The sequence below is a fragment of the Arvicanthis niloticus genome, chromosome 1 (assembly GCF_011762505.2).
Source record: "Arvicanthis niloticus isolate mArvNil1 chromosome 1, mArvNil1.pat.X, whole genome shotgun sequence".
In the NCBI taxonomy this organism is placed as follows: Eukaryota; Metazoa; Chordata; class Mammalia; order Rodentia; family Muridae; genus Arvicanthis; species Arvicanthis niloticus.
This window is the reverse complement of record NC_047658.1, coordinates 97,154,284-97,297,838: the sequence shown is the minus strand read 5'-3', so window position 1 is coordinate 97,297,838 and position 143,555 is coordinate 97,154,284. Positions and strand designations below refer to the sequence as shown.

The 143,555-nt window shown below is 45.6% G+C and overlaps 1 protein-coding gene across 18 annotated transcripts; it reads left to right on the top strand.

Annotated features, from left to right (window-relative positions):
* Nucleotides 1–36,838: 36,838 nt before the first annotated feature.
* Fgfr2 (fibroblast growth factor receptor 2) lies at nucleotides 36,839–141,978 on the top strand. Of its 18 annotated transcripts, none has more exons than XM_076911518.1 (18): nucleotides 36,839–37,317; nucleotides 41,156–41,476; nucleotides 60,855–61,121; nucleotides 62,212–62,289; nucleotides 74,387–74,556; nucleotides 84,042–84,165; nucleotides 101,864–102,054; nucleotides 103,155–103,302; nucleotides 106,506–106,709; nucleotides 117,450–117,600; nucleotides 120,861–120,982; nucleotides 123,149–123,259; nucleotides 125,221–125,411; nucleotides 131,371–131,493; nucleotides 132,592–132,662; nucleotides 134,442–134,579; nucleotides 136,456–136,561; nucleotides 140,205–140,348. In XM_076911518.1, the coding sequence occupies exons 2-18, from the start codon at nucleotides 41,311–41,313 to the stop codon at nucleotides 140,265–140,267; spliced, it is 2,424 nt and encodes an 807-aa protein (XP_076767633.1). In that variant the 5' UTR covers nucleotides 36,839–37,317; nucleotides 41,156–41,310; the 3' UTR covers nucleotides 140,268–140,348. The 18 variants fall into 18 exon arrangements, with proteins under 18 accessions (XP_076767633.1, XP_034352150.1, XP_076767596.1 ...); XM_034496259.2 differs by having other exon boundaries at nucleotides 36,841–37,317; nucleotides 106,506–106,702; nucleotides 117,449–117,600; nucleotides 140,297–141,978; XM_076911481.1 differs by having other exon boundaries at nucleotides 36,841–37,317; nucleotides 140,297–141,978.
* The last annotated feature ends 1,577 nt before the right edge of the window (nucleotides 141,979–143,555 follow it).

Genomic DNA, 143,555 nt, shown 5'->3' with positions numbered 1-143,555 from the left:
GAGAATCGGAGTTCTCAGCACCCATGTGGAGCGGCTCACAACTGTCCTAGCTCCAGCTAGGACATCCAGGGCATCCAGTGCTCTCTTCTGGCCTTGTGGGTCCCCTCACACACAGTACATACCCTCACGTAGAAACACATACATAAATAAAATTAAAATATTTTAAAAATAAATAAATAGGTAAAGCAAAAGTGTTAAGGAAAACTATAAACCTATATAAAAATAAAATTGTGGAACAAATCTGCACATGCGCACATCACCTGCGTTAAACAACTACCAGCGAGCATTTAGTTTTCTCCTCATTTTTGTCATTGCTTCCTAGAGTTTTTAATGTGGGTACCAGGCCATCTCACCTGTGAACACTGTAGCCAGTCTGTGTAACACATAAGGACCTTTCCTTATTTACATGACCACAATGCCATCATCACGCTCCCCAAAGTCATTTCCTCGTATCCTTTGATGCTTGGAATGGGTCCAGTTTTCAGGTTGCCTCTACAAATGTCCTTTTATGGTCAATGTGTTCGAATTAGGGAACCACCATCAATCTCTGGACTGAGCTGATGATTTTTAGTGTTCTAGAATACTCTCTTGCTGTGCCAAATTATTTGCAAAAATTTTTTCACTTTCTGAATTTTTAATTTTCATCTTCCTGGTGTCATTTCACACATTCCTCCACTCTTTGTGCTTCCTTTATGTGTTTATAGATATGGGCATGCATATATTTGGGTTTTTTTTTTCAAGATACAGTCTTACTATGAAGCCCAAGACTAGCCTTGAACTCACGATTCTTCTGCCTCCACCTCCTGTGTACTGAGAGCACAGTTGCAGACTTTCACACTCAACTCTGCTTCCTTGAAACTGGAGAAGGAACCAGAGAACAAGTTAGGTTTAGAAAGAGTCCTCCATTGGTACTGCTCTTCCTGCCCATCACTCCTGCCTTGTGACTCCATTTCTAATGATGTGCAGATGGCTCTGTGGGCAGCCTGGTCAGTTTATCTCAGTCCCCACCTATATTTTGTCTGCTCCAGCAGCTTCCCTAGGAAGGTGACACGGGACCATCTAATCCTACTGCCTATACTTATTAGCAGACATCTCTGAAGACTTCCCAGTGAGGCCTTGATGCCCCAGCCAGGTTGGCTCTGCACTTTGCTCTCTGCATCTACTCTTCTGATTTTTCTATTGCCTGTGCATGGCATTCTGAGATCCATTCTGAGATCCTGGTAAAACGTAGGTTTTGACTTTAGAGTTCTGGAATGACAAATCCCTAGCTGACGCCAAGGCTGCTGTGTGTTTACCTCTGCAGGACTATGCTGTCATCTGTTATCAATGCCAATGTCACTGGAGACTTTGCAATGTGACAATGCATCCTAGACTTCTAAGGATGACGCTTGGGTGATGAGAGAGCCATGGAGCTTTGCTTCCTTCTCCACCTTTCTGGTGAATTTGGTTGAACAAGAATTATACTTTTCTCTACAGATGAGAGGGATGGGCAGTTTTATAGGCCTCTTATAGGATGGGAAAAGGAGCAAGATCCTACCATCATTAAAGACCGTGGGCTTCTGGCTACTCCCACCTTCTATAGCATTCAACATCTATGATACAGTTAGACCTGAGAGGCAGCAGCAGTGATTTCTAGGAGGCCTGTGGGGTTATCAGAAAAACCGTATTCTTTATGCTCTGATAAACAAAGAAGGGAGAAATGGGGCATTGTGGCTCATGCCTTTAATCCCAGTGCTCAGGAGGCAGAGGCAGTGAGGCAGTGAGGCAGTGAGGCAGTGAGGCAGTGAGGCAGAGAGGGAGAGAGGCAGAGAGGCAGAGAGGCAGAGAGGCAGAGAGGCAGAGAGGCAGAGAGGCAGAGAGGCAGAGTGGCAGAGAGGCAGAGAGGCAGAGAGGCAGAGAGGCAGAGAGGCAGAAAGAGGCAGAGAGAGAGGCAGAGAGAGAGGCAGAGGCAGAGGAGAGGCAGAGAGAGAGGCAGAGAGAGAGGCAGAGAGGCAGAGGAGAGGCAGAGAGGCAGAGGAGAGGCAGAGAGAGGCAGAGGCAGAGGCAGAGGCAGAGGCAGAGGCAGAGGCAGAGGCAGAGGCAGAGGCAGAGGCAGAGGCAGAGGCAGAGGCAGAGGCAGAGGCAGAGGCAGAGGCAGAGGCAGAGGCAGAGGCAGAGGCAGAGGAGGCAGGTGAATCTCTGAGTTCAAGGCAAACCTGGTCTAAGTGAGTTCTAGGGCAACCAGGGCTACCCAGAGAAACCCTGTCTCAAAAAAAAAAACAGAAAAAAGAAAGAAAGAAAGAAAAAAAGGAAGGAAGGAGGGAGGGAAGGAAGGAAGGAAGGAAAGAAGGAAGGAAAGAAGGAAGCAAGGGAGAAAGGAGGGTTAGAGAGGTGACTCAGTGGTTAAGCTCAGGTATTACTCTTGCAGAGGACCTGAGTTTGGTTTCCAGCCCACCTCCCACCCCATGTAGAGTGGCTTACAACTATCTGTAATTCCAGCTCCAGGGGATCCAATGCCTTGGGCCTCCAAGGGCACCTCCTGCACTCACATGCACACACCTATACAGAGATAGACACATACCTACATAATTAGAAATAACAAAAATAAACATGTAAAAACCAAATCACAGGAGTTTGTAAATTTTCACATTTGAGGTAGAATAAGTATTTATAGATAGAAAAAAGAACTTGCTTATTTTTAACATGAATATTTTCGTTAGTTGGAAATGTGACTTCTAATTTATTGATCTTGTAGTTGTTTTACTACTTTTAATGCTATTCCTAGTATCTTTTAATTAATTAATTAATTATTATTATGTGTGTTTTTCAGGATTGTTCAAGTTGTGTGTGTGGTGTGTGTGTGTGTGTGTGTGTGTGTGTGTGTAGTTTAGAGGACCACTGGTGGAATGAAATTGGTTCTCTTTTCCACCTTAATGTGTATTTCAGAGATCAAAACAGCAAGCACCTTTGCCTTCTGTGCCTTCTTGGCAGCTCTGACTTTTCATGCCCTTGTCTGTGGGAATATATTCATCTTGCTTGCAATGCTCTTTTACTAAATTTTCTATTTCTTCTGCGTTTTCCACTTTTTCTATTTTTAGCATGTTTCTTTTTTTTACTGTGTTAGTTCCAGTCTAAATGGCGTATGTGTTTTTATTACTAAAATTATAGTTTCTCTTTGTTTAAAAAAGCACATGATTGATCAGAAAATACAGGTAACATAAGTAAATATAAGAAGGTGTGTGTGTGAGAGAGAGAGTGCATGTGCTTGTGCATGTGTTTGCACACAATCCCATCCATTCAGAAACAACTTCCATTAACACCTTAGAGTCCATATTTCCAGATGCTTCTTTATGTCAAAACCAGTTGGATTTTTTTCTTTTTACAAAAAAGGTCACCAAATTGCACCGTTTTTCAATATGCCTTTCCTCACTCACCTTACTGTGAGCATCCTTCCATGTCATTACGGTTTTTCAGAACTGTCATGTTTGTGTCCTGTTGTATTGTGTGGCTCTGTATTTTTAGTGACTTCATGGCTGGCTATTCTGCTGGTTTCCTGTCTTTCACTATTATAATCCACAGGGAAGCCAATGAGCTTCAGAAAACAAATTTCTGTGTACATTCATTCTTTTTTCCCTAGGACAAACTCTGGACATTAACCCGTTGGGATAAAAACCAAATACTTTTCCCAAACGTGTTTGACATCTGTTAAAAACTTTCTTAGAAAAGTTGCCCGAACTTCAGTCTCATCGAAGTATATGGATGTGTTTGTCCTTGCCACTGGCTAATATACATCTTTTATATTCTTAGGTTTTCTCACAGGTAGGATACTACATTTGAAAGTTGCTTCACTGGGAGGTCAGTTAGGGACAGTGATTATTCTTCATACATATTGGAAAAGTTTTTTCCATCACAACAATAGCCACTCTGTTTTCTGGCCATGTTTTAAAAGAGGGCATTTTTTCTTCTTTTTGAATATCTGTTTATTTAGTAGTTATCTTTGCCATTTATTGTATATTTTATAAATTATATTCCTGGTCTGACATTTAGTTTGGATGATAGTGTTATGCAGAAGTTTGATTTTTTCATTTAATTATTTACATTGTCCTAATTAACTTTAACTGTCAACTTGACACAGTCTAGGGTCTCCTGAGATCAGAGTCTACATTAGGGGAATGGTCAGATCAGGTTGACCTATGGGTGTGTCTGTGGGAAATTGTTTAGATTGACAGCTGATGCAGGAGGGTCTGCTGCGGGAGAAACCATTCCCTAGTCAGGTGGTCCTGGGCAGTACAAAAAAGCTAGTGAAGCACAAAACAGAAAGCAGTGTTCTTCCATGGTTTCTGCTTTACATTTTTGTTTGAGTTCCCACCCTAACTTTTAACTTCCCTCAGTGATGAACTGTGACTTGTAACTTGCTTTTAGCCAGAGTCTTCTCTTTCCCCCACAACAATGGAAGCATCTCTCTCTCTCTCTCTGAGAGAGAGAGAGAGAGAGAGAGAGAGAGAGAGAGAGAGAGAGAGAGAGAGAGAGTGTGTGTGTGCGCGCGCGCCATGTTACATGTATGGAGGTCAAAGAACAATTTGTGAGAGTCAGTTCTCTCTACCAGAGGGGGATTGAACTCAGGTCATCAGGATTTGGTGGCAAGTATCTTTAGATTTTGAGTTTAGAGTTTGATTTTTCCCCCCATGGCTAAATTGAGGGAACTTGTCCTGAGAAGCACTGGGGAAGTACACAGTACAATGTACAAAAGTTTCTTCTTTCTGTGCAATAGAAAAGCTCAGGCTTAGGCACTCCTCCATGTCAAGTCCCAAAGCTGACTGCAGCTATCACACAGCCCATGGAGGGTTTGGATCACCTGGTGCCAGCACAATTGGTTCTCATCTTTCCCCAGCACCAGGACAGCTATGCCCTGCCACGGTCCATTCCACTCGTGTAGGACACCTTTAATTCACCACAGCTTGTGTGGATAGAAATCAGACAGATGAGGCCTGGCCATGGTTTGAGACCAGGCTAGCCAAACTACCTCTTGGTGCTCACACAGGTCCTTCTTAGATGGGCAGCCCCTTTGAGAGGCGGGGCTCCTGCATTTCTGCAGACAGCATATAGTTCTGGGGCTGGAGTTCTCTCAGGAAACCTAAGGATGTAAGACAATGCTTTATATCTGCAGGACCTGGGCATCAGCTGAGCCCTGGCCAAGTTCTTGAGCTGAGGCCTCGCTAATGGCAGTGAGAATGATTTCGACCAGCAGAGACTTCTGCCTCTGGAAAGCAGTGGGCATCTGAGCACAGCCACCTGCCAGAACAGGGCCTGAAGGTGAAGCATGAAGACACTGGCAGCTCTTGGTTTCTTTGCCTTTTTTTCACCCCGCCCCAGATGCCACACACCACCTCCCTCAGTTCTCATTGACGTGGCCTTGGGCTATAGGTCTTGATCAGTAGACATCATCTCTCTTCTAAACCGTGGACCTCTGAGGGCCAGTCTTCCTTAATGGACACCTCCTGTTCATTATAATCACCAGTGCTGTCATTAATATCCATTCCCATGGAGCTGGTTTGATTGATCAGGCAGTCCATCTGGAAATTACAATGAACCAGACTCAATGAAGACCGGGCTCCCTTGTCAGATATCTTTAACCCTCCCCCCAACAGAGATTATTATTTTGCTCCTTAATGATGAAAAACTGGGCCACTGTTTCATTATGCAGAGCTCCTGCAGGGAGAGGATGGGCTACCTCAAGCATTGGGGCCATATCCTATTCCACTGCACACCCAGTATTGTCCAGCGGAGAAGGTTCTCTCCCAAATCAGAGGCCACACAGGATCCCAAGGACCAGGGCTCTCTATTCAGAAATTTGACTTCCAGGATCCTGGCAGGAAGGGTCTATATAAAGGAAGTAGTGAGTTCACCAGAGGACCCAGTGAAAGACACACACACAGCCTCTCTCTTTCCTGCTTTTGAAAGACAGCTGTTAAAAAAAAAAAAATCTTTGTCTGCCCTTGACATGCATACCATCTACTGGTCCAGGATCCTGGCTGCACTAAATCCCAGCACTGGCCATCACCATGGTCCACATGGCTGACTAGCTGGGGTGAGGCCCGTTTGGGTCCACTCTCCCATCCTGTCAACTTGCAGAAAAACCCAAGTGTGTAAATTCTGACTTCCTGTGGGTAAAGAAAAGACAGAATATGGCAGAGTGTTTGCTGAGCCTGGGGTGGGAAACTCAAGATACCCTTGCCCACCGCATAGGAGCAGAGCAGTGTTCAGAGTTCTTTAAAATGCATCTTTTTAGTGTCTGGAGAGTCTCTGTATATGGAAACAGTATATGTGAAGCTGACTATCCACTGCTGGGCCTGGCTCCTTTGACTTGAATGATAGTCACAGGACAAGTGCATACTTGACATTTTTCCCTGTCACTCAGCAGTGTTTCAGGCACCACCCATCCCCCATCTCCAGGCTGGAAGACCTGGAGAGACCTCTTCTGTGTGTTTGCCAGAGAGAATAGCAACTTCCTGCTCTGTCACTCAGCATGGAACCATGTGCAGGAGCAAATGTGTGGGTGTTTACGTCTTGTTTCTAGTTTGCTTATGGCCACAGTGTGGCTGTAGATAACTCTCTTGGTCTCTCTGTGCCTTAGCTGAAGTGTGATTAGACCAGCGAAAAACTTTTGAACAGGGAGGGGTAGGTTGGCAAACTATAGCCTCTGGCCAAATGGAGCACACTTAACAATTTTCATATAGCCTGTGGGGGTAAGAGAGGGTTTTTTTTTTTTTTTTTAATGATTTTTTTAAGTTATGAAAAAAGTAAAGACATATTAAAGTGATAAGAAATAATCACTGCATGCTGAGTTCAACAAGGCAGATCTCCACGGATGTCCACATTGTAGTGTCACCCAGGTAAAGTTCCTGGAGCAGTCAGATACTTACAGACAGGAAACAGAAGGGCACCTTGACTGGGGGATTGGAGACTGCAAATGGAGACAGAGTGTCCTTTTGGAAGCTGAAGACACTCTAGAGACAGATGGCACTGATGGAATGGTACCACCCTAAATGTCCTAAATCCTGGCTGAAGGCTCATGTAAGGTGAAGAAGATATGAAGAAGCCTAGATGATGTCCACTTCACTACAAGAACTGTACACGGCAAGCACTCAGCAAATGAAAGCTGCCTGCATCCTACAGACCTGGAAGTAGATAGTGGTTAACACCCATGGTGATGCCCATAACCCGAGGGGGCTGCCGGCACTGTGGGTCCCTGATCACTACACAGCACTGAGAGAAAGCAGTTTGCCTACTAGTACCTTTAAGTGAGCACAGAACTTTTGTTCTGGACCTAGCAGTAAGGGGAACTAAAGGGACTAAAGGGACTTGCTTGAAGTTTTCCTACCTGGTGCTACTCAGGTCGCCAGAATATGGCTTCCAGTTTCCCCAGTGGCCCCACTTCCTAGCCCCTCCCCATCATAAGCTACTTTGCAGCTGGGCTGGATTGTGAGCCTCAAGCAGCCCCCCACCCCCCTGCAGAGTGAATTTAGGAGCCGGGGCTACTGCCAGGGTCCAGCTTGCTGTCTTCATGCACTGTGAGCTGATGACTTCAGGATCACTGTTAGGATCACCCTTACTCCAAATTGACTCAAAACCACCTCTTCCACATCAGCAACTGGCTGATTTGCAGCAGGACTTTCTTTTTTTCTCACAGTCTCTTTGTTTTGTTTCCAAAATATTTGAGTTACAGCTAAGTTAATCAGGCATGATCATGTCACGACACCCGGAGACTCCCCATCTTCTTGTGGGAACGCACTACTACGTGCAGGGCAAACCAGGGGTGAGTGGTCCTGGGAACGGGGAGGGGAAGAGTTTTCTAGAGAGCTGCTGAAGATCTTGGAACCTTTAAAGCCTTCATTTAAAATGTGAACGGGGAGAGCCAGTGGGCACCCTGACCTTGGGGTATTTGCTCTCAAAGAACTCTGATGCTCAAAGACTGGAATGCAAGCAGGAAGGTGGATTTCGCAAGGCAAGGGGCTTGGCAGGGAGTCCCAGTACCAGGCAGCTTGGATTTCAGCCTCTGCGTTACCACAGTCTGTGACTGTCCGCTTGCTGTCTGGCTGGAACTTAACTCTGTAAAGCAGCATTCCTTGAACTGAAGGGGACTTGTTTTTTCAAGGGGCCTGGGGGGGGGGGGGGCAGGGTGCCTTTACTGTGCCCTTTCTTGGCAGCCTGACTTGGAAGTGGCGAGTGCTTCTTGCCCTAGTCAGGTCTGTAAAGACTAAATGGAGACAGGAGAAACTTTAGCCAGTTTAAAAGAAACTCAGTCCATATGTGGGTGCCTGACAAGACCCAGGGCACGCTGGAGATTAAAAAAATATGGTGATCACACTTTGTTTGGGACATGGGAGGGGGTGGTGGAAGAGAACTGGGTAATTCTTTTAGCAAGTAAAGGCATGTGCGAGGCAGAGATCTGAGAGACACTGTAAACACATTTTTACAAGCCGTGTTCAGAACTGACTCATTGGGGAGAAAGACTTGGTTGACCAAGGTTCTGTTGGAGGTAACCCTTACGTTCAAGGGGCCATACTGATTGCTTGCAATTGCTGGGGACAAGCAGAACATTTGAGAAGTGAGAAGGGGACAGGGGTGGGGGAACAGCTCTGCTAAGAAAGCCTAAGGTGGAGGAGACTAGAGAATCAGGAGAACATCACTGGGACGCATACACGCAGCAGGGCACGGGGAAGGAAGTTTGAAGTCTATAGTGAATGTTTAACAACCGGTTCTCAGGAAAGACAGGAAAGGGCCCTAATTTGTAGCATTTTCTGAGGGCTGTGGTATGAATCCTCTATGAGGGCCAGTTGGAAGCTCTCCACTTGACTTCCTGAACATTCCTTGAGAAGAAATGGACTCCATTGGCTCCTACAACCAGAGGAAACAGGCTCCAAACACACATGAAATCGGCACCCTCCTGGTCAGAGACGGAAATGGGAAGGCAGTCTAGGACAAGGCCCGGGAGGAGGCTCAGCTCAGGGAAGCAGGCTACCATGCTCTCCTCTTACTGGAGTGGGGCAGTCCATTCAGCAAACATGTTCTGGGCTCCTGTGGAGAGTTTCTGTGGCTTATGGTTTCTTTAGGATTGTCAGCAATTTGATAGGTTTTCAGAACAACCGCATTCAGCCAAAGTGTTTGTGAGCGAGCCACTGTGTACCACCCATAGTGCAAGGTATGTGTGTTTTTCTCCCTCTCTCTCACACCACACACACACACACACACACACACACACACACACACACACACACACATCAGTACCTAGAAGCAGTTACAAAAGCAAGTAGTGACATTGTTGAAAGAGAATACATAGGAGAGCAGAAGGCATTATGGATGAATTCTTGGGAAACTAGGGAAGTCTAAAACGTACAGAGAGAGAGAGAGACAGAGAGAGAGAGAGAGAGAGAGAGAGAGACAGAGAGAGAGAGAGAGCGAGAGAATGTAAGAAACTAAATGAGGTATCTCACATCGCAGCATAGGAAAGTTCAGGCCTTAAGGACTCAAACCTCTCCAGTTCTAGCAGCTCCATTTGCTGTGAAGTGGCCTCGGATGAGTCCCTTGACTTCTTGGAAGTTCATTGCTGCCCTTTGTAAACCAGACCCTTGCACAACTTTAGTGAGGGCTAGCAACCACCTCCTCATAGCTCCTCTCCAATGTGTTTGTGGAGACAACAGCTGGGAGCTTTACACCCACAGGGTAAACCTGACCCTGGGGTCAAACTGGAGTAACCTGTAACCTGTGTTCTGCTAGTAACAAGTAATGTGACTTCATGCTGTTTGAGACCCATTTTGGAGTCACTAGCTTCATGTGTCCAATAAATAGGTCGAGCTGGTGGTTTCTAAGGTTCTGTTGTAGTAAGTCAGAATAGCAAGAGTCATCACACAGCTAGATTCTCTGGGACAGTCCTGAGGGACACCTGCTATTCTGGTGTCCCTTTTCCTATCAAAATGTCCCTGTTGGACAATAGTGTATATATCACCTTTAACTGCTATTTGCTGTTTCAAACTTTGCATGTTGCATGCACCTGAATGTGCAGGTACATGGGCCCATGCATACACAAATCAAGAACCGGATTTCAGGCATCTTTGTCAATCTTAACTTTATCACCCTTGAGACAGGGTCTTTCATGGAACTGCAAACTCACTGGTATGTCTAGGTTGACTGACCAGTGAGCAATTTGTAATGTCTGTCTCTGTCTGTCCCGTACATGCCAACGTAACAGACACACCCAATTGTACCTTGCTTTTTACAAAAGTTCTGAAAACTCAAACTCAGGTCTCTAAGAGCAGGAACTCTTACCTACTGAGCCATCTCCCAAGCTCCTAGCTAACGTTTCTTAAATGCACTTTGCAGACAGAACAGCATGTCATTGCTTCAGCTACAAAAATGTTAGACCAGATGCCCTCAGGCCATACTGCCACTGCTATAGACACTCAGACTCAGTTCTGGTTACAGGCACCCAACGCCTCACCCCATCTTAGCCACCACTATTCTGTTCTAGTCCTGTGGCTCAGAAGTTTCTAGAAACAAGTTCAGAAAGCTTGGCATGCGAACTTGGTCACTTCTAATAAACTAAGAGCATTAGGCTGGTGCCAGGGTGCACGCTGGCAGACTTGCACACCTGTGTGCGAAAGAGGCATTAGGCATCTAGGAAGGCATATCAGCAAATGGGCTCGGCCTTCAGCTTGGCGCTCTGGGGAGGCCCACAGCATCTGAAACATTAACTTAAGAAAAGCACCAATTAAGTAGGTGTGCTGGATGGGGCATGTTTCAGCTTGATAATTGTTCTTTATCCTGAACAGATGTGGGTCAGATTCTCAGAGATGCCCAACCCTTATGCCAAAGAAAACTGCGTAGATCTATGAGGGCCTTAAAGAGACAGCGTTATGTAAAAGTAACTTTTATTCACCTGATGTAATTGTCATCTCAGAAGCTTACTGCCCCTGTCTGCTGTCTTAGACCTAGTCCTAGAAGCTTCTAGCCTCCATACAATGCAATCTAGGCCTAGATTGTTTTCAGCCTCCGAGACTTACTGCTGAATAAACTCACTCTTCCTAGTTCTTTCTGATCTCTTGCTGGCTGGTTCAACTCAGCTGTTCTGGCTCAAACTCCACTCCCAGCTGACTTATCCAACCTGGCTTTTCTCTCAGCTTCTTCTGAATTGACCTCAAACTAATGCCAGCAATCTTTTCTAATCTTCTGGGTCCTTCTCATTCTCTTGCTCATTCTGTCTTCACCTGTATCTTGCTTGTTCTCTCTTTATCTGTCTCTGTAAAACTGCCTCCTTCTCCCTGTCTGCTGCTCTAATCTCCCCCTCTCAACTCTACTGTATTCTCTTCTTCCTGTACTGTCTCTGTCTCTCCCTTAAGTAGCATCCCTCTCCTCTCTCCTCTCTGGAGAGCTGGGCATATCCTATTCTGTCAAATCTTTCTCTGATTCATCATTTTTTCTGACACTCAATTAGACATCACTTTCAAGCATGGGTGTTTCTACAAACTAACTTTAGCTTCATTGTTTGGGATTAAAAGTGAGTACCAAGGATGTGTCTGCATTCCAGCCAGAGGGATTAAAGCTGTGTGCTAAGGTCTGAGCTACACCACAACTAGAAACAGGTTCAAATATCCTGTAACAGTATTGCTCTTCTAGGTATGGCTGGCTTGTTTGAATGAGGGTCTGAAATAGGAAAAAATAAAATAAAGTAAATAAAGGCTTTAGTAGTCAAAGAAAGGCAGGACGTGCGTGTGTCCCCTTGCCAACATTTGTCTGAGGAGAGTGTCTTGAATGGCACTCACTGCCCTACACACCATATGTGTGTGCACATGTGTGCCTGCTCTGTGTGTGCATGTGGAGGACAAAGGTCAACTTCTGTTGTATTTCTTGGGTATCGTTCACCTTGTTCTTGAGATAGGGTCTATCACTGACCTGAAACATGTCAGTTTGGCTAGGGTGGCTGGCCAGAGAATCCAAGAGTTTTATCTCTTTTAACCTGCCTAATGCTGGATCCACAAGCAGGCACTATCACACCTGAATTTGTTAAATATTTATTTATTTTTTTTTATTAAAAAAGGTGTGTGTGTGTGTGTGTGTGTGTGTGTGTGTGTGTGTGCGCGCGCGCGCACGCATGTGTGTGAATGTGGGTTTGTACATGTGAGAACTACAGGTGCCTGCCCTGGGGAGGTCAGGGTATTATTAGATCCTCCTGGAGCTGGAGTCTTAGGAAATTGTGAGTTGGGAGCTGGTAGCCAAACTTGGGTCCTCTGCAAGAGCAGTGCATGCTCCTAACCACTGAGCCATCTCTACAGTCCTAACACCCAGATTCTTTATAGGAGTTCTGAGGGAGCAGACTTAGGTCCTCATGACTGCAAGGCAAGCACTTACTGCCTGACCTATCTCCCAGCCCTCTAGCCAGCAATTTTCAATGGTTGTTCTCAATACTTCTTTCTTTATATCTCCTGATGTTTCCTGATAAAATTTTCTATCTAGCACCAAATTTCTAGAACTTCCAGTCATGGCCACTCACAGTCAGCTGTCTTCAAACTTCGACTAAGGGTCTGGTTTGTCTATCTTGTGGATGGGTATCCTTCTTCAGGCTTCCTGATCTGAGCTAAAACTGTCTCCTCTGTACTGTACCAAGATGCTACAAGGAGGTGGGAGGCAGATGATGTTGGCCCTGTGGGTAGATGGGGATGCCAGAACTGGGATGGTGAATACTTGTTAGGGACAGGACTTGGCTTGAATGTCACTGGGGCCCAAGGTATGCATTTCTTATACCACTCTGGGAATATGGTACTGGGCAGCTTTCAGGGGGTTTGGCATGAAGAGATGGGTACAAAGTGGTTTTCCTGCTCTGAGTGATTGCAGCTATAGCCAGGTACAGAGCTACATCTCATGGCTTCAGGTTAAATCTACCTTAACCCCAACTGCTATTGAGAATGGAACTTTTCTGTATGCGAGCATACTCGTGATACAGTTTAAAATAGCTGTTTTAATGGTAGAAGCAGATTTGTTTATTTATTTTATACAGTTTCTGGAAGCCCCTGACTGCTGGCTCCAGTTAGCTTGGAGTTCTATTACAGAGTTCATGTGGGTCAGGGTATGCAGGTTAGGTCTACCCATCTGCTCTTGGGCTAGGTTCGGCAGTCTCTGGAATTCTTCAAGTCCTACTGACTCTCCTCACTTTCCCTCAGGTGACTTCTATGGAAAAAGAAACCACGGGGGCTCAGCAAAGAGCATTCATTCTTGTGTCCATAGTACATATGGTCCCTGGTCTCTTAGTGGCTCTATATTCCTATAGGTTTATACTAAGGTTTCTAAGTGCATGTATTGCTCTTCAAGTAGACACTTGCTTTACGGCATGGGTGTCTACCTGCAGAAAGTTAGGATCCAAGGCCAACCTCCATCAACTGTCTTTCTCTTTAGATTGTTTTGGGCTTTGATAGTCATTTTATCTACTTGTTTGTGATCCTTCTCTCCTGGAACGTAAACCATATGGGCATGAGGTGATGTTTTATTTAGTAGCTGGATCCTACCTACCTTAATCCCCACACTTGTTAGTCTAGAACTGTGCCCAGAATGATGTGAAGTTGCTGGAAGGAATCCCCGACTGGTGCAGAAAATCACACTGATCTTTAGCAGACGTCTCATGCAATAAACCAACATAGATGACATGGGCAATCAAGGTGTTCAGTAACCTTGAGTTCCAGATCCAAGGGTACCAACATACCCAGCTGAGAGAAGGCTCTTTCTCTGCGGGGCAGTCTGGGGATAGCTCTGAGAGTTCCTTTGTCTGTATCCTTTGTTTGGACCCTTGTTATGTGTCTTTGGAACACACACACACACACACACACACACACACACACACACACGCTCATGCAAACAAGTCTTCTCAGCTTCCACAGGTTCACGACAGGAACTTGATGTCCCATCAAAGTGATGCTAAGGCTGCTCGTGCCCCTTCACAGGGCAAGCCTCCAGTCGTGAGGGCAACAGTTTGATATCAGCAACCTTACCAAGTCCATACAAGGTGATTATTATAATTTTTGTCTATTTTTTATTGGATATTTTATTTACATTTCAGATGCCATCCTTTTTCACCATTTCCCCTACCGAGAAAAATTCCTATCCCATCCCCCCTTCTTCTTTTTGCTTTTATACAGTTTTTTTTTTTTAATGTTAATCAAAGGCTATGTAAGTTTGGTAATGTTCAATAACAAGATGCCCATACAATCAAAAGTGTAACCCAATACCCAACCTAGATATATCAACTGTCTTTGACTGGTGGAGACACATGAACATCCACCTTCACGTTTCTCTCTCTCTCTCTCTCTCTCTCTCTCTCTCTCTCTCTCTTTCTCTCTCTTATCACCTAGTTCCTCCTCTCCTTCTCCTCCTCCTCTCCTTACCCCTCCTCTTCCTCTCCTTACTCCTCCCACCTTAGCTCCTCCTACATATCACCCTTCCTGTTAAAATAAAACTTTTATCTTAAAATACAATTAGAGCATAACTATACCAATTTGTGTCAGTAAGGTACAAAATAGACCTAATACCCAGTCCATCATTTTGTTGACTAACCAGAACCTCTGTCATCTCTCCTAACTAAAACATTTAGTTCTGAACCTGGCTTTTTTCTTGGCTTTAGAATGAATGTCAGCTGAAAACCATCCTCTCAAATCTTTTCTCTCAAAGTAAATAGCTGGGATTGGCTATGAGACTATAAGTCTTCAACCCTGTTAGAAAGCCAGAATGACTGAGTCAACTGAAATTATGGGAAGCACAAAGCATAACTCCTAAAACTTAGCCAATTTATAGAGACAGCTGAACACCTGGACAATCCCTATACTACAAAACATTGGAGCATCTTCTGGCCCAGGATCATCTGACAGACCTAGTGATGCAGAATTATTAAGGGCTGATTACTCTGTCTTGGCAGATATAATCAGTTGACTATTCTGCAAGTGTGTCCTTTTCTGGACAGTAATTTGTCTGTAGATGAAAAGAGGCAATTTTTGCCTAGTGGCTGTCTCACCACAACTGGAGTAACTCCAAAGATGCTCAATTTCTTCTTAGAATCTAAGACAGGAAGTTGTCAGGAGCAGACAGGTTTCTATTCAAAATGAACATTAATACAGAAATGTTTGTAACGTCAATTCTGTGGACTTCTGATGTTTTGAAAACCAACTATCCATGTAAGGCAATCTGGACTGTTGTCTGTTAACTCCTCTCAGCTATTTCTAAATAAAATACAGAAAACACCCTAACAATAAGCTCAGAGCCATGAGTTTGCTATAGGCCTTTAACTCACAGACTAAACATCTCAGATCAGTTAAAAAAGTTAAAAAAGGACTGGGTCTAAGCCTTGTATTCCTAAATGTGTTATATAGGCACAATGCCTATGAGAGTAACAATATTAATCTCACTTTTATATCAATAAGAAGCTCGTACCAATGAAAACCTTAAATTTGAAATCAAAGTAAATTTGTACCATTTAAGAAATTATAACTTCATCTTAACAATTATACATATTTCTACCAATAGGTTATGGCTATGCAATAAATCCTAGCTAATCCTCCCTGTTCCAACAAAACCACCACTTTTCCCTAGAAAGACAGCCCAATATTAACCACCTCAGTCCCCAAGCCCAGGGAATAGGGACGATGACTCTTCATTAACTTCTTCAAGCTGATTTTGGGTGTTGAGACATTAGAAGAGGATGGGGGGAAGAGTACATTGATAAGCCTCTGACACTGTGTCTTAATTGCATCCAGCTGGAATTCCAGGACATCAGAGGTTCAACCAGGTCTGCTCAGCTTGCTTGATGAGTAGATACACCAAGGCTGTGTATTCTGCAATATACAATTCTCAAAACAAATTTTAGTATCAAGATAGGTTTTTGTTTGAATTCTGGAATATAGTCTTCTGCTCTCGAATTCCCCAACACTAAGGAATCCAAACTTTCAGGGACCAAGGCCCTCCACTTCCACTGATGCCTGGCAAGGCCACCCTCAACTACCTATACAGGTGGAGCCATGAGTCCCTCCCTTTGTGTTCTCGGGCTGGAGATTTTAGAATGGCTACTCCAGCTTGTTTCTTAGGACCATTTGCTTGAAAAATTGTTTTACAGCCTTTTACTATAAGGTAGAGTCTGTCTTTGTCACTGAGGTGGGTTTCCTGTATGCAGCAAAATGCTGGGTCCTGTTTATATATCCAGTCAATTAGCCTATGTCTTTTAATTGGGGAATTGAGTCCATTGATGTTAAGAGATATTAAGGAACAGTGATTGTTGCTTCTTGTTATTCTTTTTTATTAGAGGTGGAATTATCTTTGTGTGGCTATCTTCTTTTGGATTTGTTGGAAGAGGATTACTTTCTTGCTCTTTCTGGGGTACAATTTCCCTCCTTGTATTGGAGCTTTCCCGCTATTATCCTTTGTAATGCTGGGTTTGTAGAAAGATATTGTGTAAATTTGGTTTTGTCGTAGAATATCTTGTTTTCTCCATCTATGGTAGTTGAGAGTTTTGCTGGGTATAGTAGCCTGGGCTGGCATTTGTGTTCTCTTAGGGTCTGTATAACATCTGTCCAGCAACTTCTAGCTTTTATAGTATCTGGTGAGAAGTCTGGTGTAATTCTGATAGGTCTGCCTTTATATGTTACTTGGCCTTTTTCCCTTACTGCATTTAATATTCTTTCTTTGCTTTGTGCACTTGGTGTTTTGATTATTATGTGATGAGAGATATTTCTTTTCTGGTCTAGTCTATTTGGCGTTCTATAGGCTTCTTGTATGTTTATGGGCATCTCCTTCTTTAGATTAGGGAAGTTTTCTTCTATAATTTTGTTGAAGATATTTATTGGCCCTTTAAGTTGGGAATCTTCACTCTCATCTATACCTATTATCCTTAGGTTTGGTCTTCTCATTGTGTCCTGGATTTCCTGGGTATTTTGTGTTAAGAACTTTTTGCATTTTGTGTTTTCTTTGACAGTTGTGTCAATATTTTCTGTGGTATCTTCTGCACCTGAGATTCTCTCTTGCATGCGTCTATGACTCCTAGGTTTTCTATCTCCAGGGTAGTCTCCCTTTGTGATTTCTTTATTGTTTCTACTTCCATTTTTATGTCCGGGTTGGTTTTGTTCAATTCCTTCACCTGTTTGGTTGTCCTCTCATGTAATTCTTTAAGGGATTTTTGTGTTTGCTCTTTAAGGGCTTCTACCTGTTTACCTGTGTTCTCCTCAAATTGTTTGAGAGTGTTATTTATGTCCTTCTTAAAGTCCTCTATCATCATCATTAGAAGTGATTTTAAATCTGAATCTTGCTTTCCTAGTTATATGGGGAATTCAGGACTTTCTTTTGTGAGAGAACTCAGCTATAATGATGCCAAGTACCCTGAGTTACTGATGCTTATGTTCTTGTGCTTGCCTTTCACCATCTGGATCTCCTTAGTGCTACCTGCCCTGTCTCTGACTGGAGCCTGTCTTTCCTATTATCTTGGTTGTATCAGAACTGTGTGGGGTGGGTGCTACTACTGGGGTTAAAACTGGGGCCCAAGCTGGGCAGTGGTAGTGCACACCTTTAATCCTAGCACTTGGGAGGCAGAGGCAGGCAGATTTCTGAGTTCGAGGCCAGCCTGGTCTACAGAGTGTGTTCCAGAACAGCCAGGACTACACAGAAAAACCCTGTCTCAAAAAAAAAAAAAAAAAAAAAAAAAAAAAAAAAAAGAAAAGAAAAAGAAAAGAAAAGAAAGAAAGAAACAAAATGAAGAACTAGGGCCCAAGATCTGCTCAGTGATCCGTTCAGGTGCAGACAGGAAAAACCAGTGCTCCAGGCCAGGAGTGACTTCCTGGGTCCTAGTGGGTCCCAGTTACTCCCTGTTTAGGGCGGGTGATGCTGTCTCCTTACCTAAGATACTGCCTGGGTTAGAGCTCCTGGGAGGCCTGCTTCCTCTGGGTTCTGTGAGATTGGGGACAGAGCTGCCGCCCGTGATCTACTCAGTGCTCAGGCCCAGACTGGAAGGAGATTATTATTACTACTATTATTCTCAGTATTTTTTTTTTTTTATCTTTTTGTACGTGTATCTCATGTGTAAGTATGGGTACACACATATGCTATGGGATGCAGGTGGAGGTCAGAAGACAGCCTCCCTTGCCAGTTCTTGCCTTCTACTTTGTTTAAGGTAGGGACTCTGTCATTGCTTACTGCTGCATCTATCAGCACAGTTGGCCGACAACCTCCACTTACCATAGGCATGCTAGCATGTGCCTGCTTTAAGTGAGTCCTAGTGATCAGAACTCAGGCCCTCATTTTGAGCAGCAAGAGCTTTGCCCAGGAAGCCATCTCCCAGCCCCAGTGTGAATTTTTTATCATGAAAAATAGATACAGGAAAAGGGTGCCTAGAACAGAGGCTGGGGACCACCACCCACTTCCCAAACAAACAGACAAGCAAACAAAACCCCCAAAGAAATGAAGTACTGGTTGGTGTTTGTCTTACCTGTGAGGCTCTGGGGTTCCATCCAGGAGAGGCAGCTTGCTTTCCATTGAGGTCATGTCTATTTACTGACAGCTTTTCAACGGTGTGACATTTAGACACATCTCTGTATGATATTTGGTCACTGGCTGTCCATCCCAAATGTGGGACCAAGAACAACCACCACAAGGTGCCAGGCAGGGCAGGCCATCAATCATTTGTTCAAAGTATGTTACATTTTCACTAAAGACTTTAGCTTATAGCCACAGCACTAAAACACACAGAACAGAAAACACTATTCATTAAAGAGATGGAGAGATGTCTCAGCCATTCAAGGCTAGGCTCATAACCAAAAGTACAAGAGTTCATTAAAGTAAATATTAGATTTATTTATTTTGTGTGTGCACACACAGGTGGGGTGGATACTGTGTGTCACAGGATACACATGGAGGTCAAAGCCCGATGTCACTGGCGTTGGTTCTCTCCTTCCACCTGCGAGTGTTGGGAATCGAAATAATCAAGCTTGGGGGCAGTCATCTCCACCGCCTGAATCATCTCGCCAGCCAGCGCATCACTTTATTTTTTATTTTTATTAGAGATTATAGTATAATTACATCATTTCTCCCTTCCCTCTCTTCCCTCCAGACTCTTCCATATACCCCTCCTTGCCCTTTTTCAAATTCATGGTCTCTTTCTTAATTAATTGTTGTTATATCCATATGTGTACGTCCTTTGGGCACCTCCCTTTCATGCCCCTTGGCTTACATGTGTAATTGTCTGCTCAGCACCAATGTTCTCATCTCACTGTATACTTCCAAACCACACAGGCAGCTTGCTCAGGTTTGCTCTTAAGTGCTAGTTGAATGAAAAAATAAACAAACCTATGATTCTGAGGAATGTGTCTAGAATTTCTTGTTTATTTATTGTAGGTTGTCTATATATTTTTTTAATGTCTATTTTCAGTGTTTGAGTGTTTTGCCTGCATGTATGTCTGTCTGAGCACCATGTGTGTGCCTGGTACCCTAGGAGGCCAAAAGAAAAGGTTGTATCTCCTGGAACTGGAATTATAGGTGGTTGGGAACTGCCATGTGGATACTGGTAACTGAACCAGGGTCCTCTGGGAAAACAGCCAGTGCTCTCACCTCTGAGCTATCCTTCCAGCCCCTATAAAGTGCCTTTTAAAAATTCAAATTTAGGTCATGCTTTGATTTGGGAACCAACCATCTTGCTTGTTTCAGGTGTTTGATTTTAAATTTGTAGTGAGGAAACCTCACAAAAGAAGATAGAAAGATATGTGGCAGGCTGACAGGATGGCTCAGTGGGCTAAGGCACCAGCCACCATGTCTGACAACCCAAGTTCTATCTTTGGGACTCACAGGGTAGAAGGAGAGAACCAACTCCCACAAATGTCACATTGACTTCCATACATGTGCATTGGTACATGGACACATACATCCACATGTGTGAACATGCACACATACATAGAGAGGGAGGGAAGGTGGGTGAGGGGAGAGAGAGAGGGAGAGAGAGAGAGAGAGAGTATACATAATTTTAAAAATGATGAATACGTAGCATCTAAGGGCAGCAGCCAGCCCTGTGCAGGCTACAGAGCTGCAGGGGATGCTGTCGCCTTCCTGTACTCTGGAATTGCCTTGGGGGTGAGAGATTCTGGAAATCTGCTCTGCTTTCTCTGCTTCTCCCTGGAGAGGCATTAACAGTGATTTAAAGTGATTTTTGACACCCCCTCCCCAACTTGCCCAGGAATGAATAGAACTGGCCTTCTGGATGTGCAGGAGGTCCTGAGGGTCCAGCTGTTCTGGGGATGTAACATCTGTGATCTGTATATGTGTGTCAGACAGGGTTAGGAAAATGAGTTAAAACCCAGGAGCAAGGGGAAACCTTTCTGTCCCGTGTGTGCTGTGTCAATGGAGCTGTGACTTCTCACACGTGAACGAAGCCCTGGGATTCATCGCCACGCCTTGTAGCTCACAATTCTGCCACTGGTGAAATGCAAGTATGGAGATACTGTGTTTGGAGTTTGGGGTTAAAAGAGGCAGAGGGAAAGTGTGTTTCCTAGTCTGATGTCCCCCATGGACCTGAAGTGGGTGTTTGTGATCAACAAAGACTTCCTGTTTGCATCTACAACCAGCAAATGCAAGAGGAAAGAAGGAAAAGGTGGCTAGAACTGGTCAGTGCAGGCTCTGCCCAATCTCATATGCAGATGAGAAGGTGCAGGCCCCACCCATCTCATATGCAGATGAGAAGGTACAAATATTCTGTTTTTAGGACTCTGGGCCTCCATACTGTGTGTCTCCTCATTGATTATGACTGACTATGCTTCTGTTCTTTCCCTTGTAAGTCAGCCCATAACTTAGGGTCCTTAGCATTATAAGGATGCAGTCGAAGCAAAGGATGTTCTATGTCCTCCCACAGTGACCTGTGGTGGGGTGAAGACTTCTAGCTTCTTGTCATGCCTCCCATCAGGGGTGAAGCAAAGACTTGCTTTGCTCAATGAGATATAAAAAATGGTGCTCCATGCTGGGGATGGTTTTGCTTGGAACCACACTATTGAGAAGCTCAGTCCTGTGGAGAGGCACATGGCAGGAAAGTGAGGTACTTCTGTTGATAGCCACCATGGACTGCCAGCCACATGAGTTTCAGGATAAGAGTATCATTTGGGACAGTCACCTTAAAACAGAAGAACCGCCTTAGAAGAACCAACCTTCTGACCCCAGTCAACAGCAGAACTATGTGGTTGTAAACGGTTGTTGCAGTTCAAACCATTTAATATACTGAGAAGCCCAGAAATGGGTTTTCTAACAGGATTTCTGAAGGTTGACAACATGTTTTCTTCATTTCTAACAAAGTGCTATGATGGTCAGGATGTGAATTTACAGTGCACACTGGACCTAGTTAATGACATCCCCAACATCAGCACCAAAAGAGTCCTTGCAGACAACCTCACCCACTTTTCATTTCCCAGGCAGACTACCCGCTTTGTCCTGGCAACATATGGGGACCCTGGAACTTGGGAATCAATCTTTTCCTGGGGGATCATCTCAAGTTATTATTTTTTTAAAGATTTATTTATGTTATGTATGTGAATACACTGTTGCTGTCTTCGGACACACCAGAAGAGGGCATCGGATCCCATTACAGATGGTTGTGAGCTACCATGTGGTTGCTGGGAATTGAACTCAGGATCTCTGGAAAAGCAGTCAGTGTTCTTAACTGCTGGGCCATCTCTTCAGCACCTCAAGTTATTTTTACAATCTGGGTTGCAAGGCTGGGTGTGTAGCTCACCAGTGAGTTCTTATCTAACATGTGAAAGAATTGTGGTTCAGTATAGAGGGCTGACTCATCTGTCAAGTGTGCTTCCTGCTCTTCTAGAGCACCCAAGTGTGGTTCCAGCATCCACACTGAGTGGCTCACAACCACCTACAGCCCAGCTCCAGAAGATGTGATACCCTGTTCTGGCCCCTGAAGGTGCCTATACTCAACACAGACACACACAGACACACACAGACACACACAGACACACACACAGAGACACACACAGACACAGATACAGTCTCTCTCTCTCTCTCTCTCTCTCTCTCTCTCTTTCTCTCTCTCTCCTGGTTCAGTTCTAACACCTGAGGGCAAGGGTTCTTACAGATTACATGTCAGCTGCATGCCTTCCTACCCCCACTTTGAGTCTGTCAGTAACATATGCTTTTGAAAGTTCAATCTTGGCTTGCATAGCTGAAAATACAGTTTTCTTCCAATCTTTCTTAGGAAGAAAAATCTTCTTTAGAAACATTCTCTGTGGAGAGATAATACCCAGGCTCAGTGTCTCTTTCTTTTTTCATCTAAGTCCTTGGCTAAATTCTTAAGGCTTGTCTGGGCCACCATCTCCCAATGGATTCAGTATTGCTGAACTGTATTACTCACTGCAGAATGGCCAATGGGCACCGAAACCAGGGCCTACTACTACCAAGTGGGCTCTCAGGGAATGAGTGATGGCCTCTTGGGCTCCCAGGCGTGCTGTGGGAGAGACCTGGGTGAGTGGAGTGTGCCCCTCCTCCCATCATGGCAGCTTAAGTCAAGAGAAGAAGGAGAAGGGCTTCTAGTACCCGATCCCAGATAGACATGGAGAAAGGAGGAGCCAATACCAAACCTCTCTCCTCTCTTCTTGCCCTGGTCTGTATGTCCCTCAGGAGACAAAAGAATGAGAATGGCATGTGTCATCTAAGGTCCCTGCTTGCCACCCCAGGAGCTCCTTGTCTGGCTTGACTGACCTTCTCATTTCAGTCTGAGCTATAGCTGGCAGCAGCAGCTTCAGTGCCACCTCTTAGAATGTCACCTGCCCAGAAATAACAGAGGTTGTAACAAAGATTTTCCGCTTGAGTTTCCCCTTCTCCCTCCTGCCTGCAGCCTACCAGGGAATGTTTCCTCAGAGCGGAACTGCTCCACACAGCCTGTAGGAGGGATCCATAAACCGAGTTTATTAAGCAGCTGAAAGGCGAGTAGCTGGGGTGCTAAGAAGATCCAGTCAAACATACCGTACTTGTTTATTTTTTTTAAGTTTCTGAGCGAATGCATACTTCTGCATGTTTAGGGATTGGCAGCCCTGGAAAACAGAGTTTATTTATCCATCAGATACACATCACATAAGCAGCTGCAAACGGCTTTGCCTCCCATGTGGCTGGGGCTCTCAGCTCTGACCCACTGTGGCTGAGGGGGGCACTCCACTTTTCTTGAACACACTACCCTCAGACAGGGCAGGAGGAGGGCAGCCTGCTTCTGACATTCGTGGGGTTAAAATCAAGCTTCATTTGCAATGTGTGTCAGGGGTTGGGGCTGGTGAATAGAGGTGTTCTAGAATCTTCTCTGGCAGCCTGAAATCATTTTATTGATTTCTTCATTTAACAAACCATGATTGTTCCTTCTGGGGCAGTGTTAGACTCTGGTGATGTCAAGATGGTGAGACTCTAGGAAACCCTCCCCTTCCAAAGAAGAACAAGGGCCTCAGAGGCCCTGCCTGTCTCTTCTGTTCCCCCAGCAGCGACAGCTGTCCCTCCTCTGTCTCCAGCTCTGCTCCCATGTGTGCCTGTGGAAGTGAGCTCACGGGCACTTCCGGAAACGAGGAAGGTCAGAAGGCTGAAGTGTTTGGAAGTCATTCTTCGCTCTCCACAAAACTGTGGCTGGGGACCGCTCTGTGTCTGCCTGCGATCTGATTTATTAAATGTGTCTTGAAAACATGGTGTGAGATCCCTAGACGACTGAAGGGATGTATCAACTCTTCCCCCTCGGCAGCCTAAGGCAGGCCAACATTAGGTCAGTAAATGAACAAGCATGAGGGACCAGTCAGTACCCAGCATCTTGTCTGAATCCTTAAAGCTCCGCAGTGAATCAGGGGTGGGCACTGGGAGGGGAAAGGGCTAGGGGGCCTTGGGTGTAGCTCATTTGGTAGAGTGCTTGCCCAGCATGCGTGAAGTCCTGGGTTCCACCCCCCAGCGTAGTATAAATCAAGCATGGTGGCAAGTGCTTTGTAATTCTAGCATTTAAGAGGTGGGGGTAGGAAAGGCAGGAGTTCCTGGTCATCTTCTGCCTAGTCAGCCTGAGGCTAGCCTCAGCTATCTGAGCCTGTCTCAAAAAAGGGGTGGGAGTGGGGTGGGGAGGGTAGGCTACCTTGCCAAAGGATTTGAATGGTGTTTTTCTTTCTAGAAAGAAAAGGTCATCATAAGACAGATCATTGTGGGACCAGGATGAACAGACTGGTCATTTCTTGGCTGAAAATCACTCATCTGAACTGTTCAGGCCCCAGAGCAGATACGCCCTATGTCTTAATCCCCCAGTGAGTGGTATCTTCACTGAGTTTCCTAACAGCCTGGCTCTTTCTCTAGGCAGCTGTGCAGCAGGATGGTGAAGATGTCAGATCCAGTCAGTACTCATCCTGCCCTGCCAGAGGGGGCAGCACCCTGGGGTGGGGGAGAAAGAGAGAGGGGGAAAGGGGAAGAGGGAGAGAGGGACAGAGGAGGGAGGTCAGCAGCCTCCCAGAATAATGAAATCTGAAGAGTGCCCAAGATACAGACCTGGATGGCCTAGAAGAGGTGAAAGGTCACATAGACAGGAGCCAGTCCTAGTAAAGAGTAGTGGAAAAGTTGCTCTTAAGATGGGCAGGGGTCAGATAGGCTGGAAGGCTAAGGAGAGGTGTGGCCATGAACATACTCTCACTTGCCATTCTGTTTGGTGCCTACAGTGACCTAGAAGGAACCCGCCCTGGGCGTGGCCAACTGCTACTGTGTATTAAGCCAGCTAGAGGCAACCCTGTGCCAAAGGCTCTCCTAGCATCATCTTTGTTTGGGGCACCTAGGATAGCATTACTGTTTGACTGTCACAGATGTCACTAAGTTAACTTCCTTAAGACTGGCCCATTCAATATGACAGATGTCTTTCTAAGAAGAGGCAAGTTGGCCAAGGACACGAAGGAGGAACACCAGATGAAGTGACAGTAGATGCAGCCACTGAAGGGCCAAGGTACAAGCCAAAGGACTATAAGAATGCCTGGTGGTCCAGGATGGCAGACAATCTCTAGGAGCTAGAAAAGGAGAGGAAAGAGTCTCCTGTGGCTGTAAAGAGAGAGCCCAGCCCCATAGCTATCTTCCTTAGGGACTTCCAGCCTCCAAAGCCTGTGAGAAAGTTGGCTCGTGCACCAGTCACTTAGATTTTGTAACAACAACCTCTGGAGAAGATTTTTTTTTTCTCTGCAGCAAGTTGTATTCTTGTTTGGCTCCCCCTTAGGACGTTCCTATTTCAATACCCTGAATCTAGTAAAATAACTTTACAGGTGGAAAAAGTCCTTTTAAACTATGAGATTATTTGCAGGGTAGTGGTGGTACACGCCTTTAATCCCAGCACTTGGGAGACAGAAACAGGTGGATCTCTGAGTTCAAGGCCAGCCAGGGTTACACAGAGAAACCCTGTCTCAAAAATTATAATGAAACAAAAATACCTATGAGGTTATTTGGATGGGCCATCTCTCTAAGCAGGTGAATTCTTCAAAAGGGGCAACTTCTCCCCTCTGCCTTCTGGAGCAGAAATATGAGAAAGGAGATGAGGCTCGGCTCTCCATGGCACCGAGAAGCACTTACATGTTGTGCTGACTTTGAGACTGGAGGGAGGAGCTGAAATAGATAGGCTTCCTGCTGAATGCATGACGTACCTGCCCTGAGATGCAGAGTGCCAGAGCAGAATCCAGCTGATACCCTGTGTGAATGTAGAGGCAGATTCTTGCCCAGAGCATCTGTGAACAGCAGAGTCCAGCCAGACTTCTGGTCCATGAGCCAGCAAGAGCACCTTTATGCCGATTTTAGTCTGTGAGCTCATGGTAACTGGCTACAGCAGAATAGGGAGCTATAAACCATTTACAGAGCAGATGTAGCAACCAGCATAGGTGGCACAGCAGGCTAGGTGACCTAGCTGCCATGGAACCCAAGTCAAACTGAAACCAAAGACCCAGACAGAGTTAGCTGTCTGGAGCTAAGGAATGTGTGGCAGAGGCAAACAGAGTAGAGGAGTCTGGGAATAAGACAGTGGCATAGAGGAAAGAAGGATGAGGTAGTGGGATATGGACTGGTGAGGTCACCAGAGACCGCTCACAACCATGAAGAGATTCCAACAGAAAGCATGCTCAGAGGACCAGAGCTTGTAGCAGGGCCAGGTCTGAGAAGTAAAGGATCCGGAGGCAGGACACATTTGAAACAGGAATTCCTCTGTCTTCTTCAAGGACAAAAGCTCTGTTTGTACCTGAGTTCCCTAAATTGTTGTCAAGATGGGGTGCCACAGCTCCATCAACAGGCTGAGAGGAGTGCTGTAACAGGCTGGTATCCATCCCTCCTAAGTCTCCAGCTAACCTAGCATAAAACCTAGGGAACCAATAGTATATCACTCTGGGGCATATGGTCTCTGCATGATGAGAGATGGACAGTGTCCAGGCTTCCTCCTGAGAGTCTCTACTCTGTTGTGACTTCTGGAGAATCTGGTACCCCAAGGTTGGAGTTTCATAATGACCATCATGGTGGCAAGAAGTGATGGACATTCTGCATACACAGTTGACAACCAACTATTACAGCATTTTCAATGGGTCAGGTTCTACTTCCGGGTGGTAGCTCAGGAAGCTTCAACAGGAAGCTCAGGTAAAAAGACATGGTTGTAACTACTGCCCAAGGGGTGAACAGCTCTATCAGCGTATATGTCAGTCGCTATGAAGAAAGCCCAGGTTGCCACAGAGGCCCAGGAAACCAAACTCAAGTAAGACATTAAAGTCTTCTTCTGGCCTTCCCTCCTATCCTCACAAGGCTCTTCTTGTGTAAATCCAGGAGGGAAGGCTTTTTGTTGCCTGTTTCCTTGGGTTTGTCCAGCCACTCTACACATATGCCTTGGTTGGTTTTACTTGACACAATCTACAATCACATGGAAAGATGGAACCTCAGCTGGGGAGTTGCCTATGTCAGATCAGCCTGTGGGCACGTCTTGATCACCAACTGATGTAGGAGGACCCAGTCTACTATGGGTGGTACCATTCTTGGAAAGGTAGCTGGAGGTGAATCTGGGAATGAGCCAATAATCAGCACTCCTTCATGGTCTCTGCTTTAGTTCTTGTCTCCAGGATCCTTCCCTGAGTGCCTGCCTTGATGTCTCTCTCCTTGATGGTATGATGAACATACATAACATATAAGGTAAAATAACTATTTCCTCCCCAACATTGCTTTTGGTCAGTGTTTTACCACAGAAAAGCAATGTGGAACACTGTGAGACTGGTTCCTATCCAGCATGGGGGGGGGGGGGGATGGGGAGACCATATTTAATCTTGGATACTCAATTAAATCTGAATTTAAAATACATTATGAATAATGCTTTGAGATATCTATATCTGTATCTGTATCTATATCATGATATTTGTTCATATGATGCTGGGGACATACAGTAAAAAATTTTAAAAAATAGTTGGTGTTTACCCCAAATTCAGATATAACAAGGCATCCTGTATTTTTTTTTAAATCAGATTTGGCAACCAGGGCTTTCAGAGTTCTGAAGTGGTGTCTCATTTAGGGGAAATGAACATAGCAATGGTTTCTAATCCCTTTTTCAGCACACTGGGGATTTCTATAAAGAACAAATGGATGCTTTGCGGAAAGGAACAAACGAGAATATAAAAGACAAAAACAACTCTTCCAGCTGTCAGAGAAGCTGAGGCTAGAGCGGCTTTCCAGGTCATGTAGAGGGTCCATTAGAAGAAAGAGAAGAAGCAGTCTGCCGGAGACAGTGTAAAGCACTGCCTAAGGACAGTCAGTTTCAAAGCCAGTTATGTTTGAGAGTTGTAGTTCATCAATAGGGATGCAGGGGCTCCGGAGGGCCACCCCATTTGCTCAGTGTCACTCAGCAGAGTAAGCAATGGAAAGTGAGGCCAGGGTTAGACCAGGATCTGTCAAGGGTGGGGCCTAGAGGCTCTGGTATGGAAAGAATGCAGAGAGCACAGGTCAGCGAGGTGAACAAAGCCCTTTATGTGGGCTTTCAGTCTATGCTGACTGTGAACTAGATGTCAGTGTCCTACGTGTCCTTTTCTGTCTGTGAGGGGCTTGCTCCATGGCCACTTATAGATACTTAAATCTGTGCCTGCTTAAACCTTTGACATGTCATGGTTCCATGTTTGCATATAAACTGCACATCTTCCAGGAAACTGTAAGCAGCCTCTAAATTATGTGTGATACCTTAGATGGTGTCAATGTTACGTAAACAGTCATTCTACTACATGGTTTGGGGAAAATGACAGACATACAGAGTATGCACATATCAAATGCAAATATATATATGTATATTTTTCCAAATCTCTCTCTCTCTCTCTCAGTTGGCTGAGTCTGTGGACACCAAGTTGGATGATGGTGAAGCACACCTTTTTTTTTTTTCTTTTTTTTCTTTTTTTCCCTGCTTTAGTGATTGAATCTGTTGTTCCTCAGTTTCCATTCATTAATTTCTGCCAGGATCTACATTGTATCTTGTTATTTACCATGTTGGGGGTTGGTTTGCTCTTTTCTTTCTAAGAACTTATGGTCTACTAGGTAATTTGTTTGGAGTTTTTCTGATTTTTAAAAAGATTTATTTATATATTTTATGAATACTCTGTCTGCTTGCATGCCAGAAGAGGGTGTCAGATCTCATTACAGATGGTTGTGAGCCACCATGTGGTTGCTGGAAATTGAACCCAGGACCTCTGGAAGGGCAACCATCTACTCTTAACCTCTGAGCCATCTCTCCAGCCTGGTGGTACATACCTTTAATCGCTCAGGAGTCAGAGGTAGGTGGATCTCTTGAGTTTGAGGTTAGCCTGGTCTATAGAGAGAGTTCTCGGACAGCCAGGACTATGCAGGAAAAAAAAAAAAAAGCACTTGAGTCTTCCTGGTGATCCATAGAGCTGATTGTACCTCATGTTATACATGGGCCTATAGGAAGACAAGTCAGACACAGACACAGAGTCCATTACAGCTGATTAAAGCTGTAGGTTTGAAGCCACTAGAGTCAGCCAAAGATGCAGCCCACAGAGCCACCATCAGCATCTCGAAAGCCACTCCCTTCCCCATGACAACAATGTTCTTGGCTAAGCTCCCAACACCAAAGTTTGGCTTGTTACCAGGGTCACCTAGTGCTATCTCTCAGGGTTCTTGTGCTTGAAGGCAGATATGCCCTAAAAGACCATGATCACAGTTGCTAGGGTAAAGTAACCACCCAGTGACTGTCTTCCAGGAAGCCCCTACCCATGCTGAGACCACTGAATCATGGTCCTGCAAATAGGGACCTATTAAAACTCAAGATGACTTTGTGTACAAGGAAGGCAATGGTTCTTATTTCTGGATGGGTGACAGGTGGAGAGGAGGCAGGACTGGCCAGGATCCTAAAGGGACCTGAAATGGTCAGTCATGATTGCTAATTTGATAAGGTTTAGAATTACCATGGAAACAAGTGTAAGGGATCATCTAGATTAAATTAATTGAGGAAGGTAGGCACACTCTAAATATGAGTGTCTCCATTTTATGGGGGAGGTTCCTAGACTGAATAAAAAGGAGAAATCTTCTTCCTCACTGGAACAAAATGACCAGCTACCTCAAGACCTACCTCCATGACATTACAGACATGATTGAGCCAAAAGAAATCCGTCCTCCCTTACGTTGTTTTGGTCAGGTGTTTTATCATAGCAAGGAGGCAGGCAATATTGTTTGTATCCACAACAGGAAGGATGGTTACATGGTGGTTTTCTCAAGAGGATATAGCTCAGAGCGGGCACTGACTGGCCTTGGTAGAAGGGAGCTGGGAGCCTCAGGCCTGAAGCCGAACTGTCCACCTGGACTCCAGCAAGACACGTGAAGGGCGGAAAGGAGACAAAGTTGCTGAGGCTGTTTGGAACCTTGTTCATTCAAGTGGAGAGAAGGGGACCACTAGCTGGAAATCTGGAGCAGCCTTCCTGGGGCTTCACACCCTGTGGACAGAGAAGAGGCCTGAAGCAGTAACATTCCAGACTGCTGATGCTCTTGCCATTCCTGCTGGATGCCCTCCCAAGACACCAAGGGATAAGACTGTCCATCTTAGCTAGGATTGGGTAACCAGCTGGATTCTGTCTACAGACATGCCTCCCCGCCAATCCCTGGATCAGCTACACACCAGGAATCACTAGAAACCGAGAACAACGTCGAAATGAACATGTTCCTGTCACCCTGGAAGCCCCTTCTCTTGTGATGTCCTCCGGCCTGCCTTCCCGTCTTCTGTCCGCAGGGACGCCCACGGCCACACGGGGGCGCTAGTGTCCACTGAGCATCTACCTCCTGTGCAGAAGAGGAGAAACAAAGAGACTCCAGGCCCTGGCCTGAGGTCCTAGGTTTCCTTCACCTGGAGCCACCTGCTTCCTGGGTCCCCACGTGTCAGTTCAAATTAGGAGTTAGCTTTTGCTCAGCACTGTTCTTAGAAATCTGTTAAAGAAATCTCCCTACTCCTTGATGGCCTTTATCTCCAGCCCGGGGACAAAATACAGGAGCTCTGGGACCCTAAAAGGGTTACTGGGTTTGTGGTTTTATGTGCATCCTGACCTGTATTCCCTGCCTCCTCCTTCGAGTTTAGCAGGAATCTGGCAGCAAAATTCGTTTGGTTTTTCTCCCTTTTGGTTTATTAAGGTAACTTCTTTACACATTTGGATAAAATAGACACACACCCTCGAGAAATAGAATAAGGAAAACGCAGAAATCGGCAGAAAAGGAGGCACGTGCTGTGGAAACTGGGTCACCGCAAACAAGGGGAATGACACGGCTAAGTCAGTCTTGCCGTAAAATGGCTCTTTCGCCCTAATTTCCAGGTAGACCTCACTGTGTGTAAAAACCTCCTTGAAATATGCTTCCCAGGTACCTTAAAAAGAGATCCAAAGAGGCTGCGTTTCAGTCACCATCAATCTGCGAGAATCCATCTGCAGGCATATCAGCCATAAACACAGCTCACTAAACTGCCCTAGCATGCCAGGCAGGGCCAGGCCTTGTGAACCCGGGGAGAGGCCTTTCCAAGTGTGATTGGAGTCCCTCAGAGAACAAGAGCTGAAGCAAGAGGGGAGTCAGGTCGGGCAAGTGAATCTGTACTCATTTTCAGGGGAGCAGAGGTAAACACTGTATTTACTAACAGAAACCACCCCAGCGTTTCTCCCAGGCTGTCTCCATGCTAAGCAGCAGAGTTTTATGTTAAGGATCAGAGTTCTTTCTCCTAAGTTAGCAAGTTTTCAACCTGTGGGTCTCAACTCCTAAAGGGTCAACCGGCCCTTTCAGAAGGGTTGCCTAAGACCATTGGAATATGGTTAGTGCTACTAAATTGGGGCACAGGGCTCCCCAGGTGGGGACAGGTGTTGCAGGTGGGAACCAAAGGAAGCATTGCATATGATAATTTGTTTAGTGCTGGTTACAACCACATGCATAGCTGAGGTGGACTGCTGTAGAGGAGGTTGTTCCAGTGTGCTGGGGGTGAAGAAGAAGAAGATGATGGTGGTGGTGGTGGTGATGATGATGATGATGATGGAGGGGCCTGCAGGCTTGCAGGCAAGGAATGACATACATTGCTCTTAAATAGTGATGGGTTGGGATTGGAGGTGTTTTCTGGGAGAGGCTCATGAGCAGTGCTTGCAGACATCTGTCTGTTCTTCCACACAGACACCGAGTTCCTGTAATACATCACGTCCTCCAGTGACAGGTAAATGACAACCTCTCAGCATCTTTGAGTCTCAAGGTATAGGCCAGGTTGTTCAGAGACCTGCTGGAGGTCATCAGAAGTTTATCTTTTAGGCTAGACAAGTGCGGGGGGTGGGGGTGGGGGCACCTTAATTATGCAAACAGTGATGAGCACAGCCCATTTGACAGCCGTGCAGGTGGACTCAAGCCAAATAAGCTAAGCGATTCGGATGGAGGACGAAGGCCACGCCCTGGTGCCTGGACCTAGTGTGGTTTCTATTGTCCCATGGTCCTTGTCAGCCACCAAGAGACTTATGGCATCCTAGCTGTGCATGTGGCTGCCTTAACTAAGCAGCTAGCCAACTGGCTCCCTTCTCAGATTCAGTTTAACAGATGGCAGGAATTCATCCTTGTCCACTGGGCACAGGGCAGAAGGGGGCAGTGTTGAGATGAGAGGCCACACCATCTATCTATGGAGTTTCCTCTATTTTTTTTTTTAAATTATGAAATTATTCAAATGTCTAGCAAAGGAGGGAGAGTGTACAATCCTGCTGTGTGGACTCCAGAGAGAAGAGGTAGATGCGGCAGATTTGCCAGATCTCTGTGTTTACGTTGTTTTTCTCTTACAGGGTGGTCCTCAGGGCCAACTCTATCCTTATGTGTGCCTTCTATCCATTCCCATACAGTCCTTCCAGTATCCCCCGGGAACTACTGATGGAAACAGTGGCTACTGACCAGCACCGAGGTGCCTTACTCCCCTCCACGCAACCATGTCCTGTGCAATGGAGGCAGCACACTAAGGCCAACCGCTAGGGTGCTTCTCACTGGGCTGTTCTGCTGGGGCGGGAGGGCGTGCCGGCAGTGATGGCTCCAGAATATATTAACAGACGCTCTTACTAATTATCTGTAATATCACCGTAATGACAGGGCAGCCTCAAGCTGAGTCCTTGATGGTCCTGGGAGGTGGGAGTAGTAACCTATGGGGTAGTTGGTGATTATCATAGAATACATGTGGCTTCTCGAATGTGCCAAAGTTTCTGGGAACCCCTGGGAGTACCCTAGTGTCTGTCCCATCCTCATCTGTGTGACGGCTGTGACACAAAAGAGCTCCTTTGCTACTGAGAAAACAGACAACTCAGGAAACTGAAGTAACTGGCTCCGGTTCACACTCGCTCTATGGAACAGTGAAGGGAGGGGCTGCCACAAGGCCTCCGACCCTCAAAGACTAAATTCCCTTGGCATCAAAGGGAGATAGTTCTACGAGGAGTCTCAAGGAGCCCAGGATAGCCCTTAGCTCTCTACCTGAGGCTGTCTTTGAACATCTGACTCTCTCTATCTCTACCTCCTGCCCTTGAGTGCTGTGATTATAGGTATGCATTACCATGTCTGGCTTCCAAAGGACTCTATATCCCCAGGGAAGTAGGTCTGTGTAGTTTAGAATCTTGGATGATATTCAGTGTGAATGGGGGGGGGAGTACACACACACACATGCACACACAGCATTTTACTAGAGCAAATATATAATAAATATAATATAAATATATATATTTTCCCTAGTGAAATGCCACAAACTGATTGGGCTCTTTTCTCATCCTGGAGTAAGCTGCCCAGCTGTAGTCCTGGACCATGAGCTTGAACCCCAGCCATGCTTGGGACCTTATAGAGATGTCACATAAAGACTGAAGCCCATCATTTTGCATGTAGCCAGGCCCACACTGGCAGTCCCACACAGCCTTTGTTCACCCAGCTTTTCCAGAGGGTGAAGGAGACACAACCCATTAAAACACAAATGATTAAAATTAAACATCTGAATCCCAACAGAGAGCGGCCGAGCCGCCCCTTTCCTTTTCTCCTCTCCCAGGGATGGGCTGACCGCACAGTTTGCTCCTCGCCATGGGTAGGATCCTTGATTTCTGCTGCTCTGGGTTCCCTTTCATTCCATTGACGGATCATTACTAGAGTAGTGGGGGAGGGGGCGTCGTGAGGCCTTCTGGGGAAAAAGAAAAGGGTGACTACTCAAGACATTTTATAAAAGGGGAAAATTGGGAAGAAAGGTGGCCCTGTAGGGGGTGGAGGGTGGAGAATGTGGCCTTGTCTGGGGTTTCTTTCAGCGGAAACCTGCCGCCTAGCTGCCTTCAGTTCAAACTGTCACCTTGAGTTCTTGCTGGCTTTTCTGCCCTCACCCCCCCAAACCTCAACAGATTGGGCCCTATTTACCTATTCACACTCGGCCGTGGAAACTCATTGATAGGCTTATTAGTAACAGCATTCACGGGAGGCCATTGACAAAAGGGGTTCGAGCCACTTGAAGAAGGGAGAGGGGGTAAAAACCTGCAAAGAGATTATTTTCTCACTCAGAAGCCTGGCTGGGACGAAAAGCTTTCCTGGACCATTGAGGTCACTTGAAGTCTAAAAGATGCAAAACTAATTTTTTTCCCCCAAATTCCAAGCATTTTTTTAAAAAAATTTTTTTCTTTTAACTTAAAATTTTCCTATTGTGGATTTGTGGGCTTTCCTAACTTGGGGGGGAAAAAAAGGTGCTCTTTGGCAATCAGGGCCTTTGGATGGGTGGCTACCTTTTCATCTCCGTAAAGAACAAATTCTGCACACTGCCTCTGATGTTAAAGAAGGTGTTTTTGTTTTCGGCGGAAGGGCTTCCCTCCCATTCAGCATCCATAAAGCTGTGGATGAATTGGGGGGACAGGGACAGCAGCTTCCTGGGCCACTAATTTATGTGAGAATGTGTTAACCTCATTTTCAATGGCTGGTGGACATTTCCCACTACAGTTGGGAAAGGGCTCTGTCCTGAGACAGGGAGTTTCTCATCGGTGGGGATCACAAAGATAGAAGTGTCAGCTTGGACCATAGCCTTTCCTTTGTGACTTCAGGTCAGAGAATGAGCACACACTGGCACCCCCAGTGAATGGCTCAGCGTCACCTGACTGAGGTGTTCTGATCCAGGCCACAGAACTCACTCAAAACACACCCCTTTCTACTAAACATATAAACAGATCATTTTGTTTGGAAATCAGGCTGTTATTTCTGTTGAATTTTCAAACTCTAATTTCATAGCCATTTGACTGAGGCATTGAAAATGGATTTGCTACTCCTCACTTTTTAGTGATGTGCATAAAGTTTCCCAGGCTATGCTGTGAATAAAGACCATCTTCTAATCAAGTGGGGCCTTGAGGAGCACATGTGTCTAAATGGCATAGAGTCAAGGATTAGGGATTCTGGTACTTCTCTTCCAAACCTGTTTCCCAGGTGGGTGTTACTGTCTGCCTTTGTCTTCAGGCACCAGAGGGTGTTTAAGGCTTTTCTGAACTGAGTGACTTTTCTGAGTCAGGGTCTCAGGTAGCCCAGGGCTGACATAAACCCAGCATGTACCTGAGACTGGTTTCAAACTTCTGAACTTTTCTTTATCATGTGAGGTCTGGGAAAACAGCATGTGGTACTATGTTTGGCTCAATAATTAAGATTTAATTTATTTAGACAAAATGTAGCTGGCTTCACACTTACTGCATAGACTAAGTTGACCCTGAACTCAAGGCAATTCTCCTGCCTCACACTTCTGAGTGCTAGGATTACAATTTATGTGGCCTTGAATTTAAGCACAATTTCTCAAAGGTTGAATGAGGGAAAGGGAATGCACATTGAAAGATAAATGATCCCAAGACTGTCTAGTGGAAGAGACAAATGGGAGATGCCAATCATTTACAACCTGGCCTGACATTTAGTTAAAGAATCTTGCTTTGCAGCGGAAGAGTCAGAGAGAGGAATCCAATTTTCTCAAGATCAGATGACTCTTTTTTTTTTGATAGAGTGAGTGTGTTTTCTGTTTCTTTGTTTCTCTCTTGCGGGTTGCGTAGATCAGACACAGGGCCTTGTACGCTAGGGAAGCGATCTACCACTGTACTACGTCCCCAACTCCTCTCTAGACTCGTTCAGGAGTCTTTGGATTCTCTCTGTCTCTCTCTCTCTCTCTTTCTCTCTCTCTCTCTCTCTCTCTCTCTCTCTCTCTCTCTCTCTCTCTCCATTTTATTTGGTGGGTATGGATATTTGCCTGTAAGTCTGTCTGCACACTGTGCATGCAGTATCCCAGAGGCCAGAAGAGGGCGTCGGGACCCCTGGAACTGGAGTTAGAGGTAGTTGTGAGCCAGCCTGTGGATGCTGAGAATTGAACCAATCTCTGGCGGTGCTCTTAAACTGAGTTATTTCTCCAGCCTCACTTTCTTCTAAATATTTATTTTTATTTTTAAACTATGTGCCTGTATCTTTGTGTTGACTAGTGCAGCTTCCCAAGGAGACCAGAGGCTTTGGATGCCTATGCACTGGGGTTACAGACGATTGTGAGTGCCTGCTATTTACGCCAGCAATTGACGTCTGGCCCTCTGGAAGGCAGGAAGCACTCTGAACTGCTGATCCATCTCTCCAGCCCTCCTTTGGATTTCTTTATGTTAACCTACATTGATACTATTAAACAAGATGTTTTCTGCTGTAGATTTTGGCTTTTTCCAAAACAGCCACATTAAAGGGCTCAACCAGTAGCCAGTTGTGTTAACCTCTCCGATCTTCAGTTTTCTTGTCAGAATCTGGGTCTGTTACTCTGCAGGCAGATATGCGGACTAAGTACAATGACCTATTCACTTGTTCCCTTCCTAAAGGAGGGCTTCCCAAACCACGATCTCCTTCTGATGTTCAGAAAAACAAGATAACGCAACATCTCCCACTAACATTAGCTGCTTCTACCCTCAAAGCTTCAGTGACATGAAATGTCTAGCCCCAGTAGGCTGCAGACCGATTCTAAGGCGTCTGAAGTTGCACAGAATTCTGTCATTTGTTTCCTAACGTGACATAAAACGACGTAACGCATCCACTCTGCACCGAAGCTGGCTAGGGACCGGGGCAGTAGCGTACCGGGCCGTTCACCAACCGGGTTCCGAGAGGTCATCTGTGCACCCCTGCGGGCAGCACGGCGGGGCCCCTCGCCTGCCTGGCTGGTGTCTCTGCGGCTGCTAGGCGTTGGGAGCAGCGCAGGGCTCGGGACTGCCCCAACACTCGGCGCTGATTGGCAGAGCGGGCGCCGCCGTCCAGGAAACGGCTCGGGTTTCAGCGGGGGGCGTGACCCGCCCGAAGAGGCTGCGGCGGCGGCGCGGGCTGCGCGGGGAGAGCGCCGGGAGAGGCGAGCGGCGGCGGCGGACGCTGAACGGGCGCACCGACGATCGAGCGCGCGGCCGCCAGAGCTCCGGCGCGGGGGCTGCCTAAGTGTTCCTGGCCCGGCGTGGCGACTTCTCTCCGGGCTGGCGGGGGCCGGGCGTGAGCCCCCGGGCCTCAGCGTTCCCGAGCGCTGCGAGTGTTCACTCGCCAGCAAAGTTTGGAGTAGGCAACGCCAAGCCCCAGTCCTTTCTTCTGAAGCTGCCCAGATCCGAGGGCAGCTTCGGCGTCATGTCCTCGCTATTCTGCGATCCCGGGCGCGCGTGAAGCCTCGGAACCTTGGCGCCGGCTGCGACCCAAGGGATCATTCTCTTTTTGGAGTTTTCCTCCGAGCTCATCGTCTGCTCCATCCGGACCCACTCTGGGCTCCGGCTCAGCACCAAGCGCAGAGGAGCGCTGCCATTCAAGGTAATCGTCGTGCCGAACGCCTCTGGGAGCTTCGCCAGCCGGGGAAGTGGGTGCCGTGGAAGGATGCGGGGCGCAGGATCCCCGAGAGGAGGGCGCGGGTAAAACGATTTGGGGGCGCGCTCTGTCAGTCTCTGGCTGTATTGGTGATGGAGGAGTGGATGAATGCGGATGGCTGGCTTTGGGGGAGTTCTTTCAGCACCTCCATCCAAATGCTGACATCTGCCTCTGCCGCCGGCACCCCTTTCCTGTCAGACTCCGGCGGGCACAGTCCTGCCTACTGGGCGCGTTCCTTTGAGCTCAGAGCCGGCGCGCCATGGGGCCGCCTGCCAGTGGCACAGCCCATAGGCGGGGGTTCGGGAAGGGCATCTTTGGGGTGCTTGGATTTTGGAAGCTCCAGCCTGGTACTACACAGACCCTTAGGAGAGGTTCTTTCTTGGCAAGAAACTGCTGGAGTGTGTCAGGCAACATCCTCAAAGGGATGGAGATGCCTGGGTGACACCTTTAGGGAGGCAGTGGCTTTGGTCTGGGATTCCGGTGCTGGCCGTCCCTCACCGGCCACAGCGGTTGGCGCAGGAGGGATCGCTGCGCTCCTGTGACTAGGGGGCGAACTGGACCGACTTTTCCTAGTTCTCCTAGCTGCTCCGACCGCAGCCGCGCCGAGATGTTGAAAGCACAGGCGAGTTCTAACTTGTGCGCTCATTCTTTCGGCGCTGGGGAATGGGCCGAGGGCCCTGCGTGGCGCTGGCTTCCACCCTCGCGGCCAGGGGGCAGGCGCGGGAGGCTGGTTTCAGCTCTGCACCCCTGCAAACTTCCCAAGACCTTCCTTCCTCACTCCCCCTCCTCCCCACCCCAGTTCAATAAAACCTACCCTTAAAGGCAGACTTGCTTTCAAACTCTGGGTACCCATTATGTGTTTGGTGTGAAACGCTATCAACATTTAAAACTCTATTGTCCCAAGCGTCCCAAATCCCTGTAAATCTTCCACCAGCCTGGACTCATTTTCATCTGAAAAGCCTGTTTAGTTTGAATAGAAAAGCAATCAGGCGCCCCTCTCCCTCTCGTTGGAATGTCAATTAAAATGCAGATTTCTCAGAGCTCTTTAGCGCCCCAAGAAGAGGGATAAAACAGGATATTCCAGGCTGACAAATGAAAGAAATGCTACAATGAAGTAGGGTGGTGATGTGCACCCCAAGCTGCTCGGAGTGCCCACTAAGACAGTAGACAGGGATTATGGTCTTACTTACGGCAGCTAGTATTTTTGGGATTTCGTTGTATTTAGGACCCCACCTTGGCCCTTCCCCCCCACCCCACAAGCCCGTGACAGCTCCCTTCCCTATCCAGCCCCGTGGAGAAGTAAGGGAGCCTTGAACCAGGGTAGGGGGGCTACATTTAGTATTAGCCTGGGAGTGTTGACTTCTCCCAGGAGAAATCCACTTAGGAACAAAATGCCAATTGCTCAGCCTGCTGAGGTATCTTGGAACTACCCTTTAAGGTAGCAGCACCCTCCCACCCCCAGGGCTGGCCTTAAGTTAGCCTGCCTTCTTGCAGGATGGCGAGGAGTGTGTAAACGTGTACAACACTGCGCAAGCTCACCAGCCGGGCCCTTTCTGCCGGTCACTTGCCTGTCTTTGGAGGCAGACTTGTGTGGAGATGGCCCCAAGGGGCGGGTGGCCATGAAGAGCCATCCGTCAGAGCGAGGGTGAGGACTCCTCCCTCGTAGGCTGAGAAGAGAGTCCCCTTTCAGGGGGAAAAATAAACACGCTGGGGCTTTCTCTGGGGCTCAGCCTCCAGGAAGGATTATGGTATTGAAGGCAGGAAGCTGGGATTGTGGCCGCCAGCAGCATGCTGGGCCTGTGTTCCCAACACGGAGTCTTGGGACCTAATTATCCTGCCTAGGAGGTCGCTCAGCACTTTTGTCCACTCCGGTGAGGAGCTGCGCAAACCTGCTGCCTTCACTTCTCGCCTTACAGAGGTTTGAGGAGGGGGCTGCTGTGGGGACTGGGCCTTCGAAGAACCAACGTTCAGCTTGAGTCGGTACTGGCCATCTACCTCATTCAGCGGGAGCTGAGGCACTGGGTAGGGCCTGATGGGCAAGGTGGGCTGAACACCCTGCCGCAAGACCTACTAGGATCTGAGATTGTAAAGTTTTTAGAGAGGTATGGAGAATTTACCTGCATCCTGAAAGTTCTTAGTAAATCAATGAGAATGTTTGTGTACTCTCCTTTGACAGGTAAGTAGAAATAGACGAGGAATTATCTTTTGGGACGCTTGACTTTAAGAAGAAAGAAGACTTAGGGCACAAAAATCCTCCACGCCGTCTAAAAACACAGCACAGCTCTCTTTCTCTCTCTCTCTCTCTCTCTCTCTCTCTCTCTCTCTCTCTCTCTCTCTCTCACACACACACACACACACACACACTCACACACTTTCCTGGCTTTTGTTGTTAGCTATACCATTTTACCTGTGTTTAAAAACCAAAAACAACAGCTTCTTAATTTCCCCCTTGAAGATGGGTCATCCTCTCTGCCTTTTAATCTCAGGGAAGGGTCAAAGGAACTGAGTTTAGGACAGGGAGGGCTTCAGGGAAGTTCTGGCAGTGTTGAAATCCTGTGTCACCATTGAAAGCATCAAAAGTGCGGGATTGGACTTTTTTTTTTTTTTCTCTTCCTCTCCTTATTAAAACGCTCACCCATCCCCAGACTCATAAAATGTGCATCCCAGGGTCCAAAGCCCATGGTTTTGTCCGATCCTTTCCTGCCATTGGTTTAAACAGATTTTCTAGAGCTTGTGCCTTCTGACTCAAGGCTTAGTCACTGAAGACACCGAATGAACGTATAGTTTTTGTACTGGGGTAAGCTTTCTTGGGAAAAAGAAAGCTTTTTTTTTTTTTTCCTCCTCTCTCTGCTTTGGATCTAGTAAGTTGAGTGTGCCCATTGTAACTGATACTTTGGAAGTTTGGCTGATAGGTTAGCGTCCTGAAAGTTCTCAGGCCAATCGCATACCAGGACAGCTTATAGGTATCATCACCATTACTAATAAAACCTTGAGTTATCCATCAAGGGTTGTGCCTGCTCTGTATCTTTACCCCTTTGACGTTGGTTGGAGAGGTTTAGTTAGTATGCCTGCATACTGCCTCCTAGTCAGTGGAAGGGGGTCCAGGCTTTGAGTCCCCCGTTGGATTAAACTCACTCTCTGTAAGTGGCTGCTTGGCTGAAGATTGAAATACACGCCTGCATTTGAAAATGAATTCTGACAAGTGTAAACTGGTGGGAATTTTTTGTAGCCTTCCTGAGATTCTTTGATTCTGTTGGTCTCCTTTCCGAGAACCATTCTGAGGGTGGTGGTGGTGGGGGGGGAGGCACGCCGATCAGCTCAGCTGAAATGCGGTTCCCAGAGCAAACCCTTCCTCCAGTCAGCTTCTTAAAGGCCAGCTGGAATAAGAGAAGTTAATGAGGCTGGTCATGCCAAGCCCAGCGTTTTAAACTCGGGTTTTTTTTGCAATTGCCCTTGAAAGGAAGGAAGGTCGAGTTGCTTCAGCAACCTGGTAGCTTTGATAGTGGATGGAAGGGCACGCCGTGTAGCTGGGTGGCTGGGTCCTGTAGCGATGGTTTATCTTTGTGTCTCTTAAAAGTAAGCTTTTAAAAAAGATTAGCTTACTCCAGCTCGTGGACTACTCTGGAAACACCTGGGACGCTGAGGTGAGGATGGAGGGCTTTTCCGATAATGAGAAGGAATGTGTTTGCGAATGTATTGAGAGGCTGAGAAACAGTTTTATCCCATCTGGGTTTAAGCAGGTTTGGCACGGGGGAGAGACTGAATCTAACTGGATCTCTTTCAGTGGCAGCCGAAGCCCCAGCAGCAGCAGCAGCAGCAGCAGCAGCAGCAACAGCAGCAACAGCAGCTTGAGCACAGTCGCTGCAGCGCCCTGGCTCCTGAGCCCCCTGTGGGCTGAAGGCATTGCAGGTAGCCCATGGTCTCAGAAGAAGTGTGCAGATGGGATTACCGTCCACATGGAGATATGGAAGAGGACCAGGGATTGGCACTGTGACCATGGTCAGCTGGGGGCGCTTCATCTGCCTGGTCTTGGTCACCATGGCAGCCTTGTCCCTGGCCCGGCCCTCCTTCAGTTTAGTTGAGGATACTACTTTAGAACCAGAAGGTAAGTTCTCGCATGTCATTTTAAGGGTACCAAGTTGTTTGGGGGATGTGCCTGGGGGAAGTGGTCTTTAAATGGAAGGCCTGTTTCAGCCAGCTGTCTTATGAGGGTGGTCTGTCTCCACATCTTCCACAGGAGAGCTTAGAAGGGAGTGTCTTGGCTTCCAGGCATGAGTGGAGTGGTTTGGTTTGCTCTGTTCTCTGTGCTTGGGCGAGGGAGGCAGTGGCAGTTCTTGTTCATCCAGTGCCTTACAGTTCTCTGGAAGGGACATACCCTGGCAGGGTGACTGTGGCCTTCTGCAGTTACTCTCTAGATCGAGGGAAAGCCCTGAATCACTATCTTTTGGCTAAAGGAGATAGGCAGCCTCTGAAAGCCGATGTTTTCTCGTATTGTTTAAGAGAAAAGAAGGTTCTGAAGTTGAACACCAAGATCCATGCCATGCTGGATTGGTTTTTAAGCTGTTGTAAGCTCCTTGTGCTTACACCCAGCATCACAGAGGGGCAGGTTTTATGTTGGGAAGATTCAAAAGTGAATTTGCCAAGAGTCTCCCCCGTCCGAGGAAACGCCAGATTTCACTAGCGTGTTTGGCTTTGCACACTTGGTTGCAAATGTGAGAAGCTAGTTGTGGGGAGGCCATGGCTGAAATACTGAGCTGGGCAAAGAGCTGGTCCTTCTCCCAGGTCCGTCAGAGACGTGGTTGATAGCCAAACCTCTCCGCTTGGTGCAGCATGGGAATCTGTCATCAGGAGGGAATATTGGTAGGCGAGTTATTTTTTGAGTGGTAATCTGAGCGTGACACTGCAGATTGCTGCAGTCATCACCACTTAATGAACGTGTTTGCGGACGGCCCACCTGGTGCCGGCTGGCTTTGGAGTCCGTCACGGTCCTGAGTGCTGGCAGGTCAGCTGAGTTGCTGTGGTTATGCACCCTGAATCAGGGTCCTGAGGAGCAGTGTGTTCATCCAGAGGGGAATGGTAGGGAGGACAGAACCCCCACCCCCACAGGGATGTCCCCAAGGAGGGCTGTGTACCCATCTGAGAGGAGGGCTTGAGGAACTGGTCCCCAGTAAGATCCACCCAGGCACTCTCACAGTGTGAATGAGATGGGGAGGTGTGGAGGGAATGTCAGGCCACGAAGATGCCTGGGAAGGTTATAAATTACCAGGTGTCTTTGGAAAGGATATATATATATATATATATATATATATATATATATATGAAGTTTGTGTATGAAGTGTGTGTTCAACATACAATGTCACACCCTTTTTGGAACCGCCTCTTTGTGACTTATTCTGTGACGTCAGGGAGAGTGTAATCTGCAGCAATGACATGTTTTCAAAGGGCTTAATGTGAGGGGAAAGGATTGGGTTTCTGAAAGTCTGGTCTGCACTTCTTTAATTTTGCTAATAATTAAAATGGATGTTCCCCTAATTGCTGGTTTTCCCTGGAGTGTGTGGCTCAGCACAAACTAAGGAAGCTGAGCTGGGATTTCCTACAGCGTGGGCTTCAGAAACAGCCCCGGTTAGGAAAGAATTGTCATTTTTCATTTGGACTCTCGGGGCAGTGTTGCTGTGAGTGGATTTCAGTGCAGAGTAGAAAATGGTCCTGGAGGGTTTCCTGGACTGCATCCAATTACCTAAGAAAGGTTACAAGATGTCTGTATGAGCTGGGAGAAGACAGGTGGGGAGAGGAAGGACAGTGGGCTGGAGTCCCCCAAATGGCTCTTTGTGTAAGAACTGATAGCCAACAATACTCACATTGTTGAAAGCAGATCCCACCACCTGGGGACCTGTAGGTACACGTAAGGCTAGGAAGGGAGGCTGAGAAGTCCCAGAAGTTGTAGGTCACACTTTGCCAATGCCCCAGGGTACACTTCACTAGGTTCAGAGTTTGCATGAGGTTCAAATCACATCCAGAGTTGTGAGATGCTAAGAAAAAGAAAAGAAACGGAAAAAAAGTCTTAAGGTATAAAGCTGCACCAGAGCAGGCTTGAAAAACCCAAAGAAATCCCAGAACCTCTTCTACTACTGGGTTTGGTGGAATCTCTTTGCCAGTAGTTGTTGACCATTAACATCCCCAGATGACTTCTGAGGACCACCTCAAGAGGTTTAGTTTTCACTAGTGACCTGGACAGAGAGAGCAGAAAGCACAGCTCCTGGCTCCTGACTGTCAGCATCTCCAGTAAGTTGGGAACAAGGTGGTACCTGTTCTCAGTGCAGCAAGCAAGGTACCCTGAGAGGAAAGTTGTTTTTGGAAGGAGGAGGTGGTGATGCTAGATTTCTGCAAGGTCTGTGCTCGATCTCCTTGTCTGTGAGACCAACATTGCCCCTGATATCCAGGTGATTAGAAGGCAATCAAGCTTAGAGACTGGGCTCCATGCTAGGTTCTGGTGTCTAATATGGGCATATGTACATCCCTCCAGCCCCATATTTGGTGCAACCAGAACTTCCGCTAACACCAAGTTCAGCTTCTGTCTTCTGAAGCTTTACCATGGAAGACATTGGTTCACTAATTTAGAAGCTCAGTTTAGATAATGTCTTTTGGGCCAGACAAATAGGTAATCAGGAAGTTCCTAGAGAGAGCCTGTGCCTCCCTACTAAGGAGCCCTTTTGTCCCTTTAGGGAGACGTGGTGTTCAGTCATGTAGTTCTGTGTGGTATATGTAGTCATGTGATGTACATCCTCATCCCCCATCCTATCCTGTCTATGTGTCTCTGGACACTTTCTCAAGTGGCAGCAGCAGGGTTGGGTCAAGTCAGCTGACCTAAGAAGACAGTCATCTCTGTAAGATTTTACTCAGTATTTCAGAATAGAAATGATTGTATCCAACTGGTCATCCCTGTGACAAAGAACAACAGAGTCCACAGTTGCGGATTGTGAAGGGGTGGTCCTGATTCTAAGTACGGTTCTGTTGAGTCATATTCTGTATGTTCCCAGTGTAGTCAAGCCTGATCACTGCCAGTCTCAGCTCTTACTTTCAGATTCCCCCTGACATTGTCACCTGCTCTGGTTAATTAAGTCATTGTTGACATTAAGGGAATCTGTTTACCCCAGCCCAGTAGGAGCTAAAATAAAAAGGGCTTTTCCAACCCCAAACCCTTAATTACTTTCCCACCCTCTGCTAAGTGAAATGTGCAAAGGGACAGCCTGAGGGCAGGGGTGGGGATGGGGGGTGGGAGAGTAATTTACATGCCTTAAAAAATACCTACTGACTCTTGGGCCTTCTTCTGGGATGGTGCTGTTCTAGATTGAAGTGAGCCTTTAAGAAGTTCACCAGCAGAAACCTTCAAGTGTGAGGTCTGCATGAAGACCTGCTGAAGGGGTGTTTTCCAGGGTAGTTCAAGTCCTTTGTCAGAGAGTATCCTACATGCTGTGGTCTCAGCCCTCCACATTTAATTGCCAGTTAGAAGAAGAGAAAAAGAAATATCTACATGGTGCAAGTGGATGATTTAACATAAGTCTTGTGTTTCCTATTATCTGCATTTTTGTTCCTCAGAGTGTGAATATTTAAGAGTTGACTGTAACTTGATAGTTCACTGAGGAACAAGGGCTTATTCTTGGTCAATTAAACCAAATGCAGGCACATGCTGTTAAACACACAATGAAGTACACATTCTTTATTAGAATATAGCGTATTTCACAATTCATGGGCAAAGAACTGTGTTTAATATTACTTCTAGAGCAAAAATCTGGCCAGCCCAGAAAATTGGCATTTATATAACTCTCTCTTGCTGGCTCCCACTGATCTGAGGAGAGAGAGAGAGAGAGAGAGAGAGAGAGAGAGAGAGAGAGAGAATGAATATGAATGTGAGAGAGAAAGTCTGTGTTGCCTGTTTATTTCAATCAGTTAAAAGACTAAAATCACTTACTAAAAAATAGCTACCCCTTTCAGCCAGCCTCTAAAGACCTTTGCTGTTTTTAAGACTTATTTTTAAATTATTTTAAATTAGGTGTATGTATGTGTACTTCTGTGTAGGTATGTGCACGTGAGTGCAGGTCCCCCTGGAGGCCAGAGGTTTGGATGCCTGTGACTTGGGTCTGGAAATGAAAGTGGATCCTCTGGAAGAGCAATCCATGCTTATAAAAACAGAGCCATCCCTTTTGCTCCAAGATATTTCAAATTTTTTTCTTTTTCTTTCTTTCTTTCTTTTTTTTTTGTCGAGGGTGAGAATTCAAACAACTAAGCATTCCAATATGAGATGTTTCCAATATCTGATTTAATGAATAATTACATGGTTATGAAATAACTGGGGGTAGTGTTTAAACAGGAAGGGGATGTTTAATGTTCACATTCTCTGTGGAGTGCATGCAGTAGCCCTGTAGATGCAGTAACCCTGTGTGTGCAGTAACCCTGTGCGTGCAGTAGCCCTCACACTTGCAGACGGTTTGGTTAGTTACATAGTTAGTGTGGTCATGAAAAGACAACTAAGTCCCTTTTTATCAGAGTCTGTCTTACTTTTCCATTTCTGATTGAGTCCCTGGGATTGATCCAGCAGGGTGTCTTGTCTTGGTCAGCAGCTAGAGTTATTTTGGGAGAAGGGATGCTGCAGGCTAGTTTACAGATAATTATGGGTTTCCTGTGCAGAACTGTCCCTGTAGGGGCTGGAGTGATGATTCTGTGATTAAGAGTACTTCCTCCTTTCACAGAGGACCAGTGTTGGGTCCCCAACACCCACAGGGAAGCGCTCCTAGTTGTCTTTATCTCCAGGTGCTGGGGGATCCAGCCTCTGACCTAATGTTGCCTGCACATGCCCTTCGAACAGGTGGGCTGCTCTTCCCTTACTGTTTGTTGCTTTGTAGAGAATGATGGGGGAAAAAAATTCAAGATGGTAGTCCCACTGATGACTAAAGCTGTTTAGTAGTAGCTTTTTCTTAAAATGCAGTTGGTGAGCAAGGCAGTGGTGACACACACCTTTAATCTCAACACTAAGGAGGCAGAGGCAGGTGGCCCTTTGAAATTGAGGCCAGCCTGGTCTACAGAGTGAGTGGCAGGACTGTACAGAAAAACTCTTGTTTCAGAAAACAAAACAAAAAAACAAACCAATATAGACACACACACACACACACACACACACACACACACACACACACACTTGCCAAAAGCTTGAAGATGTAGTTTTACAAAAGTATATTTAACCTTCAGGACTAACCATGACCATTCTTTTGTGCTGGTGGTTTGTTTTTTGAGATGGGCATCTCCCACAGACTGGCTTGGGATTTGCCCAGGTTGGTCCAGAACTTTCAATCCTCCTGCCTCAACTTCCATTCCTAACTGTCCGTCATTCTTGAAGAGCATGTATCTCAATTTTCAGTAATTTTGAAAAACTTGGACCATGATTTATTTTTTACGGCTTACTTTATTTTATGTGTACGTGTGTTTTGCCTGCATGTATGCATATGCACCATGTGTGTGTGTCGTGCTTGCAGAGGCCAGAATAGACTTCCAGTCTCCTGGAAATATCGTTGTATGGGTGGTTGTGAACTGCCACGTGGGTCCTGAAATAGCACCCAGTGGTCTTCACTTCACGCAGGGCTCTCCAGCCCTGTGATTAAATGTGAACATGCTGCTTGTTTGCTTGAGGCCATTGTAGGTAATGATGTGCTTTGTGGACTTTTTACATTTTGAGAATAAAAGAAAGTCCACTGCTTGCTTTTGACTGGGTCAAGTCAGGGGAGCGAAACCATCACATACCTCTTCTTTAACTTCTTGTCTAACTAAAGAATCATGAATCCCAAGCCATTTCTGAACAGAGAGAATTTCAGGTTATGGTGACCATGTTTTATGAGGATGTTAAAAATAGCTCCTAAGGAGAATGCTGACGGCTCCAGGAAGGAGAACCCAGCCGGCATGTTTATTTGTGTTATTTATGTATTACTTTCCCGAGACGTCTCAATCCCGAGCACTAAGGAAATCAACTCATATAAATTCCTTCATTGTTTCCTAACCCTAAAACTTGTTTTTTACTTTGTTAGACCTGATAGTTTACAAATGCTGTTTTTACCCCATATGTGACCAAGTGTTTAAAAGGTATCTAGCACCGAAAATGGCCCACACAGAGATCTCTGTCAAGTTAATTCTCTTTGGAAACCCTTCAAGTTCACATTGAGAGTTGACAGTTGGCTAGCCTTAGAGTCATGTGGCTTGAAGCAAGCCACCTCTTCCCTGTTCCACCCCAACCCTTTGGATTTCCACTAAGACTGTTGCTTAGCTGATTGTAGCAGGTACCCTGCTGAATATATAGCCTGTATGGATATATGTTTCAGATTTAAAACCACTCAGGTCTTTAAAGACTAAGGAATCCTGATCTGACATTTGACTTAAAATTTTAAGTAGAAACTAGTAAAATTGTTTTGAATAGCATGTGTTGTGCTTTCTAGAGGTATAGTCTCATAGGAAATGGCCCTTGGGAGCTGAGTTTGAATGTCTCTACTATCTACTTGACCTTAGTCAAGTGAGATAGCCTGGTTGAAATACCAAGATAGTATCTCTCTAAATTGTGCAGGTTGAATACAAACTAAATCGTACGTATTGCAGACTGAATGCAGGTGCTGGGTAAGTGCTGACTTCTTTCATCCCACACCTTTGTCAAAGTAAATAAAACCTATATTTCAAAGACCTAATATGATGCTTGCCTTGTAATCTATAATGATAAACAACACATTTTCAGACATTTAAGTAGAAGAGAACATTAGGCCTTCTTTAACCCAAGTCTTTTTTGCCCTCTTGGGCTTTTGCAAGCCCCCTGATGTTTAGACACATGACCCTTTATCTGCTTACAGTCTAGGTGTTCAAGGTTGATTTTTTTTTTTTTTTCCCTTTCTTTTTTGAGGAAGTCAACCGTAACCACACTGCACATAGCGAGAACATGTCGTGGTCATGGGTATATTTTGGCAGGAGAGTCTCCTGTTTGAGATAGCCAGTGAAGGGTGGTGGGGAGGTTGGTGTGAGCTTGGTTGGGTGTGTTGGGGGTGCTGTAATGTGCTGTGCCCTGTCCAGGCCAGTGAGGAACCTGCCCACCAGCGCAGGTGGTGCTTGCCTTTTGCCATCTTCTCTTGTAATGCCATCCTCCATTGGCCTGCCAGGTGCTGGGCTTTCGGTGGGCTGCATGGAAGGGAGTTCATGAAATTCTGCTGGGATCCAGAGTAGTGGAAGAGCTGAGTATTCATGTGCATGGCTCCTCTGGGAGGGGCTTATGATGGCAGAGGTTCAGGGTGAGATCATGTCCTTCAACTCAGTCCGTGGGCTAATGATGGTTTCCATGAGGATGGATGAGGTCATGCTCTTCACTCCATGGCTTGTGATACTGATGCTGAAGGTGGTGATGCTGAGAGAGCCAGGCCTTCATTAAGTGCCTGTAGCGTCTCACATGTGCTTGGGATGTTGACAAATTGCCCCTTCCCAGTAAACAGGCAGATCCCAGGATCCCATTTTATGAATACAATTTTTGCAATTCTTAGAGATGCTGTGGTTTCTGGACAACTTCACAGTGACCACACATCCACCCTTTAGTTGAAGTTATTGGTGGAAGATGGATTTCACTGTTCATCTCTCCTTCCTTAGCAAGAGGATATTTGGTGGAGTGTTGGGCAACCATCTTGGTTTTTTTGTTTTTTTTTTTGTTTTTTTCTTTACTCCTACTTTTTATTAAACTTCAGAGGACAGGTTGGTTGATTCTGTTTCTCAGCTCACCTATCCACACTCCTTCCTTAAGTCCTTTGAAGAAAAGTTTCAGGCAGTAGAAGTTTTCTAACACATTCTGTAGTTCTTTTATAATGGCCTCTGGTGGTGTGTAGGGAATTGGTCTATACCCTCTGCTGCCACCAGGACCAGTGGGACACAGCACACAGAGTCCTAGATGGTGACTTATGCTGAACCACTGGACAAGAGCTCAGAACAAGAAGGGCCATCTTGCTCTTGCCGTCTGCTCCTCATCTCAAGACCTTCCTTTCCCAAGATCCTGCCAAACCTTAGCTTCACTGCCTCGCTGTTCTGATAACATCTCAAGCTTCTCCTTCCAGTATTTCTGCTTTTTTTTTTTTTTTTTGCAACAAGGTGGGAAATCAAAGGCCACCTGCACAGGACTACCTGGAATTCCTTCAGCCTGTGGTCAAGGAAATGACAGGTGTGGAAGCCCTTCCCCTGCATTTTTCTCCAAAGATTAGGGACTCTCCTATCTTCTCTCACCTTCGGTCTCCTCCCCTCTCCCCCAGGGGGAAAAAGAAAAGGAAAAAATTCCAAGAACTAAAGGTTGGAAGTCAAGACACCCACTCCCCTTCCAGCTTTGGCAGGAAGGGTGACCCTAGGGGCAAAAGAAACCAGGAAATGAAGCCGGTTTTTAAAGCCAGCAAGGCTCAATTTGGTGGCTTAAAAAAAAAGTGACCTCTGGTTGCAGCTGGGTGTGGAGGTGAGTGTGACTGATACAGATCTTTGTAGAGGTCATTTGTGAAGTGGGTAGGGACGCTCAGAGGCTTCAGGTATGAAGTAAGGTGGGATCACTGTTGACCGGAATGACCCACATCAGCTTCCCTCAGAGCTGTACAGCCCCCTGCATATAATGACCACTTCCCAAGCTGGTAGAGAGAAGATGCCATCTATAGGTGTGCTTTTCCAGTTTCAGGGTAATTAGTTTCCTTGGAGTTAGTTCCCCAACTTTTGACCTAGGGTCTCATGTAGCCCTTGATTCTTCTGTCTCCACCTCCCGAGTGCTGGGATTGCAGGCAGGCACCACTCTAGTCAGTTCCCATCTCACCTTTATTGTAGAGAAGTGTTCACCCTTGAAGAGGTGGCCAGTCCGAGGAAGCTGCATCATGCCATAGCTGCTCCTTCATGTCTCTTTCCTGGCAGTTCATCTCTCTGATTGGTCTTGCCTAGCCATCATGGAGGCAAGGAAATGGCAAGGACTGAGAGGCCAGAAAACCCCTGCTGGTCTTGGGCAGAGTAATGACTACTTTCTTCCCTGACACAATGACACACCTTGTCCTCAGGAAGCCGCAGTGTTTGGGCACCTTGCCTGGATCTTCCTAGACTCAGTGGTGAAGTTTGAAGGGAGCCACTTTTTCGATCTGTTTGCTTTCTGAAAGCCTACCCCTCCAGGCAAATCTGAGGTCTGTAGGGCAGGAGTGAAAGGTTAACCATGGTGGTGCCATCTTAATTTGGAACTTCCAAGGAGATGTGGCTTTCAGTCCTCCTGGATAGCGTCCCCAGACAGAGAGCCTTTGCTTTTCCCTGCAAAACACTACAGAAAAGTGATCCTTGTGGCTCTGGCCTGCCTTTCTAGGTCCTGTGGTGTTAACCAGCTGGAATGGTGTGTCCCCCAGCTCCAGGACGATCCCTGCCCTCTCCAGAAAGCAACTTTCTATGAGGTCATTGCTGTCCTGCTGCCTGCTGACCATTCCTCCAGCAGAGCTTCTCGTTCAGCTTCCATGCAGGCCTGAGCTAGCTGAGCCCCACCAACAGGATCAAACCCATTCCAGGGAGAAGGCCATCTGTTCCTCAGTCTCCAGCTGCTGGCCCTTCATTTGCAATTGGCTGGGAAGCTTTGGAGGGGTCTGGTCCTAGGGACACATCTGCGTCTCTGAATGGTGTTATAACTGGGGTCCTGCTGAGAAAAGAAAGGCCAAGCCCTTTAAATAAACTTGCTGAACAATACTCCCCCAAAGGTCTGGAGTCAGAGAAGCAGGAGGCAGCCTTGCCCTCTAGGGCTAACTCTTAACCTTGCTTTTGTAGCCGGGCCACTTTAAAACTATTCCTTTATTCAGAAAGTACTTACCAAGCGCAGGAGGGAGGGGCTGCTCTGAACAAGGAAAATGGCATATAGGATTTGGGCATTGATCTGCCCCTTCAGGGAATTAGAGGGCAAATATCTCCACTTGAGTGTATGTCATTTATTGAATATTTATCTCAGTGTCAGAGAGGCAAGCTTGTTCCAGATACAGCTTCTAAAGAGCCACAGGCAACGTGAAGTCCACGCAAACTTGTCTCTGGAATGCAGTTCGGCCTCGGGAACACCTGCCAATTACCCTCATTCATTGCAAGCAGGTCCCCAAGCTGTCCCTGCTTTAGGCATTGTGATTTCTTGGGCCTGTCTGTAGTTTGGTGTTAGAGCCCTTATTCCCAGCATGGGGTGGTGGTGGTGGTGGGGATGGGGGTGTGTGTGTGGGGGGTAATGATAACTTAGTCTACTGCTGTAGGGACTTCCTGTAGGGACCAGGGTGTAATCGGGTGTGTGCATTCATTGAATGGATCGAATAACAGGTGTGCAGGTGTTGTCCATCTTGGTTTTATTGACAGGGTCTCTCACTGAGCCGGAGCCTACCACATAGGCTAAGCTGGCTGGTCAGCAGGCACCCTAGAGATGTATATGTCTCTCTTGTTACAACTAGATTTTTTTTTTTTCTTTTAATGTGGGTTCTGAGGAATTAAAGTCATGCTTGCAAGGCAAGCACTTTATGGACTGAGCTATCTGTCAGCCCAGCCCCCAAAGGTACAGTAAACTGTAGGCCTTTGACTCACTGGCTTCTTGAAGCAGGTATTAGGCATGGCCTGGATGAGGAGGAGCCTTCAAGACCTGCAGATGTTTAGTTCCACTCGAGAACCTTGCAGGAATCCTCACTTAGGGAAGCGGTATGTATAAGATGTGACAGATCTGTTCATTTGAAAGAAAACCCTGGTTTGGAGTCAGAGGAACTCAAGTGGATAGTCTCATGGGGCCATCTAAATCCTCTCCCGACTCATCTACTGACCTGTTAGAATCAGGTTGTGACCCATAAAACCAAGCCCCAAGTGGCCCCTGGCTGGTGCAGAGCTTCAAGTAGAGCACTTGCCCTACTATGCACAGACTGCTTTCTCTCAGTGTGCTCCTCACATCAGGGTCAGTGAGGGACTTACCAGAAAGCCTTGGGTTCTCTCTTCGTGCCACCCTTTGCCAGCAGCTGGCCTTGCTGGTGTCTCAGGGACGGAGGGCGCTGTTTAACACGACCACATTCATTCTGGACAGCAGCAAGTCTTAAGCTTTGGTCCTTGGACAAAGGGTTTCTGAATTGGTGGTGCCATCCTCATCTGAGAGCCCGTGAGCACCCAGCCCAAGCACCCAGTCCATGCCCGAGGGTGACCCTGCATGGAGGTCCTTACACACAATAGACCCAGGTCGTTGCGTTCATTTTCCTTGCTCCTACCTTCTGGGAATGTCTCCATAAGACAGTTGGGTAAGGGGTGAATATGTCTGCGTGTTCTACATGGATAAGACTTATAGGCTGTGACGTCATGGGGATGGGGTGATGGCATGTGTCATAATTGGAATCTGAAAATCTTATAAAGGAGACATTTGGGTTTTGAAAACTGCACAGGAACCTCTCAGATGGAGTAGCAGTTTGGGTACAGGGAACAGGAACAGGGGACAGAGAACAGACGGTACCTTCTGGCTAGGCAAGCCACCATGTGAATAAGCAAGGAGAGGAGCGGGAGAGAGAGAGGAATGTGGTGCCCGGATAATGATGTAAATTAATTTCCTAGAGAGACACTAAAATAGATCTTAACACTGTATCACTATAGGTTGGGTACATTCTATTCAGGCCTTCACCTCTTTAGGTCCCCTATGCCATTCCTTGATGTTGTAGCTACAAGGAGCAGCAACCTGGCTCCACACGAGATTCAGCAAACTTTCCCGGTGGCCTTTGTCTGTCTGTGGATCCAGCCCTAGATGGCAAGGCTTGGGGAACAGTGTGTCCCAAGGAGTCCTGCAGACCTCAGGAAGCCTGTGCTTTCTCTGCAAGTGTGCCTTCAGGATGCAGGAGGCCTGGGCTTGGCTGGCTAGACTGTGGATACAGACTCCTCTTTGTGCCTCTGAGCCACGAGTGCTGGGTGCTTTGACATAACTTGTAATGCCAGTTTCTACTTCCTGGGCGCTATGGACTCTAATGGCTGAGCTCTCTGGGATATGCTCTCAGAACAAAAGGTTCCATTTTGCAGTTCTCGCTCAAGCAAAGCATCGATAGCTGGGGGGATTTGTGTGGCTGTGCAGATTCGATCTCTACTCGTGTCTCGGTGGCTTGGTGGGAATGTCAGTCTTGGGAGTGTATGAATTGAGTGCATATGTTGTGACCAGGCATTTCTCACTTGGACAGTATCGTTGCATGACAGGGTTGTGTGGGAGAGGGGTGCAGGTGGGTATGGAGTGAAGCTGCCACTTTGAGTCCAGGTGTTGGATGATACAGTGATTCATTTGCCAGCCAGGGCATTCCTAGCCCCTCTTGCCTTTACTGCATTTTTATTTTCTCCTGGGTCCAGGCATAATTTCCTTCAAACATGGCGGACTGTTCACCCTGTTTCTCAAAGCCAAGCCTAAATTACGAGGGGTGTGCCTAGATACGTAATGCGTAATGGTTCCCATATTGAAACATTTGCTACCTTCTAGTCCTCTCTGATGGGCGGCTTGAGCCAGCCCAGAGTGTCTGAGGCTGTCAGACTACCGCAGCTGAGGAAGAAGAAGGTGAGGTGGGGGTGATGCTAACAGGAACTTGTCTAAAGAGATGCTCCAGCTATTGGTTGTAAACAAGAACCTGGGCAGCCTGCTCACCTCTCTCCTCTCTCCAGCCTTACCATCCCGCCCTCCCCCCACCCCCATTTTTTATGCAGCCCTATTTCTTGAGGTTGAAAACTTTCATCTTTGTCCTGTGTGGGTGTTGGCCCTCTCCTCTCTTTAAGGATGAGTTGTACAGAGGCCTTATAAGGCCCGTGTTTGATATCAGGATGTGCACGTTGGCACTTGTAAAGGGGAAGCTTTGAAAGAGCAGGAGCTGCAGCAGCCAGCTCTGGGGTGTCGTCTTTGTGTCTGAGGACAGGCTAGCAGAGGAGGTTCTTCCTGACTTCACCAAAGGACCCCATTGTCCTTAGTATCTTTATACTGAACCCTGGTGCCAGCTCCATGCCAACCATGCCATGCAAAAAAAAAAAAAAAAATGCACAGGAGGGGCTTTTCCAAGGTCCCACCCAGTCTTGCCGAGTATCACAGGTTTCCAGAAGCACAGGTAGGCATTCTGGTACCATGTGCCCTGCATTCTGGGCGTTTTTGACTCGAAGTTACAAAGAGCCTTTCAAGTTCTGTACACTGTTCTGTGGCCAGTGAACACAGCTCACCAGGACCGTGGAGTGGCTACTGCAGGGCATCGTTATGGCTCGGAGGGCAGAGTGGGTCAACCCACTGCCACTCACCTATTATGAACCCAGTGTCCTGTGACTTTGCAGTGACATTTGGCAGCTTGAGCCCCATTCTCTGTCAAGACCTTTGGCAGTCCTGTGGCTATGGTGTTTATTTGTCTTGTACTAGATGGCACAGTCTGGGAGAGCACCGGGCCATGATATTGTCCTCGCCCCAGAGTTCCTGTGCAATCCTGCTGGGCTAGAGGTGTGCTGGAAGGTGGGGACAGTTTAGCTGGGCAGCCCAGTCCCTTGACAGGACATGCCTGCCGGGGCTGCGCCTTCTCCACCACCCTCCTTGCTTTCCCTCCTGCCTCCTCTCTCCTCTCTTCATCTCCCCCTTTCCTTCATGTCTTTCACTCTTCTAGGTGAATCTATTCTGATTCTGCTTTGTCCTTTCTGGAAGAATGTGTTTTGGGGTCAGATTGCCTTGTGGGGAGACCCCCTAAGCGGGGCTGTTTGAGATACCCCACTGTATCTTTAACTCAGATCCTTTAGACGCTGACAAAGAAGTCATTCTGGGGATACCCTAGAGGTGGCTTGGTGTGAAATGCGGGGCGATTTGTTGCCCCAGAGATGGTTGGTAGAAGTGGCTCCTTCTCCCTGCGTGGTGCGAATCTGCCATGCATTCTGCGGGAGATGATTGGCCAGGGCAGGACTTGGACGCCCATCTGTTCTCTGTTTGCACGCGGGCGCCATTTCAGAAACCACACGGGAAAAGTTTATAGGCAAACATTATAAAAAGTGACAGTCTGAAGTGCTGCTATCGCTGGCTTGGCAACATAAAGCATTACCTGAAGCAGCTTCCCACTTCCAGACGCTCTAGCTGTTTGGGAGCCTCAAGATGGCCATCCTGATGGCGCTGAGGAAAATTTCGTTTGTGCTCTGTGAGGTGTCTTAGTCTCAACCGCATCTCCTTCTTGAAGGATCTCATTCTAGGGTGACTAAGTGCATAGCAAGGGGTCTACCCCTCCCCTGCAACTTACAGGAAAGTAAATACAAGCTGTCACTGGTGACATCAGGTGAGGCCCCACCCAGAGGTTGTGACCTACATGGATCTTGGGGAAGGGTTAGGAAGATTCTGCCTCAGTTTCCCTTTCGCCTGGGTCAGAAGCCCCTCATTTCTAAATCCCTATAACCTCCCAGGGAATAGTGACTTGAGAGATTTTGGGGAAGAAAGGGGGCTCGTGGCAGGGTGACAGCCACATGTATTTTTTTTTTTTTAAGATAGAATCTCACTACATAGCCCAAGCTGGCTTTGGCTGCACTCAGTAGCTTAGGTAGGCCTTACATTCTGAAGCCAACATAGGCTTTAAATTTATGACCCTCCTAACCCACCCTCCCAAATGCCTACCGAATACCACCATACCCCAACACTGCTGATATTTTCATTATGGACTTTTGATGCTGTGAAGAACTCCCCTTTATGTTTTTTTGTTTGTTTTCTGAGTATCAGAGTAGTCAGCTCACTGAAAATATGCCCAGTGTATAGGAAACCGTTGGCATGTCTCAAGGGTTTGTAACCTGTGGGTAGAAACACAGCTAAGCCTTCACACAGGAGAGCCTCCAGCCACTGTTGTGTTTGTAGCAGGTAGAAGCAGGTAGCGGAGCCGTCCCAGAAAGTAAACATGTCGCCTTGTTTGTTCAGAGAGTTTAGGTAACAATGACAATGTATGGCCCTGCTCCCAGACTTCTTTCCAAGTTTCCATTTAATTATGAAAAATGTATGAGAACAGACTTTCTGTCTGTGGAAACTCCTGAAAGCACATTTGGTGCCTCTGCTCGTAGCTTCTGGAACTTTCTCCCCACTGTGCTGTGGAGAGTGCAGAGGATGGAACTTGGAAGCGTGTGCCCTGGTAAGCCACGGAATCAGAAGTGTTAAATCCAGGAAATGTTGATATTGCTATAAAAGAGACTGTTTGGATTTCCCAGGGAGTTCCTTGCCCTGTGTCAATTGTCACGTGTTAGACAGAGCAGCTTGGAGGAGTCCGGCAAGGAGCAGCCTATGTCAGGAGGCCGTCTGAGCAGGAGAGACAGGTGGGGTGTGATAAGCACAGTGCCCTTGGTGTCTTGGCCCCTTGTAGGACATTATGAGGCGGTTACAATTTAGAGTTGTAATACCACAGGACTCTTAAGAGCAAGCGATGGTTCTGAGGAGCCCCCCACCCCCACACACACACCAAAAAAAAAAAAAAAAAAAAAAAAAAAAAAAAAAAAAAAAAAAGGATTTAGGCACAGAAGAGAAGCCTTCAGCTCTCAAGCAAGTCTCAAGGACCAGGTGGGGACAGGATGGCATCTTCTCAGCATGCCACTTGGGCTTCATGTTCTTAGTACCCTGGTCCATGATGTATGTGTTCCATTTGCAGGGAGCTACCAACTGGATCTATGTCCTGGAATCCTGTTGGGTTGGCTTTTTATTCCCACTCCCTTATCATGGTTCTGCCCATCCTTTAATAGCCTTCTCTCTCCTGTTTCTTCCCCCACCCTGCTGTTTGACCTTCTCCCTCCTTTCTACCCTTTCTTTCCTCTATTCATCCTGCTGCCTAGGATAGCCTAGGAGGAGGTAGCATTGCTTACCGCTGGCTCCTAAGCGGGGTCTCTTGTGAAAAGGCCATTGGGGAGTTGTGCTTTCTGCCTTATCCAAGGCAGATAGATACCTTGGAGGCGGCCTTGACCTTAGGATGGCTTGATTTCATAGATACTTATCTTTCTGATGTGCTTGCAGTGGATACTTTACTGTCTCAGAAGGCAGTCATCTTCCTGGGGAACGAGAGAGTTTTAGCGTGGTTTTACTAGCAAACAGATCCCATTTTGAGCATGCCAAGCTGTCCTCACCATTCACTGAGTGAGATGGGAGCCCGTCAGTGAAAGTCTTGAGATAAAATCCAGTTGTTTCCGAACACAGTGAAGCACCACAGTCATAGCTTGAGAACAACAGAGGATGACTGACATCAGTTATGGCTGGAAGATCAAGTATACAGCGGGTTCCCAGGTGCCTCCCATATAATGCCTGGGCATTCCTGTATTTTGGTGGTTGGGGATCTTGTAGCTGAGAGGCTATGTGGAGCAGAGAAGAAGTGAGCTCAATGTCCTTGTACCCAGGGCAGTGCCCCCTTACCAAACATCCAGTGTCCTGTCCTACCTCAGAGCCCTCTTCATCCTGTGTTCCTCATCGCACGGAGGCATGGTGTGGTCGAATTGGTCCAACATGGTCCAGCAGCACAGCTGCATTTCAATGAGTCTTGGTCCTTTGTTGATGTCAGATGGAGGAAGGGTTTCTCAGTGGATGGTGTAGCCTTTAAGGCTCCAACATTTTTAACATTTTATGAATCTTTGGTTCAAAGATGTTAAGACCAGGGTGGCAGATGGTGTGAGACTTAGGGTCAAATTGAACCACCCCCTCTTTCCCTTCTTATTTCTCTTCCTTGTCCTTAAAAAATATGAACCCTTCATTTTACTTGTTGCTGTTGTTTATCATATCAGTGTTACTGTGTGAGATGTGTGATATGTGATGTGTGTGGACACACGTGCCTTGCTGTGTAAAGGTCAGAGTGCAGTCTTGTGGAGTCAAGTCTTTCCTCCTCTCCTACCTTTCTATGGGTTTCTGGGAACCAAACTTGGCTTTAGGCAAGCATGCCTTCATCCACGGAGCCATCGTTCCAGACCTGCCTCCCCTCCAGTTAAGCCACTCAGGTCAGCTGCCTCTTGGTTTAAACAGGCGGGAGGGCCTAATCTGAGAACCTTCCAACCGAATTCTCAACGTCTTTCAAACTTGGCTTTGTGCATTGCCCTGCCCGTTAGCTACAGGGTGGCTGCTCCTCCTTGGAGGAGAGAGACTCCTATCCCCTCCTACAATAGAAGCTGAAACACCTTCAGTGAGGGCAATGCTATCAGAGTTTGGGGGGGCTTGTAGGCCGTGAGATTTTTTTTTTTTTTTTTTGCAATGACTCCAGTCTGTCCTTGTAACACTAGACAATACATACGAGTGTGGCACTGTTCCAAGAAGTCTTTGTTTACAAGAGCAAGTGGCTGGCTTGGCCCTCAGGCCATGCTTTGCTGGCTCCTGCTGCCCACAGGGGCCTTCGACCATCATTTCTACACAAATTACTACCTAGTTGCCTCTCCCTCAAGACTACCTTATACACTTCCTATTTTCTGTGAGTTTGTTTACTTTCATTTGCCCTCCCCCCCCCCCCAATGGAGGGTCCACCAGGGCAGGGACTATACCTACTGTCCTGTTGCTTCCTGAGAGTACAGAACAAAGCTTGGCCTGTGGTAGGAGTTCAATAAACAGTGGGTGAGTGAGAAAAACAAGCCTTTGAAACCTTACGTGGTTGTCAGTTGGGTTTGCTTTCTGCCCCCTTTTTTGGTGAAGGGTGTTTTTGTGTTTCTTTAACTTCTGTTTTCTTCCCTATGTGGGTTTCCTTCTGTGTTCCTGTACTGTTTAACATCTGTGCCCCTCCTGGCTGTGTGCATTTGAAGTGGGGGTCCCCTGTGAGAAGCCTCAGGTCCCTTGTGTTGGCTGCTGCTGTACTGCTGGTATTTCTTGGACCAGATGTTTATTAAATAGCAGGACTGAAACATGAATTGACTGTATTTTAGTCGTGGGAGAGATTTGTTCTTTTGAGTGGGCTCTGGGCAGAATAATTGCCTTGTGATGCTGCTGCCCAGATCTGGAACCGTCCCAGTGCGGGGAAGGAAGCATTGTGTTTTCCAGGCTTGGGACTCTGGGTACCATTCACATCTCTCACTGAGGGGAGAAAGCTTATTTCATGGGCCCTCGTGGCCACCCTGGCCCTGAGCAAGGTCAGGAGCTTCCTCTCACTTCTTTTGGGAGAAGCTGGTAGGTTGGATTATAGTTGGTTTCATCCTGCCCTGTCTCTTAGAAGACTGTGATGGTGTTCAATCTGTCTGCCTTCTCTGTGTATGGCAAAGGTGATCCAGTGTAGAGATGGGCATGGGGCACAATGACTTATCAGAACTGAGGAACTGAGCTTTCTGATGTGAAGGTTTCCTCTGGAAGTCAGGACATTCATAGGCAATGTCTATTCTAGTGTCTGGTGGTGTGGGGGTAGGCAGATGGACTCTAGAGTGGGAGAGACTCCTTTTATTTTCAGCCAGGTGACTGATGCAGGGTGGTGGATCATGGAGGACCATGACTGACCTGGGCATCAGAGGAAGACTGAGCTAAATGGGAGTGAGAGGGAGGACCTTGTGTTCATAAAGAAGAGAAGGATGCTGAAGGAGATCAGGGACCTTGGGGTACTGGGTGAGTTGGTGGGCAGGATGGATCTGGCTTCACTAGTAGTAGCATGTGTAGGTAGTATCCTTATTCAGTACACACACACACACACACACACACACACACACACACACACATGGCTGATATACAGTACAGGGCCATTACTTGCCAGGGCTCCTTACTTTTCTTCCTTTGGATGTTAAAGGACCCCAGGTACCTGTCATTTTGAGGAAGATGGAGTGTCCCAGTTCACCCAGTACAGATCTTGCTCAGTATAGATCTGACCCCAAGAGCCCATAAAAACTGATCAAGCCAATAGCTGCCACTTCCCAAGTGGTGAACAGTTTTGTAGATGGATCTGTTTGCCCCTTGAATTTGAGACATTTTTTGTATTGAAAAGCTTGGTTTTGTGATAACAGGCTAAGTGAAATTTGAATAAATAGTTAAGTCAGTGTGAGAGCATGTATGTGCGTGTGCATGTATCATCTACATAGCCACGCTGAATGGCATGTATGTGCGTGTGCATGTATCATCTACATAGCCACGCTGAATGGCATGTATGTGCGTGTGCATGTATCATCTACATAGCCACGTTGAATGGCTAGCTTGGCAATCAACTTTAAAATTTTCTGGTGGATTTTTCTTCCACTTTAGGATTTGGTTGGTTTTTAATACCCTGTTTACAGTCTGTGGACATGAACCAACCCAGGACAGCTTCCGCTGGATTGTGGGCACCTGTGGCCATTTTTCCAGTGCTGTCAATCAAGTCTGGGTGCAGGCTGCTTCCTGGCTTCTGGGGTGTGGGGAGAGATGGACACCTCCTGGGGCCATGTGTAAGACAAGCACCTCCTGGGGAAGAACTGGCCTCCACTGACTGTTGTCGGACCTTCTCTCCTCTCCCTCCTTCCCATCTACCTCTGTCTTCTCTCTCCCACCTGTTCTGCAGAGCCACCAACCAAATACCAAATCTCCCAACCAGAAGCATACGTGGTTGCCCCCGGGGAGTCGCTAGAGTTGCAGTGCATGTTGAAAGATGCCGCCGTGATCAGTTGGACTAAGGATGGGGTGCACTTGGGGCCCAACAATAGGACAGTGCTTATTGGGGAGTACCTCCAGATAAAAGGTGCCACACCTAGAGACTCCGGCCTCTATGCTTGTACTGCAGCTAGGACGGTAGACAGTGAAACTTGGTACTTCATGGTGAATGTCACAGGTGAGTTGGCTTATGAGTGTGACCCTCTATCTCTTCTGTAGCTGTTTTCTGATTGAAAATTATCACTATTTTTTGGCCGAGTGGAATCACCAGTGAACTGCATCTATTAACTGCCAGGCACCGGTGTCAGTTTGTTCTTTAATCGTTTGAGACAAGCTCTCTCTTTGTTACCAGGGCTAGACTTGAACTCCTGGGTTCACATCGGCCTCCCATGATCCTCCCAAGTCCCGAGACCATAGGTGTAGGCTAGTGTTCCTGGCTGATCTGTTTCTGAAATTCCTCACTGGGACCTGGTATACCACACAGTTTACAAGTGACAACGATCTGACAGGTAGCAGCATACAGACTTCTTACTCCCACACACCCCAGCATTCTTGATGCTTACTGTATAGAATTGAAATGCGGGGAGCTAGATTTAGTTCCTTTATTATATTCTTGAGTCTCTCTCCTTGTTATTTCCTTCCATACAGTGGAGGGGATGGGTAGTACCAGGCCTCCTTTGTGACCAAGTTAGGAATTCTGCCTTCAGAAAGTTAGTTAGCAGTCAGAAGGCCCACACAGGAAACTGTCTTGTTAGGGAGTCATTTCTGTTTTAAAGGGTACTCCAAATGCTGAAAAGGAGAAATAAATCAATATCTGGCTCTTATAGAGTCAAAATTTGCTGGAGGTGGGCCTGGAAAGATGGCTCAGTGGTCAGAGCACTGGCTGTTCTTCTAGAAGACCAGGGTTCAATTCCCAGCACCCACACTACAGCTCACTACAGTTTCAAGGGATCTGACACCCTCACACAGAATTACATGCAAGCAAAATACCAATGCACGTAAAATAAAAATCAGTAAGATATTCAGAAAATTGTTGGGGACTTGAATACTGTTTGAGGCTTAAAAACTGAGAAAGCAGAAAACCCTGAGGATCAGGGACCGACTCCTGGCAGAGAGACATTTCCCGACACTGCAGGTCTCTGACATTCCTCCTGGGTGGTTGAGCTCACTCTGAGGAGGGCGATCACTCGGAAAAGCTCTCTCAGCTGCAGGTGATGGTGACCTTTGCCTTTGCCAATGCATCCACACATATGTTCTTTTGAATGCAGATGCCATCTCATCTGGAGATGACGAGGACGACACAGATAGCTCCGAAGACTTTGTCAGTGAGAACAGGAGAAACCAGAGTAAGTAACGTGCCTATGAAGGTCCCCAAGAGGAGTGACGGGGAGTTCTGCCTGTCACCTGTCTCCTGTCAACTCCCCCATACACAGTGCTGTGTCCCTTGGCCCTCACTGTCCCCCGCTCTGTCTGCTGTCCCTATTTTCCAACTTGAGAATAAACTGTGTTTCTGTCCACCGTCTCGCCACTTGTCTGTTCTTCTTGTGTCAACAGCTTTCTCTTCCAAACAAACACTACTTCTGTCCGTGGTTTTACTGTCTTCTTTGGTCTCGAGATTATTCATAGATAGACCACTAGTAGAACTGTGGCCATCTTGGTTTTCTTCACAACTCCCATCATGCCTTTCCTGACTAGGGTTGATTGCCTTCCTCCATTCCCTGGAGTATTTCGTTATTATTGTTGATTTATTCATTTATGGAAACAAGGTGTCAAGTTTGTTGCTCAGGCTGGACTTGAATCTCTGGCTCATGCCATCCTTCCATAAGCCTCTTGAGTACTGGGCCCACAGATGTGAGCCTCCTTGTCGACCGATCTATTTTGAAATCCTCCACGGGAGCTTGTAGAGGCTTGTGGGAGGCCAGAGATGCGCCTTATACTCAGCGTGTAGCTTAACAAAGAATTATCTGGTCCGGAATACAAGTTTTTGGGGTCTTAGAGACCCTCGTCTTTGCAATATTGCCTCTTGCTGAGGGCTGAAAGTATGTCTTACTTTGAGGACGGTGGTGAAGAAGGGAGTGAATGCCGTCGTGTTTTAAGGCAGTGGGCACCAGGTACTCTCTCTTGATGTCGCTGACTTGCTGGGTAAAAACATGGCTGGCTGCTTGGAGCTGGCAGCCTAAGTTCCGGGCTCGAGTCACTAATTCTCAGTTGCTCATTTGCTAGCTGAGCCTCAGGTGGGAACGGCAGCCATATCTTCTGGGAAGTCAGAGGTATTAAAAGACAGTATGCTTCGAAGACTCGAGTGCTCGTGTTTGTTCCACAAAGATGCAAAACAGAATTAGTTGTGTTCTTCAGGTAGGGATGGACTGTTCTAGAGAGCAGCTGTATTGGTAACTGTTTTTGTTTGTTTGTTTGTTTTTTAACTTTGTATATTCAATATTATTGTGAAAGGATGATTTTTGTCATGAGTAAATTTAAATGAGTCATAGATAATAGCATTTTGTTATTAAAATGAGCCTATGGTGTTGTACTTAACTGGTAAACGTGCCTACCTAGCATACCCAGGGCCCTGCTTTTAACCCCCATCACTTCCTAAGCTGAGTATGGTGGCATGCGCCTGTAGTCTCAGGACTCCAGAGGTGGAGGCAGGAGGATCGGAAAGAAAACAGGTACAATTAGAATAGCTCACAGCAAAATTAAGACTTTTTTTTTTTTGAGACAGTGTTTCTCTGTGTAGCCCTGGCTGTCCTGGAACTCACTCTGTAGACCAGGCTGGCCTTGAACTCAGAAATCCACCTGCCTCTGCCTCCCAAGTGCTGGGATTAAAGGCATGCACCACCACTGCCTGGCTTGAGATTTTATTCTTAAATAAAACACTTTAAAGGTTTATTTTATTTATACATATGTGCTTGTCTCTCTGTGTGTATGTGCATATGCACATTGCATCCCCTGGAACCGGATTTATGGGCAATTATAAGCTACTTTTGGTGGGTGTTGAGATTTGAACTCTGTTCCTCTATACAGAACCGCATGGAATCTTAACCACTGAACCATCTTGCCAGCTCATAATAAAACACTTCTTAAATAAAATATCCCATACTATCCCCTGACCCAAGTGCAGCATCTCCCATTGTCAACAACATTTGAGAGAGACCACTGAAGAGCCCACATTGCCTCAGCCTTGGAGCTCAAGCCTGTGGTCATTGGGGTTCACTGCAGGACCTGGGACTTACGGAAATGAATAAAGGACACAACTCTATCATTGTGGCACACACACATTTTATTGTCCTGAACACTGTTGAGCATCACCTATTCACACACGCTCCTGCCTAGCCCTTAGGCACCACAGTCTTTCTGTAGCTTGGCTTGTTTAGAAATATTGTATGTTAGATTTATAGACCACATAGACTTTTCAGGTTGGCGTCTTCCCTCTGGTGCTATGCATTAACTTTTTTTTTTTTTTTCTTTTTTTCTGAATCTTCCAGAGACTTCAGCTAATTTTTTTCTTAGTACTGAATAGCACCCTCTGGTTTGTGTGTACATGGTTTATGCATCCCCTATTGAAAGTTATCTTAACGGTTGCCTAGGTTCGACAGTCACAAGTAGAGAGATGCCATAAACGAGGTGTGAGTTTGTGCAGCCGTACATCTCCTCTTTTTTCCCTTTGGAACATGACAATTAGATGCTGTGGTAAGTTCAGAGTCATTGGAAGCTTGCCAAACCACTCTTCAAAGCAGCCATAACATTCTGCATTGCCACCGTCCATGAAGGAGAGCGTCCTTTGCTTGGCATCCTTTGTACCATTTTCTGATGCTGGTGCTATGGACTTTTGCTGTTCTAGAATGCATTTCCTCCATGACCGAGGATGGGAAGCATCACTTTTTGTGCCTGCTTACCACCTCCATATGCTCTTTGGTGAGCGTCTGACAAAGGCTTGGGCTTATTTTTTAATTGGGTTGTTTGTTTTCTTATTGTTGAGTTTTAAGAGCTCATTGTATATTTTGGATGGCAATCCTCTTTCTCTTTTCAAATCCTCTCTCCTATGTGTGAATACCTTTATTTCAACAGTGTCTCTCAGAGCAAGCATTTTTGAATTCACGGGAAGTCTCTCTTATCAGCTCTCTCATGGGTCCCCTCATGCCACTGGTGTTGAAGTCAGGAGCAAAACCAAGGGCGATCCTGTCGCTCCTTATGAGTTTTATAGTTTTGTGCTTTACGTTTATTTCCCTATTGTGATCAGTTTGCAAGATCTGGGTCTAGATTTATTTTCCATTGCCTCTGAATGTTTGGATTTTCCTGTATCATTTATTGAAAGGACCACCACTTAGCCTGTGATAGCTAAGGGAGAGAATGTTGTTAGGTCTCAGGATAAATATTGTCACTCCACTGAATTTTTGGCTTTGTCCTAAGTCTCTCAACTATTTGGACATAAAGAGAAATAATTTGGCTAATACAATTTTTACTCTAGGAAGAGTGAACACTTAGGAATGTGGTTTTCAAAGTATATCTGGACCAGCAGTGTTAGCATCACCTGGAACCTCCCCAGAGATGTACATTCCTTAAGCTTGTCCTTAGACCTAGCTAGTTAGAGATGTAGGATGTGTGTGTGTGTCCATCTGTCCATCTGTCCATCTGTCCATATGAGAGTGTGTTTGTTTCATTTTATATTAAGGTGTGAGAACTGCTGGGATAGGGGCATACACACACACACACACACACACACACACACACACACAAATTTGCTCCAAAGAGGCTCATACTACCAGCCATGTTCATAAAAATTAAGAAGGCAAGGCAAAGTGTGTGCTACTGTGAGTTGTGACAGCCTTGCAAAGGCTTGTTCCTGTTCTTCCTGTCCTCTGACAACACGAGGACTTAGAAGTGTGTGTTGTTCATAGTTTGTGGGCTCTGCCTGAAGCAGGAGATGGAACCCTCCCAGACTAGCTCTGGAGGGCACTGGTGCCAGCTGCTGGCCCAGGCACTGCCTTCAGGAACCCTTAATGCAGAAGGCAGCAAGTCTTGTTATAGTGACCAGAAACCTATCTCAGGGAGTAAAGGGGAATGTCAGCCACTCACAGCCTTCCAGGTTCCCACAGGCGAGGAATGATATGTTTGTGTAGTTGTTTATAGCTCTCAAATGATACTACATGTAGGAGACATCAGGTTCTACCTACTTGGTTTTGCTGGCACACCTGGGAACTGTTCTGTGCTGGGTCAGGTATGCTGCCTGACTACATCACCAGGAGTCCATGTGATGTCATGATGTGTAAGAGTAGGATTAGGTTATGTAACAACCAAGGCCGAGTGGTTCATACCTTGCCTGATGGGGACTTCCAGGGCTTCTTTCTGCTGTGACTAAGTCTAACTGCTCAGCATCTGTGCAGAAGGGCTAGGCAGGAGAACACTGTGTAATGGGTGCCACTCCATAGACAGGCTACTACACTTTCACCTTGCAACTGGGGTTTTGGTAATTAGCTCTTGAATGACACCAGCTCTGTCCCCAAGATGGGTGCTGTGTGGTGATTAAGGGCTGGTGTTAGCTGTACCAGTGAGATACTGCTGCAGGGAGGGGCCTGTGAAACATTAGATGCTATTTAAAGTGATAGCAGTTCTTAGCTGGCTACTTGGCCTCTGCCATCTGTTAGTGTGATTAGGCTGGTCTGACTCACAGGTGCAGCCTGGGGCAGCTGAGATTAAGCAGCTGTGGCCCGTGTGTGTGGACAAAGAATGTCAGGGCTAGGACACTTGGCAAGGCGGGGAAGGGGATGTGACTGTTGGAACTTTTGTTTATTTTCCTCCTGCCACCTCAGGTGTCAAATACCTGACCTGACCTGATTGCTAGAGAAAATGCAGAGGTTCTGAATTCTTTGCATTTTCAGCCACCTGGAAACATCCTTGTGTCCACACAGATTCCCCTGGTGCTTCTGTTGTCTGGAGATGCTACTTGGGATGTGTGTTTGAATATTCGCCTTAAGTAAAGTTAGCCTAAGACTGGGTGGACTGTGGTAGTCTTGGGGCTTGTGAGCACTGTTTCCCTGCTTCCCTTTGGGACACTCCTTGTACTAACTTGAAAAATGTCATATAGGTCATTCTATTTTTTCTGCCAGATTGCCAGGCAGTCATTTATCAGTGTAGGAAGGCAAGCTTCCCTGATTTGCAGAGGTAGTCAGTCCCAGGTATCGTATAGAAAGCATCGTGGCCAAGCATAAGCACAAAAGCAACAAACCAAGAATCAAGAGGGTTGGGAGATGGTTCAGTGGGTAGAAAGGTACCTGATGACCTGAGTTCTCCCTGGAACCCACTCAGTGGAAAGAGATATAGCACTCCTACAATCAGTGTCTTAGGGTTACTATCGCTGCGATATAAAACAGCATGACTAAAAGGAACTTGGGGAGGACACACTTACCTGGCTTACAGTTCTTTATAAGCACTCATCATCAACAGCAGTGAGGGCGGGATCCTAGGGGCAGAAGCTGATCCAGAGGCCTTGGAGGGGTGCTGCTTACCGGCTTGCTCCCCCATGGCTTGCTCAGCCTGCTTTCTTATAGAACCAGGACCACACACAAAGAGCTGGGCCTTCCCCTATCAATCAGCCACTAATTAACAAAACACCCTGCAGGCTTGCCCACAGTGGGGTTCTTATGGAGGCATTTTCTTAATTGAGGTTCTCTCCTTTCAGAAGACTCAAGGCTGTGTCAAGTTGGCATAAAATTATCTAGCACAGTATGCATGAATGTGTACACACACACACACACACACACACACACACACACACACACACACACACACGGGGTGCATTCCTGCATGGGCTGACAGGATGGATAGGGTTCCTATCCCCATTTAAGTCAAATCCTTCTATCACAGGTGTGAAGGGCATCCCTAGGTCACATTTTAGCGGCTGATTAGCTAGTGACCTCACACCTTGCCAGCACTAGCTCCTGAGTACAGGAATCCTGTGACGTCATCCTAAGCATATGTTCAACTTGACTTATTTTCTCTGGACTGGCTGTTGGATGCTGATTTTTTGTAATGTATTCAGGTTGGGGGCATATGAGTGCATCAGCGTGGAAAAGGTAACTTACCTAGTTCTTTCCTTCCCTGGGAATTTAAGTGTCTCCATAGATTTACCTGGCAGCAGATTCATGGAGATTTTTTTTTTTTTAATATTTCCTCAAGCTTGTGTTTAAAGTGATTGCTTTCTGAAGATTCTGAGAGTTAGTTCTTGGGTAGCTCATGTTTGACTAAAAGTTTGTCTCTGTTACTTGGGTGGTGGGGCTCAACTGCAGGACAAGACCCCCGTTGTTGGAGTGCTCCCTTCTAGTGGCAAGGGATTTTCCATTTTGCTTCCATCCCTGTTGAGACCTGCAAATGCCATGTGCTCCACATCAGAGAGAAAGGCAGTCTTCTTTTCTTCTTTTTCCTGGGGGAAGGGTTAGGAGGAACTAGGAATGTAGTCTGAGGTCCCAGATTCTTTGGTTGGTTACCTGGTTGCTGCTAACAGTCCTGAACCATCACTGTTCTGATGAGTTGTTTTTTTTTTTTTTTTTTTTTTTTTAAATAAAAGACAAAAGTGTGTAGGCTGCTGAATGTTCTGGAAATTCCTCCTAACTGAAGCCTCATCAGCAGGTCCGTTTGGGTGCCTTATCACAGAAGGTGCTGCTGGTGAGCCTTGAACGCTAGCTCCTCCTTCTTGGCCCCACCTGGCCAGCTGCACAGTGGCTGGCTGGGATGCCTTATCTTGCAGAACATCCTGAGAATTCCATGGAGGCAGCCTCCCAGGAGACTCTAGTCATTTCTCTTGTGAGTGATGTCACACTTCCTCCTCCCCTACAGCCCACCATGTGTTTCTGATTAAACACCTCACTGGTCAGTGAGCTATTTGATAGAGATTTCTAGAAGCCAGACTGTGGTGGTTTGAATGAAAATGCTCCCCAAAGGCTCATATATTTGAACACTCAGTCACCAAGGAACGGCACTATTTGAGAAGGATTAGCAGGTGTGGCCTTGTTGGAAGAGGTGTGTCACTGAGATGGGCTTTGAGGTTTCAAAAGTCCATGCCTGGCCGTGTCTTTTTCTCTTTGCCTATGGATCAGGGTGTAGAACTTTCGATCTACTTCTCCAGGATCATGTCTGTCTGGATGCTGCCATGCTTCTTCCCACCATGATGATAATGGACTGACCTCTGACCTTGTAAGGAAGCCCTCAGTTAAATGCTTTCTCTTATAAAAGCTGCATTGGTCATGGTGTCTCTTTACAGCTGTAGAACACTCACTAAAACCATACTCCTTTTGAAGTGACACTCCCAGTCTGACTCTGCTAGATTTGGTTTCTCTTAGTTCATATCAAACGGATGTAGATGAATGTCGGTCTATTGCAAGGATAGTGACATTTAAAACAAAACAGAACCAACATATCAGGGGGCACAGCATTCAGATGTCCCGATTAGTGATATTTTTAAAAGCCCTAATTATAGACTTAAAGCAGGGGGCCTTAGTGAGGCTTTAGGGAGTCGGGGAGACTTGATCTGAGAGCTGAAACAGCCTGTGCACTTTAAAAATTCTGCATCAATAAAAATACAGTTGGCAGTCGTCAGCGTCCCCGGCTCACATAAATCTTGAACTTTTGACTTAATTACTGTGGGAGAGTTCACAGGGCAGCCTGCTGTGGATAAAGAACATTGCTAAGGGAGCCGGAGACTCCGGGATAGCCTTGGCCTGGCCTCTGGCTTTGTGACCTTGATCAAATCACTTAACCTTTCTGGGTGACATTGATCCTGTCAGCCATCAAGCCAGATGGAGGAACATTGTAATATGAATCACTGTTTTTTTCTTTAAAATATTGGGCTGTGCTTGCGTTTTGGTTCTGGTCAGAGAGCAGCCTGTAAACCTTAGATGTCAATACTTGGCCGTGTAAGGGTTTTTACAGGGGCACGCCCAGCGGCTTATGTTTTATCATTAAGTTTAAATTGCAGGGTCAAAAAAAAAAAAAAAATCCCGTAGTCCTACCATTTGTTGACAAAAATCAATACCTGTGTAGCACACAGAAGCATGGAAAGAATATTAGAACCTTGTCAGAACAGCTTCCCTGGTTTAGAGTAAAGGTTAGCCCAGTCATTTATTCTCTCGCCTTGCTTTAGAGACTGGCTGCAACTCAAGCTGTGGCCTATTTTGTTCTGTGCTTGCTAGCTGGTGGCCATCATCAGGCAGACTTTGAAGGATGGACAGACACCTGTTGTGGAAGCTTGCATCATTGACAATGTAGCAACCCATTTAGAGGAGGGAGGATGAGCCTCCACAATGGGACAGAGTGGTTAAGGATGGCCATGGGGTGCTTGGGTGCACTCTGAGTGGAGTTAGGGTCACTCTATACTCAGTTGCATTTGAACAGAGTGAAAGGCTGCCTGGGCTGATGTTGGAGAGGTGATTGGAGCTGGTACAGAGAAGAATGGCTCTAAGGAGGTTGGCCGCATCTCTGTGATGGGATCTTATTTACTTCTTATGATGCATCTCTCTGTTGTTTTGATTTACTTCTTGTTAGTATCATTTTGTGACTAATGGGACTTTTTTCTTTGGCTGTGTATGCCATGAGGAGATAGATGGATGTCAGAGCCAAAGGAGAGTCTGCCTGTTCACTTCACGAGTGACTTGGTGTGCTTTACTTTCAGTGCCTTTCGAGGTCTATCCTGCAGTCCAGTCTGATCAGTCACGTGACTTTGTGTGTGTTCTGTGTATCCCTAAGATGGTGCCGAAGGAAGGAGAGAAAGCAGCTGCTCCTGTTTCTGATTTCAGACAGCCTCATGGTTGTTGAATAACCTGTGTGCGACCACCTGCTAGGTACCAGGATTGTCTGTTCCTGCTCCATGGAATTTCTGAAATGCTCTCAAGCTTTGAGAGGGTAGAGGCTGCCTTGCCTTCTCTAAGATGCCTGGTTCTTGTTTCTCTGGTTGTATATCTAGTTCTTTGGTTTCTGGACATTTGTATGTGGTCACTTTGGAAATGGCAGAGTCTGTGGAGAGTCCTGAGTGTTGGACCTGCAATTCCAGAGCCAGGGAGTATGAGGCAGGATTTTGAGTTTGAGGCCAGCCTGGGCTACATAACAGGATTGTATGAAAGGTCAGGAGGCTTCTGCGGCAGGAAGCACAAGAGGATGCTTGTATAGGAATATTCTTTTTCTAGGTCATGTAGCTCCTTTAAATTCGTATCAGGGAGAGCAATAAAAAATAATGTTAGTTATACATTATAAAATAGTTTCATCTCTTTTTCAAGCCATGTTTAGTGCAAAAAAAAAAAAAAAAAAAAAAAAAAAAAACACTTGCCATCTTAAAGGGAGGTTTGGTTGCAAAGGCCTTGGTCCTTATGTAGCTGTCAATAAAGTGGCACTGGCCAGAAAGTCAGGAGCCCAGAAAAGCATTGGGATGGCCCTTCCCTGGCACACAGGTATCCTGAACAACTTGGCTCAATGACCTTTCAGCTCCTGGGGGACTGTTGTAAAGTTCAGTTCCAGCTACAGACTTGTGATTGTGTTTCATCGTGCCCCTACCCACTTGGGTCTCTTTGACTGAGGCGAGAAGCCATGCCCACTGTGGTGAGTGGCCAGTGTCTGTTTTGTGTGAGCAGATTTTCTAGATACAGTTGTACTCCAGGGAGGCAACTACCTGCTAGAAATCCCTGCGGTGTTCTTTTATCCTATTCTCTAAGTCATTCCTTGGCTACCAGGACAGAGGCATTGGTTGCCAGTGTGCTGTAGACACAAGTCAGAGCAGTGCATTGCGTGTGGCTGGGGAGCAGTCCCCTGCGGTGCTGCAGCCTCCTTGATGGCTTAGAGTGGAAAAGAACATTCCTAGTTCCTGAGGCCAACCCCTACTTTTTTTATCTCAGAGAACATGAAAATCATGCCTAATAGTTTGTAAGCACCTATTTGTTGGCTTCTTTTATGAAATGAAAAAAAAAAAAAAAAAAAAAAAAGGCATTCCAGAGCTCAGCCCAGCAGTAATTGATGCTATCTGAAAGAGTGACTGCATTAATATTTAGCTAATTCATGTGAATAGGCCATTGTGTTTACTTAAACAAATGACATGAGTCCGGACACCTGACAGCATGAGGTATGCTTTCCATTTAGGTCAGATTTGTTAAAGTCTTTGTGTAGGGACAAAGCTCATTATTTATTTGAGGACCTCAATGGCTGCTTTCAGTGGCTTTGGATGGATTTTTCTAAGTAGAAGCTTTGAAAATGGAAGATGATTGAAATTGTTTCAGGGTATGCCAGGTCTTTGGGGTCTTGTGATAAGTGGGAGTCCAGTAGTTCCCCCCAGTAAACTCTCCGAAGAATAGATGTGTTTACAAGCATTCAATACCCAGGCTACAAGGCCCGCTCACAGATGCATATCACAGATGTGTATCACAAATGCAACTGGCTTGATAAGAAATGGTACAACCTCTTTTCTTCTTTCTTGGCCCCTCTCACCATCTCCCATCCTGTCCTCTGCCCTCTCTCCCCTCTCCCCTCCTCTTCCTGCTTTCTTTCTGCTCCAAATGGGTAAGCAACTGTGGTTTTGCACAGTCTTGGCGTCACCTTGACACATGGGAATGCATTAGCACGAAGAAGATGCAGTGTGCCCTTAATAAGAAATCTCAGCTCTGCCTCTTGTAGCAGGTATCAAGAGAAAGGGGTAGGTGCAGTTATTCCAGAAAGTGATTGAAACAGGACAGCTTGGCTGTTCAGGTTGACACCTCCCTCCCCAACCCAAATATGCTCTCTGACTGTGACCATGTTGCCTCTGGTTTGTGGGGTGTGTGTGCGGCTCCTGCTGGCCCTCATCATGTAGAAAGTATAATTGTTGTCCAGTGGAAGATCTGGACAATACTGAAGGTTAAAGTGTTCACCCTAACTGACTATCTCAGATTCTAGTTTTTAGTGTCTAGAAGGTGGCATACCAGGTTTGACTTCCTGGTGAACATGGTCTGTATTAGCTAGGAAGACTGAGGGTAAGGACTGGGATTCAGGCATCAGACTGATCTTGATTAAATGTCAGTCGCAAGTCTCTTGGTGCTACAACTATTGGCGGGTAATGTCTTACCCCAGTTTCCTTGACCTGCAGCAGGGATGGTAAAAGCTCCCTTGGGATTACCGTTGGGATGTTGTCAGGAGTCCTGTACCTGCTAAGCATGTACAAGCTCTTAGAACAGTGCTTGACAAACACACACTGGGTCACTAGCAGCCTCAAGCCATTAGTCCAGGCATGAGGAACTTACAGCAGCACTGTGGCCTGGGAGGCTGTGGCACCTGTGCAAGCTGCACTGTTCTTGTTACTTGGTCATGGAAAGACCTACCTCCTTTTCTGAGCTTAATAAGTCACTTGTACCTGTGACTGTGAGGGCCATTTAGGGGACTTTAGCATTTGATTAGTTGCCTCTTTAATAAGCTTAGGCATGGCAGCAGGATTATAGTGTTTGTAACCACCACTGGGAGAAAAAAGTTCTCTTTCACTAAAAAAAAATTTAAGATATACTTAACAATATAGTATTTTGATTTATCATAGAAGGTGCTAGGAAATTAATGATGGCCCCCTGGATCGTTTTACTACGCCAAGATGAGAATGTATATTATCACTATCAATTACCATTTATAGACTGCTTGGGACTGGCTAGAACTTTAGTACAGCCAGTCCAAGGGGGAAGTACTTGCTCTGTAAGTATGAGGACCTGAGCTTGATCCTCAGAACCCATGCTAGGAAAAGCCTGATACGATGGCGCATGCTTGTGACCCCAGTGCTGGGGAAATGGAAGTGTACAGATCCCTGGGAGCTCAGTGTGGGCCAGCCTCTCTTACCTGGGCAGTTCCAGGCCAGTGAGAGATCCTGTCTCAAAAAATAACGTCTTTATTTTTTTGGCACTTGGGGAATGGGCACCTGAGGTTGACCTCTGACCTCACACATATGCACATGTACCCGAACACACATGAACACCCCTCTACCCGTGCCCACACAGAAAGAAAGTTCTGATCTGTAAATTGATATGGTCCCCGAGGACAGTTTATTTTTACAGTGTGTATATTTGACCATTTAATAGGTGTGGTGATCTAAAATGATGTATTTTTTGGAGGACTGGGCCCTTGTTATTACATGGACTGTTTCTGTGAATATAAAGTAGCATTTTAAAGCATGATTTGACATGGAATTATTTTTTTGGCACCAGACAGCAGCCAGAGAGAAGGTGCTTCTCATGCTTTTTCCCTGTTAATAGGCATAACCCAATAAGCAGCCCCTCTGGGGACCTTCTGCTAGGCCAGCTGGACCAGACTTCTGAAAATATTTTCCTAACATAAATATTATCCAAAGAGTCAGAAGAAAATCGGATCCTTTCCTGTACAGCGAAGCCGTCCTACCTTTGTTGAGTTGATGAGGCTGTTCTTCACGCGCGTATATTTCATTGTCTTCTGACTCAGGAGCACCATACTGGACCAACACAGAAAAGATGGAGAAGCGGCTCCATGCCGTCCCTGCCGCCAACACTGTGAAGTTCCGCTGTCCAGCCGGGGGGAATCCGACACCCACAATGAGGTGGCTGAAAAACGGGAAGGAGTTTAAGCAGGAGCATCGCATTGGAGGCTACAAGGTAGGACTGAGCTTCTAAAGCCCTGTGTTTCCAAATGTTTATTTTTTTAAAGTCCTCTGGAGTTGGCAGGACCAGAGGGAATATGTGTTTTTAAAAAGACATAATTATTGTAATTGATCACGTCACTGTCTGATATATTTAAAAGATCACCCCAGACGCCCCTGTAATTTTAAAGTTAGTCCCCATTTGCATTCTTCTTTACACGAGAAGAGTTTAATAGCCAGGGGGTCAAAAGTTGAGGGTCTGTTTTCTATATGCTTTATGGCCTGTAAAACTTGAACTGGTGCAGCCAGCCTGTGAGGGTGGAACTGTATTAAGAATGAATAGCTTAGATTAGAGGAGGGGAGTGTGAACTAGGATTAACAAGGGGAGAGGCTGGACAATGACAGAAGTAGCCCCTCATTCTCTGTCACCAAAGATGCTCAAGGGCCCATCAGAGAACAGCCTAAAATTTAGTGTCATTCCCTCACTGAGGAGCTGGGTGACAGCATCTCTGTGATATCCTGGAATCTTAGCATCCCTTGGATGCCAAGTATGGCTTTGCTCACTCATTCATTGTCATTGATTGGACATCCCTAGGGGTGTTCCTTATGGTTTCATCCATCCATTCAGCACCATTGATTAAGTATCCTTATATAGGACACTGCCTAAGTGCTGGGGGGAGCTAAGCAAGCAGGAATAGATATGGCCTAGAGCCAGAGGGGATCTGGTGTGGTAGGGAAGCCAACTGGAGAGCTAGCAGTTAAAAGATAACGATGAAGTCACAAGCACGTGCCGTATCTGATGGGCTGCAAGGAAGTGTAGTCTCAGCACAATGGTGGAATGGAGAAGAACCAGGGATAGCCAGGTGTGGTGGTGGCACATGCCTTCAGTCTGAGACCTCAGGAGGTGGAAGCAGGCAGATCTCTTTGGGGCTTAATTGGAAAGTTGTTGTGGTGGTGTTAGTGGTTTTGGTTTGGTTTCGTTTGAAAGAAAGAGATGGAATTTTAAGTTGTTTAGCATGGGTAGAATTATTTTAAGAATTTTACATGTGAAGAGGACTTAAGGAGACCTTGTTCCCCTGCATTTGGAAGTGGTAAGGGTGTATAAATTGTCAGTTGCCATGTATCAAGCAAGCTACCTCAGTCAGCACCTCACAGTTTTGCTGCAAATGTAAGTGCAGCCTAGTGGGGTCTTCCCTCTAGGTTTCTCCCAGAACTGTGGCAAGGTTTTTAGTTAGGGCTGGGTTCTCCCTTAATGGATTCTCTGGGGAAGGAACTGTTCATTTGTCCTTAGGATTCACTCTCGTGCTTCTTGCCCCATGGGCCAGAGCAGAGCCAGTGACACCGTAACAGCTGTCATCTCCCGGGTAAACAGACAGAGGAGGGAGGTCAGAACAAGTACGTCACAGCCTCTGTGACCTCAAACCTCACCGTGGGAGCAGCGTTCCAGCCCTTTTGCTCTTCTCTTTAATTAAACAGGTCCTCAGGGAGGAGCTGAGCCAAGGGCATGGATGCCAAGAATATCACTAAGACCCATCTTAGAAGCTTCCAGTGTGGGCAAATAGAAGGCGCTGATGCCTAGTTCTTAAAAGCCAGGTGGGAGAGGCGTTCTTGGAGGCAGCCTTGAAGTGTGCTGAAGAATGGTCTCTCCCTGTGTTTAGCCTGGCACAGTGGTACCCAGCCCCCGTGCCACCCTGCCAAACTTATGTGAGCTTCTTAGCCACCTGTCAGATACCTGAGACTGGCTGAGCAGGCTTTCATCTTTAAAGGATTATTTGCTTCTGTAGTGATTTTTTGCCCCTTGGTCTTAACCTTTAAAAGTAACCATGTAGAAGCCCAAACCCAGAAGAAGTTGGAGAAATCCTGTAAGTCTTTGTCTAGGTTGGAGAAGTTGAGCGTAGGAACGAAGAAGGACAGACTTGCTGGACCTCAGACGTGAGAACTCTTCAATCCTCAACTGCGGCTTCTCCATGTTGTTAGAAGCAGGTCCTTTCTTCTTAGTTCAGTCCTTAGACAGTGGCATTGGAAGGTAGACTCTAAAATAAATAAATGTAAGTAACAAATAGACAAAGGTTTCATTGGGCATTGCAGCCTAGAAAGGGAGGGTCACACCACTTAAATTCTGCCCCCCCCCCAGACTGGCGTACCACTCTGGCTTGCAGGGAGCCTCAGAATCGATGCAGTTTCAATGATTTGCTTACCCACTATTTTACTGTGAGAATGGCGGTCAGGACCCTGGTAGTTAACTAATTCTGCTCAGGCAGACAGCTCTTAAGCAGGTACCAAGTGAGCCTGCGAGTCTCCAGAGACTCCTGGTCTTAAAATAAATGGGCCATACATCATTATTATGGATAAGGAACATTTTGCAAACGTGAATGAGTGATTATGATTTCGGAGCTGTTAGATACAGGGCTTAATGAGGGAATGCCCTTGATTTTTTTAACAGGTGCAGGTAGCTTTAATTACCTGTGACAACGTTGTGTTAATTAAGAGCACCCAGGAGGATCCCCCACCCCAAGATAGCTGTAGCCCATGAGGACACACACCCAGGCTGTTTTGTTGTTCTAAGAGTTATCTGTTTGTTTTATGTGTATGAGTATCGCCTGCAGGTATATTTGTGCACACATGTGTGTGGTGCCCTCAGAGGTCAGAAGAAGGTGTTTGAACCCTGGAACTGGGATTGCAGGTGTGAGCCACCACGTGGGTACTGGGTCTTCTGCAAGAGCAGCAAATGTTCTTAACCACAGAGCCATCTCTCCAACCCTCCCACCTGACCCTGGGAGTTTCGTTAATCCATGTTTGAGCTGTTTCTAGAGGGGAAGGGGAAAGGAATTTGGATGTATAGGGGTAAAATTCTAACTCTAAAGGACATTTTAATGCTTAAGAAATAAGGCTAGAGAGATGACTCAGTTGGTAAAGTACTTGCTGTGCAAACATGAGGACCAGAGTTCAAGACTAGAACCTATTTAAAAAAAAAGTCACAGTGTGTGCCTGCAATCCCAGGGCTGGAGTTCAATGGCCAGCTAGTCTTGCCAAGTCAGGTTTAGTGAGAGATCCTATCTCAAAAAATGAGGTAGAGAGGAAGATACCCAAATTTGACCTCTGGCCTCTACACACATGCACACCCAAACACATACTTACATGTGCCCACTCCCCAGAACATAAAGGAAAGAGGGTGGGAAGGATGAAGGGAGAGCTGGCCTTTGGAATGTGTGGCCCTGGCCTGGGTGCTCACCTGATGTTTCCCTGGTGCATGCAGAAGGAAGCCGTGGCCTAGTGGCCCCTGAGGTGACCTGTCCAATGCAAATGATTGTGCAATAGAGACTTTCACATCAGGGCAGTAAAGTCGACCCTAGTAGGACATTCTTTGTGGTGATACTGGAAATTTAGAAATTCTGAAGAGCCCCAGGGCTTTCTGGGAATTAGGAAAGTCATGGCTTTAAGCTTGGCAAACATGTTCCCTAAAGCGTAATTTTTGTTGAAGATGCATTAAACCCTCCTAGGATTCCTAGGTTGTGAAGCATGGGAGGTCCCTCAACTGACATCGTCTCCTGGGGTTGGGTCTCCCTTCCTGGTATAGCTGCCTGCCTGAAACCACTCTATTTGTAGGCTTCACCTGAGCCTTCATGGCACAAGGTTAGGTATCTTGGTCTCTGTGAGGGGTTCTCCTTTTGATATTTTCTTCATTGCTAAGTGAACTCCTAAAGAAAATGTACCTATAAACCTTTGACCTGAGGTGCTGTGTACAGGCTGTAGTTTTGTGTGTCTCAGCACCAGAAAGGAGAGACCTACTTTAAAAAAAATGTGTGTGTGTGTGTGTGTGTGTGTGTGTGTGTGTCTGTGTGTGTGAGAGAGAGAGAGTGAGATCTTGTAGAGACCAGAGGACAACCTGTGGGAGGGAGTTGGTTTTCTCCTTTCACCAAATGGGTCCTAGGAATCACACTCAAGCTGTCTTGGAGGCAATTCCATGTCATAAGAACCTACCTAATTCATACCTAATTGAAGAGACTTACCCAACTCAAACGCTACAGAGAAGCCCTGCCAAGTCCTAACCTCTACTCCTCTGATTTCTGTCTGTTTGCCTCTTAATGAAGCAAGGTGTCAAGTTTTCCGTAGTATGTTTTTCCAGAAAGCCAGAGACCTGGAAGTTTCCATAAAGGAACATTGGTTATTTGTGTGACTTTTCTTGTTTCTTCATAAACCTGTCATTCTGGAACCCACATGGGACTTTGATGGCCATGCCAGTCCCTCAAACTCTTCTGACTTGTTTGTGGCTTTGTGGCCCTTGGCCACCACACTCTAGCGTGCTTTGGAATGACTTGTGCATGGGGCCACCAAAGGGGAAAACACAAGACCACTTGTAATTAGGGAATTAAGAAATGGGACCAAAACTTGAGCTGGAGGGATAGCTTGGTGGCTAAAAACATGTATTGGTCAAGCAGAGGATCTGGGTTCAGTTCTCGGCACCCAGAAATCTGGTGTGCCTCTGAGGGCACCTGCATCTGTCTACATGTGCATATCTTTCCCACATAGTAAACATGATGAAAAATAAAAATAATTAGATCTTTAAAAAGGGGCTCAGATTTGTTTCAGCATAAAAGACAGGTAGAAATATTTGGGATTCTGCACCTCAGTCGCGCGCGCGTGAGTGCGTGTGTGTTTCATGTGTTCTTCCAACTTCTGTCACCTCTCTGGGTGACAGAAAAACAAAACAGAATAAACCCACCAAAACCTGTCCTAGAATACCTAGAACACCGTTTTGTTTGACCATTTTTTTTTTTTTTTAAACCTCCAAAACCTTTTCTGGTTACTCCAAATAAAATATCTGCACCCATTAAGAAATAAATCCTCCCCCAGGACTTGAGATCCTCAAGTCTATTTTTGGTCTTTAAATTCATTTTTTCTTAGTACCTCCTGTAACTGTGATTATAGGCTGTTTGCCTTTATGTCCAGCTCATTTTACTCAATCTGTTCAGGGTTCATCTATGTTACAGTAAGAGTCAGAACTTAATTTATTTTTATGATTGATCAATATTCCATCCAATGACTATGCCCAGCACCTTTCCTTACAGTTTATATGAACGTGTCTGAGTCCTTGCTTTCAGGCCTTTGAGATATAGAGTTAGTGGAATTACTGGATCATATGTCCATTCTTGAAGGTCAGCATTGGTACAGAGCTGAGTTCAGAAGGTGCTGAATTCACCTTCATTGCCCGAAGGTTGCATTTTGAGGTATAAGACACATCTTCTCTGCAGAGAGTCAGGGCTTGATCTGAGTGAAGAGAGTCAGTTTCCACCTGTGGTTGTAGATCAGTGGCTCTCAACCCTCCTAAAGGGGCAACCCTTTAAAATAGTTCCTCATGTTGTGGTGATCCCCAACCATAAAATTGTTTTCGTTGTTACTTCATAACTGTAAATTTACTACTGCTATGAATCGTGACGAATGGTTTTAGGTGACCCCGGTGAAAGGGTTGTTTGACCCCCAAAGAGGTCATAACCCACAGGTTGAGAACCACTGTGGTAGAAGGTCTGATAGTACAGTTCTCTGGACAACCCCATTGCAAAGCAAACTGCTATCCATCGATGCCGGTTTAAGCATTAACAAGTGTTTGCCTTCACATCTGGGTGATGACAGGCAGCTAAATGTGAGTCCCTCCGCACACGTGCGAGACTTGTATACTAGTGCATTCAGAAGCGGTAGTCTGGCATCCCAAGGAGCCCTCTGGAAGTGGCGCTTGGGAACAGAATAGTGAGATTTCATATCTTTTCAACCACGGATATATTTATAGATTACCTTTCTGAAGCCTGGACTATAGGGATTTTTATTTGCAGGGAAGTCACAGGGCATCTGTTGTCACATGGATACCTCCTTCTAGCTGGCTCAGAGTACAGCTTCTGGATGTTTATTCTACTTATTAGCGAACACCTGGGTATTTGGAAATCTTTGAATATTTTGTTGTTTTGCAATGAGGAAGCCAAACATCCAGGTGACAGTCGGGGCCTTTGACCTTTGACTTTCTGGTGATGTGTTTTGATTCTGTATAAGCTAAATCTTTATTCCCTGTTGTTACTTGAACATAGCAAGGCTTTCACAGGCATTTACAGAGGTTTGGGATAGCAGGAGGAGTCTGAAAAAAAACAAAAACAAAAAACAAAACAAAACAACCCTACCAAAAAAAAAAAAAAAAAAACCTGTCTGGGTTGCCTTCTGCCTTCAAATGGGTGGGGTGTGGAACATTTGTGGAATCTGCTTTTTGTGCTCCAAGTTAAAAAGCTCAGGGGCTTAGCTTCAGTCTGCTTTGTTTCAATACTGAAATGTTATTTCAAGAAAGACCTTGGTGAACATAGTTTTAGAACTCTGCTCGCCAGTTCTGTTCCTTGGCAGCAGGAAAATAACGAGGAATTCCACACACATTTGGCTGTGGGCAGGAATGAAAATAACAAGTTACGGGAATGCTGCTGGGTGCAGGGCTCCTCCTGTCCCTGGCCTTTTGTTCTTGGTCAGCTAGAGAGACCCAGAAGAGCAACATACCCCAGAGCGGGACTTAGGACCCAGCAGACGGCAGAGGAGACATTCTCTTTCAGTTCATGCATCTATGTGTTCGTATGTACACATGTGTTTGGATGCCAGAGGCTTTCTCAATCACTTTCTAGGTTATTTAGTGAGACAAGGTCTCTCACCGAACCTCAAACTTACTGATTGGCTTGACTGGTTATTTTCTGTGGACAAGATACCCAGAAGTAGCATTACATAGTGAAACAACAGCAACAACCAGCAAAAGTGTCATTAGTTTTAATGGGTGCCACCACCTTATTCCTCAGACTGGTTTCTCTGGCTTTATGTCTCTGTTCTCCTTTGGTGTCTGTGTTCCCTTTTATTCCCTTACCATGTTCTGAAGTGACACTGATCTTCCTAATTTTTGTTAATCAGCTGCTGAACAAGTATCTCATTATTGTTTTAATTTGCATTCCCTTGATTGCTAATGAGGGGTGAGCAGCTTCTTAGATTTGGGGGAGGGGGGAGGTAGTTATATTTCATGTACAAAAACAATGTACATGCATTTGACCCAAATGACAAAACAGCTGTGGCCCTGAAGCACTCAGAGCACATTGAAGGGCACAGTGCATGTCATATGCTTTCTGCAAGCGTGTCTGCTTCAGGTCACACAGAAGCTTGGTGTGCAAACACTGATTTCATAAATTTCCAAACCCGGTGCCTATGGTTGCCATTTCTTAAAGAGTTGCTGCCATGGTTGTTTAAGTAGTCGTTAATGGACAGGAGGCACTCCTACACAAGTATCCACGTCCTGCTCTTGGCAGTTTAGTTTCTAAGAGCAGCCCTTTGGAAAACGCCATATCTTTAATATTTGGGTCTCATGATGTGTTAAGGAATTCAGTTGGGATTCAGTGTCAGAGAGTCACCGCATGTGGGAGATTATTGATGGAGTCACAAGGTTCTAGAAAGCTGGAAATACTGAGTTCTAGAAAGGGTGGGACTACTCACTTTGGTCTATGTGCTTCTTGTTGCAAAAGCATTTAACCCATGTTAACCTACTGATATTTGTAGTGTGTCTCTGAGAAGTTAATATCCAGGGCACTTTCTTAGAATGCCATAGACCTAAGGAAACACTTAGCTGCTCGTTGCTCTGAGACGGGGCATGGGGGTGGTATCCAAAAGGGCAGCTGCCAGGCTGTACTGCCCCAAGCCAAGATCTGATGTCTCGGGCAGCCAACGTCACCTCCCTTAGCAGTTCGTGGGCAAGTGCATTTGGAATATGCCATGTGCCAGAGTCTGAATCCAGGCACAAGAAAGACATTGACAGTTTGGATGGGGTCCAGAGTGTGGCGCTGCCATGATTAAAGGCTCACAAGCATGACATTTGAGCGGGGGCTCAAAGAACTGAATATTTACAGCAGGGCTCAGGGCTGGATTATGAAGCGTGGACTCTGGAGCTTGTGGCTGCATCCCTAAACTACCTTCCACGTGATTGGCAGGGGGAGAACCAGTTCTGATCGTTCTGAAAGCCTGAGATACAGAGGGTACCCTTGTGTCCCTGTCTGCCTTGAGATCTGTAGATGAGCCAGCCGGCCACTGCCTCCCTCATCTCTCAGAGTGACATCTCCAAGTAGCACTCTGGGACTGGAATTTGATAGGGTTCCAGAAGACTGTGGAATTGGCATGGCTTCCCCTATCAGGACACTCATATTGCACCGGGTAGGGAGCTTTTATCTATTAAGGGGCCACCTGGCTTTCTCTCAGGTAGTCTTGCAGATTCTGCAAGGGGACCGATGTGAGTCTTTTGAGTAGAGCCAGACCTTCTCTGTCATCAGTCTGAAGCCCTCAGATTCATTCCTTCTCCCCACCTATCTGGCTTTTGAGTCAGTGTTTCTTTACCAGCCTCCTGTGCTGGACTCGGAGGCAACTCCACGATTGTGCAAGGGTTGGGGTCAGTGGCATCTAAGCAAGGCAACTGCCCTGCCTCATTTCTAACCCTCTGCTTGTACTGTTAAGAGGGATCCAGGCCTCACCTCAGTGGTACCATGTGGCATCCTAGTGGGAAACAATGATCTTGGCTTTGAGTCAGTAGCAGTAGCTCCTCAGTTATCGCCATAGCATACTACTGCCCTTGTTTGCAGGTGCATCCCGGGACAGCTGCCCCACCCTCTGTTCTTAGAAGGGTATGGCTATGAAGTGCCTTTCCCCACTGCCTGGTTTAGGTTCTCACAAGATGAGAACATTAGAACCTCATGTGAGCTGACAGGCTGTGGGTGGGAGTCATAAGAGCTTAGTTTTACATGCACTTCTTATCTTTCAAAAGTCTCGAGACATTTACAAACAAACAGATACGTAACTTGGAGTCCTTGCTCCCGTGTCTGGAATTCTGGGAATACCAGGAACATGTGCCATTTATTTATCTCCCCATCAGGGAGGGGAAGGGGCAGACCCATGGTCCCAGTGAAAACATACTGTCCACATATCTGAGGGCGCAGAGAATGAAACAAACAGCCCTAGGAAAAATAATAGATCTGACACAAGGCCTTCTTGGGGGAATTAAATTAGCTAAGGCAGAAAGCGTAGCATACAGCCAAGGATCATCTTGACTCTAGGTGACTCCGTAGTGCTCTGGGGACTACAGGCTCCTGGTGAGAGGGTGGTCTAAGTAGTTCATTTACCAGTGAGATATGACATCATGAGGTTTACTCAGTGGACCTCTTGGCCATGTAGGCTCTCCTAATGGAACCTCAAATCCAAGACGAAGACACACGTTTACAGCCTCTTGAATACCAGCCTGTCAGGCTGTTCTAGGGAAAGCTTTCTGAATATTAGTTGTAGGGAAGCTTACAAATCCTCTCCACCAACTTCCTGGGCATTGAACCCAGGCCGTGTGCGTGCTGAACATGTTCTGTCCATGAGGTCAACTCAGATCCAGCCAATTTGATTCATACTGCGCGTATCTGGTGCTTAGTCTGTGATAAAGAATCACCGTTCCTTTGACTCTTTCAGGTACGAAACCAACACTGGAGCCTTATTATGGAAAGTGTGGTCCCATCGGACAAAGGCAATTACACCTGCCTGGTGGAGAATGAATACGGGTCCATCAACCACACCTACCACCTTGACGTTGTTGGTGAGTTTGCCTTCTGGCTCAACTCCTTTCAGACCATGGCAGTGAGGGTGTTTTTTCCTCACACTTAAGGAGAATTGGCTTTGTATCCACAAGATGTCATCTGAAAAGGTCTCATCTGTCACATGACTGTGTTCTGTTTCCTGGGTAGCCAGGTTTTATAGGCTTGAGGGAGATCTTCTTGGTTCCTAAGCAGTGTTTTGTTGTTGTTGTTTTTTTTAATCAGATGGATGTGGTATAAAACATTTCATTCTGGAAGCTAAGATTACTTTAAATAATCTTAGTGTGTGGAGGGAAACTTTTAATTATGTTTTGAAGTGTGCATCTGTGTGGATATGTGCAAGTGAGTGCAGGTGCCTGTAGTGGACAGAAGGCTTTGGATTTCCTGGAGGTAGAGTGCTAGGCAGTTGTGTACCACTGATGTGGTTGTTGGTAACGGAACTCAGGTCCTCTGGAAGAGCAATGTGTGCTCTTAACTGCCAAGCCACCTTTCCAGCCCTGGAAATTTTTGTTTTTAAAAGAGAGACAACATTGTTTAAAGAAGGGCCACTTATCGCATGGCCTGAGGAGTAAAGAAACAGTTAATATACTGATTGAGTCCATGTCTGGCTGGAAGGAAAAAAGTCAATGTCAGAAATGGTCCTTAGGTAGTTCAATGCCTACTCCTGGAACATATTTCTCTGAGCAAAGGGAACCACCTATGTTTGAGGCTCACAAATATGTTTTTGTCACAGTGCACACATAAGTAGGCCATTTTCATTCCCCATTTTAAGGTTACACAGCCCATAGTTCCAGAAAAGGACATTTCTTCCCAAATTTTATTGTTTATCATGAGTTTGTGTCACTAAAGACATTTGATTGATTGCTACATAAGTTACTTTTCTCATTGTTGCACAAAATATTTAACAAAAGCAACACATGGAAGGAAGGGTTCATTTGGGTTCCCAGTGAGTCCATCATGGGACTCAGGCAAGGCATGGGGTCAGGAGCAAGGCACCTGGTTCTATTGTATCTGCAGTCAGGAAACAGATGAATACCACCACCCAGCTTACTTTTCTCTTCTTGTACAGTATACTAGTGGGGTACCCACTTTTAGGGTGGGTCTTCCTACCTTTATTAACTTCATCTAGAAACTCCTGCACAGACTTGCCCGGAGGTTTGTCTTCTAGGTGATTCTAGGTCCTGTCAAGCCGATAGTTAGTGTTTGCCACACAGTTACTGACATGAGACTGCAGCTAGGACTCCCCTACACCACAGGGATGGTGGGTTCAGATCTCCTCCTAAGGAGCTTTTTGTGCTCCGACTTGTCAGGCAGAGTGACACTTGGCTTCTTCTCTGTCCACCATCATTTCTTTGGGTTACTCTTCTGTGCGCAGATTAATGACTGAGGAGTCAACTTAGAGGGATTCGTTTTGATTTCTCATGGGTGACAAGGTGACACAAATGGATGTACCCATGCAAACACAGACTCTGCTACATCATGTCTTCTGCATGCATGACCCTGGGTATTATCTTACTTATGGATATTTCTGACTCTTTCATAAGACGTAAACATTTTGAAGGAAAATTCTGCAAATTCTTGCATTGCCCAAGAACCAATAAAAACCTCCCTCAATACAGGATTAATCAAACCTCATAGATTTGTTGAGTTGAAGATTTATATTAACTAAAAGTTAAATAGAAAGTCATATTGATTTTACCATCTGGTTAAGTGAGGTTACATTCACAAAAACTGCTTTACAAAGCATAGCATGCAATCTTTAGATTACATTCGGGTGTAAACATTCAGTGCCAAGCATATGAGTTATTCAGGAACCTTAGTGTGAAATTTGATAGGGCACGATATAATATTTAACTTATTCATAAAAGAGTGTCAGAGTCTTCTTTTATTTCTTACTTTTTATTTTCTGTTTTTGAGATAGAGTGTTATGTAGCCCAGGCTAGCCTTGAACTTCTGGCGTAGTTGGGGATGATCTCGAACACTCCTGGGGGGCAGCCTGCCCCCATGCCTGGTTTGTGCCCCCATGCCTGGTTTGTGTTCCCCACTTTCCCATCCTCAAATACTGAGGGCTGAAATTAGGCAACTACTCTATCATTGAGCCATCTTCCAGACATTTTTAAAAATATGTATATTATCAATTGAGATGAGATTTTGTTAAGTTGCCTAGGCTAGCCTTGCTCTGTTGCCCAGGCAGGTCAACATTTCGATCTTCTTTCTGCCTTAGCATCCTAAGTGCTAGCTCCTCCTGAGACCTGCATCATCAGGCCTGGCTCTGGTCCCGTTTCTTATAGAGACATTTGTGGTATGCTAGACTAAGATATTTTAGTAAACACATACACACAGCGGAGTGACGTGTGAGAGGATTTCTTTTGTCACAAATGGCTCTAAATCCATTCATCAAAGAGCGCATGACTTGGGATTTACTTCAGGCTGCACAGACAAAATCTGACACGAACTGTTTGCATTAAGAACGCCAGATTTGGGGCTAAAAGTTCTGAATACTTAAATTTAAAATTAAGTAATTTATTATGGAGAAAAAAAAATAATTGTTCTGTAGGAGTCCTTTGGGATTGTAGCCTAGCACAGGTTTACAAATTATTCATGGTTGGGGCTATTCCAAGAATTGAGGAGTCAAGGCAGGGCCGCTGTCGCCCCAGGGTCTTGCTTACAGCAGGTTTTAGCTTGAGTTGTTGTGTTAAACATTCAAAAGCCCCCCTGCCCCACCTCCCCTTTGAGCTCTCTGGCAGCTCATCCCTGTGAAAGCTCTGAAATCTCTCTTAGAGTTTAGGGCTGGGATTTGAATGAGCCTGCTGAATAATGGAATTGGGCTGTCTAATGTTAATCCCCTGGCAATCAGTCTTGCTGAAAAGAGCATATGATTCAGTGGTGTGATGTGGAGGGAGCGTGGAGTGTATGGAGTAATGCGGAGAGAGGCCTGATTATGTCACAAGTTTGGGAGATCGCCCAGCTCAGCCCGGGCCAATAATGACACAATGCTGGTTGGGAATAGCCATTAAAGCACAACTCCAGTGATTTTTTTTTTTTTCTCTAAGTCTTCAGCCTTCTTTATAAATAGTCAAAAGTCAGTGGAATATAAGACATTTTCAGTAAAGATGGAGGTGTGAAATTCTCTCTCTCTCTCTCTCTCTCTCTCTCTCTCTCTCTCTCTTTCTGAAAACCTCGGCATGCTTTGGAGAACTTCTAATAAAAGGAGAAGTGAGTCAACCGAAGAGTCTCATGGAGACTTACAGTGTTGGCAGTCATTCTGAACATCTTGGCAAGTGGAAACAGAAGATTCAGGCTTAGGCAACAAACTCCTGGTGGCCCTGGAGCCCAAATGCTATACTTTGCTGTGTGGTAACAGGGTCTCAGTTGCCTCTGTACTTAACAGAAAATTAGAAACCGTTGCCAGTGAACGGAAGGTCTAGCTCTTGCTACACCGTCTCTGTGCTAGCTCCGTCTGCGGTTCAGGTGTTGGTAGGACGCATCAAGATGGAGCGTTCTACTCCCGCGCGCCCGTGTTAAAAGCCGTGAAGCTGCATAATTTAAGTGATATTCTTAGGTCCTGGAATAAAGCAGCCGGTCGCTCTTGTGTGTGAAAGGGATCGCTTTTTATTTACAAGGTCCTTTTAGAAGCCTTGCTTGATCATCATTAAAATTGACACCATTACTTTTCAGCCATTTATAGCAAAGGAAAATTAGCAAGAAGCTCCACGTCTCAGTGATCGTGGCAATAATAAAACAGCTTGCCAGGTAAATGGCTACAGGAGGTAGTAAGTGAGTCTTCGCTGTGATTACTCAGTGAGGATGTTCAAGTCCTTGATCTAACTAACGGATGTCCTGCCACCACCAGCTGGCGCCTAGAAGTCATTAACTCTTTTCAACATCTCTTGGGTCTAACCCAAGAACTGAGGCCCCTGGCATGTTAGGAACAAATACGGCTTGGCGTAGTGATAAGAGTAGCCGGCCCAATGGCAGAAACGTCTGGGCACCAGGAGAACTGTTGGGCTCTTCTGAACCTGCATTATAACCAGCAACATTGGAAAGATGTTTGTCTCACTTGTTTGATGGTTGTATTCATGCCTTAAAACCATTGTAACAAATGTCCCCACAAGGATTACTCTTTAATAACTTTTGTTAGTCCCAACCGGAAGTAAGTGTGTGCGCGAGCATTTGTGTTGTGTGTTAATGTGTCTAGGAGTGTGTGGATGCTAGAGGTCAACTTCTGATTTAATCCATGGGAGCCTTTCCATCTTCCTCCTCCTCTTCTTCCTCTTCTTCTTCCTCCTCCTCCCCTTCCTCTTCTTCCTCCTCCCCTTCCTGCTCCTCTTCCTCTTCACAAGGTCTGTCACTGCGACCTTGAGCTGAGCAATTAGGCTGAGCTGGCTGGTCAGCACGTCTGTGCCTCCTCAGCTCTGGGATTGCAAGCATACCTCATCATGCCTGGCTTTTTTACATGGGTTTGGGGGAATCAAATCCAGGTTCTCATACTTGAAAAGCAGGCATTTTACTGACTGAGCCATCTCTTGAGCCCCACAAGTCTTAATTAGGTAAACTGAGTGCCATCTGGGGACCAGTGGGTGAAGTTCTCTTTCCTGCTGACTTTGCATCTTTGGGTAATGCTGTCATCTTAGACTGGTTTGGTTGCTTGGCTTGCAGAGGATCATAGAGCGTCCTTACTACTCTTTCCATCCCTTGCCCCATCTCAAGGGTAAGGAGATCTGGGCCCAGCAGGTCAGTGATTTGTACAAGGACTCGGAGAAGTCACTACAGTAGGCATCTCAGACCTGGTCCCCTTGGCTCTAATTCAGAAGATTAGTTTCAGGCTTGGGGGGAATTGCTCAGTAGGTAAGGCACTTGCCAAGCAAATGGACTTGAGGACTAGTGGACAGGAGTTTGGATCCTTAGAACCCAGGTAAATGCCAGGTCAGCGTGGCAATTCCAGCCTTGGAGGGTGGAGACAGATCCCCCGAGTAAGCTAGCTAGTGAGAAAGACCCTTTCACAAAGAATACGGTAGAAAAATAATCAAGGGAATTCCTGATATGAACCTCAGACTCCCACAGGCACATACACAATTGCACCCACACATTTGCAAGGATACATACATAATGTGCATATATATGAAGAAGTGAGGGGCTAGTACCCTTCTCCGCTCACGTAGCCACTTCAGCTCTGAATCATGAGCCCTTTTTCTTTTACTTCTGCGTTCCCAGAGTCTATTGGGTACTTATTGGTGACTCTTTTCTCCTGATATTTGGTATGGGGGATGGGTGGAGTGCAGTGGAGGTATGAACATGTCTGATCCCTTATTAGTTTAAACAAATTCTCTGGAATCTCATTTTCCACCTTAGGTGTTGGATGGTTAGGGCTACCATTTGCTGTCCTTCACTTCTGGCTGGGTGGAGGTGGCTCAGCCTTTACCACCAGTCCTGTCCTGGCTTGTCACTGGCAGGCCAGAATGACACAAGTCCTCCACAGCTCAGCTCTAGACGTGATGGGACACAGCCTGGCAGCGTGTGCTGAACGCCTCAGGTGTGTATTCAAGAAGGATGAAGTCCTGCTTCTTCTAGGTACAGACTGTTAAGCCCTGCTGGGTGGCTGACCCCTGGCCTGGAGCCTTTGGCAGTCTCCAGTGAGAGGAAGAAATTGCACAAAGCATTGGTTTGCTACTAGGAGGCTAGGATGACAAAGGCTCCGGTGTGATCTCATAGCAGTGAGGAAGGGATCAGAAGAGCCTTATTATCTAACTTGGGATCTGCTTGTGGATCTGGAATAGTGTTCAAGTCCTTGATGTGATAGAAGGGGCCAGGACGAGGTGTGGCTCAGTTGGTAAAGGGCTTGCCCAGCCTACATGTTGAAGTCCTATGTCTGATCCCCCTCCCCCCCCATGCACTACACATAACCAGGTGTAGTATGGCACATCTGTAATCTTAGTAATTGTGGAGAGGATTAGAAGCCCATGGTTATCTTTGGTGCAAAGTGAGTTTGGGGCCAGCCTGGGCTATATGGCTAAAAATAAAGGCGTGGTGATAAGATGTTTGATAGTGACTCATTTAGCCATTGAGTTTATTATGGAATCTGCCACTAGCAGGATCTCCTTGATTTCTGCTGATCTTATGAGTCTTGGTTTCCATCTGATTGGCTTCTTAGAGCTTGATATGACAGGGGGATCTTCGGTAGAGAATTTAAATGACTCCTAACCAAGATCTAGAGGTTTTAACACTAAATGCTGACTTTCCTTCCATTCTTGGTTGTAAGCCTTATGTTCCCCCAGCACCAGCAGGGTTTCGGCACTGGGACTCTCACAGGCCCTCCAGTGGTTTCCTGACCTCGAGGCTTCGCCTAGATCTGTCTATATTTCTGATCTTGCTGCCTGTGGACACTGTCCTGTTTCTTGTGTAGCTTGACATCATGCTGGAGCTGTCTCTCTCTGCCAGCCCTAGATTTAGAAAACCTAGACGGAGGGAGGTAGAAACCCCTCTATTCTGAATGAGCTGGGGGTTAAGGTTGTATGCACATGATAGTTCACAGTGAAAGCCTTTGTGGATGGACACAGAATCCTAGGCCCAGAGTAGCACTGTGCAGGAAACATGTTCCCTTGATCTGTGGTCGGGCCCATTCTTAGGGACTTACTTTTGGCAACCAGGCCTCAACCCCTAAAGGCCCTCTCCAGCTCTCAAACTAGTGCCACCAGCTGGGATTCAAGCATTCAAAAACGGAGCCTATGGGGGCCATTCCTGACTCAAACCATGATGGGCAACAACATGCTTTGTTTTTTGCACCCAGCCAAGAAAGAGTTGCTATGAGAACAGGCCTCTAAATCATGGCACGGGGTGATGTCACACTTATTAGGCAGTCCTGTGCTTCTTCACCTGTCTCCAGGCTGAGACACACACACACTCAGCCTATTCCTCATTGCAGGGGTGCTGAGGCTTAGTACTTTCTTGATGGGGATTTCAAAACTCCCTGGGGTCAAAGCCGGTTAATGAGATTTCATTGCTCCAGAGTGGCTCCACATTCCTGCCTTACCACAGGGCTTCCAGGGGCAAAGACTGGTCAGCGGTCAGCTGCTTCAAAGGCGCTGCCTGGCAAATGAGTGCTTTCCTGGAAGAAGTTAGCCCTCGCAGATGGTGGCTTGTAGGTGCCACTCTGGTAGGGATCTATCAGTGCTTGGTTAATAGACTGGTTTTGCTCTGTTCCTGCGGACCTTCAGAAGCCCTTTTTTTCCTACAGTTGAGGAAGAAAAGTTATTGATTCCTCTCAGTTCTGGCAAGAGTCCTGGTAAAGGTGATTGACAAAGAGGGTTAATGTTTGGTTGGCTGTGTGATCTTTGGCATGGAATCTGTGATAGGAGCTCAGAGGATGTAGAAGTGTCACGGTCAGGTTAATGTCGTACAGTTCTGTGTGAAGATGGTCTTTGCCTGGGATTGTGCATAGAAAGTGCAGGTGGGAGCAGGTAGATAGAATGCTACTACCCGCACGCAGCCTGGGAGCAAGCTCAGCTTGAGGGTGTGTTCGTGGATCGCAGCAACAGTGTGCTTGGTAATGGGCCCCTTGGGTTGAACATCTCTAATCTGCAAATCCAGTCTCCAAAACATCTTAATTCTCTAAGTTATTGTATTGTTAGTCAAGGATTGTCATGTTACAAGTTTCAGATTTTGGAGAATTTAGGATTTCAGGGTTTTAGAATTATAGACGTTCAGTTAAAGCAGATGCACGCATAGCCTGACATCCGAGAAATGCCCTAACTGCAAGCACTTCTAGCCCCAAGCATTTTCTATAAAACACATTTACCCTGTAACAGAGAAACTCATTCATGAGCAATTTATATTTGAGTTTGAGGCATCTTAACATATTTCTAATTCTGAAACAGAGAAACTTCAGAGGTTTTAAATACATGTATTCATACAGCTTAATCAGCATCTGCCTCTATGAACCAAAAGGCCGTGTTATTGAATCTTATGCCAGCTCTTATTAGAAGTATGGCCGAGGTGCCATGTTCTTCCCCTTGGTAAGAGATACATATAGGTTTGCACTCATGGACACCCTTTCCCTTAGAACACCCTGCTATTGTTATTGAGTTCATCATCATCCTGTTTGGTTTTAATGTTCACAGACAAGGAGAAGGGAGAATGTGGCCAGGATGTGCTGCTAACATAGGAGATTTGATTTGGAAGGGCATGTTTTTCACTGGTGGTGTTTTTACATAGCAGGTCCAGAGTTGGAGGCTGTGGGAGGAGGTGACCAAGGACATTGATGTTGTCATGGGGATGGTGTTCTGTTCTTCTGTGAAGAAAGAGGAGGCTGTGAGGAAGTCCCTGTCCTGATTTGGAGGGGAGAGTATGTCATGATACCATCAGTGTTGATTTGGAGGGAGAGGTTAGAACATCGTCCACGTTGTATTGTGGTGGTGAACTCTGTCTTGTCGGCACAGTGTGTGGGATGTGGGTGATGATGCCAAGCCTTTCTGCTACTTGAGTGCATTGTGAGCTACAAGTAGTCTTGAGCATCTCCGTTTTGGTGCTAGGAAAACAAACAGTTGATCTTTTAGCTTCTTTTGTTGTCTGTACCTGAGGGAGACATTTCTTGTTTGCTCAGATGTGCTGAGAGCTTTTCCTTCTGCTTGATCCACCCCAGGAGCAAACCAAGGCATCTGAGGGATTAGCATGAAGCTTTCCCAACTTCCTCTAAGGAAGGCTTTTTTTTAAATGGTGGAAGCTGATAATGGAAGCCAAATTGTCTTTGTGTCTACACATTCCAGTCTATTTCAGTTCATCCTTGTGGCTCATATGCTGCTGACAGAGCCATACTGTGTCATCATATTTAGGCTGTGCATACCCCCCCCCCCTTTTCCATTACAACAGGACCATGACAAGCCTGGTACATATCTATTTCTTGGACACCTGTGTGAATACTTTTCTAGGATGTATTTCTAAAAATAGGCTAGCTTGATCCTTTCAGATAACTATTTGCATAGCCTTTGAAACCCAGGGCATTGCATTTTGGCTTTGGGGGTTTTCCAGTGAGTCCCATTTTGGTTCTTTGCAAATCACATGAGAAAAGATAGAGTCTAATCTGACGTTTAACTTTTCTGACAAGAGGATGCATTCAATGCCTGAGCAATTTAAAAAGAACCAAACCTTGTCCAGCACGCTTTTCCTCTGAGGGCAGCCCGGCACTGCACATACCAGCTAAACTCACACATTCCTGAATTGTGCTGTTCCTCTTAGGTTAGTGGGGTGCAGGGTTTTATGGTGTCCTGCCCAGTGGGGTGGATCTCAGCTGTGTTTACCTCTGCTCTTCAGGAGGGAGATTGTGGACATCTGACGTCTGAATTGACATCAGCATCCACACCAAAAGCCAGTGTATCGGGGACCTTGTATTGAAAGAACAACTGTCATTTAGTAAACAGAACAAGGCAGGGTAGCAGACTTCACTAAGAGAGTAGGTTTGTCATGACCCTAGGAATAAACTGCATGAATTCAATGATATTGTCACATTTCTTGTGTCTCCTTTAAAAGAAAACACACACACACACACACACACACACACAACCCCAAAGCTGTGGGTGGGTTGGAGATGTAGCTCAGATGTAGAGTGCTTGCCTTGTGTTTATGAACCCCCAGGTCTCACCCCCCAGCACCACAGAACTGAGTGTTCTAGTAGTATGCACCTGTAATCCCAGGAGGAAGCAGAAGGATCAGAAATCTAAGGGCATGGTCATTAATATGGCCAGTTTGAAGCCAGCCTGGGCTACATGTATAGTATCAAACTGGCCATTTTAAACTGTTTTTGAAGATCTGGTTTAGTGATATTTAACATACTTAAAACATCACCCTTGTCTGTCTCCTGAATCTTGTTTACCTCCCTAGAGCCAAGTCTCCTGTAAAGAAAAGCAGAGGCCCCTTTGAATCAAAACATGACATCAGTGCTGTTATACCCCTGAAGCCACAGAGCTCAAGGGTGTCTTAAACACTTGGGGTATTAATGACACTAAGCTAAGTTCCTAAAATTTGCCTAAGAAGATCTAAATGGACAACCCAGCAGGTAGAAGGCGCTCAATTCCAAGCCAGTTGTCCTTTGTGGCATTCATTGGGGCATTTTTCTTCTACATTTCTGGGTCTTCACAGGCCTGAGCCCAGCCAGCCCTTCGCTCTGCCTGTCCACGCCAGTGAGCAAGCACAAAGGAATTAGTGCTATTTTGCTTCTAGCATTTTGCATGGTGCACCCTTCATAAGTCATTTTGGGACTTCAGCACTGGAGGGGAGAGCACTCATCACTTTCTAAACAGCCTTGTTCCTCGGACTCTGCAAAGGTGCTGGAAAGGGTCTAAGGTGGGGTTGGTTGAAGACAGCCAGAGCCCCAGCCTGATTCTTGCAAGACTTTGCATAGGCAGATATTCCAACAGGAGGGGTAGCTACCTGCTGGAACAGTGGGGGATGGCTACCGGCTGCAACAGGCATGAAGATCAGAAGTGGGGAAGACAGTAAGCCAGGCACTGCTCAGTGGTTAAAAGTGCATAGTCTCTTTTGCAGAGGACCCCAGTTTGGTTCCAAGAACCCATATCAGGTGGCTCATGCCGGCCTGGAACTCCACCTCTGGAAGATCTAGTGTCTCAGAGTCTTAAGTGCATATACTTCATACCTCCCTAACACACACACGTTATTAAAAATAACAAAACAAGTCTTTTTTTAAAAAGTAATATAGAAGCAGGGAGAGGTTGGAAAGAGGTTGGGAAGAGGTTGGGCAGAGGTTGGGGAGACAGCTCAATGGGTATAGTGCTTATTGTATAAACATGAGACCGTGAGTTCAGATCCCTGGAATCCATGCAGAAAGCTGGGGAGGCGGAGATTGGAGAACCTCTTGGTTTTGTTGACCCCCTAACCAAGTCAGTTGATAAGCTCCCAAATCTGTACGATCTCAAAACTAAAGGGGAGGGGCTGGTGAGATGGTTCAGTGGTTACAGTACTTGCCATACAATCCTGATGACCTGAGTTTGATCCTTAGAACCCACGTAATGTGGAAGGCGAGAACCATCTCTACACAGTGCCATGGCAAGTGTGCACTCCTCACATACATCGTATATACAGTAATCAATAAAACTAAGGGAGAGAGTAGCCAAGGGAGACACACCCAGTATTGACCTGGTCTCCACACAGAGGTATACACCTACCTGCACACATGGGTGTGTGTGCACACAAAAGAAAACAGAGGAAAAGAAAGAGAAGAAAGGAAAAAGCCATAAAGAATACTAGGTCTCGTGGTACATGCTTAGCACCCAACACTGGAGAAGCCAAGGTAGGAGGCTCATGAGTTCAAGCCCAGCTCAGGCCACAGAGCAAGACTCTGCATTTCAAAAGTAAATAACTTGGGAGGCAGAGACAGACAGATCTCTGAGTTCAAGGCCAGCCTAGTCTATATAATAAGTTCCAGAGCTATGGGTGTGAGAGTTATGGGGGTGGAGGAGGGAGCAGGGAGGGACAAAGAGAAGACAAGAAGGAGACAGAGGGAGGGGGACCAACTATATGAATATCCTTGTCCTGGGCACAACACTTATTCTGAAAGTATAGTGCTCCCTTGATCCCAGCACTGCCTTCTCTACTGATCATTTTTAGTTCTGAGCGTCTATTGTGCTAATATCTAGAGGTGGGAAAACAAAACAAAACTCAGAATTCAACTGGCTTGGGCCTGGCTGGTGTGAGTATGTCCGCAGAGGCCTGGCAGGGGAATGAACTCATTCTGCTGATTGTCATGAGCATGAGGCCTTCAGCAGCTCATTGGGCCCTGAACACCAGTGCTTTGATGGCTGCCTCTCCTAACAGTCATGCCTCCCCAACTGGTTTAGTGCAGTCTTGAGAGAAAAGTCAAGCTGACTTTAGAAAAAAAAAAAAAGACTTCTTTCTTGTTTTTACTTGTCTTGTAAATTGCAAAATGTTCTTTCTCTATTCGGCCCTTCGCAGTTGCTAAGAAACCACCATTTTAGAAGAAGGGCAATTAGATTTTTATTTTGATTTAAGCATAGAGTAGGCGAGGTTATCCTTCAATGGATGGGTTGCCCAAGAGGACACTGGCTGCTTCCAGGGCCTTCTTGGGAACTCAGCATGGCTTCAGACTCACTGCCAGAGAAAGTAGCTTTCAACTTTTAGAGAGCGGGGCAGGGAGTGATAAGTGCTGCTTAACTTTTGAGAAGAAAAACTCAGGAGACTGAGTTTCATGCTGGAAACCAGGGGCCCTTGGCTTGAGTAATTTATTGGTGTGATTTAAGAGCCCGGTCCTCTGACCCCTGAGATACCTGTTTACCGGCATCTGTAGATCGGAGGCCTCTGCTCTGACACAGCAGAAGTTGTAGATCTATCATAGCAAATACATCATTCTGTCCAGAGGAGTCCTGACATGTTATAGAGTTCCAATGGTCAATTAACAAAGACTTATTCTCCGTCACTCAGGTATTCCTCCTCTCCCTTCTCCCTCCCCCCAGCTCCATAATACCCTTGGAATGGAGCAGGCTGTTGCCCCTCTCCTCTTTGGCTGGGTCTTGGCTCTCAGTAGCTGGGCTTTCTGCTATGGTGAAGTAGACACTTGAAGCAAGGGGGCCAGAGGGAGAGTGAGAAAGAGAGACCACAGGCCAGAGGGCATGTAATTTTTTTTTTTTAAAGCACTTTAGGCTGTATTTACTAAGCATTTATTCAAAGGAACCTCATTCCAGAGCTGCGGGTCAACTGTCCCATTGACCATGGTCCCCCTCCCCCTTCCTTCCTCTCCGTTTGGGTCCCTGGATCTGCAGCCTCTAAGTACAAGTTCTAATCATTTTCAAATTGCAGTCCAGAAGTAGAGGTAAGCTGTCCGTGGGCCTATCCCTGTTCCTTGTATTTCTTTCACTCACTCCTCTAGAGAAAGAAAAATGTGTTTTCTATAATATCTGAGAGTTCAACATGCTAGAAGAGAAGCTGGCCTCTCTGGAAATCCTGCCTGCTGGAGGAGATGTGATTTTTGTTGTCACATAGAAGAGCTGAGCCAGCAATGGGCTTCAGTCTCTCGTCCAGAGATAATTCCCAGGCCTAATCCCTTTACTTCAGTGTACTGAGAGAAGCTGCAAACCTGTGCGCTTTGATTTGCCTAGGGCTAGATGAGGTTCAGGGGAGCTTTTGGGAGCACTACCCTCTTCTCCTGTGCCTACTGGGAAGGCTGCCCTGGGCCACCTGTGTCAGGTCTCCTCCCCAGCATCTGACTTGCCTACACTCCAGCGTTCCAGAAGCTTTCGATATACTTCCACCAACTTCCTGGTGGCTGCTTTTTGTGCCCCCTCCCCCATGACAAGGTCTCACCATGTTTTCCATGTTGCCTTTGAACTTATGTTCCTCTTGTCTCAGGGTTCTGAGTGCTGCAGTCACAGGTGTGCACCCCCAGCCCTGCCAGGCCAATGGTTGTTGTTCAGGGTCTGTTGACACCAGATCGATGGCTGAGAAGGACAAGATGGCAGATGCTGGCATCCTGGGGCCTTTTCCAAGACATTTCAGGCCTCATTCTTCGACTTGTTTAAGGGCACAGACTAAGGTTGCAAAGGAAATCAAAGCCTGATGTGGCGAAATGAAACATGAGGCCTACTGACTTTTTAAAAACATTTTAAATAACATTCTCTGAGGTTTCATTTTATACTGAGCACAGCTGTAAGAAGTTTTGGAAGACGGTGTAAGGTTTCTATTACACAGCAACTGTACTTACAGTTTGTTCTGCCCAAAGTGAGAAAGGGCCGAGAGGAGAGAGCTGGTAGTTTGGAGGTTATTTTGTATAAGGTGAGAAAATTTGAAAAGATGAATTCAAGACCGAGAGCTATAACGTCCAATGTGCCGTAATTTGCAAATGCAATAACACTGAACCATTGCAAAGGTCTCCTTTTTCCCTTTGGGTGAAAATAGTCCGGATAGCTTGGAATAACTTAATAACCGGAGCTCAGCAGCCCTTTGACCACAAGGAAAACAAGACTGCAAGCTCTGGACCAGGCCCTGCCAGTGTTACCCCAGCGACCAATTCCCTGCCCAAGACTGGTACGGGAAATGTATTCTGAAAGCACTCCTTGTTCATGGGCACTGTTATTTGGTATTACGTGTGTAGTGTTTGCATGTGAGATGGTTTATTAGAAACAAGTAATGAAAAAGGCTTGCAATGAAATTCCGTAATCTTGCTCAGAACCTTAGAGATTTTTGTAGTTCTTCTGTTTCCAAGGAAAGTTGCACTGTCCATGCATGCACACGCACACTCATGCACACGCATGCATACATGCATAAAAGCATGTTTATGAATGCAAAATTGGAAAACCAAGGCAGGGAATGAACTGATAACTAAAATTCCTTCCCTGGGGCTTGAGAGAGAGCTTGGTGGCAAAAAAGAGTGTACTGCTCTTGCAGAGGACCCAAGTTCAGTACGTAGAACTCATGATGGGTACTCAGAATTACATGTGACTCCATTTTCAGGGGATCCAGTACCCTCCTCTGGCCCTCAGGACCTGCATTCACATGCACATACATGAACAGACATGTGCAAACACACAGGCGTGCATGTGGAGGCTAGAAGCAGATGTTCTTAGTCACCCTCAACTTTATTACTATTATTTTTTAGTCAGGGACTCCCGTTGAACCTGGAACTCACAGATTTGTCTAGGCTGGCCTGTGAGTCCCAAAGACCTTTCTTCTCCATTTCTCTAGTTTAGGTTTCAGCCACGTGCTGTCCCACTTTGCTTTTTAAATACATGGTCTAGAGAATTGAACTCAGGACCTCAAGCTTATGCAGAAGGTGCTAGATCACCGACAAAGCCATCTGTTTGGCTCTACAACTCCTCCTTTTATGGGAAGGAAATGACCTTCTTGGTATTTGACAGGTAGAAATAAGCATATTTGTGAGTTTGGCTGTCAGCAACCAGCCCAGAGGTCAGCTTCTATCCTGCCGGTAGATTTCCTGGTACACATGCTTGGTAGAGACACAGGAGACATGAATACAGGGACTTAATTCTATCCTCCCCATTCTAAAGGGCCCAGCTGGGATTTAAGCAAACCTTGGTCATTCTCTGTGGCACCCAAGTCCTTCTGGCCCATTCCAGAAGCAGCACATCATCCCACAGAGTAGAGGGTTTCCTGTGATGAATGAAGAAATGAAGCTTTGAGATTTTTTTTTTCAGTCACAATAATGAACAGTCTAACTTCTCTATTCTACATGGGTGATAAAGGAGGAGATGGATGACTCCTTGGGCGCCTCTGGATTTTTTTTATCTTTATTGCATGGCAATGTAGGTGTCTATGAAGTGATGGAAGATTCCAGAACGAAGTGCGCTCCAACTTTTTCGCTCTTTTTAAAAAGTTCCTTGAGGGCCAGCAAGGAGCTTATGGAGTAGAGTCGATTTGTATACAGTCTGGCGCTGGCTCAGCAAATGCCACAGGATGATATTTTAACAGGAAAGACCCCAATACAGAAAGATAGATAGAGATCTATCATTCTGATTTTCTCCTTCCTGCCCAGTGCCCAGGAATCTCAAACATAGGGCCATCCTTGATAGGGTGGGCTGCTTGGTGGCAGTGCTGCTGGTGTGTTGGGTTCTTCTTATTTTTTAGCTAGTTGTTGTTGTTGTTATGAGACAAAAAGTCTTACTATGTTGGCCTTGTCTAGAATTCACTATGTAGACCAGGCTGGCCTCGAACTCATAGAGATCCACTGGACTCTGCCTCCAAGTCCTGAGATGAAAAGATGTGTGTCATTGAGCTCTGCTCTGCCTGAATTGTATTTGTTAAGCTAGGACAGTGGGACTCTCTGTTGGAGAAAGAAGAAAAGAGAAGGGTTTGAGTACATAAGCATATATTTGGGAATGGATTGGTAACCAGGGTGCATGTGGCTATAGATAGAGCCGCTGTGAAGAAGGTTCTAGTAACTTTGTGATCACAGTGTTTCTGTATTTGAGATTAAACAGTAGCCCACTCTGTTAGTGAGTTCTTTTCTTGCTCTCAATCATCCATTCATTTAATTTGCTCAGCATTCATTTTACTGTTGTAAGAGCAGTAACGTGTGACTTAACTCCTAGTGTAGCTTTAAGTGTATAGACCATTAGCTTCCAACGTAGGTAGACCAGGTCTCTAGAATGTATTCATCTTATGTGACTGTAAGTTTATATTCTGGGATTAGCTGTTCCATTTCTCCTCTTCTCCATTCCTGGCCACCACAATTCTATTCTTTCGATATAGGAATTTGAGAGTTTTTGGGTCCCTCCTTATAAGTAGGATCACACAGTATTTGTCCTGTGACTGACATAGTGTTCCTAGCATACTGTCCTCCAGGTCCACTCCCGCTGTCAGTTGGCATCAAATTGCATGCTTTTCTTCTTTTTAAGACAGGTTAGTTTTTCCATTGTATATAGAGACCAGAGTTTTTGTTTTACCCGTTTTTCTGTTGATGGACATTGAGGGTATTGATTACATTAAAATCTTGGTTGTTGTGAAGAGCCCTGTGATGATTGTATCTCTGAGTTTCACTGGAGTGAGAGTTGCTTGATCAGATGAACTGCTTTGTTTTTTAATTCCAGCTTCCTGTCCTTACCCTAACAATTGCTTTCCCACCAGCAGTGGTACTGGGTTTGCTCTCCAGGCCCTCAACTGTTCTTGTCTTATTATCTCTTTAATAGTTTTGATTTGCATTTTCCTAACCATTACTGATCTTTCCAGCTGCTAGTTAGCCATTTATATGTCTTTGGAGAAACTCCTTAGTCCACTTTTAATTGGGCATTACCTAGTTCTTTAGGGACCTCGTGTGTAGGTGCAAGCAGACCTTGACCTGGTCCCTCGATAAGTTTCTGCTGAGAATACCTCTCATCTGGAGCAGAACCTTCTGATATAAGACAAGGAGAAATGTGCTTTGTTAAGAATATTCTCAGTAAGGCTAGAAAGGAATGGCCAAGCATCCTTCCTGTGGGGCCACCTCTAGCACTATAAAATTTAGCCTGGAAACAGGCATCTGTCCCTGTGTTTCTTTAGTGCCACATCACCATACACTAAGGAATATCTACTTCTATACGTCTGGTGCCTGGCACACAGTGGAGCTCGGTACTTGTCAAATGGATGAATGACTAAAGAAAGAACCACTTGAATGGAGTCTGTGTCATGATAAAGAGAGGGATCCAGTAAATTTGGTTTCATCTCACTTGGAGATTTGGTTTCCAATTTGCTTTTTAAAGCAGGGACACAAGACTTCCCAGAGCATCTTAGCAACTGACTGGAACAGAGCATACATCGGAGAACCTCTCTTAATAGTCAACACAACCTTAAGAGTTAGCTGTGTCACTTGCCTGTGCTTTCCACTTCATGTTCAAAGTGAATCTGGGCATCGTCTCAAGCCAAATAAATGAATAAGTGGCCTTCTACCAGCTCCATCTGTCTCTCGGGTTGCCTCAATAAAGAATTTCCCCTTGTTCATTAGGTAGTCTATAACTCACAGTGTAATGCATTCTTTTTCTGATTCTCTAAATAAGTTATCCTTTACAAGGGTTGTGCTTCAGTGATCTGCTTTGAAGTCATTTGTGTTGTGCATGGGGCCCCTGTGTTATTCCAATGGAGTCAGCCAGCAGACGGAGGCCTTTTTGGCTTGAGTTCCCCCCACAGCCTTCTGGAAAACACAACTTATTTATTGCTCTCTCTCCCCCTCCCATGGCCTGTCTCCGTCAGAACGATCACCACACCGGCCCATCCTCCAAGCTGGACTGCCTGCAAATGCCTCCACGGTGGTCGGAGGGGACGTGGAGTTTGTCTGCAAGGTTTACAGTGATGCCCAGCCCCACATCCAGTGGATCAAGCACGTGGAAAAGAACGGCAGTAAATACGGGCCTGATGGGCTGCCCTACCTCAAAGTCCTGAAGGTGAGAACTTTCTGAATCCCAAGGGGCCCACGGTGAGGGCTTCTTTGGAGGATTGGCCAGGGTCTTTGATTTCCTGTTGCATTTCAGAGATGGCTCACTTTATGGACTAGCCAGTAGAGTGTATTAGAGAATGAGTAGCTGTTAGGCCTGTTGATAATGTTTCTGGAGGGGGCTGTGGAGTAGGGGAGGTGCTGTTGTACTTGGAACCAGAGAATTCTGCTGTTTATTAGCCCTGCCTGAGGAGACTAATGCTGGGGCGGGGTAGTGCTCACAAGGCTATGTTGAGAGTAAACGAGACGGAGTAGATGGAAATAACTGGAAAGCTCCAGACAGTACTAATGTTTGTCTCATGTTGCTTTAGGACATTTAATGCTATATTGATAGAACATTTGAATCAAATTTTAGCAGTTAGAAACAATTCAAGTTTCATTTTCAAAAAAAAAAAAAAAAATCTCTCTCACCTTTTATGATTTTTGTGTGGTCTAGAGAGTAAATTTGTGTGTGTGTGTGTGTGTGTGTGTGTGTGTGTGTGTGTGTGTGTGTGGCTGGTTTTTTGCATCTGTAAAACAATGAGAATTTCCTTCCCTTTGTATTAAAAGAAATACTTTTTCATGGACCCCCCCCCCCTTTTTTTTTTTAAATGTGGCTTCAGCCTCTTTAGTTTTGGGGTCTAGCTTCCTCTTCAGGGTGCTGAGCTAAGTCTGTATTGTCAATTCTAAGCCACTGTCTGTCTGTCTACCATGCTCCCAGGGAGTATATAGCAATCAGTCTTCCTATTCAACTATAGGAGCAACAGGTGGCTCATGAAGAACTCTCAACCTATAGTCTTCTCTCTAGCCAGCAATACCCAGGATCCAAAGTGCTGGAGAAAGACGGCCAGCCCGGAGAGCTGCTCACCCGTCCCACCAACTGGTCACCTCTTCTGCCCTACTCTGATCATTACTGTTCTCTGCCACTTGACTCACTTTGTTCTCCCTCCCACAGTTCTTTAGATGTAATCAATGGAGATTGTTTTCTTGTGATATGTTGGTGGTGGGACCATAGGCAGCACCGAGTCCTTCCTGGTTGGCCGTTATATTGTTTTCCTATGTCTGTTCTAGCACTCGGGGATAAATAGCTCCAATGCAGAAGTGCTGGCTCTGTTCAATGTGACGGAGATGGACGCTGGGGAATATATATGTAAGGTCTCCAATTATATAGGGCAGGCCAACCAGTCTGCCTGGCTCACTGTCCTGCCCAAACAGCAAGGTAACAACGCTTTTGTGTTTGTGTATTTTGTTTTTGTTTTTAAGAGAACTGGATATAGGAGTTAAAAAGACTCGGTGCTTTGGGAGGCAGCAGGCAGCTTCTAGAATAACTCTTGTGGCCTTGGTATATTTATAATCATCTTTCTTTGGTGGTGCAGCTGGCATCATGCCAGTGGCCATGGAAAAATGCCCACAATGTTCAAAGTACTTGAAGATCATTCTCCACCCCCACCCTGTTTTCAAGCCCTTCTTTCTGGTCTGTCTTGTTTGGACTGCACACTTCTGTGATCACTGTGTCCGAGTACACATGGACCTTACTTTTGCATGCCTGTGGAGTCTGCACTATCTGATTATTAAGCCGGACTTTTTAATGCTGGTTGTATAGAGAAGTGCTAGCATGATAGGATTCACCTAATGAAAGGTTTGTTCTTTGGTTTGGTTCCACACCGGATCCTATCCAAAACTGGAGGCTGGTTATCTTCTAGTGAATGTGACACTGGTCAAGGCAGACGATGGAGTTTTCAGTTTTCATTCTTCACATGCAGACATATTTATATTAGAAAAGGAAACAAACTAAAAGTCCAGTTTTTCTGTTACCAGTATTATGCTTTCTGCCATGTTCTTTGAGTGATATATAGAGCAAGATGACTTTAGCTTGAGTGAAATTAACCAGAATCTGGTAACCAAGACAACCCCCCACCCTGGTTCCCATGGAGCCCGAGGTATATGGACTCACAGCGGGAGTCTGCATCCAACAGGACCAGAACCTAGATTAACCCTCTGAATATTAAACTTTTTGGAAACCCAACCCCAAATCCAAATGAAAACGAATTCAAAGAGAACGGACTCTGTGGGCCGATTTTTCCATGTGTTCAATTGCATGCATGTCTAGGTGGTGACGCCGGTGTGGTGACGGGCCTGCAGAGGTGAGCTGGCCGGTGTCTCTCAGTATCTCTCGGTTGTGGGCTTTGTGGACGGGCTGCAGTTGGAATCTCCTGATGGCCAGCACCCCCTGGACCTGCTGGGACGAGGCCTCTTGGTTCCAAGGCCCCCTCCACAATCATTCCTATGTCTAGTTCTTTTCTTGCTTCATTTGTTTTCTAGGCTGCCGGTGTTAACACCACGGACAAAGAGATTGAGGTTCTCTATATTCGGAATGTTACTTTTGAGGATGCTGGGGAGTATACGTGCTTGGCGGGTAATTCTATCGGGATATCCTTTCACTCTGCATGGTTGACAGTTCTGCCAGGTACATACTGCTCTTTCTCTCCGTGGGTTGGCTTCTTTCCTTGGTTGATTGCTATAAATTAACACAGCTTCTGTTCTTAGAAATAGCCCCATTTATCTGTTGCATAAAGATGCCCCCTCCCAAAATGTTCCAAATGATGCCCAGGAACAAGAAACCGCCTTAGAAATTCATGCACAAGGAGATCCCATACTAGAATTTATGGTCAAATAAAATGTTACTTTTAAACCCAAAGGGATCTTATAATCTTAGTGAATTGTTGAGTTGTTGACTCAATGAGCCCATCCCCCACCCCCCATGGAGGAAGTCAAAATTACTTTGTGAAATTCAAAGTAATTTTTTCCCCATTGTAAATTCCACTTTGCTAAAAGCCCCTATGTGGTCTGATGCCTCTTGGCCTAACTTGCTTACATCTCATTTGAGTGCAGATAGATTTGTATTGAGGTGCCTGGGAAGCACCCCTGAAGGGAGGTGTGCAGAAGCAGTGTGTTACCTTGGGAATCGGGTGGCTTGCTGCATGCCTTGATAGAGTGGTTTGCTTTTACTGCAGAAGCATGTGTATGCTGTCTCGGGCTCGATGTTATTTCTGCCTCATAGAGAAATAAACATCAACAAAGCCCATTGCTGTCTAAGTCTTTAACCAATGCCTCTGTTCTAGTCCAACTTTCTTGGTATATACTGCTCTCTCTCATGCATTGCCTAACATCTCCTTTGGAAAACTGCATAGACTGCATAGACTGGGTTGCAGCCCATGATGCTCTCCTGCTCCAGTTATGAACGCCTTGTTTCTAGAGTACCATGCCTACTGCATGCTTGTTTCATAGCTCATAAAAATAGATGGGTCATTTCGTTTTTGTGCTGTGCTGCTGAGAGTTTTGACTATCTTTGCAAATATTTGTTTTTCTGATTAAAACGTATAAGCTTGAAAATAATAATCATTGCATCCACCTTGCCCTTTGGTTATGTTATGAATCTGCTCTGTGAGTATTTATTCCTGAAACAGAGATGCCTCTCCTGTTGAGCTTGCTTGATCTTGCAATGCCGCGCTCTGTAAGTGCCCACCTGGCACTTCTTAACCAATTTGCCTGACAGCACTACCCCTTAAAGAGATGCAGCTTGAAAAGAATCATGTTTGGAAATACACTGCTTGTAGATTGACCAATTGAGGACTAAAGAGGAAACAATCTAGTTGACAGAAGAATGTGCTAAATTAATCACAGTTCTGCTCACATGCAGTACCATCATATTTTTAAACGGTTCAGTAACAAGTTAATATAACTGGGTTTACAAACATTTTAGCAGTTATATATATATATATATATATATATATATATATATATATATGACTATCTCATGGTTGCTACAGTTGTTTAACTGAATAATATTCTGGGCTGTATGAAGGGACTCACCAAAGCATTTTGGGCCAGCTTACTAGTTAAGTGTGAGCCCTGTGGAGCTGTGGTCCTCTGGGCCCTGTTGAGCCTTCCCCCTTGCGGCACCTCCCTAGCTGACAAGCACTGTCCCCATCTCCTTAGAAACAACAGTGGATGCAATTAACTACCCTTTAACAATTCTGTTTGGTTTACGTTGATCGGTCATCATGAAAGACAGTCCTCATGTGGTGGGTGAACTGGGTATCCTTCTCTGACCAGGGACCTAGCAGAATGTGGCCTTTTAGCCTCCCATTATAATTTGGTTTATACCCATGAAGCTAGAGGAGGTGTCTGCCTGCCCTGTAGTGATAAATTGAGGAACCCTTGGTTCTTTGTTAGCATTGGAGAGGCCCAGGCAGAGGCACGTGGCTGCCCTGCATCTGGGTAGCTTTCTACATTGAGCTGTTGATGGGGAAGCCCTTGATGTCTTTGGCCTTGTTCCTTGAGGTATGCTTTGATACATCCCTCTGGTATCCTAACTCTGTGGCCTGCTTATTTGTCCTTCTCCTGTGATCTGCAATCCAGCGCCCGTGAGAGAGAAGGAGATCACAGCTTCCCCAGATTACCTGGAGATAGCTATTTACTGCATAGGGGTCTTCTTAATTGCCTGCATGGTGGTGACAGTCATCTTTTGCCGAATGAAGACCACGACCAAGAAACCAGACTTCAGCAGCCAGCCAGCTGTGCACAAGCTGACCAAGCGCATCCCCCTGCGGAGACAGGTAACAGAAAGTAGATAAAGAGTTTGAAGAAAATTACTCCCCTCCACCACCCAGCCAGCTCTTGGATCTTTTTCCTCTGCTTTGATTCTCCTTCTAACTTCTGTGAGCTTCAGAACTGCAGGCAATTCTACCACCGTGTGGAGTTTCAGTCTGGGTCGGGACTGAAAAGCATTAAGTCACAATGCTCCTCTGGGGTTGGTAGGTTGGGTCTAGTTTTAAAGGACAATAGTATGAAGAAGGTTGGCGCTGCCCAGTGGGGTGGGCAGTTACTCTTGAGGCCAGAGGAGGCCATGCCCTCTGGGCCTGTGGGAGGACTCAAACACAGGGCTTCTTTGGGAGAATAGGCATTTTCGTCTGGGGTCCATTGCTTCCTTATGAGGCAGGATGTTCAGGCTCAGTTTTACCCTTACTAGGAAAGAGAGTCTAGTTTTCTTTGATATACTGTTTTACGTGGAGATCAGAGACATAGAGTACAGAGGTACACCTGAACTAATGCTTGCATAAAAGTGGTCTGTGATTTCTTCTAAACGGAATCTGCCTTGGCTGAATCTGTCTGGTTTTTTGAAACAACATTGTATGCTTATAGTTTATTGTTACAGGTTACAGGTGTGGCTAGGGATTCAGTGATAGGATGATTTTATGTGTATATGTGTGCGTGTGTGTATTTGTGTTTAAGCACATGTGTGCTGGTGCCTGTGGAGGCCAAAAGAGAGTGTAAGATCCACTAGTGCTAGAGTTAAGGCAATTGTGAGTGTCCCTGCATAGATGGTGGGAATTGAACTCTGGTCTTCTGGAAGAGCAGCAAGCACTAATTAACCACTGAGCCAGTCCTTCAGCCCCCAGATAAATTGATTGTTATGTAGAACAGGGAGAAAATTACCTTTAACCTTGAGCTTAGTCTTTGATGCCTGGCTTTGGGGGAGGTAAGGGCAGGTAGAACCTTCACTGTGCCATAAAACAAAGCCCTTCAAAGGTGGATAAGGAAAAATGCTTGACTTCTGTGTTTGTTCAGGGATTCTAAGGGCCAGGGAAGTGTGGGTGTAAATCTTTATGATAGGATTTGGAACTTGATTCTGATAAGATTGTCACTATTTTTTTAATTAGCAATTGAAATGACCTACTTGGACTGTGTTACACTGTTCGTCTTAGTAGACAGAATTGGGAAGTGTTTGTTAAAATTGCAGATTCATTAGCTTGCCCTAGAAATTCTTATTCAGTAGTTCTTGAATGGATCTGTAAGTCTGAATTTTAAACACTTCCTCGGGTGATACTGTGTAATACCTTAAAAATCTCTGGGTTCAGCCCAACCCTGGCTTTCTTGGGTTAGCAAGGCCCTTTCTGTGGACATGGTTCTGGGACAGTTCTGGGATGGACTGGAACCAGCAGGCCAGTAGTAGCTCAGACACGGGGCCTTGGTTGTTCTCAACCTAGCTTCATACTACAGGCGGAGCAGGTCCTTGTCAACTTCCTTGAAGCCTCGTTTCCAATAGGTGTTTCTTGTAGAGGTTTAAGATATAATTTGGAGCACATGTCAGATATAGCCATTGGCCAGCTGTTGAATGTGGAGTCAGAGAGGTCATCGGGTTCCTTTTAGTCCTGAGAATGCTATGCTACTTTGAGTGACACCACTGGCAGTCGTGGAATCAGAGAAGCAAGGTTGTGCTAAAGTTAAGTTAGCTGCCTACTGAGCTGCTGGAAGAGTCCAGTAGTAAAACTTTCACCTGGCTCAATAGTGCTAAGGCTTCAGGCTGAACGGCCACTCCTTTGGCCACTCCTTCACAGCCTCTGCTGGTCTGTTAGCCCTGGGCCATCCCTAACCTCTGGACTCAGGCATAAGGAATTTAAGTATCCCTAAAAGGGAGTGATATCCTGTCTCATTATTTGTTTTTATGATAAAAGAAACAAGTAAAAGCCATAACTTGAGGTAGACAGGCCATTGACCCATAATTATTTCATCATTTAAAAAAAAACATTCTTTGTGTGTGTGTGTGTGTGTGTACATGCTTACACATGTGTGGGGGAGCTCTCGGAAAGCTAGTGGAGGGCATTGGGTCCCTTGTAGCTGGAGCACAGGTAGTTGTGAGCTCTCTGATGTGGGTGCTGGGACTAGAACTTGGGTGTCCCGTCCGTGTCCCCCCCCCCCCCCCCCCCGCAAGAGCAGCAAGTGCTCCTAACCAGTGAGTGCTCTCTCCAGCCCTCATCACTTTTAAAGAAAACTCTTTTTTTACATTTATATATTTATGTAGCTCAGGGGTGTGTGTGTGTTTGCATGTGGGCATGCGCACGGCATGGCTTGTCTGTGGTGGCCAGAGGACAACTTACGTGGGAGTCAGTGCCTTCCTCTACCACGTGGTTCCCTGGAATAAACCAGTCAGGCTTATCTGATGACTGATTTTGTTGTCTCCATCGGCTTTTAAAGAAAAAAAAAATGAACACCTGTATCGTTCTTCCTTTTGCTTCGTGTAAAGAAGACAGATGTCCTTGTTTCCCTTTGGCACACGTGTTCAGCATGTCTTCCTTTCTGTTTGTCCAACTGAGTTTCTTTGTTGTTTGTCTGTTTCTACTTAAGCTGTCCATTTTTTTTTTTTTTTTTTTTTTTTAGTATACTCTGTTTGACCAGAGGGAAGAGTTGGGTTTCTTCTCATTTACTTCCTTTTTTTTTCTTTTATTCATTGTCGTTTACTGAGTGCCCAGCTTCTTTTAGTGCATGGCCCTAAATTAGGACTCTTGGGCTGGGAGTGTGGCTCAGCGATGGAGTGCTCGCCTAGCTTGTCCAATCCCCAGCGTCACCAAAAGAAAATAATTAAGCCAGTTTCATGTCAGTGAAAGCCTGCCCATTTGCCACTAGCTGCAAGGTTAGTGAAGGTCCTTTTGAAATGTTTCTTCAGGGTCACATTGTATAAGGAAAGTGAGTAAAGACCAGGCTGTCTGGATGAATAAGTCTCTGGGAGATAAATGGGATGAAAAGGTGCTGATATACTCCAGCCTTTCCTAGAAGTCATGGGGGAGCGTGGTACTTACTGTCTCTTCCCAAAGGATTTCCCAAAGCACAGCCCACTGTGAGGAGGAAGAGATGCTTATCACGAATCTGGATAAAGAGGGTATTGGGCTGTGGTTGGAGGGAAAAGTCCCATAAAGGCCTGCAGATAGGTTAATGACAGAGTGAATACCACTGGGATGCCAAGCATGCCTTTACCTGGCGACAGATGAGCCTGTAATCAGATGTCTGGAGGACCGGTACTCCCAGGCTTTATTTTGTGTTGGCCCGAGCTTCTATATGATGCAGCGTCCATGTTTGATCCTCCTGGCCCTTGCCCAGCACAGCATGGAGGCTCATAGCCTCTCTCCATTCACTCCATCTTTGTCTTTGTTTTAGAACGAGAAAAGTTAGGGTTTTTTCATGTTTTTTTTTTTTTTTTTCCGTGTGCACAAGCTCCTGTGTTCAGGTATGTAGGTATGTACAGAATGTGTGCTGAGGCCAAATGATCACCTCAGGTGTCATTCCTCAGGTGCTGTCCACTCCTTACTCTTTTTTTGTGTGTGTGTGCTAAGTTTCTCACCTGGAACTAGCCAAGTAGGCTAAGCTGCCTGGCCTGTGAGCCCCAGGACCCCAATTGGCCCCACCTTCTCCTCCCCTTCTCCCTGTTAGGATTCCAAGTGCCATCTACCAAGCCTGGCTGCTGCTGCTGCTGCTGCTGCTTTTCCTCCTCCTCCTCCTCCTCCTCCTCCTCTTCCTCCTCCTCCTCCTCCTCCTCCTCCTCCTCCTCCTCCTCCTCCTCTTCTTCTTCCTCCTCCACCTCCTCCTCCTCTTCTTCCTCCTTCTCCTTCTTCTTTTTCTTCTTTTTATGTAGCTGCTGGAGATTGCTCTCAGGTCAAGAAAGACAGGCTGTTTTACCTACTGAGCCATCTTCCTAATCCTTCTGTCTCCTTGATGTTTACTTCTCTGCTCTGAACTTGTTTAAAACAGGTATTTCACTTCATTTTTCTGAGGTGAAAAGGCGGGTTTTTTTTTTTGTTTGTTTGTTTTCTGTATCATATAAATTCTTTATAGTCTTTCTAGTAAACATTAATTTTGGGAGACATTGTATCTACATCGATGCTTGGAGAAAGATAAGCAACTTTTTGGTGGGACAGGCTGGTAGGTAGCCTGTGGGATCTCCCTATTAATGAAGATTCATCCCTCTCATCCAAGGCCAGGACTGGACACTTTGTAGGCGCTTGCTCACCGGTGTCTACTTCTTAGTCCCTCCTGTTAAATGGCAGTAGCCAACCTAGAGAAGGGCACCTTGTGACCCAACTGGACCATCAGTGGTCACTGGGAAGTGGTCATTGTGTACTCCTGAGTCCAAGTGGAGGGGTTTGCCTTCTGTGTTTTCCACAAGTCCCTTGTTGGGGAGGTGAGGCCTGGGTATAGAGCGGCACAGAGGAAGCCTTGTTCTGAGGAGTGCTGTGTTTGTTGACAAGCTTTCCCAGGTTGTGTCAGCCCTTCTCTGGAGCCAGAAGTTTGCATAGGGCAAGATGGAGATTCATCTGTCTATTGGCTGCCTGTGTCCAGATGAATCCATAGCCTACCCATCTCCCAGTCCACCTGGGACTGTAGTGAGTTTGTTCCCAGCCTCAGCTGCTGACATGGGTAGCTGAGAAAACCAGAGAGCAGTTTCATAGTGCCTTTGAGGCCCATGCTTATTAGGGGTGGGCTGGAGGAACACTTAATTCCTGAACTGTTCTCAGGGCAATATATTCATGGTCTTAGAGTATATGAAACTCAGTGGAAGTAACTTCTGGCTCACTTCCTACTTAGCAGCCCAAGACCATGACCTGGAATCTCCTTAGTGGTGTAGTCAAGCTAGAGTTGCAGTGTCCTGGTTTTGGGAAACATTTGGGCAACTGGATAGTTGTGGATGACCTAAGCAGAGTCTTCACTTTTGTAGGGAGGACAGCTTCCCTTGTCCCCCAGCTTAGCCTGTCTTTCTTCTCAGCCTCTGAAAGACATGTTTCTTTGAGCTCTACCCCTAGACTTTTGCTGATGAGCTGCAAGTAGAATCGGAACACCTGAGCCAGGTGCTTTTATTTCGATAATAAATGTGTTGGGCATTCGAGTCTCTAGAGGAGGTAAAGACTGTCTAAGGGACACTGTGAGTGATTACCTAGATTTTGTTATGGAAGGAGAAAAAAATTCACCCCCAGAAGCCCTCTGAAGCTTGGTGTGGTGCAGGTTTTCTGCTTGGTCGTAGAGGTGTGTGGGGCTAGATTTAAGACAGAAGCATGTATTCACTGGCCTTCTGTTCTGATGTGGAAGACTCCATCTGCTGCCTGGGAGTCAGAGGGTATCTCAAGTCTGCTGTGGTCCGAGGCTGTAGTCAATTCTCAGGAATAAAGACAAACTTGACTCACTCCTCCCCATAGTGTCTTCACTTCTGCCTGCTCTGTCGTCTGTGAGGTCCCTTCTGGATGCTCAACTTAATCCAGCATAAAGAGAGATTGTTATTACTTGGTGGCCCTTTAAAAAGAAAAGGGGAGAAAACCCACTTCCTTCGTTAATCTCCCATATGTTCCGTGGAAATACATGAAAAGCACATTGAGTTAAAAGCTTGATTTATGGCACGTGGTAAAGAGATCCCGGCATGTAAGGCTGCCGAATTGGAGACTGTGAAGACTGTGTAGCTTTCTAAAAACTGCCTGCCAAGATTCGGGTGGGTGGAGAAACAGTTTACTAGAGCGTTAGCATTTATTGTTTATAAGTGACTTCTAACAGTGGGATATTTTTAAGTGGGTTGAAAGGGAAACTCCAAAATTGAAGTTTCTAGAATAAGGCTTTAAGATTATTTGAGGAGGGGAGTCATAACTACAAAAGAAAGAAGAAAGAAAGTCTGTAATACAATGGCTAGAGGAACCATCCAAGGTGGGCGGTGGGGCCACAATTCAGAGGGAAGGAGCCCCTGAAAGGCAGGGTTCCTCGGGGAACCCCTACTGGGGATTTTGCCAAGCCCTCCAGACAGGTTGACTTTCTGAGGAGAGGCGAGTGAAGAGAAAGCCAGTCATGCTTTACAGCTCCAGAGGGGATTTTAAAAGTAGAGTAAAAGGCATGGAGGTAAAATTAAGATGTACCTCTGTAGACAGGGGGAGCAGATTCTGTGTGTTCAGATACTTTGCGTATTTTCTTACCCTTTCTCTCTCTGGGTGTTTTTTACAAAGGTATTTTCCAGACTTGACATTGAACCCGAATCTGCACTTTATATTGAACAAAATTCCCACAAGTAAAGGCAGTTTTGTATTTTAATAGCAGTGGCTACAGCAAAGACTGTCAAGGTTTTTTTTTTTTTTTTTTTTTCTTTCATATTAGTTTAGGGGTTTTTTTCTTCTCCTGTTTTCCATTTTGAAAATGTTCACATTAAAACCTTGTAGAGGTGCTCTGTTGAGGGGTGGGTACGTGTATGGTAAACTTGCACAGGCCTGTGGTGTGCATTCTGTTTGGGTCAAAGGTTCTCCACAGAGCAGTTAATGTCAGACTAGATGGTAAATCTCTCTGATTTGAGGTAACCCCTAAGTCATATTCAGCAGCAGGAACTTGCTACCCTACAGCTTTCCTTCTTCTCCCTAAATTCCTACATTAAAAAAAAAAAAATCTTGTTTACTGGAGCTCCTGGACATCCTGGCTGGCAGTTTAAGGTCCTATCTTGTAAATCAGACATGCAATTAGGGTGGATACAATCTAATGTCAGAACAAACCCACCCAGTAGAGCAGTCTGGTGAGCTATGCAGCAAGCACTTAATGTCATCTTCATTCTGTCCTGCTAACTCTATGAACTATGATTGAGACTGCCTGAGACTCACAGATGGTGTACTTTAGAACAGAGACGTAGACCCAGGAATATGACCTTGACCTCAGGGTGCCATTGACCAGGACGTAGCCCGCCAGACCCAGGGCATCTTGGCCTGGATGCTCACCAGGTCACATGTTGAAGGATGTGGAAACATCATAAAACAGCCTGGGGGGGAGGGGGGGACAGGAGAGAAATGCAAACGGGGTTCTTGCTAGTTTCTAAGCTGAAGTCTGCCTATTTCAAGCCTGTGCCATCCTTTCCCATTGTTCATATTTATTTTATTCCAAATGATATTTTGGCTAAAGAGAGAATGCGTACTAAAACACAAAAGAAACACTAGACCAGGGTAATAAAATCTAAGTGGTGTAGAAGGTTCTAGAATAAGTCCTATTTCCTAACTTGCTCCCTATTCTTGATCTCTCTCTCTCTCCCCAAAGGTGACCACTACTAAATCCTTAGATATCTTTCCAGAAAACATTTCCTGCCTTGCTTCCCAACTCTTGATCTCTTCCCCAAGACAACCATGGCTAAACCCTTAGATATCCTTCCAGAAAATGCCTGTGGTCACAACCCAGCCTGTAAGCCTCCATGGGGTGAGCACTGACTCCCAGGGACAAGCCACAGAAGCTGCGATGTGCCACTAGCTTCCAGCAACATTTACATCATTCAGACCTGTGGTCTTTGGAGATTTCCCAATTAGTGTCCCCTCCTCACCGGTCTTAGCACACAGTAGGTCCTGACAATTAAACTTGGAACGGACTTTAGGGTCCAGTGATGCTGAACCAAGCAGATGATGGCCCTATAAAGAGTATCCTGGCTGTGCATCGCCTCTGCTGGCTCTTTGCTCTCTGGGGTCTGTGTTGTCTCATTACTGGGCTGACTTTTACTAGTTTAGCTGTAGCTTCTTGCCTCTGATCCGCTGGTGTGAATTTTTACTATATTTCTACAAGGTGATGATTTTCACCTATTTGTGTGGAAGGATTTCCAGAAGGATCTTACTTTTTTTGTTTTAAGTTATATGCCTTTTGCTAGCATAACTTGTGACCCTGCTTCAGAATGAGTCAGGTGGGTGGTTCCAAGGAAGCACTATGGACCAGCCCCATTCCAGAATCTTCTGAGTCCCTTATCTGTAGATGAAGCACATGATGTTTTTGTGGCCAGTGGAAGGTGGAGCTCTTGATGTTGTCGGGAAGCTCCTGGTTTCTGTTGCAGCCTGCTCACCACAGCTCAGCTGGACACCTTGCGGACAGTAGAAGAGGCTTGGGAGTCCTCTTTTGTTATGCTGGGGTGGAGAGCCTATTCTAGCACAAAGGAGGGAACAAGGAGAGTGGATTCCAGAGGCACTCATCTTCCCCTGCATGCTTCTGCATTTGCCTTAGAGATTGGGATCCTTCAATGTATGTCTCTCTACTACAAAATCGTCAGGTTCCTTCATTTAAAAAGAAAAAAAGCATCAATTTTTGTTGTGACACAGTGAGTAAATGTCCTGTCTGCATAGCATAATTTAAATATAGCTTCTCCTTGGGGGTTGGTGAGGTGGCTCAGTGGGCAAAGGTGGCTCAGTGGGCAAAGGTGCTTAAGGACAAGCCCCATAGTCTGTGTTCAAGCCCCAGAACCTACATGGTAGAAAAAGAGAACTGACCCTAGAAGTTGTCCCCTGACCTCCACACTGATATGCACGCAGACACATGCACACAGAGACTTTTTTTTTTATTTAAAAAGAAAATCACCTTTCCCCTTCCCAAAAGATACTTAGAAGGTTCAGAAATGTCATGTGTATTTTAAATGATAATAAGATTTCATATAAAAATTTACTTATTGATTTAAACATTTCTTTGTGGGTTTTTTTTTTTTTTTTGGAGGGGGGTGGATAGAGTCTCTGGGATTGAACTCAATAGATAGGCAAAGATAACCTTGCACATCTGACTTTAATACTGTAAAGACTTCTCAATTCCATTAAGGGAAGTTGGGTTTCCAAAGAGCAGAAGGGCGTGCCAGTGGGACAGTCCTGGGAAGAACATAGGTCCTTGGGATCCTTTGATGACCGTCTAGGCTCCACATGTGAAAGTTCCTTTGGCTTCATCTTTGCTGGATTGAGAAGGAGTTTGTATGCTCAGCGGGGGTTGGGGGATTGTCACCCATTCCGGTGTTAGAAGTGAGGGTGGCCTGATATGCTCCCTGGGTGGCTCTTGTCTAACCTCGCACTCAGTGTGTCCTGGACCAAAGCCTTAGTTGTGGTCTGAGGTGAAAGCAGTATCCAGCAGCCCACAATCACATCAAGATTGTGTAGTCATACCCAGGCACAGCCTTTGTGTGGGCTCTGCGTATATTTTATTTCTCAGAAACCAGCAAAGGAGAGACGGTGTGTTTAAGAGACAGACATTGGGTCTGACATAGACTGACACACATCAAGGTAAATGAGGAAAGCTAGTGAAGCCCTGTGTGCTGCTGGGTGAGAGAGGATCCTTCCTATGTGGTTCTGAGTGAAAATATCTTTTCCTCAACCCTTGGCGTCATGTATTCACTGCTCTGCTTTCTGAAGCTAAAGTGATCATTTTCACTATATGGTCTGGGCATCATCAAGTTTCAGAAGGACTGGGGAGAGATGGAGCATAACCTCCCAGTGCCCGGGATTTCCTTGAATGAAAGACCTTTGTGTGACCAGAATGCCCTTTCCCTGTGTCTTAGTTAGGGTTTTATTGCTGCAAAGAGATATCATGACCACAGCAACTCTTATAAAGGAAACATTTAACTGGGGCTGGCTTACAGTTTCAGAGGTTTTGTTCGTTATCATCATGGTGGGAAGGATGGCAGCTTCCAAGCAGACATGGTGCTGGAGAAGGAGCTGAGAGTTCTACATCTTGATCCACAAGCAGCAAAAGGGAACTGTGTGCCACACTGGATGGAGTTTGAGCAAAGGAAACCTCAAAGCCCACCCCACAGTGACAAACTTTTCCAACAGGGCTACATGTTCTCTAACAAGGCCACACCTCTTAATAGAGATACTTCCTATGGGCCAAGCATTCAAACCACCACACTATGCATACCCTACAGCTCTTTCCTTGAGATCTTTCTTTGGAGGCAATGTCAGTATGGATAAACTCATTTGTTAAATGTTTGTGACTCCCTCCCTGTTGACTTGATTTTCGGTGTGTTTTTATTTTATGGTGCTGGAAATTGATTGTGGGGTCTTTCTTGCATATGCTTGTCCAGCACCCTGCAATGGAGCCTAACCTTCTAGTTAGTGAATCTCAGGAGCTCTCAGAAGCACAGCATTGATCTGTAGGCTGAGCAGGACTAAGAGACTCTTGGTTATCCAGGGTTCTGAACAAGGAAAAACAAAACAAAACAAAAAACCACTATAATGAAGTCAGTACGTGGCTGTCTTAAAACAATTAAGATAAGGGGCTGGAGAGATGGTTCAGCAGCTAAGAGCATTGGCTTTTCCAGAGGACCTGGGTTCAGTTCCCAGCACCCACATGATAGCTCGCAACTGTCTGTAACTCCAATTCCAAGGGTGCCAACATCCTCACACAGACATACATGCAGGCAAAAAACTGATGTACAGACAAATAAAAACTAATTTTTAAAAAGTTAAGAAGAGAAGAAGAAATACTATCATTAAACTTCTAGAAACATTTTTATTTGGAAACCCGACCTTGGGATCCTGTGAATTTTCATTTTGACCCCTGTTTTTGTTGTTGTTGTTTGTTTTGTGGTGTTTGTTTTATTTTATTTTTTTGTTTTGCTTTGGGGTTTTTTGTTTGTTTGTTTGTTTGTTTTGGTTTGTTTTTGTTTTTGTTTTTTCCTGGTTCCTTCCCCTTTCTCTGTAAGAACTTATGCTCTGGCTGGGTCCCAGCTCACTTCTAGCCTCCTCAGGTAGAGCCAACATTACATCTGCTTCTTTGCATTTTGTATACAGGTTTCGGCCGAGTCCAGCTCCTCCATGAACTCCAACACTCCACTGGTGAGAATAACGACACGTCTGTCCTCAACAGCGGACACCCCAATGCTAGCAGGGGTCTCTGAGTATGAGTTGCCAGAGGATCCAAAGTGGGAATTTCCCAGAGATAAGTGAGTACTCTTTCTGAGCATGGCCCCAGTGAATGCTTACATGTGAGTGGGAATATTGGATTGACATTTTCCTTTTATGGCCTTTAGCTGCAAAGGTCTTACTCTGATGTTGTCAACAGGAGTGAGATTGTGCATCAAAATAACCAACTCCTGGGAAAAACTTTTTTCTTTGTTTTTTTTTGTTTTGTTTGTTTGTTTTTTATTAATATCTCCTTCAAACCAGAGCTGAAAGGTAGGTAGGTCCTGACTAGTCATATCTGGTTATCATCGTTTAAGTTTCTAGACAGTTCAAACTCAGTCATGTAATAAAAGTAGAGTTGTGCAGTCTTTTTTTTAAAAACAATTTAAAAAAAATATTTTATGTATGTGAGTACATTATAGTTCTCTTCATGAATACCAGAAGAGGACATCAGATCCCATTACAGATGGTTGTGAACTACCATGTGGTTGCTGGGAATTGAACTCATGACCTCTGGAAGAGCAGCCAGTGCTATTAATTGTCCAGTCATCTCTCCAGCCCCCAGTTATGCAGTCTTTAAAACAGAACTAACATTCCAACTTCTGGTGACTAGAAATTGCCTTAAGGATCTATTTTGGTTTTGTTTTTGTTTAATGGTTAGTAGTGTGATGTTGGGTTAAAAAGTTTCAAATCTTGTACCTGACACCTAATTTTTTTGATCTATAATACTTTTGGTTATTGGTTGATAGAGGAGTGTCTAGTTATGTATTGAGGCACAAGGCTGCCACGTAGGCTTGGACGGGGTCTTGCCAGGAGTTGTTTTCTCTTGACCCAGCCTGAATAACTCATGTTGGCCTATGGCTGGGATGGATTTGACCCTAGTTCTGCTAGCCAGTGGCTGAGGGATTCACTCAGTTCTCTGAACTTCTTGCCTATAAAATGAGGGTCACAGTCTACACCTCCTGGGACTGGGCACAGATCTTGATTGTGGAGTCTCATTTCCACCTGTGTCTTGGAAGTCAGGGATCTTCGAACTGTAAACTTCAGCAAGACGGTGTGTTTGACAGAGCTGCTGGTGCCGATGGTGGGCTACCAGCCTCTGCCCTTGAGGCAGAAGGCGAACTTTAACTCTGGGAAGCGAGGATCCTGGAAGGCTGGCAGCTTCCTTCTTGTAGGATTAAAGCCTAAACAGCTTGAGAGTAACACAAGGTGGAAAAATTGGCTCTTTCTGCATCAAAGACACAAGAATAAGCTCTCAGCTTGCTCGAAGACAACTAGTCTGCCTATCTTGACATTTGCAGTGCCTTCCTAAGATTATGTTAGTGGTATGTTTAACACACACACCGTGGTAGGTATGTGTGTATATGTGTACAGAGATTCAGAAACACAAAGACAAGCTTTCCCAAGACTGGATATGGCCAGTTCTAGTTGAACGGAGAAGGAAGCCTCCCTTGAATCTTTGTTCCACACAATTGCAGGTATTTTGGTTCCCAACTTAGAGATCTTTACATATATCCTAATCCAGGGCCGAGGAACGCTCTGTGTAGTCGTCTTATGTCAGTGGAAAGAATTTCCAGTTTATTTATGTACTGCAGTGAAAAGAGCATTCATTCATTCCTTCATTCATTCAGGGAATATTTAGTGGACGTTTTTTAGGTGAGGTACCAAAGAAAACACAAAGAATGGTTTCTTTACCTACAGAGTTTTGAGAAAGGAAGGTATGTTTCTCTTGAGCCTTGCCAGCCTCCTAGCTGGGTGTGATTGTATAAATAGTTGGGCTTGTGTGCACACTCCTATGTATACACGGCTGGACTGGGGAGCTGTGCTCATATGCTAAAAGCTTGCAGCTTTCAGGTTGAGCCTGTGCTTTGGGCCACCTGTGACACCACAGTCAACAGTGTGAGTCTGTGTTGCCCAGCAGCTCCCACCCGGGGGTACCCAAGTGTGGAAAATCTGAGCGCTATGCATTTCCAAGCAGTGTTTAGCACAAATGTAGGTGGAGCACATTTCCAATGAATGAAGGCTATTTAGAAACGGTTTATTAGGTTGGAGGCAGAAGTTACACAAAGAGAGGTTTGTTATGGTTGTGGTAACGGGGCAATAGGACATAAATTAGCCATTTTCCAACGCAAATGTTTGTTTTCTGCCAAGATGTTCAATTTAATTTTAGTTCTTGACTGAAAAGCGGGGGGGGGGGGGGGGGGTGCCTTCAGCAGAGCGAGTATGGATGGACCTTCATTTTCTTTTCTTTTTTTGAGCTTTTAAACACGTTGTGTGCTTAGTGTAAATGCTGTTTACTGAGGAAAACTCAATACTTGGCTGTACTGGGCTTATGTTTTTTTTTTTTTTTAAAAAAAAAAAAAAAAAAAAGCATACTCAGGCTGGAGAGGTGCCTCTGTGGTTTAGAGCAGACACTGCTCTTGTGAAGGACCAGAGTTCAGTTCCCAGCACCCATGATGGGTGGCTCACAGCCTCCTGTAACTGCAGAGCTGGGGAAAAGTAAATCATAAAAAAAAAATATATACATGAAAATAAAAAAAACACACTCCTAAGTATTCCAAAGACCTCCCTGTTCATTTGGCTTCCAGAACACCTTAAAATGATGTCAGGCTAATGTCTGACGTGTATAAAACTTTTATGCTTAAAAATGTAATTTGTGCTGTTTTCTTTTTATGTTCTTCCTTGTTTACTTTGAGTAGTGATAAGGATTTTTATTTAAACTTATGTCAAAAAGATATTGTGCCTGTTTCCTAGAAGTTATTTCAATGAGAAACTACAAATTCTTTGCAATGTGCTGAAGATACCTACCTTGTAATTTGGCAGTCAGTGTAACCATAAAATCCACCGGTATTGAATAATAGTGATTTGAAAGCTGCCACTTTACGGGGACAGAAAATAAGAACAGCCTTTTGCTTTTTTTTTCTCTCTCTCTCTCTCTCTCTCTCTCTCTCTCTCTCTCTCTCTCCTCTGCGACGTTTTAAATTATAAATATTTAATTGGCTCAAGACCAAAAGCTCCTCATGGTTGGCATGCAGGGAGCCTGACCGCCTCGATAGCAAGGACACCTTCCATAAAGAAAAAGAAAATAAATCGAGAGTACAAATGTGAAATTTAATAGTCCCTCCAACAGTAATTGACGTTCTGGAAAAACATCACTAAGAAAATACCCCGCGTGTGCGTCGGAGCCTCATTGGTTCCATATGCATGCCTTTGGAAGATTTTTATATTTAGTTCTGGAATTTCCCTCCCTGTGCCCCTCAGCCAGACAAGCGGTGTGCTAATCCCCTATTTACACATTTAGGCTGACGCTGGGCAAACCCCTGGGGGAAGGTTGCTTCGGGCAAGTCGTCATGGCTGAAGCAGTGGGAATCGATAAAGACAAACCCAAGGAGGCGGTCACCGTGGCAGTGAAGATGTTGAAAGGTGAGTGGGCGGGTAGGCGCGGAGGAGAGGGTCTTATCGGGAGCGTTCCTTTTGTGACACGTGAACTCTGCAGTGACGGGGGTCAGAGAGCACATACTTGACCTGGAGGTTGAGGGGGTTTTCAGGATAAATGAGCATCTGAGACAGGATTTACCTTGAGCTGTGTGTACTTAAAAAGAAAAGCCAGTTTAGGAGCAAGTTGTAGCTTGCTAGTTTGAGCTGTTCTCTAACTCCTTAGAAGAAGTCCTGATTCTCTTCTTTTTTGTGTGTGTTTATGGGTTTAAAAAGTTTAGGGGGTTTAGGTGGGGATTGAGATGGTAAGTTTGGGACCCAGACTTTTAACATACAAGTAAGGAGACGTAGGTATTAGAGTGGGAACCAGAGGCCCTGAAAACAGAATGCCACATTCTGTCAAAATATGGATTCAGAGAGACACTTAGAAGCCAAAAAGGAGCAAACAGAATTGGGACTGATGCAGAATCTCAGGGACATGTAAACAATAACTCACGATGTAAATGCCCATTGTGTGTGTGTGTGTGTGTGTGTGTGTGTGTGTGTGTGTGTGTGTAGGGAGTGGAAGGGACTGAAAATTTATATACAACCTTTCTAACACAGCTTGATGGCCAAGCCCAAGGAGCTTAAATTACTTTCAACTATTAACTTATCCTTGCATGATATTCTTTTATAGGAAGAATTAAAGGGAAAGACCACGTTATAAATCCTGTTGTAGGGATCTCAGAAAGGAAGATTCTGTACTCAATGTTTTTCTGGCTTGTGGACAGAGAGATCTGTCCGGGGCATGTGGGATGTGGCCTATACTTAGGAGTCAGACCTTTTCTTTCTTTGACAGGACACTTACCACATCCCTCCCTGCTGAGAACATGTAGACAAGAAAGGGTTGGGACATAGTTCATTTTGTCATTTTAGTTATTGCCCCAAGACTCCCAGTGAAATCTTGGATGCTCCTTTCTTTGGAGACTGTTACCAGGGAGGAGATAGCAAGTATCTGGGCAACATACCTACTGGAAGCTGTGGGCTGGGAAGAATCAGGTGTCATACTGCTTTCCACAGAACCTCTGGTTTTGAGATCCCTAGGGATATTACAAAAGAGAGGTTTAGGGGTTGGCCCTTTAAGCAAGATTGCTCACCATCCTTTTCATCATGGTCAGAGGATATTGGTCCCAAAGCCTTTTCAACATCCTTTGTGATAACCAGAGTAAGGCTGAGGTTAGAGAAAACAGCATGCTGAGCCATGTGTCCATCCGTAGGCCTCTCTTCCCATGTCCCTTCTCTCTTCTCTGTATAGGTCAGGGTAGATTTCATTTTTAAAAACACATTCAATCCTTTTTCTTTTTTAGCTCAGATTTATTTTTAAATTATTTTTGTATTGAATTAGCTCAGTGGTAGAATGCGTGTCGTGCACAAGATACTGGGTTTGCATCCTAGCATTACAAGAATTCAAGTGACAGCAGAATTAACTGGAAGGAGGGCACAGCACACTAGAAATGCTCTTACCTCTTATTTGAAACTTTCTGTGAGCCCATGTTGTGTTGGGCCTCTGCCATACGTGTGTCATGTGTGTGAGGTGTGACTTATATCTCTGGTAAGGTGGTATTTGGAGCTTTTGAAAGGGCTTTTTTTGTTGTTGTTCACTCAGACTGTTTCTGTATGCACACGCATTTATAGATGCACTTATGGGCCTGGGCCTAACTTTGAATAAGCTAAAGGCTCTGTTTGGAATTTTTGCTCTGTGCAGACAAATTTTCTGGTGGTTCCCATTGTCCCTCCTATGGCTTCCTCTCCATCATTCTCAGAGTTGTTTGGGGGCATCAGGAAGTTTGACGTGTTTTCTAGAAGGTACCTTATATATATCAGAGGGTGGTAATTCTTGATCAAGTACTTTACTTTGAAAGACTTGGCCTTAGTGTTGGGGGCCTAGATTTGGTCTCAACTCTTGACTATGACTATGGCCTCTGGTGATCTCTTTGAAATTGAGCACAGCACTCCCCCTGCTTCAGCTTTTATCTCTTCACTGATTAGATGGGGAAGTGTTTCTGCTTCTAAAATTAAACTCCTCGATAGTCTAAGAGTTTGATGGCCAAGAGTGATAACTTGGGAGTTGGGAGAAACCAGCAGATTTACGATTCACCTAATTTGTGCTCATAGATGATGCCACAGAGAAGGACCTGTCTGATCTGGTGTCAGAGATGGAGATGATGAAGATGATTGGTAAACATAAGAACATCATCAACCTCCTGGGGGCCTGCACCCAGGATGGTGAGTATGAGAAGGATGTGTTTTCTGTCCACACTACGCTGCTGGCTGCCAGGCTTCAGCTAGAAACAAGTGGGCTGTTGGGTTTCAGCTTTTAGAGCATCTCAAGAGTGTATTTTTCCCATCAGACATATTGTACACACTTATCTCAGGCACTCAAGATGCTGAGACAGGAGGATCAAAAGTTTGACACCAGCCTGGAGTACCTAGGAAGACTGTCTTAAGAGTACACAAAAAGTAGAGGCTGGAAGACAGCTCAATCAATAGAGGGCTGGCCTTGCAGCATGAGGACCTGAGGTGGATTTTTAGAATCTATATTTAAAATTGAGCTCTTATGATCCTAGCACTGAGGAGACAGAGGAAGGACTTACTGGCCCACCAACTTAGCCTTCTCAGTGAGTTCCTGGTCAGTGAAAGATCCTGTCTGAAAAAACAAGACTGTCTTCTGGCTGCCATATACAAGTAAACATACCTGCATGTGTATCTGAATACACAAATACAAATATCCACACATATAGACAATTTTTAAAAGTCACATTTGCTCTATCCTTAGGAAGATGTTACCAGCCATGGGTGTGCACAGCAGGTCTGTGTCTGCCCCTCAGGGGCATGGAAAGTTGGAAGTGGGGGCTTTTTTTTTGGACAAGAATTTCTGCTGATACATTTGTTGTGTGAAGGACTAAGAGAGATTCCTTAAAATAAGAGCAGTATACCTTGGTTGAGAAGTTCCTCTTTCAAAATGGGGACTGAGGAATCCTGTCTTGCTTTAGGCAGCAGATGGCTGAGCAGAATAGCTTCACAGAGAGAGTGGAAGCAAAGAGCAGTCTCCCCTCCATCCCCAGCCCCGAACCCTAGGGGAATGATTCCCTGGCTGCTCTCAGGAGTGACTACTGGTATTTTAGCAATCAACTTGACAGTGATTAGTAGATTTGAAAGATGCTGGCGCAGCTTCTCTTTTAGGTGTGCAGGGACTGGAACCTTCTTCTCCAAAGGGCAGTTGTAAATATTTTAGACTTTTGTGGACCTGTGGTCTCTGTTACAGATACATGTCACTGCCGTTGTATTGGACAAACAGCACATATGATAAATGAATGAGCATGACTGTGTGACAATAAAATGTAATGACCCGGACTGGTATTGGGCAGGATGTGGCCTGGGGACAATTTTCTCCAGCCCTTGGGTCTACACCATGCTCTGGCTATTTGAAGCCACTTAAATTCTTTTATTTCATCCTATAAATTTAATATTTACTTATCCTTACAATGCATGTGTATGCACATGCATGTATGTACACACACACACACACACACACACACACACACACACACACATTCACACTCACACACAGAGTAGCTCAAGGGCCCTGGAATGCCCATGCTTCTGATGGACATTGCTTTTCCAGGAAGACAGCAATGTTTCTCAACCTAAGTCATTCCACCCCTAAAGGGGGTCCCCTAAGAGCATCAGAAAACACAGATGTTTACATTACGATTGATAGCAGTAGCAAAATTGCAGTTATGAAGTAATAAGAAAATAATTTTACGGATGGGGTCACCACAACATGAAGAACTGCATTAAAGGGCCACAGCATTTGGAAGGTTGAAAACCACTGCTCTAGAGGATAGAGGGGCATCTGTAGGGAAGTTGTTACAGCTATGTCTTTTATTTCTTTAAACCTTTGGAAGTTATTAGGTTGATAATCATTTTGGAAAGATTAGAAATGGAGGTGTTCTCTTTTTATCCATGCTTTTCTGAGTGATGAAACTTAAACAAAAAAAAAGGTCGGGTCTATCTCTGAGCTATGACGGACTTATCTGGTGCTTGCTAAGTGTTGTGTCCAAGGTTCTGGGTTTAATCCTCAGCTCAAATCTACACTAGGTTGTAATGACTAAAACCTTTGCTGACTTAACCCCAGAACAGTTCCCACCTTCCCTGCTTTAAGGAGCTTCTCCCCCCTGCTACAGGCCCTCTCTACGTCATAGTTGAATACGCATCGAAAGGCAACCTCCGGGAATACCTGCGAGCCCGGAGGCCACCTGGCATGGAGTACTCTTATGACATTAACCGAGTTCCCGAGGAGCAAATGACCTTCAAGGACTTGGTGTCCTGCACCTACCAGCTGGCTAGAGGCATGGAGTACTTAGCTTCTCAAAAAGTGAGTCCTTCCCATTCTACTTGATTCGATACAAATGCCAGTTAAGTGTCTTTGAGGAAGCTGGGTGGTTCAGACGTGCTCATTCGTTTGATCTAGTCCTCGAGCGTCTTGTACAACCTGGAAAATATTTGTGGTGTTATTCATATTCCGGTTTAATGGGCTCTAGAAAGACCAGAGCAGCCTCACACACTCATAACTGCAGGAGAACGGACCCTGCTTTGAGACAGGGCAGGTGGGATGCTCCTGGGATGATCTGGCTTTGTTTGAGTGAGCTTGGGGCACAGACTTAGGTGTTAAATTTAGACTGGTGAGCTCGATGTGGAATTAAATGATCTGAGAGTGGAAATTGAGCACAGGAGTATTTTTGACATCAAGAGTCTGGGATATCTGTTTATTTTGTCTCCTTCGGTGACTCTGTGGTCAGAAGTTGGCCAGGTCCCCTGAGGTAAATAGTTGGCATTCCAAGCAAGCCACTCACAATGGAACTCTATGCATTCCAGCTATTCTGGAAGCTTCAAGGCAGGTGCCCAGACTTTTCATGGGTATTTCAGAGGACTTAAGATACCCTTCCTCACTCCCACACTTAGAGGCAGGGTGCTCTTCCTCTTCCTCTAGAGATGCTTGGCTCCTACCTGGAGGCAGTTTGCTGCAGTTCCCTGTCTCTAACTCCTCAGGTTGCCAAAGACAAAGATCCCCTGGAGGGGTGCTCCTCCATTACTTAGAGCTACTTGAAGGGTCATTAATCTGGATTCCCCCAGGGGCTTCATTAGTGTCAAGAGTGAATGAGGTGACCTGGTCAGATGGTGCAGGTGGCACGTACAGCTTCTCAACCCTTCTCTTCATCACACGAGAACAGGGCTTAGAGTTATGTACTCCGAGTTGTGCTTTGCTTTATTTATTTTTTTCTTCTATTTTCTTGAGAGTTTACAGCTTACAGCTTCTAAGGTTTCCTTCTTTTATCTTTTCTTTCTTTTTTTTTTTCAAGCCACTATAAAACCTCCTGATATGGAGGTCTTAAGAGTTTTGAGTTCTGATTTGATATATGTCCGGTGTGTGGGTATGTGCACATGGTGGGGAGCAGAATGCCCCTGAGAAAAATCTTTAGCAATGAGAAACAGACAGACATTTGCTGGGCACTGGTGGTTCACTCCTTTAATTCCAGCACTTGAGAGGCAGAGATAGTTTGAGGCCAGCCTGCTCTACAGAGTGAGTTTCAGGAGAGCCAGAGCTACACAGAGAAATCCTGCCTTGGAAACCCCCCCCCCCCAAAAAAAAAGAAAAAAGGCAGGGGGTGGGAGAGGGAGAGAAAAGAAACAGACAGATCTAGAATGTGGGACATTTGACAAGATATCACCTCAGCATATCTGTATCATGTCAGCTGAAAAATGCTAGGAAGAGTTGGGGTTGTCAATAGAACACCATTACCAGCACATATGAAACCCTGGGCTCCATCTCCCAGCACAGGGGTACAGACCTGTGTCTCCAACACTCAGGAGGTGGAGGTAGGAGAATGGAAATTCACGGCTATCTTCAGCTAAGTATCAAGTCTTCAGCCAGCTTGCATGGCATGAAAGATACACACACACACAGAGAGAGAGAGAGAGAGAGAGAGAGAGAGAGAGAGAACACAGAGAGAGAGAGAGAGAACACAGAGAGAGAGAAAGAAAGGGAGAGAGAAAAAACACACACCACAACAGAGAGAGAGAGAGAGAGAGAGAGAGAGAGAGAGAGAGAGAGAGAGAGAAAGAAAGAGAGGGAGAGAGAGAGAACACACACACACATGGAGAAGCAGAGACAGACTGAAGGAGGCTAAAGAGACAAAACAACCAGATGCAGAAGACTGACAGTCCTAGATAGCTCTTTGGATTAGAAGGTGATGGTTGGATTTTACTATAAACAGCTAGAAACTGAGAACAGACTGTATCTTAAGTGCCATTGCTGTGTTCATGTTGGAGTTGGGCAGGAATGATCATGATATTGTGTTAAGACGGGAACTTGGATGGGATGACTGTGTCATTGTGTTAGGTGGGGATGCGTGGTTGGGGAATCTCTTACCCCAAATTCTTAAAAGTACCAGAGTTAGAGTTTCAAGGTAAGATTTTGTAATGTTTGCCTGTACATAAGAAGACATGATCTAAACGAAAGCCAAGTCTGTTAAAATCAACTGTTTTCTATGAACTATATCCACATAGCCAGAAAGTACCCTCACATAGTATTCTGAATGACTTTGTGCATAAAACAAAGTTCTATGATCTAGAATTTTCCACTCATGGGATCTCGTCAACACTGCAAATGTTTTGGATTTTGGGGTTAGGAAATGTTGAGGAACTAAGGTGTGAAGAAACTGAGATGCTTGCAGCTCACTTCTAAAGTGGTCGTCAATAAAAACAAGCAGGTCGTGTGTGTGGTCTATGTGTGTGTGCCCATGTGCCTGCACCCATGTGTACATGTACACGTGTGCATTCTATGTGAATGTATATGTGCATGTATGTATATGTGTTTGGATGTGTACATGCATGTGTGTGTATATGTTATTTGGTTTTGGTGTCTGTGCGCTGGACATAGGGAATGAACGAGCATCATAAACAAATCTGGCAGATGTGGATAGCCATGACATGATTTCCTTTTGACATGTTTAAACTATTTTACATGGAACCCTGGGCCGGGCAGTCAGCTGTAGGCAGCCTGTTAGCTACCCTCAGTTTGGTTGCTATTGGACGTCCGTCCTTCTTGGTAGAAAATAGGGCAGTGTTTGTATGCAGCGGGGCTTGCTGTTGATGGAGAAGTGGTAGAACTGGCTTTTAATTTTCTCGGTCCTCCAGATTCTCCAGATACTTGTTCTCTGGGCCAGGCTGTCCAGTGAGGTGTCATTCTTGATTTCTCAAAACAGGAGTCATGAGTAACAGTAGGGAAAAAAAATGTCAGTAATTGTGGAATTTAAAGAATAAGTGAGTAAACAATCGGAAACATTATGATAAAACCACTCATCCAGGTTCTTACAGTGCAAGTCCGGGACCCTGGGCTTGGCCTTGGAGCTGTGTAGAGCTATCAAGAGTGAGTGTTAGGGTCGTGCGTGCGTTATAGTTTGCCCTTGTGTGGTACATTGTGACCACTGAAGATCCTCTTTGGACCAAACTGTATCAGGTCCCAAGGTACTCAAAGAAGTTGGTAGTTGGAATTTGGGCACGTTCTGCTGTCATGGTGGTAGTTTGATTAGGGGAAGCAGGATGATCAAAGACAAAGACAGCTCCTGATGTCTGACTTGAGAAACTGAATGATGGTGTAGCTTCCCAACGGGAGGATGACCTGGGAGCCAGGAAGCTGGGCAGGGAGTCATTTCTGTAGAAAATGTTGAGCTCACATTAAATATCTCTGAGAGCCAGTTAAGAGAAGCTGTCAGCCAGCAAGCCAGAGGGTAAAGCTCAGCCCTGAAGCGCTACACATCATTATGAGGCCAAAGAAGAGGGCGTAACTTCCAGATGATGTGAACTGGGGAGAAGCTGAGATGAAGGAGGCAGAGAGGCCAGGGTGTCAGTCTTGGGTGCCACTAAAAGGGTTTCCAATTGAGATCAGCTGTGTGTCCCTCCTCAGAGCCAGGGATGGAGAATGCTGGTCCACAACTCTGGTTGTGGTTCTGACCCACCCCAGTGTTATAGACTTGAGACATTTTGAGTTGAAGCTAGTAGGTAAGGTGGAGCGAGGGCTGTCACGTGAACTTTGCAAAGAGGGAATGAGTACATTTGGGGGTTGCAGAAACAGTGGAGAGTAGAAGTGTCTTTACAAATAATGCGGTGACCATTGATTGACAGCCACCTTTTGAGAGCCTGCATTGGCCAGACACAGTGTGGTTCTGTTTAGCTCTTGGTACTTTCCAGCATCCTGGGATAGAGAGTGAGCAAGGTGGTAGCAGTAGCTTATGGCAGCCTCTCTGTCCCAGCTGAGCCTCTACGTGTGGTCGGAGCCCCCTGCAGGGGAAGCTAGATTCTTCTGACCACTCAGACTGCCAAACACAGAGAGCACATGTCAGCGGGAACACACCACCAGGAGAACTTGGCCAGGGCCTTGGAAGTTGAATTTGAAGAGGCCTCCAAACTGGTGTTGCACTCCAGCCCAGGCAGAGCTGCAGGCAGCCCCGGGAGCGCTCAGATTTCCGGCTCCTAGTCTGGCCAGCGAACGAAGACTTGGGTGGTTTGCCTGCTTCCTTGTCTCTGAGTTTTGGCCCACCCACATATGCAAGGGAACATAGGGGATGCTTGGGTGTGGATGAGGGCAGAGTTAAAATAATTCCTTATTCATGTTTCAAACACAGTTAGTTAGGCTTGTTCCATTTTTACTTGGTCATTTCATGGAGAGCTTACAAGAAGGCATTCCCAGTTCAGTCATCCAGTAGAGGAAGTCTCTCTGCTTTATGCGACAGTTAACCTTGGTTTGTAACCTATATAAAGGCAGTTGAGGGCGATGCTCTTCTAAAAATGGAGGTGGGTGATGAGGGGTTCTATTTACCAGGAACCTTAATGAAATCACAGACTGCTACAGTGCACCCGAGACACAATAATAGGGAAGGAAAGCATGGCCTTTGGAAACAGTAATGACCAGACCTTCCTGAGACCGTGATTCCTGTTGGCACAGAGCATCCTCCCATCAGATGTATCATAGCAAACATAGCAGTACCAGCTCCTGATGTATGTGCAGACACAGTTTCACCCCTGCACAGGCTGGGTGTTATAACGAACTCCAGCTAAGTATGTGGACACATGAACACTGGCTGGGCAGGGAGCCAGGAGAGGACATGCTGGGCTGTGTCTGAAGCACATCATGTAAGAGGTGGAAAAGGGGTATCAAGAAAGCCTCTGAGCAGTCATGGTAGCAGTCCACAGAGGTAGGGGAAGGACAGTGACTATAGTCTGGCTTAAGTGACTAGTAGCAGAGGACAGACATTGGAGCCATCTAGGACTTGGAATGGTTGGCTATAATATAGAGTATGACCCTTTCTGATTAAGGATCAAACAGATAGGAATCAGAGGAGAAGAAGCGTTGGCTTTGAGATGTCTGTGGACATTACTGTCTGTGGAAATGTCCTAGAGTTACTTCACAATAAGAGTCTCAGCAGAGGCCAGGATGGAGGTAGCGGTTGGCAGCTGCTTTCTGCATCTAAGAATTGATGCTACAGGATAGAAGAAACACTCGAACAGCATGTCACAGTTTCTCTTGCTTTTGAGAGACATGGGAAGAGAAGAATCAGCCCAAGTCTGCAAGATAGTGAAAAGAGGAAGATTGGGGGAGGCTGCTACGAAGGGACCATTACCAGAAACAGACCTCTGCAGTGTCCAAATCTGCAGAGAGGGCAAATGTGGAGGCATCGGAAGAGATCAGTTGGGCCTCACAGTGAGGAGGGTTCTCGTACAGCCTAGAGGCCAGGCTAGACACCACTTAGGGAAAAGAAAGGCAGAAATGGTAGAATTAGACCTTGCTGAGACTGTTTGTAGGACATGAGGTCACATTGTTAAAGAAGTGGCTGAGAAATGAAGACTCTTGGAGTTTAACTTGGTCATCTGAAAGTCAGGCTTTCCTGGGTAGAGAGAGCAAGTGTTGAGCTCAAAGATTTTCAAATGGTATCCAATGTCAAGTTTGTGTGAAGCTGCAGGACACAGAGCAGTGTTGTAAGACACTTGAAGATAAAAGAGAATGTGGTTATATAATCAACTGTCACTTTCTGAGATGACCAGGGCCTTTGTGTATTTAAATTACAATGAATGATTCCTGCGTCATGTGTGAGCCTCTTGTCGATGCTAGTCAGCTGGTTGAGTTTACAGCCCAGTATGGCTCTTGCAGTAGTCTGCACCCAGTTTTTGACTTGGGTTTTATTTTCTGTCTTGCATTTTTCTAAGAGTGTTTTTCTTTTGGTTCTCAAAACACGTTGGGATTATCTCTCTCTCTCTCTCTTCTTCCTCGATTGCAGTGTATCCATCGAGATTTGGCAGCCAGAAACGTGTTGGTAACAGAAAACAACGTGATGAAGATAGCAGACTTTGGCCTGGCCAGGGATATCAACAACATAGACTATTATAAAAAGACCACAAATGTGAGTGTGTGATGGAGATGGGGAGCGGGGTGGCTGAGGTTACAGAATGATGCAGGTTTATTGGTGGGAGAACTGAGGCGATTCTCCCCTCTGCATTTCATTCTGTTGCTTTGCTTTAACTTGATAGCAAATTTAGGCTCTACGGAGTGCTGTTTTATACAGACTAACAATCAAAAGCCTCCAGAGCTTTGTGTGGCTCTCTTAAGAGCCTTCATAGTCAGGGTATGGCGAGATGGCTCAACGTTTATAACAATCACTAGAACTTGGCCGTTTGCTGGGTTCATTTTTGCCTAGGGGCTGACTGAGGTATATTTATGCGCTAGCTAGGTAAATGATAACGAACGTATAAAGAAATGTCACTTTGACACTTGATTCAAAGAACCAAATCTATGCAACTTAGCCATTATGTACAGAGCTAGTTGGAGTTTATTCCTGCCCCAGTGGTAGATTGATAAAAACCCATTAGAAAGGCATGTGTTCACTCAGAGTGTAAGGTGGATTCCCAGGAGTGGTGTGCAAGGGAACCAGGGATGCCTACCACTGGGTGCCGTGTGGGTGCTCAGGTTTACAGCCCAAATTCAAGTCAGGCTGGAGTAGAGAAATGAGAAAGAGACAGGAACCAAAGTCTACTTTCCAGACCTGGTTCTTGGAACCAGCCAAGAAGTCCTGGGACTTGATCTGGGACCTTAGCTTTTTGTTTTTGTTTGTTTTTGTTTTTTAATAGACAAGCAAAGAGGGGCACCACTGTGCATGTCAACACAGTCATTTCCTCTGTATTCCAGCAAATGCACAAACTTGTCTCCTAGGACTCAGCGTCTCTTTCCACACAATGCAGGAAGGCCCCATAGGACTTAGCCAATCAATGTGGTTCTTGAGTCCTTTATTTTAATTTTTTTGGCAAGATTAGGCAGCCAGGTATGGGAGCTCAAAAGCTGTGGCAAGAGGACGGCCAGGAGTTTGGGCCTACCCTGGGCTAGTTGTAAGTAGTGGGCCTATGTGGGCAACAAAAATGAGTCAGTACAATTACCTAGGGCATGGTTCTGTTGGGTCTACAGCAGTGCTCTTATAAAACCTACAGGCTTTTCCATTTTCTTACAGGGGCGACTTCCAGTCAAGTGGATGGCTCCTGAAGCCCTTTTTGATAGAGTTTACACTCATCAGAGCGACGTGTAAGTAACTTCTGTCCTTGACTTATACCTGGGTTGAGTTGCAGAAATATCACAGGTCCCACATGTTCATAGGAGGCACGGGAGTCGGGGATCTCAGATGGCATGAGTGCCCAATGTCTGCCTACCTTTGGAAGGTGGAGACACCAGCCTCCTGCTGCCAGAGTGGAAGCACCTTCAGCTATCACAGAAGGCAGGTGCTCACTCACCACTCTGTCTCATTTGTCCAGTGGGTGGTCTGTTCTTCACCCCTTAAGGAAACACTCTTAGCTGGTCCTGGAAGTACATATATACACCCTAGCACTCAGGAGGATCATAAGTTCAAGACGAACCTAGACCACATGTAGTAAGTTCAAGGCTAGCTAGGAATATGTAGTGTGAACCTATCTTTATAAAGATTAGAATAAAGAAAAGACTGGAGTTCTTCCAGTTTAGGAGTATGTAATTCTTCTTTGGCCCAGTCTTGTCCTGAGAGGGTGATGCTGGATGAGGCATGATCAGTTGGGATGACCACCACATCTGCTAGCTGTGGTTACAATAATATGTTAAGTCTTGTCTTAGCCTCTGATAACATTCTAGAAATGCAGTAGAAATTACATAATATTTCTCTGATGACTCATGTAAACTACTGTTATAGCCAAGCTCCAACTAATATTATGGATTGGGGAATTTAGCTGAAAGATGTTACTGGGAGAGACTGAGTAAAAGATGCTTCCTTTTGCCAGTTCCTGTGGGTCTATAATTATTCCAAAAGACAACAGGGGTTTTGTTGTTGTTCTTTGTTTATTTTTAATTTGGATGGGCTGGGGTTTTATTTGTTTGTTTGTTTGGTTGGTTGGTTGGCTTTTTAGGTTTTTTTTTTTTTTTTTTTTTTTTTAAGATTTCTGATGCAGTTGTTACATCTACATCAGTATGCTTGGTCCCATCAGCCTTTCTAGGAAGAAGAAGTCACAGTTCTTACTTGTATGTGAATACTCTGAGCTCTGGGCTGTTTTTGTCTATATTGTTGCCCTTGCTTGATAGAAAACCAGGGACAGTCAGTGTCGAAGCTGACCTTACAGAGTCAGTGTGCATGAATTCCCAGAACTGCAGGACACAAATAACCTCTGATTCTCTGCTTGATTATATCATAGACTTGAGTGCATCAAACTTGGTAGGGGATATCCAGATGTAGTTCTCTGGAAAATCAAGTACAGAGGGTACCCTGAGAGGTCTTCTCACTCTCTGTTGTTTGATGCTCTTCTCTTGGGACATGAAATTCCTCCATGCTAATCCAGCCCTGTGGCTGGCTCCCTTCACATCATACTAAGTCACAGTGTCTGTCCAGTGGGTGCTCTACCAGCTATTTAGGGCAGGCATCCTCTCACAGAGTCAGCTTTTTGGGTCTTATTCTGTTATCTGTAGATCCAGGTTCTTGGGTCAGCCAGAAAGCAAGATGGGTGATTTAGAGAGAAGAAGCCTGAAGTCAAGGAGTCGAGACACACTCCCCCACCTCCCACCCTCCATGACTATCACCACATAAAAGACAAAGAACTTTAAGAGCCGGTGGTGTGCCTCTGGCTCTTTGTCTATGGATGGAAAATTCCATCAGACCATCCGAATGTCATCCTCATTTAGGGAGGCTCCTTGGGGGTCAGGAAAGGGCATGTAGGATGAATTGCCGGAGGGCTCATTTATCTGTGGATGGAAGAAGTGAGTGGGTGTTTATTTTTTTAACTGACATGTTTAGGTTTCTGCAATCTGGATGCATTACTAATGCTATGTTTTCTCTTTTCTTTGCAGCTGGTCCTTCGGGGTGTTAATGTGGGAGATCTTCACTTTAGGGGGCTCACCCTACCCAGGGATTCCCGTGGAGGAACTTTTTAAGCTGCTCAAAGAGGGACACAGGATGGACAAGCCCACCAACTGCACCAATGAGCTGTAAGGGCTGTAGCCACCCCTGCTGACAATATTGTGGGCTCACCACATCTGTGTTCTCTCCAGACATATCTTGGGTTCCTCGAGCTCCCATATTCTAAACATGCTCTAAGCAGAGGAAGAATGGCTGGAGCTGCCTGGGTTCAATCCCAGTACTGAGATAGATATTTACACAGACAACTATGGCTTATCCCAATGAATGAACAGCATTCTGGTAAAGTGTGTGGAGTAGGCCTTAAATCTGGCTGCCCTTGGGAAGGGAGAGCCACATGGTGACAGGAATACTCCATAGGTCAGGTACCAAGCTAGGATGCTGCAGGGTTGCCCCTGTAAAATGTACACGGTTGTTCACAGCACTGGCAATGCCAAGTTGGAAATAGGCTTCTTCCAAAGCACCTTTAACCATTGATAAATCATCATGACAGCTAGGCATTGTGGCTCAGACTTATAGTCCCAGCATTATGGAGGCTGGAGCAGGAAGGCAAGGTTGAAGCCAGCCTGGGCCACAGAATGAGATCCTTTTTTCGATAAAATAAAATGAAAATAAGTTAATTTTTAAAAAAAGTGATGGGGATGGGGCAGTAGCTCATTTGGTAAAGTGATTACCACAGAAGCATGAGGACCTGAGTTCACTTCTAACATAAGAAGCTGAGTACAGTGGTGTGTGCACTTGTAATCCCACAGATTGCAGAGGTGGAGACAGGCATCCTTGGGGCTTGCTAGCCAACCAGCCTAGCCTAAAACATCAAACTTCAAGTCTCAGTGAGGAATTCTATTTCAAAGAATAAGGTAGATGGTTTCTGAGGAACAGTATCCATCTTTGACCTCCAACCCGTAAATGTGCACGCATGCCAGCATGTGCATGCACACACACATGTGCACACACACACACACACACACACACACACACACACACACACGTAAGTGTGCAAGAACAAAAAATAAGGAGGAAAAGCAAGTTGCCATTCCCTCAACCACCTTTCCTCAGACTGAATGGCTTTGCTGTGTTTGCTTATCCATAGTTTAAAGCAAGGAAATCAAAGTTTATCCTGGTGCCATTGTTGGGGTACCATTTCTGAGTATGAAAATATGAGCTGGTTTCTAGGAATACCTCCCTCACACAGTAAGAGAAATTGTGTTGTGTTAATGACGCGTGCCTTGTGCAGTGAGGTGCTGCCCCTCCTCTGGGGCAAACTAAGAAAGTGATTGTCCCAGAGACCGCTTTCTATTGTGTGCTTCTTCATGGGGATTTTAGAGCAGTAATCCCATGAGCACTTTCTGGTGTACAGTGGAGGGCTAATGAATGGCCACTTTTTATAGCGTATTATATAAAGGCATTTATTGTGTGCCTTGTGTTCCTGTCACTTTTTCTAACATAGAAGGTCTGTCGAAACTCATAATCAAGATAAGGCGGGAAGCTTGGACTACCCCAAGAGTTAATCAGGAAGTTAGTGCAAAGCTCTGTGGTGGCAGATTAGTTTGCATAAGCCTTCAAGTTGTGGTTTCTGAATTTTTTTTTTTTTTTCAAACTGAGGAACTTTTGTCAACAGACTTTTTAAAACAAAACCTGTTTGGGGAAGGAGAAGGGAGGCAGACTGTAAACCTGTCTTCTTCCACTCTCTAGAAGATGCTGAAAAGTATCCAGCATAGTGGTAGGACACTGTCACAGAGATAGCAGAAAAGCACATATTATCCCTGTCTGGATGCAGAGCTGCTCTCCTACAGCGTTCTGGGTGCAGAGAAGTTTCTGTGATGGTGGTGTTTATGCAGTTATATTTTATTATCTAGGGCATGTCTGCATGCCACCTGTTAAAAAGCCATCACGTCTGTAAATCACATGCTTAATGACATCAGTTCACCAGAGAACTCCTTTTTGCAGGTACATGATGATGAGGGACTGTTGGCATGCCGTACCCTCGCAGAGACCCACATTCAAGCAGTTGGTCGAAGACTTGGATCGAATTCTGACTCTCACAACCAATGAGGTAAAAGCACCCCTCCAGAAGCATGGAGACCCTGCTTGGCTCAGGAGTTGCCCATTTTTTGAATACAAGCTCCAAGTTGGAGTTGGTAGCCCCCAGCATGTTTAGAGTCAGGTAGAGTTAAACCATGTGTTCCTTTTCAGTCAGGTTTTTTTTTTTTCTCTCAGAACTGAACTTTGAGAATTCTGACTCATAAGGCCAGAGGATGAGACCCAGGGTATCTGTGTAGATATAGGAAGAGGTGGGAATGTTTCATGGTAGTGTTTAGTGGTGGCATTTTGGTGCGCGTGGGAAGGTGCTGGCGTGTAACACGCACCCCGGATCCTATGTCCTGGTGGTTTGTGTGAATGCTACTTCTGCTCAGGGGCTGACCAACTTGATGGAAGGCAGTGACATTCTGTCCTTTCCACGTGTCACTTGCCTTATGTGATCCTGTCTGGGAAGGCACATGGCTTGGATCTTTCTGTGTGACATGTGTGTCATACATATCATATATGACATACATTATATAATTCTGTTACAAGTGACAGGATTTTTAAGTGACAGTTGGTGCCTGAAGTTAAATATTTACCTTAGGGGTGGGTTTAAGGAGTGGTAGCTAGTTGTCAGCAGTGTGCTAGATAGGCAAGCATGGATTTGATACCCAGCACACATATGGAAAAGCCTGGTGGTGGGGTTCTCTTGTAATCCCAGCATCAGGAAGGCAGAGACGGGTGGATCCCTAGAACTCAATAGTCAGCTAACCTAACCTAGTAGGCAAGCTTCAAGTCCCAAGAGAGCTCCTGTCTCATAAAACACGGCTTCCACACGCATGTACACCCGAATCCACGTGAATACACACATAAAATATTTTATTTTCTCTATAATTTATGCCAACCAAAGATATCATTTTTTGTTACTCTTTGCCTAAATACATCTCTGTCTCTGGCTTCCCCATAAATTGAATGATCTTTAGGGTTTTAGAAGGAATATCCTAGGAACAGATAGGCGTACACAGTCCGAGGAAACCCACGATAGAAACTGCACATGAATTTTGAGATATTCTCTGAACCAAACCATACTCCCTCCCAGAGAAAAGGTGGATGAAGTTGTCCTCACAACAATAAAAGAGTTTTTGAATCTCCCAAACACTTAAAAGGAAAAAGAATACAGTTAATTTCTGATTTTAAAAAACAAATAGAGTGATTAAAAAAGACAAAGAAAAACAGCCCAATGTAGAGATATTAAAGCCTTAATGTGGCAGCTTTATCTTGTGCTCTTGCCTGTGGCTTGTGCTGGATGAAGGGAGAGCTTGCATTTAAATGAACACAGCTGACCTTCAGAAGTTGAAAGGAAAGGAATAGTTCAAGGGGGGAGGGAAAAAAAAGCCAACTTTCTTCTCCTGCCAAAACTGTTGTTTCTAGCCTTAGTTTCTTTAACCCTAGGCTTGGAATCCAGTAATATTCTCCCCCCACCACCCCCATCAGATCTGAAAGTTACAGCTTCATTTAGAAACTGGGAAGGGCATTAGGCTTTTCATTTAATGATCCCAGGTCCGTACTCAAAGTTACATATTGATATATTTATGCTGAAAGGGGGACCCATTCCTACTGAACTTTATATGCCTATTCTAAAATAAGAACGCAGAATGCCATATTGTCTAACGGATATAAAAATTGAAGTTTCTTTCCTTCTTAAAATCATTACCACATGCTTAAGAAAAATGGTTCCATTTAGGACAAAATTTCATTTTTATCATTGTAAGCAAAAAAGTCCTCTTTTGATGTGGTGGGTGTGTTTGTTTCTGGTTGTGTGGTTAATGCTGGTGTTGTTGGAGCCTGATACATCCCCCTTCTTGAATGGCGACTTTTTCTCTTGCCAACCCTGGTGATGAATTATAGTGGTTTTTGTCTTTTAAACGGTATGGTCGCCAACATTCCATGGGCTCTCTGCTGATAACACTGAGGCTGTTTGTGCTGTAGTCTGCGCTTTTTGTCCCCGCTCAGAAAAACCATATGTCATAGAGGAGTTTCTGGCTATTGGGTACATAAGCAAAGCCACCCTATTGTGCCAGTGCCTTACACAGTGAGGCAAGAAAGGCCCCTGGTTACAAATCGTGTCAGGGCTGGGGATGTCACTCAGTTGATAAGAGTACTTGCTTAATATGCACACAGCCCTGGGTTCCCAGCACTACATACACTGAGCATGTTTGTGCACACCTGCATCCCAGCACTTAGAGAGATAGATGCAGGAGGACTAGAAGTTCAAGGTTATCCTTAGCCACATAGCATTGGTAGCCAGCCCGGAATACTTGAGACCCTTACAGGAGGGAAGGAAGGAAGGAAGGAAGGAAGGAAGGAAGGAAGGAAGGAGAGAGGGAAGGAAGGAGAGAGGGAAGGAAGGAGAGAGGGAAAGAAGGAGAGAGGGAAGGAAGGAGAGAGGGAAGGAAGGAGAGAGGGAAGGAAGGAGAGAGGGAGAGAGGAGACATATACATAGAAAGAGACAGAGAAACAGGGAGAGATATAGGAAATACAGACAGAGACATACAGAGACACAGTGAGAGGAGACAGAAAGAAAGACACACAGAGACAGAAACACAAACACACAGAGAGACAGAGAGAGAAATCTTTTCCAGTTTTGTCCAGGGTCAGTTAGTAAGCACTTTCTGTCAGGCCTAGGGAGTAAACATTTTCAGCCTCAAGGCCATCTGGTCTCTGTCGAAACTGCCGTTCTAGCATGAAAGCAGCCACAAGTCTATGTAAATAACGAGTGTCTGTGTTCCACTAAACTTTATGGACTCTGAAATTGGGAAATTTATATAATTTCATGTAAATTTATATCATTTCATGTCATTGGCTGCTGTAAGATATGACTCAATTTGATTTTAAACTACCCATGTACAAATGTTGAGAAGTCGCCTTAGTTCATAGGCCAAACAGAAACACACATGGGCTCGAACCCTGCCCTGAGCTAGAGGAAGAGAGTGGCCCAAAGGGACCACAGCAGCAGCCAGGGATGCTTTGGGGAGCAGAGAAACTTTTATGAACTTCACAGTTTCAATACTGAAACGTTCCTTTCCCTAGACTCCCTTTGACAGCCCAATATGGGCTTAACATCCATGAGGATACCCAAGGCTTTCCCTAACCTGTTCATGTTGCTTACCCTGGAGCTCCTGAGGGTAACGAATTACATCTGTTAAACTGCAGCAAATGAAGAGGCCTCCCCCTAAATGATCCTAGAAATGACAACTGTAGAATATGATTCAGAAAACACATACTCATGTCCTGGCTTTATAAAGGGGTCCTGTTGGTTTTTTACTTCACTGGGCCTTAAACTCCAACTGTGAGACCTAGCGAAGAGGGCTATATAATATAGTATGTCGCCTAGGTCCTGTAGGCAGAGGGAGCCTAGCTGACTGCCTACTGCCAGCCGTTCACTGTGTTTTTATTGTCTGCTGCTTGCTGGTGGTTTATGGATGCCATGTTGTAAGAGAAAAGTTCAGGCACCCTGGAGTAAATGGAGTTGGGGTATCAGGGAGGTCTTGGTGTAGTGGGGTAAGCTGGGCCTCTGGAAACCTTCCTGGGGATTCCCCGTCCCTACCCAAATCTGATAGAGATGTCTCCAGAGCTTCTGTTTAAAATGAGATTCTTCTCTTCCCTTCTTGCAGGAATACTTGGACCTCAGTCAGCCTCTCGAACCGTATTCACCTTGTTATCCTGACCCAAGGTGAAATAAAACGTCTCTCTTCCCTTCTTGCAGGAATACTTGGATCTCACCCAGCCTCTCGAACAGTATTCTCCTAGTTACCCCGACACAAGGAGCTCCTGTTCTTCAGGGGACGATTCTGTGTTTTCTCCAGACCCCATGCCTTATGAACCCTGCCTGCCTCAGTATCCACACATAAACGGCAGTGTTAAAACATGAGTGAACGTGTCTTCCTGTCCCCAAACAGGACAGCACCAGGAACTTCCTTACACTGAGCAGAGAGGCTGTGCCTCCAAAGTGTGGGACACGCTTCCACTTGTATATATGGATCAGAGGAGTAAATAGTGGGAAGCATATTTGTCACGTGTGTAAAGATTTATTCAGTTGGAAACATGTTACCTTCCCAGGAAAGGAAGACTGTTTTCTGCTAAGTGGACAGCCGCGAACCACCACGCCACCCTCTCTGACACACCACATATGCTGGCTGTGCCCCAGTTGGACTCAAGGCAGATAGGTGGTCTGCCTTCCTTGTTAATTTTGTAATAATTGGAGAAGATATATGTCAGCACACACTTACAGAGCACAAACGCAGTATATAGGTGCTGGATGTATGTAAATATATTCAAATTATGTATAAATATATATTATATATTTACAAGGAATTATTTTTTGTATTGATTTTAAATGGATGTCCTGATGCACCTAGAAAATTGGTCTCTCTTTTTTTTAAATAGATATTTGCTAAATGCTGTTCTTAGAATTTCTTAATTTTCACCGAGCAGAGGTGGGAACATACTTTTGCTTTCAGGGAAAATGGTGTCACATTAATTTATTAACGAATTGGTAATATACGAAACAATTAATCATCTATAGTGTTTTTTTGTTGTAATTTAAGTGGCATTTCTATGCAGGCAGCACAGAGGACTAGTTAATCTATTACTTGGACTTAACTGGTTATTGGATCCTTTGAGAAGAGAAATATTTACGATATATGACTAATTTGGGGGGGGGGATGATGTTTTGATTTATTTGTGTTTCAACTCTGCTGTCCAATGATTATGTTTAGACACCTCAATGCCCATGTTTCAAGAAACCTGTTAAACTCTGTCACCCCAGTGTAACAATTAACCAGACTTCCCAAGACAAATGGTACCAGCGTCCTCATTCCAAGATGCCTTAATCCACTTCTCTGGAGGACAGACTTCCATCAGAGTGATAGCAGGGTGGGGCTCATCTGGCAGCTGGCCTTCTGCCTGAGTTACTCATTCATCACATTTGCCTTGCTTCTCCTCCGTGAGTTTTAATAACAGCTTCAGGTTCTTCATCATCAAAAGCACTTTGGGGAACCTCCATCCTCTCGTAGAGTATCAAAAGCCCAGCATCATTCTGTTGAGAGCTTGGGACCTCCTTCCATCTTCTTAAGGGTTTGCTTCTGGCTTCTACCCACTTCTGACAAGACCTCACCTCACTAAAAGATCTGGCCCAATAGCTACATCCGACTAGATAATGCTTACTGTTGATTTCCGTATTCAAGTATTGTGTTTTTGCTTTGGATACACCCACTCACTTTGCTACAGTCATGCGACCTGAATGCAGATTACACTGATTTTATGTGTTTTGAAATTGGAGAAAGTATTTAATAAAACCTGTTAATTTTTATACTGACAATAAAAGATGTTTCTACAGATATTAATGTTAACAAGACAAAATAAATGTCACGCAGCTTATTTTTTTAATACTCGTGTCTTACCAAATGGTTTCCTGCGCTTGGAGGTGTGGACAGTACTTGGTGGTATGGGTGCATTAGAGGCAAAGCTGGTAGGCCACACAGTGGGGTGACTTGCCAGAGGAGTTGCCTGGGAATAGCAGTACTTGGGACAGGTTGATCAGTAGAAAATCAGAAGTTGATTCAACCCTGGATAGGCTATGTGCCCCATCATCTCAACAGAGGAAGACATCATTTCTTCCTGGGTCCTTCAGACTTCCCAGAGGAGCAGCACAGAGGAGACCTTAAAGATGACTTAAGGATGGGGAGGTATCAATGACAAGACTCAGATTGGTTGGGTGCTGGGGACCTGCCACTTTCCAGGCTACCCTCCTGGTGATGCACACAGAGAGAATCCGATTCCTGCTGCTAAAACTGAGTCTTTTTTTCTGTCTGCACATGGGGATCTAGGACCTATAGGCTTCTATTATATTTACTTAAGAACAGCTTCTTCACTGAGACAGAGAGATGCAGAGATGGAGCTGCAGTGGTGTGGGGCTGATGGTCACTAAACAGTGCTGCCCCGCTGTCCCTGTTGGGCTTGAGTCGTGGGTGAAGCCAAGGCACCAGGAAGGTGGCATTTGGTTCTGGTCTGTGCTTCTGTTTCTTATTAGTAGAGCAAGGTAATGACCCCACCAAAAGAATGTGAGTTAAAAAAATAAAGTATGTGGGCTGGGCTGTAGCTCAGCCATCCAGTGTTTGCTTTACAAGCTTTAGGCACTGGGTTCCCTCTCCAGCAGAGCTTTAAGAAAGGGTGTGAAAACAAGTCACCTGGGTGCAGGCTGCTTATCCCGCTGGCTGGCTATTCCCATCTTGGATGCCTTCTGCATGGAGCAGAATGGACCTGCCCCTGATGTAGGTGTATTTAAGCCCAGGCTCAGGAGTTAACGTTCATTTATCTCTGGCAGATCAGCCTTGCACATCTCCCAGGACACTGTGGCTTCAACCCTGGAGACACAGTGGAAACTGCTATACTTGTCTGTTTTAGGGAGCTGGGTCAGCAGGAATCCTAAAGCAGTTATTGGAGATTTTAGTTTTAGAATTACTTTGAGAGATTTGCCATAGAGGGAAAGAAAACAGGACATTCATGAAAAAGATAGGAAATAGCTTTTTTCCTTTTTTTTAAAGAAATATACACAGGGCTTGTTGAGAATCATGGCATTTAGGGCCACTCCCCAATACTGAAGGAAAGCTTTGGGAAGAGGATGGCTGTCACTGAACCAGGAAATCAGTTTATCTGTGAAGAACTAAAAGATGGCAGGTATTTTGGGTGTGTCCAGGGCCCTGTTGTTTCCAGGTGGGAGGGGCACATTCAGAAGGTGTCTTGAAGTCCCGTGATAATTGTGATGGTGATGGGAAGATGGACTGCTTTGGGAGAGCTCAGTGGGTTCCTTGGGCATATGGTGGGGGAGGGGCCCTTGTCCACTGCTCAGCCTCTTCTCTGGGGAACTTCTCACCATCTGATGTTGAAGAATGTTGCTGAACCTCACACTCAGGAAATGAAAACAAGTTCACAGTACAGTGTCATTACAGATGTGTGCAGCTGTG

What these genes read in the sequence shown, in the direction of transcription:
- Fgfr2 (XM_076911481.1), top strand. Translation starts at nt 41,311, where the DNA reads ATGGGATTACCGTCCACATGGAGATATGGAAGAGGACCAGGGATTGGC. An exon ending in TGAGAACAGGAGAAACCAGA is followed by an intron (nt 62,290 to 74,386) that starts GTAAGTAACGTG and finishes CTTCTGACTCAG; the next exon opens with GAGCACCATACTGGACCAAC. An exon ending in ATCGCATTGGAGGCTACAAG is followed by an intron (nt 74,557 to 84,041) that starts GTAGGACTGAGC and finishes TGACTCTTTCAG; the next exon opens with GTACGAAACCAACACTGGAG.